The sequence below is a fragment of the Cinclus cinclus genome, chromosome 6 (assembly GCF_963662255.1).
Source record: "Cinclus cinclus chromosome 6, bCinCin1.1, whole genome shotgun sequence".
NCBI lineage: Eukaryota > Metazoa > Chordata > Aves > Passeriformes > Cinclidae > Cinclus > Cinclus cinclus.
Genome location: NC_085051.1, coordinates 26,905,125 through 27,049,303, shown reverse-complemented (window position 1 = coordinate 27,049,303; position 144,179 = coordinate 26,905,125). Strand labels below are relative to the sequence as shown.

General features: G+C 38.0%; 4 protein-coding genes across 7 annotated transcripts; 2 read left to right on the top strand and 2 right to left on the bottom strand.

Moving 5' to 3' along the window:
* Positions 1 to 24,987: 24,987 nt before the first annotated feature.
* On the top strand, positions 24,988 to 34,104 carry PTGR2 (prostaglandin reductase 2). The gene is made up of 9 exons (XM_062494899.1): positions 24,988 to 25,229; positions 26,390 to 26,508; positions 27,588 to 27,779; positions 28,760 to 28,930; positions 29,850 to 30,059; positions 30,473 to 30,594; positions 31,817 to 31,904; positions 32,639 to 32,678; positions 33,942 to 34,104. The coding sequence occupies exons 1-9, from the start codon at positions 25,193 to 25,195 to the stop codon at positions 34,004 to 34,006; spliced, it is 1,044 nt and encodes a 347-aa protein (XP_062350883.1). The 5' UTR covers positions 24,988 to 25,192; the 3' UTR covers positions 34,007 to 34,104.
* Positions 34,105 to 40,291: 6,187 nt separating this feature from the next.
* TMEM62 (transmembrane protein 62) lies at positions 40,292 to 52,427 on the bottom strand. 2 transcript variants are annotated; one of them, XM_062494871.1, is made up of 12 exons: positions 52,373 to 52,427; positions 51,316 to 51,361; positions 49,972 to 50,113; positions 49,652 to 49,776; positions 49,389 to 49,511; positions 48,428 to 48,583; positions 46,805 to 46,964; positions 45,115 to 45,228; positions 44,033 to 44,117; positions 42,388 to 42,492; positions 41,503 to 41,621; positions 40,292 to 40,618 (listed from the first exon to the last, which is right to left on the bottom strand). In XM_062494871.1, exons 1-12 carry the CDS (start codon positions 52,410 to 52,412, stop codon positions 40,292 to 40,294), a joined length of 1,542 nt encoding a protein of 513 aa, XP_062350855.1. In that variant the 5' UTR covers positions 52,413 to 52,427. The 2 variants fall into 2 exon arrangements, with proteins under 2 accessions (XP_062350855.1, XP_062350856.1); XM_062494872.1 differs by lacking the exon at positions 42,388 to 42,492.
* A 7,936-nt stretch (positions 52,428 to 60,363) lies between these two features.
* UBR1 (ubiquitin protein ligase E3 component n-recognin 1) lies at positions 60,364 to 120,192 on the top strand. 3 transcript variants are annotated; one of them, XM_062495702.1, is made up of 47 exons: positions 60,364 to 60,478; positions 71,687 to 71,943; positions 74,010 to 74,088; positions 75,447 to 75,557; positions 76,845 to 76,975; positions 77,549 to 77,690; positions 78,221 to 78,283; positions 78,588 to 78,711; positions 80,397 to 80,504; positions 80,991 to 81,079; positions 81,863 to 81,961; positions 82,622 to 82,779; positions 83,426 to 83,525; positions 83,800 to 83,928; positions 84,142 to 84,322; positions 85,203 to 85,264; positions 85,479 to 85,589; positions 86,504 to 86,569; positions 86,678 to 86,779; positions 87,384 to 87,447; positions 87,861 to 87,985; positions 88,904 to 88,956; positions 89,955 to 90,057; positions 90,595 to 90,643; positions 92,156 to 92,310; positions 93,210 to 93,309; positions 94,939 to 95,048; positions 95,704 to 95,793; positions 97,351 to 97,538; positions 97,655 to 97,860; positions 100,124 to 100,217; positions 102,486 to 102,638; positions 103,072 to 103,169; positions 103,769 to 103,862; positions 105,067 to 105,215; positions 107,565 to 107,620; positions 107,925 to 108,021; positions 109,231 to 109,298; positions 110,146 to 110,296; positions 111,129 to 111,216; positions 111,840 to 111,973; positions 113,210 to 113,318; positions 115,261 to 115,317; positions 115,798 to 115,875; positions 116,538 to 116,708; positions 116,903 to 117,004; positions 117,457 to 120,192. In XM_062495702.1, the coding sequence occupies exons 1-47, from the start codon at positions 60,398 to 60,400 to the stop codon at positions 117,596 to 117,598; spliced, it is 5,277 nt and encodes a 1,758-aa protein (XP_062351686.1). In that variant the 5' UTR covers positions 60,364 to 60,397; the 3' UTR covers positions 117,599 to 120,192. The 3 variants fall into 3 exon arrangements, with proteins under 3 accessions (XP_062351686.1, XP_062351685.1, XP_062351687.1); XM_062495701.1 differs by having other exon boundaries at positions 85,479 to 85,610; XM_062495703.1 differs by lacking the exons at positions 107,565 to 107,620; positions 107,925 to 108,021 and having other exon boundaries at positions 85,479 to 85,610.
* Positions 120,193 to 124,830: 4,638 nt separating this feature from the next.
* On the bottom strand, positions 124,831 to 131,142 carry LOC134045443 (photoreceptor outer segment membrane glycoprotein 2). Its single transcript, XM_062495227.1, has 3 exons — positions 130,562 to 131,142; positions 126,550 to 126,796; positions 124,831 to 125,097 (listed from the first exon to the last, which is right to left on the bottom strand). Exons 1-3 carry the CDS (start codon positions 131,140 to 131,142, stop codon positions 124,831 to 124,833), a joined length of 1,095 nt encoding a protein of 364 aa, XP_062351211.1.
* Between the last annotated feature and the right edge of the window lie 13,037 nt (positions 131,143 to 144,179).

Here is a 144,179-nt window from a genome sequence, read left to right as displayed (position 1 = left end):
ATTTCGCACTATGAACACACAAAGAAAAGTGGTTTATTTCTCACTTCATGTCTCTTAAAGTGTAACTAATTGCACTGGAGACAACATTCATATTTACTATATTTCATTTTAGCATAAACTGTAATTTACTGCAACAGTACTAAGATTTTATGCAAGGCTCCAGACAAAAAAAAAAATTTAAAAGCAGGGTTTTGGTACTTTGGGTGTTTTTGTTTTTATTATGGGGGGAATGTTTAGAAAAAGTGAAACAGCAAAAACAAACAAACAAAACAAACAAAAAAAAAAACAACCCCACCAAAAACAGCTCTTACCAACATTCTCATTCTACAATTTGATCAGTAGGTTAAAAGAAGCGTTTGCCTAAATGTTTACCTAACCTCCACAGAAAACTATGTAAATTTCTTGAGAAAACCTTCAAGAACTGCTAAGCATACAGAAAATATATACACCTTTGCAAACAGGGCCACGGGCTAGACAGATTTCCACTCTGATTCATGGCAGTCCCTGCCTCCTTACATGCCTGGGCACATCTCCATACACACACCAAGGTGGCCATTTCCAAAGAAAGGCTGCATGTCCTCAAGTCGGGGGCAACTTAAGGGCTTGATTAGCAGCTTAACAGAAAAATATCATGAAAGGGATGACAGGCTTGAAAATATCTCCTGTGGTTCTGCAGCTACCACTGACAGGTGACCACAAAAGGGAAGGTGAAAAAAATGTAAACTAACATTTGGAGCATTTATGCAGGCTTTTGAAAAGCTTGCATTGTGCTATAGCCCTCATCATTTCCTATCACCACTACTTGCATGAACCTGGATGGGTTAAAGGCTAGCATAGCTACACCTTTGTTTTGCTAACGTGCATACAAATGTCTATGTATCTATGACTAATTCCACTAAGAACCACAGGACAACTGAAGGACATGCAAGTTACCTACTGCTTTGTATACAAGTCCAAAAAATCCTGGCCAAAATCTCTCTCCTACCACACAGGTTGTGAAAACCAAAAGACTTAGCATAAGGAATAACTATATTGTATCGCTACCACAAATGATTCAAGAAATCTTTAAGAAATACTCCAGAGCTAATTTTGACATTAAAATGTCCAGTATAACATAGATTGGCGAGTCAGTCAAGACATTAAGTACAATTTCATGAAAAATCTACAAGTAGAACATTTCAGTAATGCACAAATTAACATGTATTTGTTTAATATGTTTTGTTTTTAAAAAATGCTCCAATAAACTTACAGAAGCAGTAAGAAAGTTCGTCACTAAGACAGTTTGTCAAATGACCAAAAAAAAACAACAAAAAATACACAAAAACACTCTCAGGAGGTCCCTTCATTCTTCATTAACAAAGCCACATACATTTTACATGAAACATTTTCTTCACAACCTGAGGAAACTACCAATAATAAGATGATCTGTGTCTTCAGCTAAATATGTTTTAGTTGAACACCAAGAAATTTTAAAGCAGCTTTCCATTTTTATAGTACTTTTCATTGCAGTGCTCAAAATACTTTACAAGCCATTGTGGCATTTGTTAAGACATCAGCTATAATAGCTGAAGATAACACTTCTGGAAAATTGTCTCTATTGTTAGAAAGGCCAGTTCCTGAGCACCAGATCTGAAATCTTTCAAATCTGATATGTCATGAATTCCAAGTACTCTCAAAACTAAGCTGATAAAAATAACAGGTGACCGGCATTTCTGAAAAACAAATCTTAGGGACCTCAAGTTGTACCCGCAAGAACTTTGGCATAACTATGATGTTCTTTAAAGTCTTAGTTAAAAGCCTTGCTAATATAGTGTAAGTGGCACACTTTCTCAATGCCTCATACTACCCAGGCCAACACTGCCTGCAAGATCACAGAACCAGATGCAACTTTTGAGTTAAAGTTGAAAAAGCATGCTCTGAGCATATCGCTGGGTTTGTAGTTCTTTCAAGCTCTTTAAGCTTTTGTGACCTGACATGATGCTCTCCCCAATGCTCTTCTCTCCATTTCCAAGCAAGCTAGCTGAACTGCAGTTGCTTATTTTAACATAGGTATTTTTCCTCACACAAGCACACAAAAAATCAGACCAAAGCAAAAATTATGCTAAACGTGCAGGACTGTAGCGAACCTGATTGGATTTCACCTGCTCTATAATTACTTTAGAAACATGAACCCGCAGATTCAATGAGCTTTCAATTTCTGTCTGCTGTGATTTCAGAAACTACTAGCAGCGTTTCTGCTGAGTATTATTTCAGATCTGTGATTTCTACGATCAGCCTCACTCCACACTTCTACTACCTTCCTCTTCCACGAAGAAGTCGAAGAGGAACGTGGCAATTCAATGTAGAACACACTCTCTTTTTAGCATTTGCAATGCAAAACTAGGTTTTGTTCGGTACAGAAATCTTGCACAATAGCCTGCGTATACGTATTCGTTCCAACAATGCTGTCCTATGCAATCACTCTGTAATTACACACAGTCATAAAGCTGCTGCTGTTGCTGCTTGGAACTGCAGTCTCGCCCTCTAAACAACCTAATAGTCTCTGCATTAGGACATTTCTTTTTCTCTCTTCCCCTCCCTTAACTGCTTGCTCCAGTACAGATGGCCTTTACACTAAGCTCAAAACACGTAGTCGGAATGAAATCAAGTTATTATTGAAAAGATAGAGGTTTTTAAAAGAATGCAAAGTAAATCTCTGTTAGCAAATAGAATATTTCGCCAATTCTGCAAGCTGCAACCACACAAGACTTTACAAACCAAATATAAATCCTGCTTACGCCTGTTTAAAAAAAAAAACCCTAAGTATTATATAAGACTCGCACATACGCGCGTAGGTGTATTGTCAGCTTTTACTGCTAAACTGCAACGAATCGGTCTTTTGCAGTTGCTGCCAGAAAAGAGCTGTACACTTGAGAGCACGGGATTTTTCAAAAATTATCTAACAAATTCCTCCCCACCCCCCTCCACTGCGTAAACCCCAGCAGAGCGATCAGACCCTGGCCACGATGCGCGCCCAGCGGCGGCCGGGACTCGGGGCCCCCGCGCACGCCGGGCTGCCCCGGCTCCGCCACGAGCACCTCCCTCCGCCCCAAACCAGCCCCCCGAAATTCCATCCGCAGGCAGCTCACCCGGACACAGACACATCCTGAAAGCGCTGCCGCAGCCAGGCGGCCACGAAGAAACCCCTCCGGAGCGCTCGTAAGAACTCAGGGTACGGCAGGAGGCGATGGCTCAGCAGCCCAGCCTGGACCCCCGCAGCAGGCGGGCCGGGAGCGCGGAGCCAGCCGCCCCCGTCACCTCCATAGGTACTAATGCTCCTCATCCTGCACCCAGCACCCACAAAGCACGCACCACCACCCCCAGAAGAAAAGCTCCAGGAAAGACACCCCCTTTCCAAAATGGCAGGAAAACGGAAGCAAATAGTGCAAATTAAGAAAAAAAAATAATAAACGCGTGGAATACAGGAGAAGGAAGAAAGAGAACGTGCTGGCTCACCTGTGCAGCCAGGCACGGCGGACGCCGCGGGAGAACGTGGAACTGCTGTTTGCAGAGGGGGGCGGGAGGGAAGAAGGGGGAGGGGGGGAAAACAAACTTTGTTTCTTTCTCTCCGGGACTCAGCGAAAGCGTCACTTCCTAGTGCAGTAAGCGGGGAGGCTCCCGGGCCCGGGCTCCTCAACTCCTCCTCCTCCTCCCGCCCTCCTTCTCCTCCCTCCGCGGCGCAGCTCCCCGCCGGCCCTCAGCGCCTCATCCCGGCACGGGCCTGGGCCCCTGCCCTTGTCCACAGATCTCGGCTTGACCTTCTGCGCTTGGCTGTCGCTGCTGTTGGCAGCGAAGGAGAGGAAATCCCCAACTAGTGAGGGGCGGGCAGAGAGTTCGCAGCATTGATTTGAAAGCCAAGCCCTGCGATAAATACTGCCGGTGTCCAATACGCGGCGGAAAGCGCCGCTTTGATGCCGCGAGTTCAGAGCCAGCCTCTTTAGCGAGATCAGGCTTCGCGTCCTTTCTTGTACCAAAGGAAAACATGCTTTTCTGTTTACCCTCTTCGGTCCCTTTTCGCACTTTTTCAGAAGAAAAAATGAAGAAGAAAAAAGAAAAAAAGGGGAGGGAGAAAGGATTTTAGTCTAATGCAAAGCCTTTGGTCATGTCTAAACTGTCGGCTGTTTTACCAACACCTGAAATTTAGTTTCACAAGAACTCATACTAAGTTTTCTAAAAATGTCCAACTCCTCTTCTGGAATATGGCTTCCTCTGCTGCCTTGGTCCGAGAATAAAAAACACAGTGTGCTGGCAAATGCAGGCACGCTACTCTACCCTACTAAGGCAAGAAATAAAAAAGCTGCTTTGTCATTGCTTCCTCTGTAGACTGCTCTGCTACTCGAGTTTGTTAACAATCAATTAAACTTTCAGGTTATAAAGTAAACTTTAGACAGCATTCACAGATCAGATTCACATTCAGTGAAACGTGGAGCAACACAAAAATGCCAAACGCTTTTCTCCAGCATTTCTCCACATTGCCACGTGTTTACCTTCATGCAGGCTCACATCATTCAATGCACACAGCAGCATTGCTAGGTTTTTGGGGATTTTTTCCAGACCAGCATGACAGTTTCCCTTCCAGCATGTATTGCCTTATAGTGAAATACAGAAGTAATTTTTGCACTGCTCGCTGTAGTTTGTGCTTCTTTCACAATAGCTCCTTGCAGAACTTTTTGCCAGGGAAGCTCAAGATGTGTAGAGACAGGAGCCGGGAGAAGTGACTTGCCCATGACTGCAGATGCATAACCAGGTTACTCTGATGAGTCCCAGGTCAGCAGTCTAATTACCACACCCAGTCTTTTCCTGTCGTGGTGCAGAGGGTAACAGTGAGACGCATGGTGGCGAAGAGCAAAATAGTAGCCACAGGTACTAGGGGTAAAGGTTTTTTTCTTTCACAACCAGAGGTATCATTTGATGCAACACTGTCTCAATAGGACCTTCAAGGAAAACTCAGCTGCAGCGCCACTAACACATTTGCTTTTCCAAACTCCCAATAGACCGGAACAGTAAGTCAATAACTATTTAAATCAATACAGAAAGAATATTCCCAGATGTTTAAACATTACCTAATATGTAAAGCAAACACAAGTTATTGAGCATATAATACTAGCTGTAGTCAAAGGCATATAACTCATTAATTTAATTTGCCCTGATAAAGATTGAAAGGAGAGATTCAATAAACTGGAGTTATTTCCTCTCTGCTGTGTTAGGCAATCGGTGCCTCCCCTGAAGCACATCAGATATTGATGAGATTGAAATTATTCATGTCAGCTTTCACTGGGGGGGAAACAAACCCAATCAAGAATAAACCCAAACCCCACCAGTCTTCTATGATTTTAAATTATGTTCTGACAGCGAAGTGTATCTCTTTGTTCCAGACAGTAGAAATGCATGTTGTACTTCACCTCTTTGGAGGCTGGGAGCAAAATGATGAGCAGCATCTTGCGTTTCACAATACTTAATCACGTAAGAGCAGTAGGCAATGGCAGAAACGTCATCATCCGGCTACAGAAGCTAACATTGCACAGACCAGGGAGTGTGCTTTCTACCATGCTGTAGGAGATACTTTAACTTGTTGGGTTTGATAGTTCCCTCCTAAATAATGAATCAGGTAGATAGGAATCCTGCTGACCCAAAGATAATATAGTAACCACAAGGACAAAGCTGAAACACACTGTAAAATGCAAAATCTACATGAAAGGATGATTGTACTTCCTAAACATACCAAATGGGATGAGAAGAAAAGCCAGCACATAGGTACACCAACTAGTTTATAGATCTAAAATAAAAGAAACGCACTTCAAAGACACCATGGTGTTTATAGAGCTGTATGTTAGTGTTTATCTTCTTGAGCAATAAAAGTTTTATGAAGTGTTTTGTAAGGATTTTACAGTTAAGCACTCTTCAATTGTTTCTCCATTCCTCACATTACATGGTCCTTACATCTTCTCCAGAACCAGCCATCGTAATTTTCTTCTTTTCAGTAACAGCTTTTTCTATGCTTTTTAAAAGTTGTTTATTTTCCTTTTCTCAGCATATTCTGAGACTGCACGATGGCTGCACTCCTATCAGCTTTACCGTGACAAAACTTAATACACACGTATTCCCTGTTACATCATTATTTTGTTACTACACTGAAGGAGATTGGAAGATGTCCTGGCTATCAGCATATAAAATCTGAGTTTTCTTTGGCTTGTACAGACACATCTTGTAGTGTAACAACATCGACTCATATCATTAATACACTGGATTGCACTGAGTCAGAATTTGAATTAAAGACTATGCTTTGCATACCTAAGTTTGCAAAACGGAGCCACAGGCTCAGTAGGTGGCACTCTTTTCACCGGGTCAGAGTAGAGCCAAGGCTCCGTCCTCTTTGTAGTTCTGGGGAGGTGAACTTGTGCTCCAGGATGATGGGAGACAATATGGAGCTATTAGTTCTTCTTGAAATTAAGTATAAAATTAAGGTCTTAACCACTACAGCTAATAATAAAGCATTTACACCCTTTGTAATAGGAGTTTCAGATTCTATTAAGCCTAAAGCTTCCACCTCACAATCACACTGAAATTTCCTCTAAAATTTCAATAGGATATGATTTTTATTTAAAAATATTAATGTCAGCATAAACCAGTAATGAACAGCTGGCGTTTACCCCATAAATATATTCAATGCTCAGAGGCAGGGCTGCCTCTAGACAAGCCAGAGAATGGACTGACAGGAGCCATGTGAAGTTCAACACAGACTAATGCAAAGCCCTGCACTTAGCCAAGACTGACCTGCCATTGCACTGGCTGGGATTGGCAGGACACTCAGTGCCCTTAAATAAAATCTGGGGGTCCTGGTGGACAGTGGGAGAAACAGCAGGCAGCCATGAAGGCTCACACCATCCTTGTCTGTATAAAGAAAATCCGAGCTAGGTCAAGGGAAATGGCTATTCCTCTTTACTCATAATTTGGTAGCCCTGTGTCTGGAATATTGAGTGCAGTTCTGGGTATCCCAATATAAAAAAGATATTAATAAACTGGAGCCAGAAGAATGTCAAGATGGCCAGGGGCTGGAACAGAGGTCCTCGGCAAGGAGAGGCTAATGGAAACAGTGGTAATTTCAACCACCTAGTGAGGATAGTGAAGCAATGAGCAACACCATTTGATTTTAGTGTTGACCCTGCTTTGAGCAGGAGATTGAACTGATGACCTCCCAAAATATCATCCATCCTGACTGATACTATGATTCAAGAAGCAAATCCCTTTTCCTCACGTAAGAGAAGACTTAGTTAAATAGCTTGAAAAGTTCTTGTAGGAAATAAGAGTGAATGTATCTGTTTCAGGTTTATTGAGCTTTAGTTTTGGGGTTGTGAGTTTAGAAGACCATCAGCCTAATTATAAAGAAAGCTGTTCCTTCACAGTCACCACTTGCCAGCACTGTTACAGGAGAAAATGTTTATAAAAATGTTTTTATACAAGACCAATTACTCTCTACTACACAGAAATTTTAATTTCTCCAATACCAATGTCTGTCTCCAATCTCTGTCAGAATTAACCACTCAAGTTGCTACATTTGAAATATTATGCTAGGGCACAACTTCTCTTGGGGAAACTTGATGCAGACAGATAGAATGTTTGTAAAGAAGGGGTTTGGCTTACTTAAAAGAGATTTCAAAATTAAAAAATAACATTCGTACCTACATTTTACTCTTCATATCTGAGTTTAAAATTAAAACACTTCACTCAAGCAAGATTTGAGCAAGATTCAGCTTCTTTGATCAACCTGGGGAGAAAATACATGTATTTATACAGCATGCGTGTGTAAATACATATGTATACACATACAGTGTGTCATGACCTGAACCAGGAGGAAACCCTGTTACATGAGGGAAAGGGAGGGACACTGTGGTTTAGAGAAGAAACCACATGTGAAACAGTTATTCACATTGCTTAAACACTACTGAAAGAAGCTCAGATGCCATGGTGGGAAAGACAGTGTGGGAATCTATGAACTACCAAATTATGTCATGCTGAAAACCAGGACTGTTGAACTTTTCTTCCTAGTTTTGCTAGCTTGTGTAGCTTTAAAATGACTTTGTAGTCTTTCTGCATTTACCATCACTTTTCCCAGAATGACACATTATTTGCTTGTTTGTTTTACAAACAATATTCTGTGGTAACATTGTTCAGTAAAATTAAGAAAAATACAGTATTTGAAGAAGCTAAGTGGTAAGCTGAAGGCCACATGCAGGTTCAATAGCTGAGCTTTGGTTAGCTCCAAATGCTCAAGTCTACATGTAAACTCTTCTGTCACACTATACTTCTCCTGTATTTTAGGAGCTCAGTATGCAGATTGTACTAAAATCCAACATGGCCCATCACCAAAGTGTAACCAATCTACACATACAATAATAGGACACCAAATGTTTCTTGCTGTTCTATTGACTGAATAACGACACAAGTCCTTCTGAAAATTAGGTTCAAGTTCCCTTGAGGAGGATGATATAAAAAAACCTATAAAAAATAGATTTTTTTAAAGAGCTGCCTTTAAGTTGTCTCCGATTTTTTCTTAGATATGTATTGATTATATTTTCTTACATACTGTGTGAGAGGAATAATTAGAAAATGAACTTATAAATATATGTACATTAGAACTCTGAAAGTGTAAATCCCCATAAATTCTTTAGCTATATTTAGCTATGGATCATCATAATTTAGATGACATAAATAATAATGCAACTACCTTGAGAAAAGTACATAGACTAGTAACTCTCTACAAGATCAAGAATACTTCAGATCAGTGGAAGTGCTCCTGAAACACATGGTAGGCAAGAAATATCAAGAACTGGTAGGCATATGAAAAATTTTAATCCTAATACACATTTTTAATGCTATAATCACTAAATGGTTCAATGGCTACAATTGCAATAGATTTCTTTTCAGAATTTACCTCTCATTATGCATTAATGAGAAGAGTGCAGAATCCTTTAAAGGAACACACTCTGCTACTATCAATGTGTAGACATGTCATTTCCAAAACTCTGGAGTTTTGAAAGTTTGTAGACCTGCTTTCAGGGGCCTGCATCAATCCCTGCACCATATTAGTTTCACAGGGACTGTTTTATAAAATATGAGAGTAGTCCCACAGTTTCTGTGAAATATGTATGCAAGACTCTCAAGAAATTAAAAAATAAATATTCTTTTTGGTAGTAGATACTCTGATTAAAACTTAAGTGGATGATTCTCAGGGAGCACCAAGGGGCTGCTCCCAAATGGCCAGGAGCCAAGGAGATTTCTAAGGTTGGCAGGCAGGTCCTTTTCCAGCTGGGGCTGGTCCCACTACACCCAGTGAGGAAGGATGGCAGGCCAGGAGGGCAGTGCAAAACCCAGGACATCAGGCACCCCCATGGGATGAGGTCGGGCTGAAGATAAGGGAGTAGAAAAGTTCAGAGTTTGGGGCCAAGATCGAGTGCCAGGCATAGGCATGATTGCAGAGCAGCTGCAATGTAGCTCAGGCATAGCCATGTGCAAGAGCCTCAGCTCAAAGCAGCTCCCAAGAAAATGAGGGAGAAGCCCCCCGTGAGGCTTGTTTTGGCAGGTAACTCCCACTAAAGCTTCTTCTGTCTCTCCTTCCCCAAGCTGTATTTTCTTTAAGCTGGCTTCAAGCCCAGGCAGAGAACCCCCCTAGAAGCACTCAGACTCCTAACAACAACAAATGAACAAGAAAAGATATACTGACAGCATGTTCTGTAAAGTAATATTCACATCTTGGTTGAATTTAGCATAATAACAGAAATAAGGACTGGAATTTGGGGCAATAAGCTGTGATATTTTTTCTGTCTTTATATAACATTAATGTTATTTACTAGGAATTAGTATTACAGACAATAATCTAAGATGTTCCTTTAATACTCTGAGTAGACCAATTTCTTATTGAAGCAGGGAGAAGTTAATTAATTTGATCTATAGGCTATTTAATAATATAAAAATAAGATTTGCCTCACTGATATCAAGAAACTGGTAATAACTAATGGTGCATTGTGTATAAATATTTGCAGGATTCTGTAATATTTGTGATATGTATTATTTATATGTGCAAGATATATATATATATCCATGTATGTATGTGCAGATATAGACAACATCCTTAAAGTAATCTCCTACAGAGAACATCAACTGGGAACTCCCTCTGAGCTTCCATAGCTCATATATTACGAGCAGCATCTCAAAGCCCATTTCAAATCATTTGACACTTACAGTCATTCAAGGAACTTTCAACCCAAACAGGTTTTAGTGACAATGACTCAGAACCATTGCAATTAAATTGAAATACATGCTGCATAAATCTAGGGGCAGCAGGGGAATCATAAAGTGAGCATTTGCTAACACCAGGCTCCATTGACAGCCCATGGTACTCTCTCATGAGGATTCATCCCTTTTCCATCACATAAATAAATTATAGAACAGCAAGGGAACATAAACCACACTGGGAGACACAAACATGTATAAATAAGACATATGTGACAGGCAGGTACCAAATACAAAGGATAATCTGCAACCACATAATTACGTACTTTGATGACCTTATCTGTCCCTCTACTCCTTAATCCTTCTTATCTGTCACTCCTGCCTGCCCATGCTGGCAGTTTGCATTGGTGTAAGCCAGGCTGCAGCTTCTTCTGTCATCACCATTACAGTGTACCATTTTTGGTGGATTGCTGTGCAGTTTTCATTCTTCTCAAATTCACAAGTAAGTTGCATGATACTGGTTTCCATGCCTGGACTCCAGTAGTATTTTGGCAGTACTCCATGATTTCTTCCAATACTGAGTCATGACCTATCCCAACCAGCTGGTCTGTTTATTTCTGTGATCTCTGAATATTCCTTATTTTTTGCATAAAGTGCATAGCATATTCCAATATAAGGAAAATTAATTCAGTTACTCTCTTTATTAGTATAATCTCATTATGGAGTTTGTTCTTTTTTCCTCCCCTTATCCTTTTTTAATACAAAATTGAAAGGGTTTTTTTCTTACCAATGGAAATCTTAAAAGGCTTGTATTCATAGTACAATCTACAACAATTTTTTACATTTCTGCATAGGGCATAAAACACAATTTCATAGCCCTACCTAGACTGTGGTATTCCAAGGCAGGAATGCTTCCCAAATACAGATATGGTTATAATATGTATATGGTTCACTGAGCATTTGAGCATTATTTATGTTTTCTGCTAGCCAACAGAAACACATCTTCATGGCTGTCACAGGACTGCCAGCCTGAAGAAAGTGCAGCAATTGCAACAGGAAGCAATGAAGTTTTTCATCAATGCATCTTGGACATTTTGCAACTACTCTCAAAACCCTCCCCTCCTACACACTTAGGAGGATTTTTCCTCCCTTGCAAATGAATGCTCCTCCCTCATCTTCCCCCATTCCTTCAGAGATTTCTCCAGCTCCTTGAAGCCACAGTGGACTGAGAAAGCAAAGGATATTATCTGGAGGAGGCTAATGTAACCAAGATCTGCAGTAGCAGAGACAGGAATACACATGATCCATTATGGCAACCATGGAGAAAGTATTCAAAAACTAGCTCAAGTATTCTGTCTCTGCTGAATTTACCATAGTGTCTGTTTATATGTACTTCTGTAAGTTAGCTTCTTTACTCTTTCCTCATATGTATGGGAGAGGCATCCTCCAATACCACTAGTGCCTCAAGCAATAAAAAAGCAATCACTGTCTTGTTCTCAGCAGATTCTCCTCCCCACAAGAAGTTTTCTGTTGTCTTTGTTGTGCTACTAACAAAAGACAGCAGAAATCCACTGTGCTCAAGGCAGGGAGTGGCAAATCCACAGCCCACTAACAGTCGCCATAGAATCATGACATTGGGCTTCACGTATCAATGTGCATCACAGAAAAGATGGACAAAACTTCTAGAGTTTCTCAAGAATGGGAGGTGGTTCAGGAAATTTGCATCCAAAAACTGCAGGGAGGAAAAAAACAGCTCAACTAAGAAAAATACCAAATCAACCCTTCCCCAAAAAACACAGCAAACACCAACCACACAGACAAGCCCCAAACTTCCTCTTATCTTGAAACTATGAATAGTAAGAAAAGTTACCAAATTATAGGATCATCTTCTTAACATCTGTACCACTAAGAAAATAAATGTTGCTGCTGTTCAGTTCAGGCAACTACAACAGTTGGATGTTTGGGGTGTTTTTCCTTTTGGTGAAAGATTAGTGGAAGCCCTTGAAATTGGCTGAGGAGCAGAAGACATCAAAAGTTCAAAGCAACACAGTAGACAACAAAGAGAACTTCATAACAAGAAAACACTGTCACAATTCATTATGAAAGATGAATTTCTAATTGCAGAGTGGAGCTTTGCTGTGCAGGAAGCACACAGAGAAATCAACATGGACATAAAAAATGAGATAATGGAGTTAAACAGGAACATATTTTTGTAGAGTATTGTTATTAAAAACTATAACCCTCTTCTACAGCATGCTCTTCATTCTTAGATTCATCAGCTGTCTTTCAAATATCGCCAGCAGACCCTCAGCTACAATTCTTCCAGTTTGTTCTAGAGAAGAGCATCCAGACTTCATTTCTCTGACAACCAAACAAAATTCTGACAGGTCATTTCAGCCTCCAAATTTTAGTGCTTGAAACAGTGAGAAAAGACTATTTGTGGAAATACTTTCACAGGTACACATGGACAAGTTCACCTATCACAAGCTCCGTGATTTATAGACCTTGTATCTCCAACTAGTCATGTATTGCTATAATTAAAATACTCAACATTTTTGCCAGAATTAAGACATAGCCTATTTATTCCTGTCAATTACCATTCATGATTGTATTTAAAATTAATGTGACTTGCAGTGTTTGCAAAGCCAGTGCCCATTAAGTGATCTAGAGGTGTGTACTGTTAGTACTATCTTCCATTGTACACCACAGAAAGCTGCACAAAAAACAGAAAGAAAGGCATCCAAACAAGCTTTCATTTCCTCAGCAGATGTAGAAATTATACCCCCAAAATGCCTTGAGAGATTGTCATTCAGAAATGGCAGAAAGCCTCTTTCCTGCCTACCAGCTATTCTGAGTAAATACAATCTGAAGCCAGTTTTGTCGAGCTGCCTCAGCCTTTCCAGTAACCAGTTGTTGATCACTCTCTAAAAGAAAACCCTCACAGTTATTCTGCAGCTGTTTAACAGAGTGAGAACAGTTGTTGTCCAACTTTCACATATTCAATAAAATACTTTATCACCCATGATAATAAGGGCAAATACAGTGTCCTAGAATACAGTAACTGGCACCATTAATTCTGTCCAGGCCAGTTGTTCTTACTGATCCCTCATCTTTTCCTGAGAGGAAACAGCTGAATGTCTCTGCAAATACTCATTCCTAGACCAGCAGAATACAACAGCTGATTTACTGATATCATAGTCATTAATAATTGACTGATAACAACCAAGTGCTGTAAATTTCCAGAATGTTCACATACTGAATGGATGAGAAACTTTCTACTAATATCCAGCAGTTCTGAAACAAGCCCTACACAAAGCTCCAAAAATATGCCTTTGGTTATCTTCAGACTTTGCAGCTCTTCATAGTCCTCTTTGACAAACCAGTACTTGCTTTTCAGAAATAGCACTGCAGAAACATGATGCTAGTGCAAAAAAAGTTCCTTCAGAAGCAGCTTCCTTCTCATTCATTTTCCTCCTTTCTTACACCTACCTTTATTTTCCTTTCATCAGCTTTCATCTTTATTTACATCCCAAATGTGTTTTTCCACAGTTAGTTTGAAAGCCACAACATGGGATTTGATCAAGGATTAGCATACTAAGGAGTCTTACAAGGAAGCTACACTAGATATACTATGCATGACTTCCCGCAGCCCCATACACATCCTTCACATGAACAATTTTTTTCTGATTCTAGAAGACTCATTTCTTTTTGTGCTTCTATAAGCCATTAGCATTAATTCTTCTAATTAATGCATTAATTAACGCATTAGGGCACATTAATTAAAAATACAGAGAAGTTTTCCAATTAAGTTGAATTTCATTTATGCAAAAGAATAGAAATATTATGAAGTATTCTGTTAATATTATGGATTTAACTATGCAGCACAGCCTGTCACCCACGAATGCTCTGATGCAGCAATCAGTAGCATTTTCAACAAATGGTGCTCATATGTTTTCTGTCCTTGGTTCGGACAGAAACACTTGTCTTGACCATTTGCTGACAGCAATTTTAAACTAAAGAAACATATCTTAGCACAGTTCAAGTTGGATTGTACAAGGATAATTTTGTGTTCTGGATAAGTAATTTGAGCTTTTGTGATCACACTTCTTCCTTCATCACATTTTTCAGGATGGTCTAGTATCTTGGAATCTTACATAATGCAACTTAGTTTATAACAAACTCAGTTCTTTCTAAACGACAAATTTAGTTTTCTTTTCACTAAATGTTGAAAATTTCCATGTACATACGTTGTGAAACAAATAAAAATAAGGGATAACTTGGATTTAATAATTTTTTTCAAATCTGGAAGTATATTTTAGACAAACTTGAAAATCCAGCAGTAAGAAGAAATACTTTCAAGGTTATCAGTATTCTTAATTTTAAAACCCTTAGATCTTCCCTGTTTAGAATTACAATTTTGCACTACAAAGCATATACAACATTTTAATTTTGACTTTTCAGTGGTGATGCTATATATTACATTGGGAAAATTCAAGGTCTTTTTGTTGTGTTCAGCCATATCTGAATCCTGAGTATGACAAAAAAATATACCTATATTAATACTTCACTGGCTGCAGATTTCAGAAAGAGTACTAGTAGAGCCTTATTTTTTTATGTGTAACTGGGAGATATCATTAAATGGAAATGGCACACAAGGCAATAAAGAAAGAAACCTCCTACACAGACGTAGGTTGCTTATCTAGCAGTGTAGTTCTAAAATAGAAGTTCTTAATTTCCCCAAGTGTGCTGCAATAAAAAACGAAAGATGTGATCCTGACATGATACTGCATAGCAGCAAGATCGTTTTCATCTCTGTAGTGCTCAGGTCATTTATAAAAGTTAAATAAGTAGTTACACCAAAATGGATTTATGAAACTGTCACTAACAAAATAAAGACAACAGGAAGGTCATTCTCTGCAGCAAGCACTTCAGTATTTTGTTTCTTCCCTTACCGATGAAGAAAAGGCACAAAGAGATAAGGAGCCAAAATCATGAATAAAAGTTTATGATGATCAAAGAGTAATAATCAGTATCAGATTAAACTGATTACATACTGTGCTCACTTTTTATGGTATTAGAAGGTTTTCTAAAATACCAAATGGTTAAAGATCTGGCCCAATATCTAGGAGAAATTCTTTTGAGCCTATGTTTTCCTTACAGAAATCACATATCAAGGTCATATTATATTTTTCCTTATTTACAAAAGAAGTTTTTTTTTACCTTAAAATGAAAATTATTTTTCAAGATAGTGAAAAGCTAGAGTCCTACAGATAGTCATCTGTGTAAGCCTACATCAAAATCAGCAGTCTTGACAAGCAAAGTACATTTATAGAGCAAAGCTTCCTTACCATCACAAAAATTGTTAATGACAGAGCAAATCTAAATCCTACCTATGGGCCTGCCAGAACCCAGATGAAGGTCTTGAAATGATGACAAAGAAAGATGGGTTGAAAAATTTCCAAGCATGAAACATCAGAAAACTAAGTTACCATTAAAAGCAGCAATTGTTTCTTATCTGTATACTCACCTGTACAGATGAAGCCAAATTTGTGATTAGGCAGCAATTAGCATCAGAAGGCATTAGCCTCATATGACATCTTAGTGTCATCTGCAAAACTTTCCCGCAAATATCCCTGCCTCAAGCTAGTGCTCACTCCATAAGTAGAGTTCATTTCTTCTTACAAAAGAGGACCTGCATGAATAAAAATTGCAAAAGCAGAAACAACTCAAAAGTGGATGGCATAACTTGAGTTGGATGATAATTTGCAGACCCCAGCTGTCTACCATTTCTAAAATCTTCAGCCAACAGGGAGTTGAGCTGCTAACAAATCACCTTTAAACTGGCTCCACATCACGGGATGTCATTCTGTCATGAAGTCAGCTGAATAGCTCAGTTCAACCTCAGCAGCTGTCTCAAGCTAAAATTCTTCTATTCATATATTGCATCACTTAATGCTGATTCAAAGAGTCACTGCCAATGGCTGTAATGATCTAAGGTGTTCCTGTCCTCCTCTCCTGAAGTTACTGCATCCACAGCTTTGCTGCCAGAACAAATCATCTGCAAACTCCTAAGGTATTTCATGCAAACATATGTGGATTAGCTCGAATTACACTCATGCTGACATTGCATCGAGTGAACAGGGGAGGTTTCTCATTCCTGGCTCAGCAACAAGGGCAAGAAACTTAACTGAAGTCTAGTAAAATAATAGTTTAGAAAACCAGAAACATCAAATCTACCAGAGATGACTTTGCAACAATTTTTCTTACTGCAGCCTGAAACAGTGCTTTAGAATTTGTAGGGTAAGCAAACTGGTTTTATTATCCAAGAACACAGGCTTCACCAAGTTCTTCCACAAGGCCTCTTTATCAGTGGAGAAACACACCATTTCTCAAGATACCTCCCTCCTCCGAAGAATAGATTAAAAATATTTCTCTAATTTTCTGTACCCTTAAAAACATGCTTCCCCACAGCAGAAGATGATATCTAACTTTCTTATCATATAAGAGGCATACTACATTAAAAATATAGATTTAAATTGTGCTAGATTTGAGTAATCTAACTAAGCATTTATCTTCACAGATTCCATGAAGGATGTTTCTTGAGAGACCTCATAGACCACTTTGCTCCCTAAACACACAGGCTAAACAATCTGCTGTCACTGTGAGCTCACACACACCCCAGGGAATTTTTACGGCCAAAACACACCTGCACTTCAGTTACATAAGTAACATATGCATTATTCATCTAGAGAAATTTAAAGACTACTTATTATAGTGACATTAATTTAAAATAATAAAGAAAAGGCACATATCCGCCAAGAATGAGCTACCCATGAATGTGGCAATGTGTAAAAGGAGAGTTATTATGGCATTCTCTAATAAATATGACCCATGAGCCCAACAAATCCTGGAAATTAGATTACTTTGCACTCTAAAAACATCTAAGCCTTGCAGTGTAGGCAGAATATTTAAGTTTGTTGCTTCTATATTAAGAGCAGGTAAACATGAGCAAAAATGTGGTTTGGAGTCAGCTAGACAAGGCAGATAATCTTAAAGGACGGGGGAAAAAAGAAAGCCTCCAGACCCTGATTTTTGTGCTCTATTTTAGCTATTAGTTTTGGCTTCAATGAAATTAATGACAACGTGATTTTAACCACTCTTAACAAGACAGCTGTTTCACTATTACACTTTGTCCAATCTTACACACAATTTTAGGAGCTAATGACTTTTTATCCAGGACCCTCTTTTTCCCCCATCTTTGCTCTAAAAGGATCAAATGGGAATTTTTTATCCCACCATGTTAAGAAATGGTTTTGCTTCCTCAGATTTGCCTGAAATTGGTCAGAGGACACCTTGATGATCTCTTCAGTGAAGTAAGGCTCCACTCAATGACATTTCCTATTTGGGTAGGTAGCAGTGATTTGTTGTCCATGACCACAACTATCTTCCAGCTCAAACACATCCTCCGTTTCAACTCTGACTTTAAAGGTATCACATCAATGTTCATTTAGATTTGTTTATAAGTGGTAGCAGCCCTTAATATCTGTTCTGTAGCAACAATTCCACAATGGCCTGCTTACATAGACAGTTTTATTTCACATGGGGTGACTTATGTTTAGTTGGGTCTGACGTGAATCAAGTTAAACCCCAGAAAAAGCATTTTTAGAGTAAAAAAAAATATCCACAAGTTAGTGCAGAACAGTTACTGCACTTCAAATTTACACCTAAGTTTATTTTACAATATCTTCACTTAAGTACTTAACAAAAGAGACAAGGGGGGATGTGTGTGTGTGTGTGTGTGTGTGTGTGATCATAAAGGTTAAGCAGCAAACTACAGATGATTGCTGCAACTATCACCAGGATAACCTTGTCTGTAGAGGAAACACAGCCACCCTGTGCCAGGTGAGGGAAAATGGGGTTGTACAGAGATTTTGAAATACTATTTTATGTGTTTAGGTTAAGGGTCTTGGTGCTTTTTCATACATTTATCAAACACCAGAAGTTGTATTGCCATTATATTACATAATACAGGTGTGAAAAATTATGTACATGTGCCAGTGTACAACATACATTTTGTCTTTTCCCACTTTCCTTTCAATTACTACTAGTCATTGAGATATACAGCTTCTAAATGAACAGGAAGCTCTCCAGTAATACATTTCATAATATTTTCCTATTTACTCACATAGTGACCTGTGACATTGTTTTCTGAAAAAAAATTATTTTTGTAATTGTGCTGCTCTTTTTTGCACATGTAGGAGGCAAGTCAGGGCTCATTCTTTTGAATGCAGGCCTCCTACTCACAAGATGTACCCATTTGAAACTCTGAAGATAATTTCAACCCTGAGGACTTGCTTTCAGTGCATTGCACCTGCAATCAGTGCCCCCATCAGGAGATAGATGATATAAGTTGGGGGGAAAATGTATGCAAGTATAAATCTCCTTAATAACATACTTAATTTCCCCCTTTCTAGAACATTCCAGTTCCAATGATGTTATTTCAACTAATGTGAAATGGAAAGTTTTGTATATTACAGTGGAACAAATAGAAATCATTCATTTAAACCTGTATTACAGTGCTATGGGTCAAGCTGCAACATAAAGGCTTTGCCTGCTTTTATGCGACAGGCAGAGTACAAAGTCTTCAGAATCATTAGTCTGGAAGAGTTATTCCAGGCTGAAGCAGAAACTTCAAGCTCCATAGTAATTGCCATCAACTCAGTGGCCACTTCACAGACCTCTTTGTCTTTACAGCATAGTGAATCACTACAACATAGGGCAAGAACACAGAGTAATCATGTCAGGCAGTACCAGGACCTAAGCCTCAACCCAGGAGGGGTCTGAGTCTTGCTACAGCCTCTTTTTTAAGGTACAAAACATCGTTGTCTGTATTCAAGCACAGAAATAGCACATATATAGTAAATACATTATATTGCACACAACAGCAACTTTAGTGGAATTTTAGGAATAGCTATCAAACAACCCTATATTGCAGCAATGAACAAAATCTCATCCACTGGAACACACAAGGAGCAAACATCTCCCAGTGCTGCACGAAGAAACCGTGCCCTCGTAAACTGTAAAAGCCTTCTCCCAGCATCTCAGTTTAATAAGGCCAAGTGCCAAATCCTGCACTTGGATTGCAGCAACTCCATGCAGCACTACAGGCCTGGGGAAGAGTGACTGGAAAGCTGCCTGGAGGAAAAGGACCTGGGGATGCTGGTTGACAGCAGACGGAACATGAGCCAATGTGTGGCCAGGTGGCCAGGGAGGCCAGCAGCATCCTGGCCTGTATCAATGCAACAGTGTAGCCAGCAGGAGCAGGGCAGGGATTGTCCCCCTGTACTCAGCACTGGCGAGGCTGCACCTTGAATCCTGTGTTCTGCTCTGGGCCCATCATGGCAGAAAAGACATTGAGGTACTGGAGTAGATCCAGAGGAGGGCAATGGAGGTGGGGAAGGGTCTGGAGCACAGGTGTGCTGAGTAGCTGAGGGAGTTTATCCTGAGGAAAAGACACTATTGCTCTCTACAATTACCTGGAAGGAGACTGTAGCCAGGTGAGGGTTGCTCTCTTCTCCCAGGCAGCCAGTGACAGGACAAGAGGAGAAGATGGCCTCAAGTTATGCTACAGGAGGTTCAGATTGGACACTATGAAGAATTTCTTCACTGAACAGCTTATTAAGCATTAACTGGAATCCGGCTGCCTGGGTAAAGGGTGGACTTGCCATTCCCTGAAGGTGTCCAAGGAACTGCATGTGGCACTTAGTGCCACGTGTAGTCGACAATGTGGCACTAAGTGAAAGGCTGGTCTGGGTGCAGCTGAAGGCCTTTTCCACCCTTACCGATTCTGTGCGATCCAGGAGCTGAGCTGAGCTGAGCTGAGCTGAGCTACGCTACCCTACCCTACCCTACCCTACCCTACCCTACCCTACCCTACCCCACCCCACCCCACCCCACCCCACCCCACCCCACCCCACCCCACCCCACCCCACCCCACCCCACCCCCTCACACGGCCGGGCTCGGGCATCGCCGCTTTAAGGCTGGGCCTGCCCGGCCCTTCCCCGTTGAAGCTCCGCGCGCGTGCGCGCGGGCCCGGGCGGTCTCGGGGCGCTCGGTCGGCTCAAGGTGGGCGGGAGCGGCGGGCTCTGAGGGGACGCGGCGGTGCCAGCCCCGGGGGGTGCGGGGTACTTGTACTCTCCTTCCCAGGAGTCGCATCCTTAGGGATTAGTACCTCCGAGGGCCCGGGTGTGGAAAGAGCTGGAACGGAGCTTTATTGAGCCCCCCGATCAAAGCGCGTCCCGGGGCGGTGGAAGTGTTCCGGATTTGTGGAGCCGAGCCCGCCGCAGCCTCGGACCAGCCTGGGGGACTGAGCGCCCTGCGCTGCCTCTGCCTCTGCCTCTCTCCTGGCTACTCTCTCTGCACCTTCCGAAACCGGCATTGACCCGTCAGTAAGGCTCTCTCCAGAGGCTCTTCCACCTGTGGCAGCGCTGTTTTCTAACTTCCCACGTCTTTGGGCATACCTGGGAACCTGGATAGTGTCTCGGAGGTGGCTCTCACCTGGGAGCCTGCAAACTGTGTTATAGGCCTCTCAGAAAACCCACCGGGTGATGCTCCTGCTCTCCTGGGAGCAATCTGCACTCCTTATGCGAAATTCTGCCAAGAAGAAATAGGCCTTATATATGTATACTGTATACATATATGGTATTATAAATAGCTTTTCAGCAACTCCAATGCAGTGCAACTACTTACTAAAAAAAATAAATTCAATATGTGGTATCTAAAAGCTTTTAGATGTATTTTTGGCACCTAAACCTGAAAAGGTAAAACTTATATATAGTTAGAATATGAATGGGTCGATATGACTGTGTATACTTACTGGAACTTTTGCTCTGTAGGTCAGTGAAATCTGATAAAAAGCTGAAAGATATTAGGCTTCTTGGGAATATAAAAAAGGAGATGGCTGCATCAAGATCTTTCAACTATTGTCTTTTTCATATGCTTCTTCCTTGGAGGAAAGATTGGAGCCTGCCATCAACTCTTACAGTGTGTCAGAAAATCCACATGAAGAAAACACAATGTGAGAGGCTTATCATCAGAAAATTCATTGATGAGACATGTAACGTTAGGAAATCTAAAATTATTGCTTCAGTTCATGAAAGTGCTTAGCTTTTCATGGCATGCATTCTCCCTTCATGAAAGTCAGTATTGATTCTGGCTTGCATTAATTAACATTCATCAAATGTAGAGCTCCTTAGTGGAGCTGGTGGAAACTTTGTTGCTTAATCCATTACATTTGCTTTTATATTTCCATCTCACTTTGCTTCTTCAGTTCTCTCCCCAGTCTGCTTTGCTCTTCTCTGATTTACTGGCCATTAAGTTGCTATTCTTGCCATGCTTCTCTGTCCTTACTGATTCCTGGTCCCAGTTCTTGCCATCTTTCCTTCCTGTAAGTTCCTTGTTCAGAGTCATTCTTGAAATTTCTTTTCTTGAGTTTCCTTTGAGGATCCTTGCTCCAGCCATTTTGACATCACAGTTTCAGAAGACTTCCAAATCTCGTTTTCTGTTTAGATTGCCTGCCTTCTTCCTCCTTGCTGCCTGGGCCTGATACAGGACTGCCTGTTCTTCCTTTTGCTTTTTAACTGGACTGTGTCTGGCATGGGCTTTAATGACTTGGAAACAGGTGGCTCATTTTGGCAAGAGTATAGGCAACTGAAAACTCTGCCTTATGGGCAGTTTCAGAAACAAGAAGTTCTGGGAACCCAGCCCAGGGCAAACAAACTGGCAATTTTTAGCAATGAGGATTTTATTTAAGTTTTTAAAAGGAGTTGTCATGTGTCTCTGAAACAGTGAGGAAAGAAAGGCAAGGGGAGACAGAGATAAAACTGGGCTAAAACATACTTGAGACTGTCCTGAAGATGCTGCTGTTGTGCTGCTTAATGCTGTTGATGTACTCATAGGTTGGATCAGGTGATTGGCACAGTTCTTGGAATTTTTACTCTATTTGATTTAAAGAGTAAAGCCAACTCAGATTGATTTTGTTTGGAAAAACTAAAAAATAATAATTGCGTTTTAATTTTAAAAAATAGTAAAAAACATTCTGCACTTTGGCACTATGCATGTATTGAAAAGAATTGTGTATATGATACAAATACCCTTTATTTCACTTTAAAGAAAATCTGTTCTCTTTTTCCAAAAGCTTTCCTCACTATACAATGCTAAAAGATGGTGCCTGTACTTATTTTCTTTAGTCACTTCTATATTGTTTGTAATGTGAGGAGAGATTGATTCTTATTGTGTTATGGTGTTACTGAGACCATTTGCCTGTGTACTGGTGTTGCTGCCTTCCACTGTAGGCGCAGTCCTATTTAGAAGTTAATGTCCATCTGCAGTGTTGCATTTGCTGTGGCAGCTGTCATGGAGTCAGTGACAATTCAGTTGCCAGTTTCACTTTTTTACACCCACTCACAGTATTTGGAAGATCTTCAAATGAATCAGTACACAGGATCCTCAAACAAAAGCTGTGAAAACAAACTGGGAAATAAACAGTGGCTTTGTTCCTTCAAAGTGTCAGGCATTCAAAGAAGTAGTCTTAACTTACATTGGATAATTTTTATACTCGCATCTTTCTGTGCTGCTCTGATTTGCTTTGTCTTCCTTTTAGTATGTTAATATCTTTCATTTCTTTTCTTTATATAACTAGTTTTTTCCCCCTCTGTATAATCATAGAAAACAGATATTTCAGGAGCGTGTTAGTCACAATAAAAAATTTATCTTCATCCTTTCTTGTTCAGATTGGGGTTTTGTGTTTGCATAATACAGATATTTAGGTTCAGGCTAACAAGAATTGAGTCAGCAGTTTTGACAGTGGACTGCTCTGTAAGGCATGAGCTGTGCAGCAATTCTGCCTGCTCTGTGTGGTTTATAATCAGGCTCAAACCCTCAGCCATGGGTATGGATAGTATATATTGAGGAGTGGTGTGCCCAGATTTCATGTGAGCTGTCAGATGCTGTTGGTTTATGTTCACTACATTCTTAACTCATTGTTTCATTAGTGGTTATAAACTGAAGCTGAGGTGTGAATGTGTGCAAGTCATTTAATAGAGTAGGCTTGTCCTTTTAGACTGTGCTGGACACATCTGGACACTGGTTTATAAAATGCTCATTGTATCAGCAGAAATTCTCAGGTGCTATATCAGTTCCTCTGAGGATAACAGTTGTACTGCTTGAATGTAATTTTGTTGGGCAGATGTTGTCAGGAAGAATTTGGAGTTTTGTTCTGAAAAATATTCTGTTAAACTAATCCAGAGTGATGTGCCCATGACCACACAGGAAGTCTACAGCTGAGTACAGTGCTCAACCTAACATCTGCCAAAGTTTATCCTATGCTATCCTTCCTGTTAGGGTTTTACATTATTTTCTAGCGATTGTATCAGCTGTGTGGGTAAAAAGATGGATTTTTATTTGGCTTTTAAATTAAGTCCTTAATTTTCAATGCTTATTTTTGCGTATGAACAGTATGAAAGTAGTAATTTCATCAAAGTGTGTGGTTTTTTTCCTTTTGTTGTAGACTGTTGTTCTACATGGTTTTGTCTGAAGAACTCTGCAAGTCACTTATTTTTCAATAATGTGATGCTGTAAAGATACATTTGAGGTTCATTCCTTGTTCCTTATCTTGTAGCATCCTTAGGTGTTGAAACACTGAAAAGAAATTAACTTTTTAATAACGCTTCCCAACTAAGAAGTTTTTCAACTGCAAATACAATAGAATGTTAAACCTTGGTCTGTTTCTTTAACAAGATACTTGTGTTTAGAGTCAGCTGTGTGTTGTATAAGGGAGGGATGGCCAAGGATGTGCACCTTTTATCCTAATAACTTTTTAATTTTTTCAGCATTCCAGACTATAGTTCTTGGTTTGTGAGTGCTGTTATGTTAGCACTGTAGCAGTACAGACAGAAGGTTTTGTATTTTGCAACGTTGAAAGAATAAAGATGTTGGATAAGTGGTGATGTACTCTTTCCAGGCTCATCTTTCAGATTTGCTCCAATTTTCTGTTCTTGTCAGCAAAATAAACATTGTGACAAAGATGTCAGCTATCATGTTTCATTCCTTAATGTCCTTGTACATGTGGAGGTTGGTTATTTATGGCTGTTGGCTGAGAATAGTAGTCATGTTTTTATTTTGTATTAGATCTGAAAGCATGTGAGATCATGATTTTTCTCCTATTAAGTCAGGGTAATTTCCTCATAACTGTGTCTCACAGGTGCAAAATCACATATTTGCAATCCTCTTGAAATTCAAGGAGAAATTTTTCTGTAGAACAGATTGAGTGATGATCTCTTTTTTTTTTTTTTTTTTTTTTTTCATTTCTGGGCACTGCAAATAGAAATAATTGCTTTTTCTTACAAAATATCTTACACAGCAATATCTTATAATGTACCTGCAGACTGCTATTCTGCTGTGCCTGCCTGCCTTTTATTGAGTAGCACCTGACTTTGTGTGTAAAGCTGCCTCTGTGTCTGTTAGGTGGGAACAGGGTGTTCTCAGCACAGGGAAGCAAATCAGGCACCTCTCCCTCTGCCTCACAGGGGCTGGTGATGGTCTTTACAAGGAGCATGGTACATTAGATTTCCGTCTTTCCAGTAGGTGCTACTGTGACATTGTATAAAATCAGGACTTTAATAAGATAAACGGGGAAACTCCTTATTGACATTGTTTATTTTATGCTTGAGGTTGGTTTATATTATATCTGCCTTTATATCTTTCTTGGGTGTGGATTCTGAAGTTTGGGAGGTCTGTATTTCATCCCGCTTTCAAATTACTGAGTACTTTGCCTCATATTCTTTTTTCAAGAAAATTCATATTTCAGGACTTCGAACATTTTCTTTTTTAGAAATCCAGTGTGAAATTGCTGCAAAAGCAGAGATGATTATACAAAGAGTAGTGCTGAATTCACGGCCTGGTATGTATTTCTCTCCACTAAAGAAGCAATGTGTTTGTTCTAATTGCCTAATGCTCCAAAATGGCGAGGGTAGAAACAGACACTAATTTGAGATAATGACATTTATATATCGTAATATTACATGCAGCAATAAAGTTTAAATAAAGTGTGTTTATTTCTATATAAATTTGTTAATGTAACTAAATACATTTGTAATAATTTTGTCTACATTTATTAATAAAAGTAATTATGTAGATACATTTCTATTAAATATATAACATATATTCAAATTGTATTTGTTTAATCTGTATATGCAGATTTCTAAGATGTTGGGTTAGAGAAAAGGGTAAACACATAATATATGAGAAAATGCTAAGTGTAGGGGCTGAAAGTGAAGAAAAATTAGGAATATGACTTTTTAGTTCTCATGTTTATTCTTTTTGCATTGTAAGATGTCTAAAATACTTTGTTAACCATTAATTTTTGTTTCCTTGTAGTAAATACTGATTTTTTTTTGTTCCTTTCATATTTCAAAGGGTTTAAAGTTTGCAATGTTGAGGTTTTGTTTATTTTCTTGTTTACACATTTGCCTTGTTATGGATCAGCACAGTATTTTGAATAGTGAGTTCATAAGTCTTGTGTAGAAGACATTAAGTTTTGGAGGGGGTATTGTATGCTGCTTAAAGGTAAAATAGTTTTTAAGAGTTAAAAACTGTTGTGTGAACTGCAATTAAGTCTTTCAAATGGTACAGCAGGAGCCTGCTCTAGCTGTGCATTCTGACTTAAAATAGGCAAAGCTGCCTGGCTGTCTCAGAGGTGGTGATTCCAGTTGTCTGATTGATCTGCTGTGTGTGGTGCCAACCTGAGGATGAAGCCTTCAGTTCCATGGTTCTTGCCACAGTTTTATGGATGTTTCTGGGAAGCCTTAATCTAAGGAAGTCTCTGTGAAGGGATGCCCTTGCAGCATGTGCATGTGCATTGGCTGTAGTCCGTATTCCCTCAGTGACACTTGAGTCAGAAGAGGCAGAAAGCTGAGACCGGTTGGTTGTATTTTTACACCAGCATAAATATATAACCTAATTGATTCTAAAAAGGACTACCTTAAAAAAAGGCTTTCCCATATTGATTACAGAAAGTTCTATATTGATTGATTGATTTGTTTAATTCTAATATAACTCTAGGTAAGAATGGAGTGCCAGTGGCTGAGAACTTCCGACTGGAGCAAAGTACAATAGCAGAGACAGTCCAAGCAGGACAAGTGCGTGTTAAAACTCTCTATCTCTCAGTGGACCCCTACATGGTAGGTGATGGACTTAGAGCTAAGCCAGAATTTGGTTTTTAAAATACCTTCAACTCTGTACCTGTCATGATGTTTAACACCAAAGTTACCAATTACTGAACAAATATATGCCTAGCGTAACTTAATAATGGTATTCATTCTGATGGAGTTATATTGGCAAAGGAATTTGGCATTTATATTCTCGGGATATATATATATATATATATATATATATATATATATATATATATATATATATATATATAGGAATAGGACTTTATTGGACCAAGAAGAGACTGTGAGCCCTTGTATGCCATTATGGATTTGTTTGTATCAGCTTTTTCTTTTTTATCTTCTTTTTTTTCCAGTCATGCAAAATTACAGAAATCATGTGGTTGGGAGAATTGTGGGTTGAAATGGAAGCGAAGGTAGAAGAAGAACTAGACAGACACAGTCTATAGAAGTTTGCTATTAAGAGAATTCCAATAATTTATTCCCTCTGCAGATGGTGATAGTAGAAAAAAAAAACACAGTTTAGATTTCAAGAAAGTATATTTAGCTTGGGAATTAAAGAAAAGTTTAAGAATCCTGAAATATTAGCTGTAGCTACAGGGGAAGCTGCGAAGAAAATACATAATGTTTCAAGATGTTTTCATTAAACAGATTTCTGTCAGGGATGGTTTACCTATATTTGACTGCTTTTCAGTGCACAGGCATGCACTAAATGACTCGTGGGTGTTTTTTTTTTTTTCAATCCTGAATTTCTAGGATTCCTTCAGTTGAGCAATGGCATTTGTAGGATTCTCATCAGACCCGAGCCTGTCGCCTTCAGTTGTGCTGGTCTCTTTGACCCAATGTCTTTAGATGTGTTAGCTGGAGAAGATCAGTGTGGTCCATCTTCCTTTTGTACTAAGTGAACAAGGGGAAAGAGGGATCTAAAACAAGGTTATGGATACTTGTGGAGATTTTACTTATTGAGAGGTTTTTTTGAGTAGCCCTTTGCGTTTGAAGTTCTAAACACATCTTCATCCCCCAGTCAACTTGACCTGATAAACAAGTTGTGTTCTACCAGAGCCTTTCATTAACGCCTTGTCTTTCAGCGCTGCCGAATGAATGAGGACACGGGCTCAGATTACCTGCGGCCCTGGCAGCTGTCGGAAGTTGCTGACGGTGGGGGCATCGGGGTTGTGGAGGAGAGCAAGCACCCTAACTTTGCTAAAGGAGACTTTGTAACTTCCTTCACTTGGCCCTGGCAGACAGCAGCAATTCTTGATGGAGACTCGATACAAAAGGTAATACAAATGCAAAGCCCAAAGGTTTTGACACAAAAGGTTGTGTCTGGATTTTTTCCCAAACCCTTATTCTCCCCACCAACCTCCTTCCCCCCCCCCCCCCCCCACCCGAATAGCTGTTAATGACACTATTTTTTTTGTTTGTTTGGTTGGGTTTTTTTGGTGAAAAACAAGCATACCTTATTGAAGTAATCAGTTCTCAAAAGGCAGATAACTCATAGGTGCCAAGACTTGTGTATCAATTTATTTTTTTTCATAACGATTTTTCTAGTTAACAGACAGGCTAGTATTATTTTAATTGTTGTTTTTTAAAAAAAAGAATCCCTGAAGCTGCTTCGGTTAAATAATTCTCTAAATTACTTTAATTCTAATAGAATGTATTGTAGATGAGAGTGTAACTGTAAGAGGTGAAAGGCTTTAGGTATATTTAATTTATTTTTCTGACTTATGTTAGTAAAAGCTTTCACTTGAGGTTTTGCATTCCCATTAGAAAGGGTATTTAATATTAAGTTGAAAGTGGAGAGATTTCAGTGCATTAGGGATATTGTGTTCATTGTTCTCTTGTAACAGAAAATTACTGTAGTTTGAGAATTTATACTTTGCAGTAAACTCTTTCCTTTAGGACTCTGACACTGATCTGCAAACACCATATTTGATAAAATGGTGCATTTTTGTCCTTTATGCTAGCATAGGGATAGTTCACCATTTCTGGAAACTTCTTATCTCCCACCTGCTTTTTCACATTCTCATAATTTAGTTTTTTTGTGAGTTACTTTGTTAAAAAACTTTTTCTAAAACCACAGAGACATAACTTTTTTGTGCAAACTTGTTGCTAGAATAGACTAGAGATAACTTTATAGTCCCTACCAGTTGTACCTTACTGGTCAATACTCTGAGTTAGTTTTCCACCCTCAGGCAATCATGGAGTAAAACCTCACCTTAGAAACAGATGACCTCCTACCTACGTTTCTGTTCTGTAGCTGGTTCCACAGCTTGTGAATGGACGCCTTTCCTACTTTCTGGGTGCAGCTGGCATCACAGGACTGACAGCCCTGTTGGGAATCAGGGAGAAAGGACACGTGGCCATGGGTGCAAATCAGACCATGGTGGTGAGCGGCGCAGCCGGTGCCTGCGGCTCTTTGGCCGGCCAGGTAGGTGTAGGCTTAGGGCATACAAATGTACTCTGTTAGCAAGTTTTGTCTTCTGAAACATGCTGGTTATTAAACATACAGATAAAATCTTTGTAAACGTGAGCAGTTATAACCCTGTGGGAAAGGCCAGTTTCATGTATTTGGCACACACTCCCACTGTGAAAGACTTTGCATATGAAACTCAAGTTTTATGAAATAGGGAGAGGAGAAAACAGATGGTGGTGATTACTTGTTGCTAGCACAAGTAAAATAGATGGTATAATATGCATTTATTTATTATATATTTATATGGTAGCCTACCATCCCAACACTGTATTGACTGGAGACTTTTTTTTTTTCTCTATTAGAAAATAGTAATGTGGTAAACCCTTTGTACTGTGTGCCATGACATCCTTTGTGTTTTGAGATTTACGGTCCTTTTATCCTCCTCTGCTTTGCAGAACCTGTTTGCAGTGTGTGTGTGCATATCTACGAATATCTCTCTAGATATATATACACAAACAAAATCAATATTAAGCAAACTTTAGACCTACTAATAAAGAGAAGCTAGGAAGGAACAATACATGAGCAAATCTATGAAGATTGTATTTAAATAATCTAATGCTTTTTTTCCTTTTATTAGTTATGTCTAATAACAAACGTAGTCCTCTGTAGTCAGTGAGTTTGAAAATATGGCAAATTTTGATTTTACCTGCCCCGTGTATAATTGTGTGGAGGGAGTGAAAAGAGACTATTGTGTCACATGAGATGGGAGTATTTGCTGCCCAGGGTTTAGTGGAATGGCAATAACTGTAACACCGCTTAGGACCCCTTTCCTGCCACTGGAACTTTTATGCAGATCAATGTTCTACTTTGTCTTTATTGTTTGGGGGTTTTGGTTGGTTGGTTTGGTTTTCTTTTTTTAACTTTGTGCCTGCAGATTGGCCGTCTGGAGGGCTGCTCTAGAGTGGTGGGGATTGCTGGTACAGACGAAAAGTGCTCCATTTTGGTCCAAGAAATGGGGTTTGATGCTGCTATCAATTACAAGAAGGGGGATGTGGCAAAACAGCTACGGGAACTATGCCCAGGTGGTGTGGATGTTTACTTTGACAATGTTGGTGGAGACATCAGTGATGCAGTTATAAGTCAGGTGATTATTCCAGCTGTCAGGTTTATTCTTGTCATTCTCCAATATCTGCATGCCCAGCTTTCAATTAATTCATACTGGAATCCAGCCTGTAATAGAGCAGGCCTTCCACTTCAGTGGTCAACTTCAGATACTCATCCTGGGGGTCCACAGTAAAATAACAATTTCCTTTATTCCTTCTATTTAGTGCATTTTTAAATTGCACTAGGCTGTATAGAATTTATTTTTCCACTGTTGCCTTGCATTTTTACCTATTTGAATGTTGTTACAGATTGAATGGGACTGCATGCAATTCTCCCACTCTTTCATAGGCAATGTGGCTAGTGAAAATTTTTAAATAGGTCTATTGCATCTGAAAAATGTGGCTTCTGAAACTGAGGAATGTAATTTTTCTCACTTTATGCTGTCCCAAACAGATGAATCAGAACAGCCATATCATCCTGTGTGGACAGATTTCTCAGTATAACAAAGACGTGCCTTATCCCCCTCCACTGTCTGCTGACATAGAAAAAATACAGAAAGAAAGGAACATCACAAGGTACATTTCTCCTCCAGAACTTGTGACCAGGTTCCAGGTAGATTGTTCATATGATGTCTGGAGGGTAGTCTGTAATCTGCAGTAGCTACTTCTAATTGGAAGAGAATGTTGCCATGCCTAAAAAAGAAAATATTTTCACAGTATCAGTAGATCCTTTCCCTTACATTTGTCTTTATCGGCATAAAAATTGGGAAAGGATGTTGTTATATAGAATCATAGATGTCAGTTGTTACATTTTGTTTGAGGTTGCTTGATTTAGTCCTGTAATCCCTGACAATCCTTTAGTACAAGGGAAGGTGTTGCTATAGTTCTGTTCTCAGATGTTCTGTGAGGTACCTTCTCTCAAAATGTCATAGTTCAGGCATAAGGATGCAGCTGATGCAGTGATTTTATTGAAATTACTTTTTTAGTATTTGGGGGTTTATTAGATAATGGAACTGTAAATGTGACCAATATACATGGGTAAAACATTTTTGCTATGTTCTGACTCTGGGAATTGCTGAATTTCCTCTTAGCATTCTGACAAGCTGAGGCAGAGATTAGGAGGAAAGTCTTAGACTTTTCAGTCATTGCATTATGGGACATTTGGAAGACTTGATTTCTGTGCAAAACAATTGATATCTCTAATTAAAATCTTTCCTTGTCCCTGTTACTGTTGTCTGCTCTTTTAAAAATGGATAAAAATAGTAAAATACACCATGCATAGTAGAATGCAGTGAAGAATTTAGTCAGTATGTTCCTACAAGTAATTATAATTTTTGATGATCATTACTTTTTCTCAGTTGCTATGGAAAGCTGTGATAGCAGGATATGCAGAGTTGTGGGGAGTCTGAAAGTTGTTATTCTCACCATCTAGCTGCAGGTTCACTAATTATTCTCCCTACCACTGAAAAAAAGGAAAAAGTAAAAAATAATAGGAATTCAGTCACAGTTTATGGATATTTAAATATTCTGGCAATACTACTTTACTACTTAATTTTTATTATTCTTCTCTTTCTGATACTTGAAGAAAATTACCTAAACTGATCTTAAGGGACAAGCTCCCACTTGGAGGAAGCAGGAAGTTGTCACAACGAATTGGCAAGGCCCTGAGCTACATTTCTTTAATTTGTGCTCATAACCCCTCAGTTTCAACAAGGGTGTTTTCTGAAAAGATTTTAAAAGATTTTCAAGTGCATTGACCAGGCTTTCTTAAACCAGAGCTCATTCTTTTCTTTCACAGGGAAAGATTCTTGGTGTTGAACTACATGGACAAGCAAGAAGCTAGTGTATTACAACTCTGCCAGTGGATCCAAGATGGTAAATTGAAGGTGAGACTTCTAGGTTTAATCTATGGTGTTTGATACTGCTTCCTACTACAAGAGGACTAATTTCTTTGTCTCTGGCTCTCTTACTGTGCCTCAGGATTGAACAGACCCTTTAAAAATGTGTAAGTATAATTGAAAGCTTATTAGGTCAAACTGTTTTAAAAGGTACCTGCTGAGGATGGTCTGACTGTACTATGACAGACTTCTCTGATTACACGCTGCTCGTGTCTGTATTCTTTATTTCAGCATAGGGTGCTGAAAAGTGCCTTTTTACTTAAAGATTCAGACTTTCAAAAATAATGTACTTTCAAATACCTGATGAGTTAAGTGTCCTCAATGGTTTTAAGGATCTTGTTGGAAATTTTACTTCAGGCTTTATAATCACCATCTATTACTTTGTAATGAGAATATGCTTAACCGTGACTTCCCTGTGAGGTCTGTCTGAATTAGTTTTTGTTTCTTCAAGTGACCAGTAATCTTCCTGGGAAAATACCAGGACATTACATTTTGGTAGGGGCAAGGATCTGATTGAAGAATTGAATCACCTGCAAATTTATCAGAAAATATTCACACCTCTCTTGATGAAGGAATCTGGTCCAAAAAGTGCCCTGTCCATTGTAGTGACAGAAGTCTTTAGATTTTGGTGCTTTCTATGGCAGTTTCTTGGCAAGTTTCTAAGAAATGTGAAATGCTGCTCTTGTTTGAGGGAGACTGAAAGGACTTGTTTGCATTGACAGGTCAGAGAGACCATGGTAGAAGGCTTGGCAAACATCGGTGGTAAGATATTTACATCATTTTTGAAGAATAATAACCTGATTATATACAATGACATTAGAGGTTAACTACCTCCTTTGTTTCATTTGCCAATTTAGATTTTTTAATTTTATCAAAATCACTATTTTTATGTTATAATAATTTTTTCACTAGTTATTGAAATGTTCTGTAAGATAATTATTGTATGTTTAAAAAATCATTTAATATAAATTTAGGGGTTTTCTTTTGTTGTTGTTATTTTATTACTGAGGGGAATTTATTCTTAACTGCTACCTTAGCAGGTGGTGATAGTCATCCTGATCTTAGAGGTTCAAAGTGCTACCCCTTTCTTTGAAGTTGTGAGTAAGGAAATGCTTTTTTAAATCCTTGAACTTATATTTTAAAAACACAGTATCTAATAGAGGTTATGTTATTGGATTTGCTAAAAAAATAAAATGAAAAGTACGCACAAGAAAGAGCAAAGCATATTAGCAAGGGAAAATAAAAATTAATTTAATAGAACAAAATGTTCTGTTCAAACTATCTGTAACAAAGGAAATATAAAAATGAAGGGGGTCTGGTGACAAGAGCCATGTGATTCAAGATGTGTTGTAAGAATGCTTCCCTTTCAAGGAAGAGGGAAGAGTATGATTTTGTCCATTTAGTTGTTAGTCCCAGAAGATTGAAAACTAGTGGAATTAAGTGATAACTAAATCTTACAGATTTCATCTTACTCTAGTCATTGCTAATTCCTCCTTACTGGTATACATATGTATTTTGAAGTAGCTTGGTCAAATATACCAGTCATAGATCATACTTTCGTACTTTGTTTACTCAAAGCTATGTTCTTTTGCACCAGCTTCTCCCACTATTGTGCAATATTTAAAACCTTTCAAAGATGTTTGTGTGACCCACAACATTTGTGGTCTGTCCAATCATGCCTTGTGTCTCTGTCTCTCTTTGCTGTTTGCATGACATATCACAAAAACAGCAAATGTAGTCGTTAATTTGTAGGGTTGAACAGTTGCTTACAAATAATTTTTTAAAATTACTACACAAAGCTGTCCTCAGCAGTTTATTACTGGCCTTTTTTTTTTTTTTTTTTTTTTAATCCCCTTTCTTGTTTTAGCACCTCATTAAGTATAATTATGATTAATTATCAAAGTGGTATCTCTCCTTTTTGGGGAGCTGCTTAATACATTTGCTTCTACCATTTTTGGTTTCTTTTTTAGAAGCTACTTGGCTTGTTTTTCTTGGCACTAACTTATTTCATTATTTCTCTTGAAGCTGCTTTCCAGTCCATGATGAATGGAGGCAATATTGGAAAACAAATCGTCTCAGTTTCGAAGTAAATCAGTGGTCCAAGAAGAATAATTGCATTCTGTCTCTAACAGTGGGCAAGTTTTTACTTACACTAATTTCCATTTCTTAAATAAACCGTAAAGTTGTTCTGTATGTACTGAAAGCAGAGATTTTGGGATGCTAATAAATTTAATTGAACTGGAAACAGCAAGGCAATCATTTATACTCGAAATGAGTAATACGTTCTTGACATGATTTTGACAGTTGCCACCTACACTTGCAAATATTTAATGGGTGTGGTTTGAAAGAACGTCCTGTGTTGTGGCAAGCACAGGCTCATCACCTGATCAGTGTGTGACAGCACTTCACACACCAAGACAGGAATTCCTATTTCTTTATTGTATTCTGTGCAAACTAGGATATTAGGGGGCAACCCACAAAAGTCTGGCTCATCATCATCAAAAATTTGCACTATTTGCACATTTTAGCAAACAAAGCCATTATCATTTATTGTTTACAATTGATATAGATTTTTAATTAATTAATACTCAGACACTTATTTGCCAGTTCTATCTCTTGCTTCTCATACTAATTATTCCACGTGTGCACTTATTCCCCCCATTCCATTTGGGGATCTGTTTTAACTTGGTGGTCAGGGACTTGGTGGTTGCAATCTCTCCTGCCAGGATTACTTTTTCCCCAGTTACTGCTCAGTCCTGCTGATTTCACTCCAGCGGCTCTCATCCAGACAGCCTGTCTATTTTGGGATTCTGTTTCCTTTTCCTTAAAACAAAGGATTAGCCATGACAAGTTTCACTGTGCAATTGCTTAATCATAACTGCATAACTCTAGCTACTGATTAACAACAAAAAAGCTGCAAAGTTTGATTCAAATCTTGAGGCAGTAAATATCACAGTATTTGCTGAAGAGCTACTCCAGAGTGAGCTCACCTCTGGCACTGTGAGCTGACACACCTTCCAGGAGTAATTGTCCTCTAGACAGTTATTTTTCACAACTTGAACAAAATATGATAAAATTGTAGCATTCCCAGTACTATTATTTTTGTAGGAATTGCATAGTAATCCACACAAGCAAGGTGTCTGTTAAGAGCTGTGATGTGAGGGGTGATTCAGAGTGAGATCATGCTGAGATACTGATTCCTTACCATAATAAAGGAAGCTTGATTGCAGTAGCATTCCAGTAGTTAGGCAAGCTATGGAGGGCAATACAGGTTCTAGCAGCATTAGTCAAACGGCTTTAAGAGAAAAAGGTAGGGACAGTCAAAGGAAACCTCACCCTCCTATCTCCAGTGTTTGCTATTCTCACAGAAGTATTCCTTTACTTGTGAATCCTGGCTCATGTCACCTCTTGAGAAGAAAAAGCCAAAGAGAGAGAAGATTCTTTTTTCATTTTGTCCTAATTTCTTAATATCTGTAATAGTGTAATAGCTTTTGTAATAGCTCTTCAGTTATGGATCTTTTCTGCTGTGAGGTGTCATTTAACAAAGGGTGACAAATATCTGGTAACAAAAATCCAGTATGCTTTGGAGGTCGCTTCTCATGGTAATTAGTCCACATTCTTAGTCTTTATCTTTTGGGTTGGTGATTTTCCTGAGTTGGTGGTTGTGATATCTCCCCATGTCAGAATCGCCTTTGTCCAGTCAGACCCAATTTCAGCACAGTTGCTGAGTTGTCTTTATTAGTTTGTCTTGGGAGTTCTGCCAGATGTCCTTGTGCCCTGTAAGCTCTGTATTCTTTGTGTCCTCCCCAAACTTTGCTAACCTCTCAATATGCCTGAGATCAAGCATGTCAAGCTCTAAACTTTAAGAAGGCCAACAAGTACTTTGTCTTTCTAACACCTGGGCATCACTTAGAGCTTACTTGTTAGCTGCTACCCGTTTTATGTATTACATCTTCTTTCTTGTTGATTAGGCTTGAAAATATATAAGTATCAAAGAACACCCTTTCTTAAGAAATTTTTACGTATTTCACATTTTACAACAGTAAGGCAGGACCCTGTTTTATGACCCCCTCCTGATTGCCTGTAACTCTCTAGGCAAATGGTTAATTATTTCTCTTTCTTGAGATGTCAGCATCATGATCAGTCTCTTCTTTTTTATCTCATTGTTTTGTTTTCCATTTATTGCATTCCATGTTTTTTAGGTCAGGCTGTTCTTCTGTTCCCAAAAACAGATCCATACATCTGTTTTTTATCTCCATCAACACAGCTGGTGATGTTCCTCAAATAGGGTTCAGTACTTGATTTAAGATGAGCCCCTTAGAACCTATTGACTGGGGTCCTTGTTTCTTTGTTCCTCTACTGATCTCTTCAGGTCATCTAGGCTTTCTGGCATAATCCAGCAATTTTTCCATGTACGCTAAACAGCAACTCTTGTAACTCATACAGCACTGGCACAGCTTCTAGGAAACAAGTACAGTCTTTTATACAAAAAGGTGTCAAGAGAAGAGTCATACAAACACTGATGAATAGTCACTTGTGCTTAATCACTGATGCCTGTGACAAAATTGCTAATGCACATGTCCAGTCCATTATATTATCATTTACACAGACAAATTTTCTGGGGGGGTGGTCTCTGAGTATTACAATAATCTAAGGTAATTCTAAGTTACATTTTCCTTCTACCCACTATTAAGTTACTACTTAACTTTATATTCTATTACAGTTTCTGCTTGAGCCTTTTTGAAAAATTGGTTGTTAACTAAATAAAGATTTATAGTATTCTGTTCTGGGGCCTCTTCACATAGCATTCCATTCCTGAGGGCTCTTTGCTGCTCCGTTACTCCAGCCCCCATTGTTATGGTTTCAAAACTGACCTACAGCTGCTTGGGGCTTTTTGTGAAATTGTGCATTTCTCGCATTGTGTGACACCATGACCATAATAAGGAAGTTCAGCTACAATCTTTATAAATAAGCATTTGCAAAGGGTAATAAAATGTAAACAATATAGGGCAGAGACACATTTTTTCCTTATTTTTGGTGAAGCTAATCTTCTGCTTTGTATATGTTTGTCCTGTGCATTCCCATTTCCATCCCATCTCCCTTTGCACCTTGAAATATTGCTGTTGTCTGCCCTATATTTCACTTTCTTCACTTCAATTTTCATCCCTCTCCTGTTTTTTGTTTGGTTTTTTTTTTGTTTGTTTTGTTTGTTTGGGCTTTTCTTGGGTTGGGTTGGTTTGTTTGGTTTTGGTTTTGTTTGGGGTTTTTTTTTGGTTTGTCTTGTTTCTTTGTCCTCCTTTTTGGCTTCTTCATTGACAGTGAGAAAAGCATGGGGTTTTCATAAGACCTTTCCAGCCCAGACATAAGCGTTTCTTCCTGCAATTTATAGTAGCTGCTGTTACAAAAGTGAACTCGGGCACCTTCATTCAATATTTTATTGCATTGATTGTGGGAGATGAAAGTGAAGAATTACTTAGTCCTGTTTCTAACATTGCTCTTCTCTTTTGCTATACTACCTTTTTCTTTACTAGCTACTCTTCACAGTGGGAAATGTTTATATAATCCATAAATAGACTACCAGGGGAGAAAAGATCACAGACAGATGGCATTATCCCACAATTAAAAATGGTAGCAGCAGTTGCAATAAGCTTCAAACTGAGAAAATAATTTGTGAGACAACTCAGAAGTCTTTAGGAGAAGCACAGAAGGAAGCAGAAATGAGACATGATGTTTTAGCCACACTAACACAGAATTTTGCAGTCAGAAGTATAGATCCAAAGTAGTAAGATAAAAGGTATTGACATTTAGTTTCGCTACAGTCCTCTGGTGTGGGTAGAGTGATGAGTGCTGGATGTGCAAAAGACCCTATTCTCTGCAACATAGCCAGCAGGAACCAAGAAACAAGGCTCCAGTGAGGAGAAGTGAGAAGATGACTCCATAAATCCACAAAATGAGTGCAAAGCAGAAGAGGATGGCTCTTATAAGTCCAGTAAACAAGGATATAACACAGGAACAACTGCCTGATAAGGCTGAAGAAGAAGTTTGCTTGACGTTTGTGCTAACCTTTAGTCATTAACATAGTAAAATGTAATCCCATCAGCCACGTTCCCCTAGAGCATGGGTGGTAAAGTAAATGAGTAGTGTGTCTTTAAATGAAGGCAAGGAAATGTATAGCCAATGACTGCAGGGGGAATGCTGCTGTTCCAGGGGTTGGGATGTACAAAAGCCAGTACTGACACTGCAGGTGTGCCGGCTGTGTGGATCCACCGCTCAGCACCCGCTCTGCACACGGGAAATGCACCTCTCAACTCTGTCCATCGGCTTCTTGCACGATGACAAGATGCCTGGTGAGAGAACCCATAACTGGAACAACAGGAGTTTTGGTGGCACAGCCACAGAGCCAGATCGTCCTGCTGTCCTGGCAGCAGCGAATCAGATGGGACAGGTCTGCAGCGTGCACCGACCCCTTGATCGAGGACCCCACCGAATCCTCTCCTCTGCTGGGGTGCTGCAGTGCCCCAGAGAGGTATTTGAGGAAGCCAAAGGGTGTCAGCTTTTTCCTGGACCCCCATAATTTTCTAGATTGGTAAGTGCACTTTTGTTCCTATTTCTTCTAAAAAATTAAAAAAAAAAAAAAATCAGCCTCCACATAAGCCATGCATGAATGGTCAGTGTAGGGGCTTAATCAATCAGTGGGTTCAAGTGGTATGCAGTGCAGAGACTATTGGAGAGGCCAGCTAAGGGTAAAACTATTGGGTAACATTATATTTAACAACAGGAACAAGTCAAAAGATATGAAGTATTTTATTGCCACTTATTCTCTCTAATCACATAGAAGTAATTTAATAGTGAAATGTCATTTTATTATCAATTTTTCAGTATTGTATCTCACAAATAAATTTTGCACCATCTCTGATTTTTTAACAGCTTTGCAAAACAAACTTTTGTAGCAACAAATTACATTCTTTATTCTCTTAACAATGTATTTAACTCATGTAAATTGGTGCTCTTTCTCTCTTTTTCCTATTACATTGAAGGCATCACATTATTATTAGTGTTACATTACTATTTTTCTGTATCACTGAAGAACAGAAATTAAGGAATAGGAAAACTGTCACCTGTTAGAAATAACAAAATTCCTTGTCATAGTCAATATTTTCTTCCAATTTATTTTTCTATGTGTTTTTTTTCCAAAGGGACCATAAATAATTTAGCCCTCTTTTTTCTTGAGGAGCCATAAATAAGTTACTTAGGGAAAATTACCTGAAGTATTTTATATGTTTCACTCACAGCAGGTCTTTTGTGAAGCAAGGCAGTGTTCTTTACAGATCAAGGCACCTCAGCTTTCTTGGCTCTGGATCACTGCATTCTTCAGTAATGTAACTCACTGTTCTATCATGTTTGGACTTAGAAAAGACTGAAAACAAAGAAATGAGTTTTTTAACGTCACTCTTTGGTTCATTTGGCTGAGACCCAGAGACACAGCTGAGACCCAGAAAACCAGAAATTACAGACTTTATAGGCATCAGACCATATTATTCCTTCAGCCTCTCCCATCCTGAGGACATTGTCTCCATTCTATGCTTTGAAGCTGAAAACCCCAGCACCACTGATAATTCATTGTCCTTTCACCAGTCATGGGTGGGAGGACTGGCAGCCTCAGTAGTGAAAAATGAAACTCCTTCCTTCCAGACAGCGAGCTTGTTAGCCAGCACTCCCAGAGCAAGATCTATAGGCCACAGCTCAGGTAAACGAGAACACAAATACACATACACACCTTACAGCCTATAATCTGCTTGTATACAGCATTATGAACTGAAAACATGTATGGGCATAGGACTCTGAAGGTCACTGCAGTGCCTTTGCAATCACTATTACTTTGTAAAGACATCTGGTCTAGTCTTGCAAAAAATACATGTCAACCCTGAAACAAAAATCAAATTATGCATAAATCCAGAAGCTCATCAAGTTCTAAGCTCATTTTTTTCAGCATATAAAAATCAAAAATTTAATTAAAGTATTTTTCCATTCACAGTAGTAATAGGTAAACATTTTGATTTGTGAGCCATATGGATGTATCTATCTCTGTATTACAGCAAAAACCTCATTGATGAGATCATTACACAGCTTACTGTATTGATGTATAATGCATAACTGTACTATACTACATGTGTTACACACTGTGTTGTATAATACAAGAAAAGTGTGTATAACATATTGTACATTTACTATTTAATACAGTTACATAGCAGTGCAGATGCAGCTTTGGGTATTACCACCTAATGGTTGGGGTGTAGGGAATTCCAGCATCACATAATGATAAGGCTGTACCTCGACAGTTTTTAAGACAGAACTTGGAGTACTTATATTGTACTTCAGGAGCGCTGACAGTTTTTTATCTCCATTATGTAAGTTCTGAGCTCTGATGATTTCAGTGTCCAGGTTTTATAAATGAGAGCTGCAGTCAGTGCCACCAGCCATGTTCTCATTGGGGAGAGGAAGAACGCCAAGGTGCCGTATGTTCGCTGCAGGAAATAGCAGGAATAGACCTGCCAGGCCAGCAGCAGGGCCATTGCCAGGTGAACAAGCACAGCCACGCAGCGTCGGACATGATGGATGTGGGAACGGAAGCCGTGGCCCTGGCACCGCAGCAACAGGCACCAGCACAGGTAGGCCATCAATGGCAGATTGAAAAACATCATCTGAAAGGAAGAGCAAAGAAAAATAAGACAATAAGCAATCTATGAAGGCTTAAAAACATATGCACAGATAAAGCTGTCCTGTTCTAAGGGTTGAGAACAATTCCCAGAGATGGACTCTCAGGGTGCCCCTCCACCACTCTGCAGCTGAAAAAGCTGCAACTGCCAGTGCCCGAGTCCCAGGCCAAGCACTCCTGCCTATTCCCTTGCAGTAAGAGGCACTAACAGGCATCTGACATTTCCTGGAACTGATTCTGGGAGCCAGACATAGCAAAAAATTAGCATGACAAAAAAAGACGGTCTGTATGTCGGATTGACTCTGACCCAGCCCACTGCGGTGTCATGCTGGTACGAGGGAGACACCACGAAGAAGGAGGCAATGCTGGTTTGCTCCTCTATCTTAAATGCCAAGAATGACACCTTGTCTTTCAGATTAATGGGGACAGCACTCCTGGGAAACATGGACCCATGTGTGCCTAGAGAGTGACACCTACTGATCTGAAGGGTTATTAAGCCTGTAAGGGCTGCCCTGACCACTCGTTTTTTTTTTGCTTTATCACTGTGTGAGCCAAGGGTAAATCCAGACAATTTATAGAAAATCTAGAGTTGTAAATCTGTAGAGACAGCCTCTAATCCAGATATCCAGGGAGTCCAAAGCAACATAATTTTATTATAGAAAAAGAGAAGTTTATGTAAATAATGCACAACCTCCCTCCTTTCTGCCCTTTAAATCTGCAGAAAGGTAAGAAAGACCTCTTGTAGTCAGGCATGGTCATTAATCTCTCTAATTCCAAGACTCCTTTCATTATAAAACTATTAAAAATAAATGAAAAAAGGTCCCTGAGAAAAAAAAGCTGGTTTTTAGCCTTTATTTTATAAACACTCACCTGTAAAATCCCAACCACGAATGTCATACTGCCCTGTAAGAAGGAACCACCAACAAACACCCCAAAGGAAAAGCAGGCCCCCATCTGGCCATCTATCAGTTCACCTACAAACCATGGTCCTGCAGGAGAGGAAACCAAACATCACCAGCAGGAAACACAACAGAGACACAGCCCTTTCCCACACAGCCCTTTGTACCCTGAGACTTCCCTTCTGCTTGTCCATAGTAATAAGCATGATGTTTTCATATTTTGCAAACAGCAGTCTGGTGTGAAAATATCACAGTATGACAGAGAGTTGTGGCATGCAATGAAAATACTTTTGAATCAGTTTCATCTCTGTGACAATTTTCAACACCATGTATAATATCCTCCTTATGAGAGAGGTGAAAAGGTGGATCCTTTCAAAGGGTAGCTTTTTCCCAGAATTACAGTAAGATATATGAAAAATGCTGTCACAAACAATTCCAGCCTGGCTCAGCACAGAAATTAAAATAGACAGACTGCTCTATGTTATGCATACTACACTGACTAACAAGAAAATAGCTATTTCAATAAATGTTATCAGAGGAGAATAAACTCAGATTGTTAGTTCTGATGCTAACAATCAAAAATAAGTGAAAATCAAACTAAATTAAAAAATATTCATTTCACTTTCAGAGAAATATAACAATCCAGGTGTTTAATTAATTCAGGGCTTCTAAGTTAGGCTTTTACAAATAAATCTGTAGTCTATTTGGACATTAACTTTTAAAGTTCCACATAGATTTTGTAACTTAAGTACATTTTCCCCATTCTCCAAGACATTAGAATTCTTGATTTTCATTGGGATCTAGTGCGTAATTTTAGAATACTAATTTATGTCCTCCAGTACTCAAGGCTACTTACCCAGAATGGTGTACAAATTCAGAACCAGAACTGAGTAATAGAAGGTGTTTGTTTTACTGAAGACATGAAGAGAATATGAAGTCAGAGTAAGTAATCCTGGCTTTTCTAAAGAGAGACAACATTTAAGAAAAATACACTTAATTCAGTTTGCAACACCTCCCCAGATATATATGTATGTATAATTCTGAAACAAATCTGCACATTATTTACTCATTCTTTTAAATAAGGAATATAAAAATAATATTTGGTATGTCTGCAGAAAAATGCAGAGGAATGCATTATTATTACTGTGCCAACTGAAAGTAAAGAACCAATAAATATAAAAATCTATATTAAAAACAGCAGAGGAACCTGCCATTCTAAAAGAATACACTTACTGTATGTAAATAATACTGAACGACCATTCTATACCCAGAAAATGAAGTTAGCTAGAATGAAAAACATGGAGAAAGTATGTATTAAATGAAAAGTAAGAGAATCAAAACAGTAACTCTGCAAACCCAGAAAGGCGGGTCAGCATGGACTAGATTAATCTGATTTCCTTTGATTAAATCTACCTTAGTGAGATCTGAGAGCAACTCAAAATTAAGGCTAGGCATTAAAATTACATTATTCTGACAAATGTGTGGCGTTAGCAGAAAAAAGCAGTACTAGCTCTCTAATTGAAGCAGACATTTCACAGATCAAGAGAGCCTTCCTAAAAAGTTAGCTTGTAGACTTACACCTATTATATGGCCTTCTCACAAAGAAATAACCCCCAGAGGGCAAGCTTCACATTTGGAAATCAACAACTCTAGCAAATTTATTCACTAATTTGTCAAACATTTGTCATGGTCCACATGGACCTAGCTGACCACAGAGTCAGGTTTTTTTATATTTAGCTGCTGAGTTCCATAGAGGCATCTGAAAATCAGATCTTTTTCTATGTAAGCAGTTGCTGTAGTTACCTCAGGATGCTACATGATTAGGAGTATAAATCATGTAAGAGTATAAAGGAAAGGACAAACACTGACATGAATAGGAAGGGAGGTGGCTTTCAGAAAAAATTCATTACTAAGGTGTGGTTCAAATGACTGTTTAAAGGATATACACCATGAGCTTAACAGTAATAATTTTCATTTACTAGATCTATCACAAAATATCAAGTTATGACAGAAATGGCCTATTATTTTGAGAAAGACACAATCCTGTTCATGTTCTTTGTAAAAGTTAACAAATATTGTCTTTGCAAAAGGAAGTCTGTTTCTCCACTCAGGCGAGAGAGAATTCTGTGATAACTGTAGTGAAACAAGCACACGTACAAAACTAATACAAATCAAAACATTATTTTCCCTGTGTATTGGATTCTTCAGTGAGAAAATTAAAATGAAACCTTGGACTTCAATCAACTTAATTTTGGTTTAAAACAAAGATAGCTGCTCAAGTTTCTAGTTTACTTCATTTGATATATTGGAGGTTTTCCAGGTTCCCTTAAAGGCAAAACAGCAGCTTCTGAGAAACCAATCAAATCCCCCAGTAGGAGATGCAAAATGCATATGGTGATTAGCAGCACAATTACTTACATATTTTTAGCACACAGGTCAACAGTAAAAAGTTTAGGGGAAAAGAGATCTACTAAACACCGCAAGTAAACATTAGCTCATACCTTTGAGTGCTGGCTTTTGGAGGTGTCGGAAAACAACAAGCAAGGTAATCTGAATCAGCACCATCAGTCCAAAGAGCACTCGAGCCTAAAAAGAGAGTTTTGACTGTAAGCCAGCCCTGGAATAATAGCAGCTTTGGAGCATGCCTTATGGACACTGACAGAATTACAAAGATTCTATTTGAAATACTTATTCAAAGCTTGTTGGTGTCATTGAACTCAAGAGTAAAACGGAAACTTAAGAGTTTCTAAGTTGTTGTATTTATATTGTACTGACTTGAACTCTGCTGAAAGGCTGAAAGCAATAGAGCCGGATCTTTAAAAAACAGGGTTTGTAAAGACATCCATTGAAAAATGTAGCTATACTTCCAAGGCAAAACATTGTCTGAGCACTGTTCTGAGGATAAATGTTTGTCTGTTCTGTTTCTGAGGAGAAATGCAGTTCAAGACATGGTGTAGAATACGTGACTGATTAACAAGACTAAGATAATAATTTTGAGTCCATTATGGTAAGAACTACAGTCATGTGGACTTTCTTATGTAGCTCTAGAAGTGCACCTAAACTACTAAGACATGACATCTTTTTTTGCATGTTCTGAACTGTGACACATCTGGATATGACCTGGAACTTTAATTAAAGTCGATAGGGATTTTTCCCTCCACTTCACTGGAGCTAGTTATAATGTCAGCAGCTGACAGTGAGAATATTTACAGCATTCTTTCCAGAAAACATATTGCAACAGTTTACAGTGAATTTCTCTTCAGTTTAATGTTTCCTTTTTCCACTGTCTCCAGTAGCTCCTTTTCAATTTCTTGCTTGCACAAAATGTGTGTATACTTATGCCCGAAAATGGATAATTTGGACTAAATCCAGGATGTCAACTGTTTGTATAAACCATTGCTGTACATTTGTGGTTGAAGTGTGCAACTTGAGAAGCTTTATATGTTTTGGAACTCCAACAGAGCCATATCTGGAAAAAGTAAACTGCATTTAAGTCTACAAATTCCTTCAGGAATTATGAAAATGCCTACTGCAGCTTGGGAAATCAACATGTAGTAACAGCTGTTTTGCTGAAAGTACTTACTAGAACATAGTGGTCAGTGAGAAGAATAACAGATGACCAAAAGTCAAATCTAAGAGAGAGGTTTTCTTCCATACCAAATAAGTGGCCCCGTGTGCCAATTCTTCCTGAAGCATCCTAGATTGATATAAATTGAGAGCAGTTACATAGCAGTGGTACAAAAAACTGTCTAGTTAAAGTTCCTAATTATCATTGCAGCTTTTCTAGACAGATAGAATTGATGCATGCTTCTCTGGCATACTGCTGTATTAAATTCTACCTACAAGGGATTACTTACAATCAATTCTGCAGTTTCAAGTAAATTGGCGATTATAAAATCATAATCTGAAAGTGCTACATATGAAGAAGAGCCTGTCAGAGATTCAGCAACTTATAGAAGACTGTGACTGTTTATTTTAGTTCCCCCCCCCCCCGGTTGTTTTCTGAAAGTTCAATTCTAGGTAATAGCCCATATTAAAATATATTCAAATTTTGTTGTGCTTCATTTCTGGTGTATTTGCCATAAACTCATATAGATAAACAAGCACTTGTTTATTGTCATTTATTCAACAGTTTGAGCACAGTGTTCCAGGTGCAGCCAGACAAGCACTCAGTACAGCAGGTAGTGACTTATCTTGGCTGGTGATGGCCTTGTGGATGCACCCTGGCATCCAGTAGATTTTCCCTGCTGCACCAGCAGACTGTTCATTCACACTGAGCTTGTGGTCCACCAGGACACTGAGGTCTCTTTTCACAGAGTTGCTCCCCAGCCAGGCAGATCACAGCCTGTGCTGCACTCCTGGATTATGTTTTCCCAGGTGCAAGTCCTTACACTTTTCCTTGATGAACTTCATAATGTTCTTCTTGGCCCACAATTTGCCTTTGGTTAATCTGTGTTGGCTCTTCCCAGTCATGTTCTTCATGTGACTTGAGATAGCCCCCCACAAGGATTTGTTTCCTAATTTTTCCAGGGACTGAAAGTAAGACTGATGGGCCTATATTTTCCTGGATCCTCCTTTAAGCCCTTCTTGTAGGCAGGAGAGTCATTAGCCTTCTGCCAGTCTTCTGGGATGCCCCCTGATCTCCACTTCTCCAAGACTATGGAGAGTGGCCTCTCAATGATGTCTCTTAACACTCTGGAGTGGAAACTATCGGGGCCCATTGATCTGTAGGATCAAGCTCCTGTGACAGGTCTTACTCCGACTCTTCCTTCACTGACAGTGCATCTCTATTTGCATCAACCTTGCTCCTTGTTCCCAAGGCCTGAGGCCCAACACTGCTGGTAAAGACAGAGGTGAAGAAAGTGTTGAGAACCTCTGCCTTTTCAGAGTTGTTGGTGACTAATTTATCTCTGCTGTTTAACACCTGGCCAGTATTTGCCTTCTGTTTCTGCTTATTGTTTATATACCTTTAGGGTCCTTTCTTGTAATTTTTGACATCTCTGGCCAATTCAAGTTTGCACTTCTGTCATGTTTTATTTTACTTCTTAAAAGAATAGTATTTCTTTCTTTACCCCAGCAGCTTTAAGAATATTTTGGTACTTAGCAGTCAATGTGTATTCCTTTATTAGTGCCTTTAGTTTTTGTAATCAGACAAATATGAAAGTAAATCAATTATCATGTATTTTGTTCCTAGTTATGTGAGACAGGAGGCTGATAGAGAAGCCATGACAAGAAAAAAGAATCAATACAAAGAATACCAACAGGTATCTTACCTGGACAGTCACATCTATGTGATGGAACCCTTCACTGTAGTTTTGTGGGCTCCACTTCAGCACATAGAGAGGGCCAGACACCTGATGTGCATTCCCCAGGTGAACTCCATCTATGTAGACTTTGACAGAGATAATGACAGAAGGAGAGAATGCCAGAATTCTAAGGAGTAAATAAAGAGCAAGAGAAACAGATTTGTTATTGGATTTGCAGGTATGTCATAACTACCTTAAGTGAAAGTCACTAAAGGTTAAGCTGCCTTGTAGTAAAGAGTTCAAAAGATTTAGAAATTAAAACAGTAAAGTATCTGTAGCCTAATGGTAACATGGTAGCTCTTTCCTACAGTTTCAAAAAAAGTAGTTCTATATGGCACTACACAAAAGAACAGGATAGAGAACTGGTTGTGGAACAGAAAAAAAGAGGGCAGAAATTGTAAGGCCCTGGCAGAAATAATTCTAGAACTCTTGCTTCAAAACATATGCTAACACAAGTGGGATGCATCCTCCAGCACATATAGATACGTAACCAAACACTTGTAGATGGCTTAATAAAAAATTGCCAGGTTCTCTCTCTCTAAAGTCCTTTGTTGCTGGGAGTGGGGTTTTTTCCTTCTTTTTTTCTTTTTTTCCTTTGCTAGTCAGAATATAACCTCTCAGAGTCTGTAACTGCATTTAGGACAAATAGAGTGGAATGCAAGACTGATATTACAGATCTCAGATACCATCAAATGTATTGTCACTTGGCAGTGCTTATATTCATAGAAACAGTGATACTAATACAGACTCAAAATATTCAGTCAAAACATACAATTCCTTTCATTTCTGGTAATATAAAAAACATTCCAGAGCATGTTTAGTCAAATGGAAGAGTTTCATAGTTATGGTGAGCAATTCCACCAGTTCATATATTTAATATAATCATAAGAATGTTCAGATAAGGTTCTGAATAGGAAACTGGAAAGTAATTAGGACACCTAGTAGGATAGTGCTCCCTAACTGAAAAGACAAACTTTTTTTATTGTAATCCTATGTATGCAGTATTTTGAACAGACTACTCTTACAGCAAACATAAAATACTTAAAAGGGCATAAAGATTTGAAATATAAATGTAAAAATTAAATAGATAGGGTAAAAATGGAAAGATGGAGAGATTTAAAATGAATATGAAAATTGGCAGAGGCTACTTGTGTTTTAATATATAAAGGATGTAGAATTGAAAAGATAAAAAACTAAGAAGTCTGAAATGAACAGGGAAAACATTTAGAAAAATACATAAACAAAATCCTGAAATCAGCAGTTGATGTGAACATGTGAGATAAATAACACAGATTATATATTAATCTGTGCGTATTGATTACATATGAATCTACTTTAATTATATAGTAATTGATCAGCTTTGGTTAGATAAAGTTCAATTGACTTTAGGGGAAATAACTGCATAAATAAAATCAACATTAATTACTACTACACAATCTTTCTATTTTTCTATACAAAGAGAACCCTCTGGAACAATCTTCCAGAGAAAAGTGAATTCTGAGAACAGTAGATACACATTTTAGAAAAAGTTTTTGTGTAGATACATATTAATATAGTTAAATATTATGAAATCAAGACATTACAGGATACCTGATATGAGTGGAATACAGAATTTTGACTAGTGGTTCATGAGTGGAACTGCTGTAAAGGAAGGATTTGGGATTGGTGATGAGAACTACAGGCCACTCTTCAAAGTTAATATCTGCAAAGCTGAGGAGGTCATGATCAAACGCGAGGATCCGGTACCTATAATGAAAGGAGAAAAAATTTGTTAATATGAACAGCTCATTCCCATGCTTCTCAAGTTCCTAAGCAGAACCTGGCTTTATTTTCCATTTATTCTCTTCTGTAGTTGATCTTACATTTTCCAACTCTGCTGTATTAACTGTACAGTTGCTTACCTCTAATGAGGTTAATTTTATTATAAATCACGGAAGCAGTACTCAAAGTTCCAAGTGTGAAGATCTATGGCATTTTGCACATGAATCAGATAGATGAACATTACATTAAAGAACTCATATATAATGTACATTTTCACAGTGTCTGTGCAGGTACTCCAGTTAAGGATAATGAACCCAGTGTGCTCTTTCCCTGTATTCACACCAGTATCTTTTGTTGGATTACTGCAGAATAAAAGCTAATGTACTACTATACACACCATGTAGCATCAGACACTTTTTGATATGCTAGTAAGGTAACATTTCTCAGGTGGACTATTTCTGTGCCAAGAATTCTAACATTGAAGTAGTGATGCTGAATTTTATTACAATTTATTTGTTCTACATTTGAATACTAAACACATACTAAAGGGACATTTAATTTTTAAATTTTTAAATATCAAGAATTAATAAAAAATAATTAATTTATTAGCACACTGCTTGTATGGGGAAAAATCCCAACCATACACACAAGGCCTTTTTTTCAGAAGCATTAATAGCAGTAACCAATCAGGCTGATCTCATGTTTCTTTCAAATTCACCACACAGTATAAAAGGGAATCACAGTACAGCAAGGTAGGTTTCATATAATTGCTCACATTGGCTTTACTTACCTCCTATTATCCATCCAGTCTCCTAATTCAAGTTCCAGAGTACCACCACGGTGTTGACTGTGCAAGACTGGCATCAGCCCACCCATTGTATGGAGATGTCCACATAAATAGGCTGTGGCAGAACTGAAAAAAATGTAAGAATTGTGATTATTTGGGTGGGAAGGAATTATCACTGCAGAAAACCTGGAAGTAAGAGATGAGCATGTGAAGACAGGCAAGAAATGTACTTCATGCTGAAAACGTACAGGATGAGAAGATCTTACCTCATTAGTGTTCTTATTCCAGGGGATGGGGAGATGATTGTTGAGGTGGGGTAATGGCCAAACCAGATAGTATGGTTGCTGTGTAGACTTTCTGTTGCCATCAAAGACAGCTCTGCCATTTGATTCTGAAACAGGCAGGTGGCAAGTCCATTTTGCTAAATAAATCTCACATGCATTATAACTTAAAAATGTAAACACCCTTAGAGATGAACACAAATATTTCAAACAATTTTTCTGTATTAAAAAACCCCATACCTCCAAGCAAACCACTACAGAAATGAAACAGTCAGCAAAATGGAATGTAAAGACTTATACAATACCATGTTTAAAATCCCAAAAAAATTATAGGGTCTCTTAGGGCCTGGGCTGAGTGTGGCATCCACGCAGATGAATGAATAGTTCCCAAAAGAGGCAGTGTGGATGTAATGAAAAGAGCCATCTTTACGCCAGGCAGAATATTTCCTAACAAAATAAGATGGAAATACTGCTGTTAGGAAAGCTTGTGGCCATGACAAACATACGTTGCTTTCTCTCCTTCCATTGACAACAGGTAATTTCACTATTTCTGACTTACAAAATTGAAGTGCTTTTGATACTTTATTCTAGATTGGAATTGTACATATCTTCCACTGGAAAAGACATAACATTTCACCTAAATTTCTCTATTAAAGATTAAATTCTGTAACTAAAATGATAGTGAATTAATCTGAGAAACACTAGAATTCATTCAGTTTAGGTTGTTGGTTTTTTAAAAAAAAATTCTTTTGTGGTTTTGGGGAGGCCATTTTGTGTGCATTTGGGTTTTTTGAATTGTTTTAATTTTGTTTTATTCCATACGTGACTTGTGGAAGCTAAAACATTCCTGAGTTCAGATGACAAGTATAATTTGAACACAGCCATCCAGAAATCAATTCATGTCCCTGTTCCTCCACCAATAAGAAGAACAAAATTGCCAGAAATGTTGACCAGAATAGAATACAAGCCAATATATTAAAAATAAGTTATCAATACTTCTAATGCCATAAAAACCCTTTCACAGTATGTTTTTAAGTTAACATTATCTTTACAAACATCATCAATAAAATTTCTTCCTTCAGTCCCACTTTGAGTATGTGTATCAGCTGATGAACCCTCTGCTAAAGCTGGGAACATATAATAGGAACCTATGTTTTTCTGAAAAAATACTGTATTTCAACACAACCCACTGCCCTTTTTAATTTTAATGCATAATGAACACTAGAATATGGTGTTGAATAACTATTTTTCCTAGCTTCTGTTTTTATTTCTGCAAAGAATTTTTATAATTTTAATATTTTTAATATTATTTATATTTTTATATAGTAAAAAAAAACAACTTCATTTCACTCTTCCATCTTCCCTCTCCCAGAATATGACTAAACATTTTGTAGACATTGACAGATTTAACACATTCAATTACAAAACACAGGAGGATAAGAGATAAGAAATCTGCACAAAGAATTCTCTATTTTCTCAATTGATTCTGCTCTACTAACTGGCAATACAAAAGACAGAGGGAATAGTAGATATGATCCTGGGCTATAGGAAAGTCAGTGAAAAAGCATATATGTGATAACTGAGAACAGAATATTGTTTAGTGAATTTGACCTTGAATATAGCTGCATCTGTATGGTAAATAAAAATACCTGTAATAATTCTGAACACTGTCCAGGCGTGGAATGTTGAATGAATCTGTAAGGGAAAAAACAAAAGGAAAATAAGGAAACTTTCAGATCAAATTGATCCTTTTCCCCTGTATCTAAGTAGGTAATGTAGAGATAAAGGAGTCTCAGCAGCTGCTGAAGAGCTACTTTTTTTAAAAATGCATGATTGACAGGCAGTCTAACTGTGCAGAGGAGACATTATCTACTCAATCCAGTTAAATAGCAATAGTTTTCTCATTTAAGTTTCAATTCAAAGATAAAGGCATTGTGGGAATATAAATTGTTATTTGATAGCTAAAAGCTAAACCTGTCTCCATTTTTGACCACAGAGCTTTTCAGAAGCTTTTTTGGACTGGGTGCATGCTCTGTAAGTAAGACTTAACTCATTCATGGAAAATCAAGTAGCCACAGCATCAGAGAATATTGTGTGTAGAACAGACATCAGCCTGGGGAGGTTTGTACTGCAACAGTTCCACCTCTATGGGTATATATGACTAAGCATGCACTTTTTTCTCCCCAGTGTAACTTCCTGTAACTGCCTGTTTATACAGCCTACATGAATGTCAGCTTGTGTTTGAATGCTTACAGAGTGGAGACAACTGATGGATATTAACTCCTGTAACTCTCTCTGGTTTCTATTCAAAAGAAACCAAATTTCCTTTAGCTGCTGGACATGTGATACCTTTTAAACTTAAACCTATGAGGGGGAAGTCTATGAAAAGTAAACTGAAACCATTTCTTCAGCAGGGTAAGGTTACAATTTGCCCCTCCATTAAATAATGTGGTATATAAAATAATGACATGGAAACTAGCATCTGAAGTCATGTTCTACCACTTGCCAGGGAAAAGACTCTTACTTCACTGGTACTAAAACTCCAGTAAGAGCTTGTAAACAAAGTGTGTCCTCTGCAGACATGTGGACGGCAAGCCCTTCTCCTGATTCACGAGTACTAACACACTAGTGAGTACTAACACTTTACCTCTATATTCTGTGATCTGCACTCACAGCAAAGACAGAATTGTCTCATTTTCTTCTTACCATGATTCCCTTTGATGTCTATCCACTTGGTTTTTTCCATGACCCTTGATCTCTTCAGGATTGACTGGTAGGTTTTCCACTCATCTTCTATCTGCTCAGATCCCAGTTTATCTCTTGTCTTAGCATCTGTCAGATCACCTGAAAGTGTTCAAAGGTGAGATATAACTAGAGCCCTACACAGCTTATACAAATACTGTAACTAGACAAGCATGCCATCCCTGTTCCCCAAGAGTAAGTGGCTGCAGGCCTAGATGCAATCTGCATGCTCCTGTATCTGGTCCACAAGGTCAGGGTAAATGCCTTCTAATGCAGATGCAGCAGCCTCATCAGACATCTATTGACCACACCACTGCAGCACTTTCACTAATTAGATAAGTAACTCTGTAGAAATTCCAGGTCTAGCATTAAGATTCTAAAGCCTTGCATAGAGTAATGGCTCAAAGTCTTTTCAGTTTTCTTGTCAAATCTTAATCTATTTCAACAGCAAGCTGTCAAATGAAGTGGCAAGGCTTATTTCACCTCTGTTGGTATGATATGTTCAAATTGAAACAAGCAGTAAAATCTTACATTAGTTCACAGGTGAATTTCACACAAATGAGCAGGGATTGTTCTGAGAGAGGAACTGTCTCCTAATGACTAACCACAGACCTGCCTCACTTCTGTAATTTCAAACACAAAGAATGTAGAATCATGACCAGGACAAGAGGGAAGGTAGCTGCTAGCAGGGACTAAGGTGCAGCAACACCTATCTTGTGTGATTGTGTCTGTTATATATAAAACACACTAAACTCATTGAAGAAACTGAATGCTGAAGAAAATAATAATTCTCTTGTTGAGAAGTTATTCTTTTCAGCTTCTAGCAGTCTCCCTTCAGCTACAATTCCATTTCCATTGCTTAAGATACCTTAATGTTTAAAGCTCTCTCTTGAGATCCTAGAATTTTGCCTATTTGCTGTTCCTTTGACAGTACACTCAACAGCAAATTCACACTTTTCAATTGCTTACCTGTTGCTAGAACAAGTGCTGGCTGAATTACATCAATTGTTTCAGAACAGAATTTTTCAAAGTCAGGAGCTCGTTTGGGATCCCGAAATTTGCTGATATGAATATCTGAGACCTGCAAAAGACAAGAATTAAACACTGCCCCAAGTAGAGGATTATGACTATCCAGGTTGCTCTATAAAGCCAAGTATACATAAGAATGCAATGTAAGAGCAGTCACAGTGATTCATATCAGTGTAAGGGATACAAGCAGAAACAGAAGTGGGCGACGAGGGAAGAACAAAAGCAGAACAAGCAAATGATATTGCAACTCTAACCCCTAAAATCACATTTACATCAAGAAAAAAATCCTTAAAACTAAGGGCATACAATAATATGAGGAAATACTTAGGTATACACAGTAAATTGTTATGACTGCAAGTTGCCTGTTGCCTTTCTGAGTTTCTGTGCAACACAGTGGTTTTGATGCAAATAAGAATACAACACAGTTCTGCAAAGCAATAAGTTAAAGCTACCTGGAACTTGAAATACACTGAAAATTTATTTTGTACCTGGCATGACATTTCCAGTATATGAGTGGAAGGATTTTTAACATTCTATCCAAGCATTTTAATGGACCTAATGAGTATGTTCAGATCCCACTCCATGTGCGTTCAAGAAGGCAAAGATTACCCAAGAAATTATGATATTACTTGTATGTAACTATAAAAGATGCTGTTCATTTCTAGTCAGAACCCTCACATCAGAAGAGCTATTTGGGGAGAATAAGAAAAGTAAGATTTTTCTATTTTTTTACATTGTGGCTATTTAGTACTGTGCAAAAAAACCTCTTGTGTAATGGTTTCAATTCCTCTTTCCATTCTACTTCAGTCAATCAATTAATTAATTGTCCTCCTTGGTTTAAACAAATAGTATTTGATGCTCAAAAAGCAGTAAGCACACGCTCATGGCCATCTGACCATGTAACTTGAAAGAAAAACTTCTACGTTCGGTTTAATAAACCTGTTCTTGCAAAGCTTGTAGTTTTTTGAAAAATCTAGATAAAATATCTTTGGGAAAAATTATTTACTTCTACCCCTTCAGTCATCTGTATATGAAGAAAATATTACCTGAATACAGCTTTTAAATTCTGCTTAGGAAAATTGCCCATTTGGAATGACATGGAATTTTTGCCTAGATCAGAATTGCATGATAAGAAAGGCAAACACTTTAATATATAACTTTATCTTCACTTTCATTGATGCATTTGAACTAATGTTAAGCAAAGAGCACAGCAAAACTATCTCTTACACACCAAACCTCATTTAATCATTGACAATCATTGACAAACTTGTTTTGCTTCTTTTCAGTTTGTGGATTTGTAATTAATTCATCTCAGCAATCGAACAGATAAAATCAAAACTTCTAGTATTTATTCTTGAGAAAAAAAAACAAGAAACCTTACTCCTGCCTCTACCAGTAACTGCAGCAATTTCCAACCTTACAGCAGAGAGTGGTTCGGAAGCCTGATTTCCTACAACGACCTTCCCACTTTTCTTCCCCATGAGTTTAAGGTTTCAAAAAAAGGTTCAACTTGTAATTTCTAAGAGTTACAGTGTCCTGGGACTTCTGAGAGCTGGGACTAAGTTTCTTCCATCATTAGCAGGCATGACATATGAAGATCTCAGAAGTAGAGCTTCTTCATTTTGGTATTTTTTTAATTTTTAATTCACTTCAGATGATATCTCAATAAAAAGAAAGACCATGGGCAAGATAAAAAGCTTGCAATGCTCTTATTTACTTTCCAAAATGTAGGTGAAAGCCCATTTGCTCCTCTTTCCCCTTCCTCTGACTGATGTGGATACTTGGCCTCTCATTTCATTAAAATGGCTTGGAAGAGATTTAGGGGTGAGGAGAAATCACCATCAACACTCCTTATCTAGCAAAGAGAGAGACAGGCATTAACAAGAGAGAATTACAAGGTCTAGAACAACAGTAGAATGCATTCAGCTGACAGAAAGGACAGAAATAATTATAACCTTCTCAAATACTGAACTCGAGAGTCTATTTGGCATTGGTAAGAAAGCAAATTCTGCTACAATAAAGGTGGACGAGTCATTAATAGAAGATTAAAGCATTAAGACTGTGATTTTAGTTCAGTTTAAGAAGGGATAGTCCTGTGTATGGGAAGAAAAACAAGGCAGGAACTGCTGGGGGCAGAACTGACCATCTTTAGCTCTATTCAGTGACCTAGGCTAGACCTATGGAGCCACCAGGGAGCCTGAAGCCTGTTTCCCATAACATCATCAGGCACAAGGCTGGATTTGGTGCTTGATTAGTTTCCAAGTTAAGTCAATGATAAAGCAGCTGTTAAAGGGCACGTCTGAAAGAGAACATAACCACTTGAAAGCAAAGCCAAGTCTCAAATTAGCTGTGCTGTGACCTATCCTTGGGAGGACTCCACTTGAAGTGACACAACTAGAGAGAACATTGCAAGAGAAACATGGACCTGTGCATGCTGCTTTTCAGTATAGCTCTGAAGCTGCTATATGCTGCTGTAGCTGACTCTTCACAAGACAGAAGCTCAGGATAGGGGCCTTCCTTACATTAATTCAAGCATGTACCTTGAAATGTACTCTGCAGTAAAAATAAGCCTTAAGTCACTTAAAGAAAAATTACTGGGAAAAAAAATGACACCACAGTTGGAGAGAGCTAAAGGACTAATATATGCCAGCTCGTTCAGGGCAGTGCCTGAAGCTGATAAAGTCAGGCAAAGTGTTCTTGAGACTGAGAATGAAATCAAAAGAGCAAAAGCAGCTATTTGTTAACAGGAAAATGCACAGCAATCACCATGACATCTCAGCCATAGATTAACTATAAATATGTAAACACTTTTGTGTTTAGTTCTACACTAAGTGCTTTGGGAATGCTCTGGGGAGAAGAGTCTGAAGAGGCCACAGAAGCACGAAGACGTGACAATTTGCTTCCAGGACTATGCCAGATCAACCTGGATTTTATATTTAACCTTCTGAATACTGGTACAGTACCTTCTGCTGCTATAAATCAGTAAAGCTATTTTCTCAGCCACACAACTTTTCTGAGGTTTTGGATGGGGAAAGGGACAGGCAGAGCTTGCATTTCTCCTCAGGATATTAGATAATACAGCATCAGGTACTGATGCAATATATATGGTAGTGTAATAATTAGGTAATTTTTAATTACCCACTTCCACTACCCACATCTTGTCCGATAAGGAAGCTTCTCTGTGCAACCATCCAGGAGCCACTCTGTACAAGTCACACTTGTACCACCTGAGCTGGGACCGAGGCCCCTTCGCAGCCACATCCCACACACTCACAGTAAGACCAGGCTTCCTTACCAGCTCAGCCCCAGGCTTCCCACAGCAGGGTCTTAGACTTCGGGATCATTAAAACAATTTAATCTCGGTGCAGTAATTAACAAAATAACAGTTTGACTTGGATACCTCTGAGAAGGAGCCCCAAAGAAAGGAATCGCCGGACTTTCCCACCCTCACAGTCTGAGAGCAGGCAGCTCTGGGGGTCATGGGCTCCTGTCGTCTCCGAGTGTCCGGTCCCCTGGCCGGGCCACAGGTCCCCGTGCCCGGCGCCCTTCGCTCTGCAAAGGGTTTGACAGGTCCCGGCCTTTCGCCTCGGGCTGCCGCCGCCCAGAGCTCAGCCCGCAGCTCGCCCTGCAGCTGCACATCGAGCTGCCGGCAGTGAACGTGCTCCTCAACGCGACCTTTCACGCAGCCTGGCTGAACACCTGTAACCGGGGCTTGACCGCGCGCCTCCGCTGCGCCGCTGTGCCCGCGGCTCGGCCGCCCCTCGCCCGCCCGGCCCCGCTCACCTGCACGACCCACAGCAGGCTGGCGGCGGCCGCCCCGGGCGCGGGCTGCGGGGCCCAGCGGCGGCGCTGCCCCGGGCCCGGCGGCGCCCCCGGCGGCCCGTACCAGTCCAGCAGCAGCGCCACGGCGGCCGCCGCCAGCAGCCCCGCCGCCAGCCCCAGCATCCTGCGCCGCGCCGCCACCGCGCCCGCCGCGGGCGAGCCCCGCGCCTTCGGCCCCGGCACTTCCGCGTCCACCTCCCGGCGGCCGGGCCGGGCCGGGCCGCCCCGCGCTCGGCCGCGGCTGGCTCGGAGGACCGATGCCAGCGGGGCCGGGGGTGGGCGCTCCCCTGGTGCCGGAGGTTTTACCCGGCGAGGCCGGGGGATCCCGGCTCTCCCCCCGCTGCCTGGGCCCTGAGCGCTCCCGCTCTCCCCTCCAGCCGCAGGGGTGCCTGGAAATGCCTAGGTTAAAACAGAACGAAACCCAGGCGTACGAAGAGAGCAGTGTCTCATCCTGCTTCTTTACAAACCCAGCATGTAAGCTCTCGCTTTTTCTCCTGACGGTATTATATTTGTATCTGCTCGAAAATCTAGGCAGTTGACCTATTTTGCTTCCGACAGAGTATTTTTATGGTATTTTGAACATTCAGTTTTTTTAATATATATACACACACTATTTTAAACCTTGCTATAGCAACTGCACAGTTTCATAATTGCTAAGTTATTCTTTGCTCTCAACTCAGTTTACAAACTGCTGCCCATTTACTGTTGAGATTTTTTCTTCCGATCTTAAGTATAAGTTTGGGTGAAAAAACTTCTGTCACTCCACATCACTCTTTGAAATTTAATATAATATTCTCAAACAACTTCAGGTATGAGAAGTTTCTAATTCAATATTGTTTAATTGTAATTACATTTTCTCATATAATTTGTCATAGGACAAATATTTAATTTTTATCATGATAATGACTAGTGTTGATTGGTCAAGAAAAAACATTTTTCAGATCAGTTAGACTGCATTAATATGTGTTTTTTTAGGAGTTCTTTCTAATTTAGCTGCACAGGACTTCATGAACTTTTGCTTTGGTGTTTTTTCTGGCTGCTTTTCATCTTGCTTGTCTACTCTTCCTCCCAAAAAACCACCCTGAAGAAATGTTTCTAAATAAACATCAATCAGCAATCCTGGTAATCTTGAGGAGTAATCTTGAAAACTGAGGCTTGTTCACTTTCTTCCTGAAGCTCTACATTTTTATTTTAGCACTAGCAAGGCCATCAAGTATTTTGCCTGTATTAAAATTGATCTGAATTCTGGTTTCGTTCTTCTTCTTTCCACGATTACTGTAGTATCCATGGAGATCTTGGTGTTTTGTGCCATTTCTGCCTGTGCAGGGGTGCCAACTTGTTTTTTAAGAGGTTTGCTGACACTGCCTTTGATGTCTCTCAGTGCATGTGGGTTCCATTTTTTAAAAAAATAATAATAATAATTTTTAAAAGTAAGTCTAACAGTAAGTCTTGTTCAATTAAAGCAGTTGATTTACATTAGCATAACTTCTGAAAGTCCCACAGTAAAGCAAACCTGCACTGATAGTTAGCTACAAGACGTGGCCAGGCGAGTGGTTTGCCTTGCAGCACGGGGGGCTGCAGGCAGCCCTCCCGCCGCCTGACTGGGTTTGTTGCTGTCCTGGAATTCTGCCTTGCTTCTCTTGCTTGACTACATTGGAAGCTGGATTATACAATTGCTAGTGTTGTTGGCAAAACAGGTGGAGGACTCCAGTAATTACAGTCCAAAGTTGGTTGTTGTGCAAACAACGCTTCTGGTTAGCGGTCAGCCGTGCTGTTGGAAAGGGCTGGGTACAGATCACCAATACGGACAGACAGAATGAGATTGAATTGTTAAGTGTCTCATGGCAAATTCACTTTGTATTTTTTTACACCTCATACGTTAACCCGTCTCAGCGATGGTGATTTTAAGTGACAGAGTTCAATAATATAAACAAGTCTGCATGCCTTCTTAATATGAAGATGACTGGTAGCTACAGCAGAGGAACTACATTCAGATGTTCTGAAGATGTAAGAGAAGAATTTTGAGAGTACCTGTGGCTGGGTGCAGTACAAAAAAATCATTGAATATACCTGAAAAGATCACCTGCAAACTTCATCCCATCTGTACTCATAACTGAAGGTTGTGGAAAAGCTGCTTGGAGACTCAAAACAGGAAGACTACAGTGGGAGGAGGCAAGATATCCAAGATATCAGGCGTTTGATACGGACTCCAAGATCCAGTGCTATGGCTCTTGGCCTATTTCCTCAGCCTTAGGAAGCCACAAACACAGGAAATTGTGCAAGTGGACTACAACAATCTGGAAAACTTCCAGCAATACATAGGCCATGTCTGTCGGATATCATCAATCAAGATCCTAAATGGTCTAATCTGCCAAATCTGCCAAGTACCCAGAACAGTTTTGATATGCTGTTGGAAGGAGGTGTGAAGGAAAAATTTAGTCCTGGAGACAGGCATTTGCCTGAAGCTACTGTTGCCTCCTACACCAATAAAGTTTTGCCTTTGCTTAGCCCGTAAGGGAGCCACACGTAAGCGGTGTGACTTTGCACCCGTGCAGATGAAATCACTTTTGCTATTATCTTGCTAGCAATAGGATGAGGGGACGTAGTTCCCTGCACCACGGGAGGCGTAGGTTAGACATCAAGAAGAATTTCTTCACAAGAAAGGGCGATTAAACATTGGAATGCGCTGCCCAGGGAGATGGAGTCACAGTCCCTGGAGATGGTTAAAGAAGACTGGACGTGACATCCGTGCCATGGGCCGGATGATAAGGTGGTGTTCGGTCGTAGCTCGGACTCGATGATCTCAGGGGTCTTTTCCAACCTAGCTGATTCTGTGATTCCGTGACTCCGAGACGCTACAATGCAGGTCGCGAAGCGAACACGCACACGGTACAGTTTAGGTGCCTGCAGAGGAGCTCCACGCCCGTAACTCAGCGCACGGCGCCAACACGAGCTCCGCACTCCGGCCGTCCGCAGCCGCTCGGGCCGGGCTTTGCTACGGGCCCCACGGGAGCAGCAGGCGCTGCCGGGCCCCGCGCGGGGCGGGGGCGGGCCCTGGGCTGCGGGCGCAGCGCCCGGTGACGGCGGCGGCTCCTTCCGGGCCGTGACGGCGCCGCCGGCGCGTCCCTCGCTCTCAAGATGGCGGACGGAGCCGACAGAGGACGCGCGGCGGGAGCGTTGGGCGGCCGGGTCCCCGCGCAGGCCCCGGAGCGAGCTATGGTGAGGCTGCAGACCGGCGCCGCGCCGCGCTTCCCTCTGCCCGCCCTCGGGGCCGCCCGTGCCCTGCCCGTGCCCTGCCCGTGCTGCCGCTCGGCCGAGCACGGCTGGCGCTCCGCGGAGGGCCGGGACGCGCCGCTGTGCGCCCGCCGGAGCCGGCGGCTCCTGCCGGGGTGCGGCCGGAGCGTTGGGGCCGGAGCGGGCGGCCCGGTGCCGCCGTGCCGGCGGGGCTGCGCACCCGCTCCCGGCGGCCTGCGCTGGCTGCGGCTGCGGGTCTCGCCTCCTCTGCCCGGGGAGCGCAGAGCCAGCCCTGCCCTGGGCCCGGCGAGCCGCTGTCAGGGCCCACGGGGAGCGGTTTGTCTCAGTGCCCCGCAGCATCTCTCAGCCCCTGTCCCGCGTCTTCAGTTAATACTTAATGACGGCATTAAATGAGATCAAACTTCGGAAAGCTTTAAAGACTGTCCTTTAAACGTTGTAGTGTGTATGTGCATCTTTAATGGTCCTTTACCTTTCTTAATTAAAGGTGACTCTACTGAGGAACAGAAAAGGCTGAGTAACAAATTATTGTTCTGCAGAGTGTGTGGAGCAGCAAATAGTGTTATTTAGAAAGAACATAGATGGAAACAGTTGTTTGTTGAACAGAAATATTGTTTATTTTTTCGTTCTGCAAAATAATCGCCTATGGATTGAATATTTTGTTATTGAACACAGTTGGGTGTTAAGCCTGTCTAGTGGTAGCTTGTAAGTGCCTTCTGTGGTTTCTTTTCTCCACAACCTAGCCTAGTGATTACTATGTTTGAAACATAGTAATTCCTCTTTATCTAGAGGAATTTCAAACCCAAAGGCTGACAGCTTAAGAAGGGAAGGCAGATGGATGTGTTTGAGGAACTTTGCATTTTATGCTTTATTTTCTGTAACAGTCTGCACACATAGCATAGTTTTGAAACTGTTGACTGCCAGTGTTTAAAAGCTGGGTGCTAGCAAGCCTGTAGAATAGCTACTTTTTACGTGATGCTGCACACCACTAATAAAAATAGGAAGATGTTTACTCATGGAGCATGCATGTGGCAGCACAAAGCCAGCAACCATTATTCCCTTCTTCTCAGAATTTGAAGTGTCTGCAAATCATTAGAAATGGTCCTTTAGTCACAGACTTCATTTGTAAGTCCCATATATTTCTGTGATTGAAACAGGTCTATATGTGGATTTTTTTTTTTTTTGTTAGAAACAGCTTGGTTTTAAATTAGGAAAAATGTGATTTGATTGCATAGTGTCAAAAATTGCAACCCAAGACAGGTGATTTCTTAAGCTTATGAGCTGTGCAAGTCAGTGGTACTCAGGGTAATAGTGGCAATCAGCAGCAAAGCAGTGCAATCAACGTTTCATTAACTGGGGACATAAGCGGCTGAGTTAGCCCAAGAAATGCATAAAACAGGTAATAGTGGTATTTTGAAAAACTAAGACAGAGTTGTTGAAGAGATCATCAGCTACTCAAAGGTGATGCTGGTCCACTAAGTTGTCTTAATTTTTTTGTGATTTCAGCCAATTAAAAGTGTCTGGACCAGAAATATCATTATTCCGAGGAAGGTAGTTGGCTATCCAGACCGTGTTGCCTGCCTTACATCCAAGCAAATTGCAGGGATTTTGACAGGGAGTAGGGGCTGAGGGTATGTTATAAAAAGGGAGAAGAGGAGCCTGGGATATGTACTTAGGTTGTGTCTGACAGCATTTGTGATGTTAGATAGCAAACCTGGCTATAGTGATGCTAGAGACAGCTGTAATCTGGAAGCAGTACACCCAGTTTACTGCTGAATTAAAGATGGTACTAGATAGGTGGAACTGATGTGTCCTGGCTGACTTGTGCTTTCACTGTGCACAGCTGTTCTGAAAATCATTGTGGTGATAGAATTGGAAAGTTGTGTGTAGCAGAAAGAACTGTTTAAATAGGGTGAGCTTTGACCTCATTGAACTTGTCAAATCTGTCTCAATGTCAGAGCAGTCAGACATACTCTTGCTCCTCTGTTCATCTCTGGCTTTGGGTGCCATTGGCTGCAGTGCAGCACCACATCTGGCTGCAGACCTTCCCAGAGTGCTGGGTGCATGATGCAGGGTTACCTGAATGATTCTGCTGGAGCCAGCCTGATTCTGGAATGGATTCTGCAGCCAGTCCAAGTGATTGGTGTCCTCTCTGCATTTATCTCCAGCTCTTCACGTTGGATGACTGTGGTTAAAGATACCGAACTTGGTGTTTCACTGCATTAGTTGGAGTCAGGTCCTGTCTGTGTTTCTACTTCTCTGTAGTGGCTGTATTGCTCCCTGAGCTGTCCTGGAAGAAAGTAGGCTGAATTTAATGCTAATTAAGTAGTAAACCCTGTCTACCACACTTGAGTTTACTTTCTTTGCTTTCCCAACAGCATCCACAGTTTATTTGGCTGACTGATGGGCTGGATTTGACTTGTCTAGTAGCTGGCTAGCAGGCATTGCTGGTGGCCTGACAAAAACCTGCTTTGCAGGCTGGATCCAGCCCTCGGTTGGTTGTCCATTTGTATTCCAAACAAATTCCAGTTTGACTCCTGCCTGCTTTTGTGTCTGCTACCTGGAGCAGGGCTTTGATATTAAGCTGTTTCAAGTATTTTAAATTTACACAGACTCTTCTAATTTTCATGTATGTGTACCTTCTCAGTAATATTTGTGAATAAAAGGGATTTTTCTTTAAGGTTCTTTCTTTTGCCATCAGTCAGAACTCCGAACAAAAGCTGAAATGTAAGAGGTGTAGTGGTGTACAAGAAGAGAAACACTTATGTTATTAGGGTATTTCCTTTAAAGACAGGAAAATTCCAAATTTCCGTTTCATAATGTAAAACACAATGCAGGCACTTGTGGATTTTAAGGTATTTCAGATCTTTTGTGTCATTCAGTGCAGTTACATAGTTGAGAAAATGTATATGAGAAGTCCTCCTACTGTAGATGTGTCATAATCAAGTAGTAACATGGAGGGGATATTCATATTCATGTGCAGGTTATTTCTTGAAATTAGTGAAATCTGAGTCAGGCATCTTATTTGGAGTTGCAGCGTCTTCTAAACTAAATTGACCTGCTTAGACCAGATGACATGTCCATATAATTTTACTTTGTTAAGCTAAATTTGTTTAAAACTTAATTTTAGGTAAGCCATCATATCCTTTAGTGTAATTAAGCCCTGGTCAAAGCCACTGTATTTAGAACAGTGCAGCATATTGGCAGAACAATGTTTACTGTACACTTGTGTCAGTGTCCAAGGAATGGAGCTGTGAAAGTTGCAACAGCTAACTGGAGCATGGCCCAGATCCTCTTTGCATCCCTATATTTACTGAAGTGCTTTCACATTGTTATGGCATCGAGCACTGCTGTGGTTTTTTCTTCCCTGTCAGCTTTCATGTTTACTTACACTTATTGGTAATCTTTGTGGCTTTTGTTAGTGCAGGGCTGAACTGATTGTACATGTATCTGCTATCTTTGCTGGAGTCCACATAAAGTACACAATGTATGGTTGCTGTCGTCCTATTACAGAATTGCACTTGTGAGAGGTGTGTGGCTCCAGGTGAAGGTAGTGGATATTCCTGATAGCATGTAACTGAACTGTTTCAGAGTCTTCTAGATGTCACAGCAGTAGAGAAGTTAGTGATAAACAGGTTGGATTTAGTGAATAAGGGAAAGTGTTTGAGGTATGCTGAGTGAGTGCTAAATAAGGATAGAGTCACCTGAATTTTTCTGCACATTCCTTCACTGCAGAATTAGACTGTATACAATGGATCTTAAAAGTTGTGATAATTGGAAAATTAGGTAAGTGTGAATGCACAGGAAATTTTAAAAAATAGCATCGGTGCTGTTTTCCACCTTCCATTAATGAATTACTTCTTTGTAAATATTCGCTGTAGTTGTGTGTTTTGAAGTGCAGCCTGGTGCTTGCTAAGACATTTTGTAGATGTCTTGTTTCTTTAAATGTAGGAGACCACAGCATGGATGTTAAGGATCAAGGAAAGAATCAAAGTAGTTCCTCTGTTTCTCTAGAAACAAAATAAAAATGTTCTGTCAAATGAATAGTCAGAACTTAAAATTCAATTTCAAAGTCTCATAGAATATTTTAAGTAACTCTGCAAAGATGATTTTGCTGTTTTTATAGGGAGATTAACTTTTCCTCCAAAATAAGTATTTTGCACATTGTTTTGGTTTACTATGTGATACTAAATTCCTGCTGCCTCTAGTGTTAGCTATGTGTTGATATCTACCAAATGCAGGTTTCACAAAAAAAATTGTAACATGAAAAGCTGTTTAGATTGCATGCCTCAAAGACTTGAAAATTGGTTCTAGAATTCCTGACTACTTTGCCTGATTAACCTATTTAGTAGTAGTATCCTGCTAATTTTGCAGCATATTTAGGCTGGAGTGTCTGCTTGGTAGGGAGATACAACAGAGATACCTCCAGCTGGCAGACAGAGGTGCAGCACTGCCATGATTTGACTCCAGTTGTTTTCTTGGGCACCAGATTGCTTTCAGATGCTTACTTTCATGAGCTGTAGCTGTGCTCTTGTGGTTTTGGAGGTGCCTGTGATTTAAAAGTGACCTGCAGTTTCCAAGAGGTAGAGCATCTTGGGTCTGTGCTTTGTTTACCCTGAAGAAGACATGAGTTTTAGCTGTCCAGCAGCTGAAACAGTCCCAAATGTGGTGGCTACTTGTCCTTCTCTGGTGGTCACCCATTTGCTCTGGTTCAGGTTAACTGGTAGTTATTAGTGACTGCTGTAATTGAGACAGATTTTACTGTAGATAAAGCTTTAGTAGCCTGTGCTGGTTTTGAGTCTCATTCCCAGTGGGCAAACACCTGCATCATTAAAGCATCTTTTGACATTAATTGGCACACTGCTTTGGCTCAGGGACCAAAGTTAAATGACTGTAGAGATCAAAAAGTTCTTTTATGTCTGGAGGTCAAAGTTGATGTTTTGTTCGGACAATGTTAGACAGTCTTGGACGTTAACCATGTTGTGCCAAGGGTTCAGAAGTTGTAACATTTGAAACCTAACTTGCTCCTGTTAGTGTAATTACTGATAACCAGAGCAGACTGGATACTAAAGTTTGGTAATATGAATTGGGTTTTTTAGCCATATTTTATAAAGGAGCTGACTGATGCATCAGAAAACAGATAATTTGTATTTGAGTTCTAAACAGTAATTTTTACAGTAAGATTCTCTACTAAAACATTGGCTGTGATTATGAATGTGGCAAAATAAATAGAGTAAGCTTCCATTTTAACTCCCTGAACTCTGCCCTTCCAGAGACAGAATTTATGGTCCTAAAAAAAAAAAAAAAAAAAAAAAAAAAAAGGTTTAGTTTGATTTAGGGCAGTGAAGAAGAAATACATTAATTATTTTCTAGTGTTTATTTCTGAAACTTTTTCTTTGTGGAACAAATAGCTTTGAGGCTGAAAGAGATTGCCTTGTCTTAATGTTGTTTTTACTAAAAATAATGCCTAGATGATTTGTAGTCTAGTTGGATCTTATTTTCAGGGCATTAGAAAATGGATAATTTTAAACTAAAATAATAAGAAGAAAAAACAGAACAAAAATTTTGAAAGCAGAACCCTTATATGAAAATGTTAGTTCAAGAATCCTTTAAACTTTCCTTTCCTAAGAAATTTCAAGTATTTTGCATACTCAAAGAACTTGTGCATATATATTCTTTTAAAATGTCATATGTCTCCTCAATTAGTTAGACAATATCAGAATAAAAGTTTTCTGAGATGCTGTCCTGCTAATCTCTGTTTAACTTGTAACAAGTGTTCTGTGTGTTAAAATAAAGCTGCCTTTTGCATTTGGTGTTTATATTGAATGGCACCTGCTTGAAATCAGTATCTTCCCAGCATTTTAAATATTTACTTTTAAAATCCTGCTTTTTCTAGTTGCTTTGACAGGCAGCTGGTATTGTTGTCTTGTGCCTCACAGCATTCCAGTTAAAGGTTTTAGTTCATGCTACTAGTAGTGTCCGTTCCTTCATAATTTGTTGGTTTATGTTCATAAATATTAATATTCCTTTTCACTGATCAGATTAATGTATAGATCTAAAAATAGTCTTGAAATTTAGGCAATCACTTTAGCACTAAAAGATCAGCTTGTCAGTCAGTGCAGTTAAAATACAGCTGCTTTTTATAATACTGCCTCATGTGAATTGTTAGTTTGAAAATACTTCAGAATTCCAAGAGGACTGTGCATAGAAAGTAGATCAAGAATTATCATGGATGGCACAGCTACTGAATTAATGTACTTAATAAACCTCTGCAATGATAAAGAAATTCTGTCATAGTGGTGAAAAATCTCATTTGATGGTTAGTCTGCAGGTGAAAAGTGAATTGAGAGTGTTGTTAACTTTTCCTCTCCTGTTTTTCTTACATGCTTCCTTCTCTCTCATTCCTGTTGTTATTCATAGCATTCATAAATGGAACGTGTTTGTGATAGACAAAATTGGATATGGATATATTTGCTATATCAGTGACAGATATTTTGCATATTTTACAGTAGTATTTGTAGGCAAATATAATTTCACAGCCTCTGACCTTTTGGCATGATGCTTATTTAAAGGGTTTGGAAAAAGCTGCAAACTGTCCTTTTACACATAGGCTAAATCTGCATGTTTGGTTGAAATTGACATTTGGGAAAATATATGGTTACACATGGGAAGAAATATTAGTCAGATCCCACAGAGGAGGATAGAGAGAAGAAATTGTTTCCTAATGGTTTGCTCTCAAGGGGTTGTGAAGCAGTGCTTCTGTCACAGTGTTCTTCTGAAGAGTCAGTAAAGAGGACAAATTATTGCTTTTGTTATATGGCACAAATCAAATGTAGTGGACAAAATGTTTTCTGTGTCTGCTCTTCTGACAAAACTGCAAGCACTTGAGAAACAGCTTTGCAACTCCTCCTTCCTCCCTTTTTCTTCCTCTTTCATGCAGTTTGAGAATTATCTTAACCTTAAAAAAGGTGAATGTGACAGGAATGTGTTTGAGGTAGGAAAGGAGACGGGCTGGAGCAGGTTAGAGCTAGGAGACAATGTGTATCTTTGGCATACACCCTTCACTAGTGTCCGGTTGAGTGCCACCTTTGCCTGCAGTTTCCAATCCCTGTGAATGCCCAGCAACATGGTGTGGATGTTACTCTCCCCCTGCAGGAGAGGTTGTGGTGTGCTGCTGCACTGAGAGCTCCCTCAGCTCATTCTGGTCACTGTTTGTGGAGGTTTCATTTCAGGGCCATGTGTATGTCCACGATGGCCGTGTTGTGACCTGGCTATTTCTTTGGCAATCTTTAATTAAAAGTGAGAAAATGACCAAGAAACTGATTGAAAGAACTCTACAAAGGTCACCAATGCAAACATTTAAAAACTGAGCAATTTCAGAATTCAGAATTTAGATGACGTGCTAATTTGCTCAAATGTGAAGCTGGTTCTTTTTCCTAGAATTAGTAATTTTAAGTTTGCAATCCAAAAACATTTTCCAGTGGGATAGTGTCAATTGGAGTAGAGTGTATTCAGCCAGCTTCCTCTGGGCTTTCCTCTGTTAGCTTACAGCATGTGGGCCCCTCTGAGTAGGGTGTGAGTGCCTGGGGGGCTGTGGAGAGCTAACTGATAGTATTATTTTGGTTACATGGTAATGTTTCTTCCTTAATTGTGTTATTTCGTGCCTTCTTCCTCTTTCAGTGTTGTACTTCAGATTTACTCTTGAGTGGAATCAAATCTGGAAAATAACTTTTCTCTAGAGTTTACTGGTAGTAGAAATTAGAAGATTAGTAGAGATTGACAAAGAAACAAGATTTTCCCTTATGAAGTATTTGAATCACACAGTGATTGAGGCACCTCTGCAGGTCATTGTGTTCAAACTCCTTGCTCCAGCAGGGTCACCTACAACAGGTTTCCTGGGACCATGCCCAGCTGACTTTTGAATATGTCAAAAGATGGCATTTCCACAGCCTCTCAGGGCTGGGCAGAAAGCTGCAGTGTGAGCCCCATCTCAGCTTGCAACTGTCCTGCACATCAATTTGATTTTTCTAGACTTCCAGCTCATCCTGTCAATAAAAACAAAAAGCCTATCAATTTATCAATAATTTTTTTTCCTAATATATGTGTAGCAATTGAGCACTTGACAGGTATGAGCTCAGGTAAGGGAAAGAGTGAGCAGAGGCAAAGTGGGACTTTTCAAACTGTTGAGTTTCAATATGTGGGCATAAGGGGACAATTGAAGAGTCAAGTTTAATCTAGGGGGTGTTTTATTTCGCATATTTTGTATTGTTGGTAGTTTTGTATGTAATTGTATACTTTTGAACATAGTAAGTAAAAAGATTTTGATGAAAGATATAAATTACTTCTCATAGGAGGCCCAGAGGGTATGGGGTAAGTCTGATGCTTAGCCTGGTGCAGCATTTAGAAATAATAAAAATAATGTCCTTGTTTCTCTTGTGAGTATAATGAGTATGTCCTGGGTGATGTACAGGCTGAGCATGTATTTTAGTGTGCTTATCAGAAGGCAGACAGCCTGCTTGAGAAAGTTCTCTTGCTTCCCTTGTTCCCTCTCCTTTCTTACTTCCTGTCCTCTCTTCTTGGAACAACAGTTAAATAGAATTAAGAGCTTTGCACAAGAATGTTTGAAATGCTTTTGAGTTTGACTGTGTGAGAACCTCAGGGAAGTTTAGCCCTGTGTTTCTTGAAGCTATGACGTGCTCTGGACCAACAACGCAGAAGCTGAACTTGCACCATCTCTTGGGAGCGTGGGTTATTAAGATAGAAGGGTACAGACTGGGATTCTCTTGTGCTCCACAGAGCATGCCAAGGGGCCACATCCCACCCTCTGGCATTTAAATACAGTAACCAAACTGGGAGGGGAATTAGGTGAAGCCATAATGCAGTGTAGGTAAGATAAAACAAAAACAAGTTACAGCAGGAAACATGTTTAAGCAGAAACACTAAATTATGAAGTTTAATTATAAGAATAATTCACTTCCACTCATCTTAAATCTGATGCATAAAAAAAAAATACATGATCAAGTAATTCAGTTTTCAGCTACCTCTTAAAACTGAATATCTTTCTCAGAGCCATCAGCTGTGTGTGATCTTTTTTTTCCTTATTAATATGTAAGTATATGATAAATTTGGATTTAAATTTTAGTTCTTTTTTACAAGTTAGTGTCTTTATGCCCAGGGTAAGCATAATTTTTATTTAATAAAAATGTTGCTAGTAGTTGAAAAATTTGAGTAAGTTAATTAAAATAAAAAGGCAGCCATTTAATTTGTTTCCTTTTCTTTTTGTTCCTTAGATCTGAATAGATGAAAATAAATACATACCTATACATTTGAGTGCATGTATGTAATGTATACAGGTTGCATGTATATTACATATGTGTTTATGCTACAGCTTTTATGACCAGTACAGTAATTTCAGTGGTGCTTGCTGCTCAGGTGAAATTCTGGAACAAAATTTATTTAGTACTGGAATTAAAATAAGTGGTTCCTTTCACTTCATGAATGGGTCTTTGTTTTCAGATAATAATGGATAGGTTTGAATGCTTTGTGATTCAAGAAATTCTGATTAGACTGATCAAGCTGCTGCACTTACAAAATAATATTCTAAAATGACTGTGGAGAAATCTGCTGTTCTGCTTGATCACATTACCCATGGCTCATCTTTTCCAGAAGCTTCTGCCATGCGTTTTCACTGCAATAAATGAAGTAATGGGCTACCTAAGGGTAATGCTGAGGAAGATTGATGGCCAAAAAAATAAATAAAGGATTGAGGAATTTTTGCTTTTCACATAAAAAGTTAAATAGTCTACTTCTTTGAGCCTTTGTTCAGTCTGAACCCTTTGGTGGTTGTTTTGCTCATTCCCTACTTTCCAGCCTGGAGAAAATTCCCTTTTGGGCTATTTATGAAGTTGCATATGTATTTATTTTCTTGTGCTCACCTTGAATCTTTTGTGCAATTTTGGGCACTGCAATATGAGAAGGATACAAAGCTACTAGAGAGCATTCAGAGGAGGGCAGCAAGGATGGCAAAAGGCCTAGAAGGGGAAGCTGTGTGAGGGGTGGCTGACATCACTTGGTCTGCTCAGCCTGGAGGAGACTGAGGGGACACCTCACTGCAGTCTGCAGCTTCCTTGTGAGGCACTGATCTCTTCTGTGGTGACTGGTGACAAGACATGAGGGAGCAGCATGGGGTTGCATCAGGAGAGATTTGGGTTGGCTATTAGGATATTGTTTTTCACCCAAGGGATGGTTGGGCGCTGGAACAGGCTCCCTGGAGAAGTGGTTGTGGCTCCAATCTTGCCAGAGTTCAAGAAGCATTTGGACAATGCTCTTAGGCACGTGGTGTGATTCTTGGGGCTGTCCTGTTTTGGACTTCGTGATCCTTGTGAGTCCCTTCCAACTTAGGATAGTCTATGTTATTTGGACATTAACCAAGGTTATGTTTGAAAGGGTGTTGTCTTTAAGAGCCTTGTTTATTTTCAGTGGGGAAAACCAAAAGTTATTTCTAAATCATGGGAATAATATGAGGGAAAGAAATAGGACAATTGGAGAGAACTACTTGGAGAAGTAAAGAAGTTGCAAGTAAAGTTGTGGACTAAGAACCTCAAGTCAAAACACAAGTACTTTGATTAATTGTCTTACAAGAATATAATGGCATTTTAGTCTGGTTTCCCAATGCAAATAAGCTTATATGATCATTTGGGCTTCTTTCTTCCTCAGTAGCTATTGACCTCTGATGACCAGTTCAACAAGGCTTTCAGAAGACCATTAAGTTAATATATGTTTTGTTACTATCAGCAGGCAAAGGAATGAATCCCAAGCTTTGCCCAGCTGTGGCAATTCTTTCCGTTTGTCAGCAGCTGAACAGGTATCAAGCTTCACGTATTGGTTGGCCTATTGGAAGAGTGTAGTTGAAAATTAATTAGTTCATGGGTTTCTCTACAGTAACAGTACGTGCCAACTCCTGCCTTAGAGTGTTTTAGTAGAAAACTTCAAAGGAGCAGAGATTACTGTGGTAGAGAATAGCAGAGAAATCCTTGCAAATCTATGGTTTCTCGGATTTTATTGCTCAAAGAATTGATAGGAAAGACTTCTGAATTCACAGTAGAAGTGTGTAATCCTATTTTCTTTATATGTACATATTTGTTTGTTTATCCATGGATGTACTTTTTGTTGCAGTGGTGCGATGAAAGATTCGACTTTCAAGCTACATTTTTACAGTGCTTGGCAAAACATGTGCCCAATATTTACTCAGCTGAAATGGACCCTTTGGTGGAGAAACAAGAAGAAATGGTCCAGGCAGCAATATTATACCCCCTGGAATGTTATTTGTTTGGGGAGGATCCAGATGTATTCCTGGAGAAACTACAACAGAGTGGAACTTCCCAGCTCTGTGGAAAGGTGTTCAAAGGAGGGGAGACAACATACTCTTGCAGGTAAGAATGGAAGTGTGTTGTCATTAATGTTCCCAACTTAGATAATGCAGCAAAGTGCTTTAATAAAATCAGTTGTGCTATTAAGTAGTCATTGCTTGTGGTACTGCTTTGCTTAACTGATGCTGGCATTTGTTTCCCATTTCAAACCATTTTAGAGTGAGGAAAATTGCATATAAAAAGAAGGCTCTGGCAGAGAAATGGGGAAGGAAATGGAAAGGTTACTAAAAGTACTGAAAGCTATTGGTTATAAGTGTTGGATTATAGGGTATGAATGTGGAGTCTGTACCTGAATTGAAAGTGCTCACCCTTTCAAAGTCTGAAAAGGAATCCAGCATTTCTGAGCATCATTAGTCCTTTGCTTTGGCAATAGCTTTGTGACCAACGGTAATTTTTTCACCTTTTTTTCTCAAGTATATTAAACATGGAAGCTCATTGATTTGATGGAATTAATTTTATTAATTCCTATTAATACAAATTCATTAATGAGTATCAGGAATAAAAATATATTAATGTTAAAAGGTCAGCAGTTTTTGTGGTGAATGTAAAGATTGCAACTGTTCTGGCAACTGATGAGCATTAATATGATGCTATTGCCATAGTTTATTCTAATTTTCAGTTTATTTTAAAAACCTAGAAAATTTAACTAGAAGTACTGAAAGAATGTTATTAAGGATGAAAAGCACTATCAGTAAAAAATCCATCCCTTAGAATTTAGGAAGTGTCAAAATGAGAGCTCTCTATAAACTTTGTTTTTGAATTGCGCTGTAGAGTTTTAATCAATCACATATTCTTCACCCTTTTCTAGGAATCAGCTAGTTTTGTGTATGAAAGAAAAATGGTCTCTGAAGAAGTCCTGCTGTGTGTACTAGAAAGTATCTAGTGAGTGGGACAGTTGTACAAAGGAAAAAGCTGGACAAGGCAGTTGAGTGCTGCTAGAACAGGAATAATTCTCTTCCTGCCTCTCCAGAGCTCATGTATGGTAGCAGACAAAAAGACAAAGCTAAATATCTCAGACTTGGTCTCTTTCTTATTTTTCTGAGTTCCAGTCTTGCAAAAATGTGCTAGTATTTATACAAGATAGTGTAAGTACTACTGCAACTGAAGCTAGATATGTTTGCTTTAGGCTTCTAAAATGTTAAAATAAAAGATACTCTGCAGTTCTAAAATCTAAATATCTTGAATTGAATAATCAAATCAAACAGCCACTTCTGCCTTCTTTTTTTCTTTGATTAATCTTCCAGTAGATTTGTGGTAATAAATGAATTTTACTGAAGTATTAAATGAATGTAATGATTATTATAATCTGAAGGAAGGAAGTTATTTCTGTAATCAGAATTGCCATATTTTAGTTGCAAAAGAGGCTTGAACTAGATGTTAAATAATGGTATAGAGTAAAAAATTTGATGTCATTTAGCACTTGTTGTCCACATTTTGTATAGAATAAAACAGCATTTAAAGAAAAAAAGTGACCATGTTTTAAGGGAAAAGGCAATATATAAAAGTGTGTATGTGAAACATAAGATAAAATGGAATTAGATTGCCCATGAGTGTAATTCCATATTTTCAGGTATTTGAGTGCATGAGTGAAACTGTACAAGTTACATTTCAAAGTATATATTCCTATCTCATTTAGAAAGGAATTATTTTCAGATTTTAACTTGTGTTTTAAAAGATAGAAACATAGCCTAGTAGAAATGTAACAAAAGTTTAATCAGCAGACTGACTACTGACTCATGCTGGAAACAAAAATAAAGGTTAATTCAGAGTCCTCACTGGTTTTCCTAGCTGATTATGCTTGGCAAATCCTGAAAAAGTTTTGCTAAGCAAGTTGAAAGGGGAAATTGAGCATGCTTTTGACAGAATTTGATACAACAGATTTGAGTACATGGCTCCAACTTAACAAGACTGGTTACTCCATGTCACAGAAAGATGATGAAAATCAGTGTTTTTATAATTTGTATCTGTTATTAATCTCAGGTTTTTTTTTCAGAGCAACATATTCTTTCTTGCAATTAAAATTTCAGATGTTTGTTTTAGAAAGTTTTCCACTTACCATTTTTTTGCAGAGACTGTGCAGTTGATCCAACTTGTGTGCTCTGTATTGACTGCTTCCAGAACAGCATTCACAAGAACCACCGGTACAAGGTAGGAAAATCTTATTTTAAGAAATTGTCCTTGTAGCTTTAGAGAAGTTCTTTTGAGGCTATATAACTGCAAATAAACCATTAGTAATTTTATTATTAAAAAATTAATTCTGGGATTTATGAGTTACTTAATCTCTCTGTGTTTCTAGCTATGTAAAGCTTCATCTAAGAACAGCAACTTGCTAATTGAAGAAACAAAAGAGAAAGGAGTGTTTATTAATGTGTACAGCATTATTCTCTTTGGTAATTTCATGGAAGTGTAGTTCAGAGCAAAGAGCTGTGGCTGTAAATGACAGTTGTGTCCTAAGTCCCAGTCAGTTCTGTTGGGATATAAGTAAGGTGAAAACCCAGGGATAATGGACAGTAATGATTACAGAGCACTTTGGAACCAGAGCTGGGCTGAGAAGCTGTTGTCATTTCCCTATTTTTCAGTAAATTCTTCAGGCAGAACATCAGTTATGGAAATAGGTAGTCAGGTGGGAGCAGATTTGTAGCATTTTCATCTAAAGAATACAGGATGTGCTCTTTATGGATTCATAGCATAATTTATGTTGGAAGTGACCTAAGGAGGTCACCTAGTCCAGCCTCCTGCTTGCAGCATGTCGAATTAGATCAGGTTATTTTAAAATGCCTCAGGTAAATAACAGATTTTTGAATGTCTTTTTATTTGGTCAGAGGTTTTTTTTGGTTTTTTTTTTTAATTATTTCAAGATCAGGGATTTGGAGGAAGCTAAGGATAATTATTTTGCCTGAGTTTCATCTGAACTTTTTTCCAGAATGGAGGGTCAGAATTTGTGCTGTTCTGAAAGTGCAGTGCAAAGTTAAAACTATAAAAATGCATTTAGATGCTGATCATGTAATCTTTTCTTTGGTTAGAAGTAGGGGTACTACCAAATATCTGTTTAATATGTTAAATATCTGTTTAATGTGCACATTATTTTTTAATATTATTTTCTAGCTTGATGAAGTAAAGAAGGCATTAAACAGCTCTGCTATAATTTTGTGAATAAACCTAGAAATACTTTAATGAAGTATTTACATTGATGAAACACTCATCAGTCATTGGCTTTTTCACTTACTTTCAAGTTAAATTTATTTAGGACTTGCATACCTTTCTGTAGCAGCAACTCTATTTCCTTCTTTATTTTCTGCTCAAAAAATTTGTCTTTTATCCCCCCTTCTACTGTGGTAAGTTTCCTTTTATCTAAAATAATTTGTGGTAAGTCCATTGGTTGTGCAGTGAGTCTTCTATTTTTAAGTAGGCGTTTATACTTGTGTTTAATTTAAATAATGCACATTGCTTTTTTCCCCTTGCTTTTTATGGGCATATTTCATGACTGAAATTCATGGTTTTTCCAGATGCATAGCTCCAATGGAGGTGGATTCTGTGACTGTGGGGATACAGAAGCATGGAAGGCTGGACCCCTATGTACTAAACATGAGCCTGGAGCATCAAGTTCTCCAAAAGAAGTAAGAATATTGCATAAAATGAAATTAATAAATACTGTAAATGCTACCTGCTTATTCCTGTATATGAATGTGTATGTATTATATAGCTCATGTAACAGGTTCAGTCAAGTTGAATCAGGATTTCCTTGGTCAAGGTGTTTGGGATCAAACATGTATATCAGACAGCCTTTGGATTTTCTGCTTTTTGTTCGGAGTCAGTTTCATCTACCTGTCTTGTGCACTTGAGTCTTTGATTTGGAATTAAAATTGCAATCTCTTGTCCTTTTCTTAGTACATTACTCAGTTCTTATTTACAAATAATTGGATTCACAGCAGTTAGCAATTGTTTAGAAGTTTGATTTTAATATTTTCTCTTTTCCACATTACTGCATTACTGAACAATTGCATTTTCAGTTACTTCTGGTATATAATCTGTTACTGTGACAAAAAAAAATTCTGTGCCTTGAAACTAATCTCTTATGCTAGGATGTCTCATGGTTATGGTACCTCGTAAAGGAGCATATTGACAAGAAATATGCTATTTTACAAGGAGTTCTTAAAGGGAGTGTAGGCAAATCAGCTGCTTCAGGTAAAATTTGGATTATTTTCAGAGTTCTTCATTCTGAGATGATCAGGATGAAAAACCTCAGTATTTGTCATTGCAAGCAGACCCCTAATCCCTGATGGTTTTACAGCAAACGTACTGTTATTTTTGTTCTGGTCAAAAAGTTGAACGGAAAGGAAATAAAAAGCACTGGTCTTACAGAAAAATGAGATAAAATTTGCCTTCACTTTTTCATCCTTCTTTTTGAAGAAAGTTAATGGATTTCAGAGAGAAAAATGGTTGAAGCTGCAATAAAGAGTAATTAGTTTACCACTTGGAGCTTGTTGCTTGGTCTGCACTGCAAACTTTTAATATCTGTGGGATTGCAGAAAGCTGTTAAACAGCTTTTTTGAATGCAAGTTTAAAAAAACAAGGTGAAGCTAACACATTTGATGAGCCTTTTTGTAGTCTAGTCCTAGATAAAACACGGATGCATAAACAAAGGTATATGAAACTGTTGGAATACTACTGAGAGCTCTTGGGATGAAATAACTTTGAAAACGAGAAATAAGGTGAGGTTAATTTCCTTGAAAATCATGAAAAGGATAATTTCCTGATTATTGTACAAGTATGTATATATAATTTACAGTATATGTATACATATTACAGTATACGTTCCTATTATATTAATTAGGTACTCTACCAACCCCCTTTTATTTTTTTTCAGTTTTTTTTCCATACTAATATTATCTCATGTTTTACAGAATTCTGAATGTCAGTTGAATGAAGAAATTATGGAGCATTCTAGGAGAGTGTTTCCCTCTGTGATAAAATACATTGTAGATATGCTTATCTGGGAGGAAGAGAAGGAACTGCCTGTGGAGCTCACCATTAGGTAGGGAGTATTTCCAGCTTTCTTTTCAATGCATTAGCAATTTGGATTATTTTTTTCCTGGGATAGTCTCATACTCATGCAGACATTAGTGCTGAAATCACTGTAAACAGCACATGTGGTGTGTTTATGAGAATAGTAGAAAAGCTTTTGATACTTCATGGGAAAAGTAGTGTGTGACTGTTTTCCATCAGTCATTGAAGGGAAGTGCTCCTGAGCCAGCCATGGTGAAGTGGCAGGTTCTAGTGCAGAGGGGAGGAGATTCCAGGAGTGGAGAGACCCACCAGGTGCCATTGGCTGTCTTGGGAGACACTGATAGGGGCTGCTAAGGGACAGAGGAGTTGTAAGGGAATATCAAATAACTTTGAAACTTCTATTACATACATAATTTTTATGGCTTTTTCTGGCATAGTTGGTGAGTGGGGCATCATTAGCATGAAGAATATGCTTGATTTACTTGAATAACTTTTTAAAATTGCATTTGGTATTCTTCTCAAGCTATCAGTTAAGTTGCATTCAATAGGGCACTGTTTACAATTTTACTTTTGTTTGTATGATGTATTACCTTTTTCCCAGCAGAGAGAAGGCAGATAGCTACTACTGTGTCCTTTTCAATGATGAACACCATTCTTATGATCATGTCATCTACAGCCTGCAAAGGGCACTTGGCTGTGAACTTGGTGAAGCACAGTTGCATACGACTGCCATAGATAAAGAGGTTAGTGCCTTAGGGATATGGGAGAGAGTCACCTTCTAATCATCAAGAGTTGTTATTACAGTCACTTGGTTATAGAATCTGTTTCTGGTTACTGGAGTTTGAGGAGAGAAAGGCATCTGGCTGAGCAACTCTTAGTCAACACTTGTTTCTCAGGTGTGGAGAACTTGTTTAGGAAGCACATCTCTGGTTATACTCTGCTATTTCATGTGCTTTGTGCCCAGAGGAAAGTTGATCTGGTTTGTATTTAAAGTATTCTGCAGAAAACTCTCTCATTTGTTTTAATGGGTACATGAATTTTCCTTATTTGATAGTAAGATGCCCAGACTTGACTTAGTTGTTTTGTTGTTGATTTAGATAGCTTTTTTTCTGCTGACAATTATGTTAATTTTTATTTACCTCTAGATGTTTAATAGCACTGTGATATTTGGCCCTGTTTTTTCTGTTGTGTGTAAAAAACGTAGCAAGGACCAGACTTGTGATGTTTTGGGTTTGCTTTGTATTGGTCTCATGCTCAGTATTTTCTTAAACAGGGTCGTAGAGCTGTTAAGGCAGGACATTATGCTGCTTGTCAGGAAGCAAAAGAAGAAATTAAGGTAACTTCCTCAAGTATTTTTCACAAAAAACCACCCCATACCAACCCCATTAGTATGAATACTGAGCACTTGTCTGCTGTACAGTCTTTAGCTCCATACTTCCATGGTTTTATAACTTGCCTGTGAAATTTTCGGAATTGAATTTATACCACCACATTTGAGATATCTATCTTCAGAAATAAATCATAAAACTGTTTTCTCTGTTTTGCTTGGGAGAGATGGTGGATAGTGAAAATAAACAATGAAATGAATGTTATTTTATTTTATTTTATTTTATGTGTACTAACGTTTACCTGACTCCTAGAGGCATTCTGAAAATGTTTCTCAACGACCACTTCATGTGGAGGTGCTGCATGCTGATGTTATGGCACACCAGAAGTTTGCCTTGCGCCTTGGTTCTTGGCTGAACAAACTCATGAGCTATTCAAGTAAGCCTTACTGGGTTTTGTTACAATAATGCCATGCCAGTATTTGAATGAATTATACAGTGTTATAAGTGATGTTCCCTTAATTAAAATACTTTGATATTCTTCCTAATTAGTAAATTAGTAATGCAGTAGCATGGGTGCTGATATCTATTAGTGAGGTTATGAATAGCAGTACTTTTCTGTTCTTGTTGAAATAAATGTGTTTTGTTTCCCTGATGGAGCACTATCTCAAAGTTTTATTATTCTTGCTTTTAGCGTCATGCACACTCAGTGCATTCCTTTACTTAAAAGCTGCTCTCCTCAGTGCTGGGTGGAAAACCACAGAACATCTCTATCAGGGAAAACATGCATCCTCTGCTTATGTTAATTCCTGATTCAGATTTGATAGTTTTGATTCATTAGGAAGTGTCAATAAAACTAGCAAATTAAAATCTTAATTTTTTTTTTTTTCCAGTAGGGGAAAGTCTATTGCAAGCTTTCAAACACTGTTCTGGTGTTTGATGATGCTTATGATTTTAAAGATTTCTGAATCGATGTGCTTGTGATTTGTTACTGTGTTTTTCATACCTGTGTCTTGCCACACTAAAGCCAATATAAAATTTCTCCACACAGTACAAATGTGCATAGATAAAGCTCTACTCATTCCTTACCATGCTTCTTGATGTGTAAATCTGGTGGTCTGCTTTAGCCCCTTTGTAAACTTTGTTAATGTAGTGCATTTCTTCTTATAACTGTACCTTTTAAAACTTCTTTACAGTGCTTTGCACGTTGTAGCATTCTGTTCTTTTCAAGTTTGTATTTATTTTGCCAATGACATTTTCTTGCTGTTCTGAATTACTCAGACAGTTCTTTTAATCAATACAGTTTTTTGAGTGTGGATTATTTCAAAGTTTCTAGTGGAAGTTTGATTTTTATCCAGGTAGGTTAACAGATACTTTTATGTTTTAGGAGAATCTTTAAGTACAAATACTGAAGTCAAACATTGCTGCCCTTCTGGATTATATATGTAGAGGTTTTATGAGCTGGATGTTCTGTAGTCAGCTGGAACTTTATGGTCTGGTGGTTCCTGTTCTTTTCATGGTTTTGTTTCAAGTGGTAGAACAGGGATCAAGAATTTAATAATGTTAATTTCCAGGTTGTCAGGAACTTGATTCATGACTTCACTTTGCCTTTTCAAATTAGTAACACAAGGCCTCATTTTGGAATGTTAAAAACCCACGGTTGACTGCGTTATGTTGATCCCAAGCACTACTTCAAGTACTGTGTTTATGGATAGGTGCAAGAAGATACAAAAGATTTTCTGAAATTCTACAAAAGACTGAGTTTCAAGGCCTGAGGCAGTGATCAGCAGAGACTTACCTAGTCCTGTGCATTTCTGTGCTGACACAGTAAAGACTTCTTATGAATCTGCTTTGCAAAGCTGTCTAAATTATTTTCATTTTAAAATACTCTTCTGCATCACAGGGTTTATTAAATTATATAGGCAAGAATAATAGGAAGAAATTAGTAAGGCAAAGGGTCTGTGGGAGTATGCTCATTGAGGAAAATGTTAAAAGTAATTCTTACTTAAGTGCCTTAGTTTTTTTCTTCTTTAAATTAACAGAATTTTGTAATTCTCATTTTTTGTGTCATACAGTTTAATTATTGAAAAATTCTTGTACAAATTAGTAGTTGCATCCCTACAGGTGACTTTCGCCAGATCTTTTGTCAAATATGTCTCAAAGAAGAAGCTGGATCTGAAAAGCCCTGCTTTATAAGCAAGTTAATGCTATGGGATGCAAGACTTCATAAAGGTTTGTGTATCCATTTTGCTATAAATCACAGATCTGTCAAATTAATTTTTCATGTGTGTAACATCTAGATAAATGTAAGTGCTATGTGTGTAGAATTACATTTCTTAATGGTTTTTGTATTACAGCTGTAATACAAAAAGGCTGTATTTTATACAGCCTTAATTTTTTACAGCTGAGCTAATTTATATTTGAGATATGTATTTGCCATCTCAATTTGTCCTGCTTGTGCATCTTGGAAAATCTTTTTACAAAATGCAGCCTGATGCTGAGTGACTTGATGCTTACCCTGTGTTTTAAATACATATCAATAAATGTCAAAATCCCCTCCAAAATTAATAATTGTGTTCATATACTTCATAAGCATTTCAAGGCTTTTAATGATTTTTAATTATAGTTTAGTAATTGGTTCTTTTTTTTTCTTTTTTTTTCATAAAATGCTGCATCTTAGTACAACAAAATGACATGCATTGTATTGGCTCTTTGCAGGGGCAAGGAAGGTTCTTCATGAACTCATCTTCAGTAGCTTTTTCATGGAAATGGAATACAAAAAACTTTTTGCTGTGGAATTTGTAAAGGTAAATAGTTGAGGTTTTATGCTGTGAATTTGTACTAGCATTATGAAATTTCCCCCCAAACTGAAAATTGTTTTAATATAAAGAATGAATTTTTAAACAAGCAGAGCTTCAATAACTAGCTTGGCCTTTATGGAGTGCAGGTAATTATTTCCCATGTCACTGGTTTGTTCCTTAGACTCAAGTAGGGATATGCTTGCTTGAATGCCATGTTGTTCTGTGTATCTTTCAAAATGCCAGATGAACTGCAACTGAAATTGGCCTTCCTTTTTGAAAATTAGATACAATAATTAAGAAAAATACAAAACATAAGATAAAGTTTTTGTTTTAGGGTGAGACTTTTTAATTCTGATAAAGATGATTGATGTTTCTTGATTTTCTCTGGACTGAAGTAAAGCAAACAAAGACTTTGTCTTTTACAGACAGTTGTTGAACAACTATCCATGCAGTTCACTGCAGGGGGAAGACTCGATTTATAAGAAGTTAAGGTCTTTTTTTTATTATTTTATTTTTTTATTCAGGTATTGAATATTTTTTCATGGGAATATTGGTTGTAGGAAAAAAATGTTGATTCCAACCTGGCAAATCAGTTAAATTTGTATTTGTCTTGAGTATTAAGGCAGTGGGGGCCATATTGAATTGCTTCAGTGCATCAAAGATTGTGCTGTTTTTGCTGGAACTGCTTCTGTTAGTTGGGAGAAACACATTGAGATGTAATTCTTGTGAATGAAAAAGTAAACATTTTTATTAACATTTGTCTAATGTCCCCAATACTCTCTTTTTCAGTATTACAAGGCATTGCAAAAGGAGTACATCAGTGATGATCATGACAGAGTTTTCTCTGTGACAGCACTCTCAGTTCAGATGTTCACTGTACCTACTTTGGTATGTACAGCCTGGCTCTGCTAGAGGTGTAAAATAAGTTTGAGAATTGCTAGCAGTGCCACCTTTGCAGATTGTTGCATTTGGCAGGGAGTCTTTATGCATTGCTGAGTTGAATATGAATGATTTTAGGATTTGTTAAGGCAAATACGAAAGCAGGAGCTTGAGTTGATGTGAAAATTCATTACGGAATATAGAGGGAATGCAAATAAGTTCCTGGCACATCATACTCTGCATTAACTTTGAGTATTTGTTTACTGCTCACATTTACCTGTCTATGTGACTTTAAAAACAGGGCAAGGGGATAAAAATGGTTAAATGTCTTCTTGTGGGGGTAAAATATGGGGAGGAAGTGTATCTATGAATTTTAAAGATTATATGTTTATTGGCTGAAGTACTAATGTAAAAATAATTTTCTACCTAATCTTTCTAGAAAAAAAACAGCGTATCCATTATATAGATGCAGTCAGGATTGAGCAAATATATGAAGTTGATTGCAGATATGTTCCTATACAACAAATGCTGTGGGTGTTTTTTTGTTGTGGGCTCTTTGCAAATGCTTAAAACAGTTTTTAATCAGAAATATTGGATTCATAGGAAAAATATTTTGATGAAAACATTTAACAAAAATAGGAAGAAAAAAATTTCACTTTGTTCTTGCAGGCCCGACATCTTATTGAAGAGCAAAACGTAATCACCACCATTACAGAGACACTCCTAGAAGTGCTACCAGAGTACCTAGACAAAAATGACAAGTTCAACTTCCAGGGCTACAGTCAGGACAAACTGAGCCGGGTTTATGCAGTAATATATGACCTCAGGTAAGTGTAAGGCTGAGAAGCTAGAGCAGCTCTAAAATATTGGTAGTATGATGAGGTGTTTCAATTCAGTCTGATGATAAAACTGCTTTAAAATCAAACCCAAACCCCTCAAAGAACACGCATGAAATCTTAGTGTTTTCTTTTTCAATGGAAACTTAAAATTTTAGAATACCAAAATGGCATTTTACAAAAACATTTTCATTTTCAATTATCTAATTGCATATAATTTACATGTATATTTGTTTACATTAATAAATAAAATGTATTGTGAGACAGTATGGGAAATTTTGTCTTCTATTTGCTATCATTCTGGGAAAGCTGTATAATCCTTATCTACATAGGGTTTTTTACTTTTACTGGTTCCAAATTGCTCTAATAAACTGAGTAATGTAGGATCAAGTCACCCCAAATAACTTGGAATTTTAACAAATCTGTTAATTTCCAATGATGGAATCACACCAAGGTACTAGTAATTCTAGTATTCTGGGAAATTTTCTGAGTACTTTAAGATGGGGAGGGTGATGTAATTTGATTATGTAATTGATGGTATTAAAACAATTGAAAACAATTGTTTTTCAAGAATGCTTGAACTACAAGCATAAGAGAAGTCTGAGCAAAGGATGATAATTTTTTTTTGGGGGGGCAGGTATGTCTTAGTCAGCAAGCCTACAGTATGGACAGACCGTCTGAGGGAGCGATTTTTAGAAGGATTTGTTTCTTTCCTAAGGATTCTAACTTGCATGCAGGTACAGTACATTTAAATAATTTCTTTCTAATATTCTGTTGCAAAGAGATTACTGCTCCTCTTTTTTCCCATAATATTATAATGGATGTAAACATGCAATTACAGTGTTAAATTATTCAGTCCCTGTTTTGGGTGAGTGAAGAAGTCATGTTTATAGAAATAATACTTACCAGATTTATTTACATGTATTTCACCTTTTGCTTGTGGAATCTTCTGTTGTGTTAAGCCTGTGATCACTGATTTAGACAGAGTATTTTATGAGATTTCCATTTCAGGGAATGGAGGAGATAAAAAGACAGATTGGTCAGCACATTGAGGTGGATCCTGACTGGGATGCAGCTATTGCCATACAGATGCAGCTCAAGAACATTCTTTTGATGTTCCAGGAGTGGTGTGCCTGTGATGTATGTATATCAATTTTCTGGGATTCTTTCATGCATGCCTTTTGTGACTCTTCCTGAGAGCTTTTGAAATTGCAGCTTTTACAAAAGCTCCCTGTTGTTCCATATAGTTCTCCAAAATAAATTGTTCTGAAAGAATTAATCTGAGTGACAAAGAGAGAAAGGGAGGACTGCATGATTTTTAAATTTTACCTATGCATGCATTTTAAATTCTAGGAAGAGCTGCTGCTCAGATCTTACAGAGAATGTCATAAAGCTGTGATGAGATGCAGCTCAAATGGCCGCTCTCGGGAGAAGACCGTATTTCACTTATGTGGTCATACCCTGGAGAGCAGACCTTACAGAGTATCTGCAGATCCTGTAAGCATACATTTGCCACTGTCTAGGACTCTTGCTGGTAAGTGATGTATTTTCATTGCTGTTTAAACCATGTTTGCCATCCATCTCTATTTGTTTACTCCAGAAAGCATTTGGACTAAGTGCTTCACAGATAGTTGCTCTCTGACTCTGACATTCTCATGATCGGGAAGATGTGTTCCCCATATGTCCCACTAAGGGAAAGTTTTTCTCGAAACAACATTTCCATGGAGGTTGGAGGATGTCTTTTTAAATGGAAGAGAGAGAAGTCAGTCCAGAAGGAAAAAAAATCCTTTTTAATGAGATCCTTAGTTTTCTGGTTTTGGTTCTTTCTGCTTTATCTAAATGAATTTCTGTTATTACTGTACTTGACTTTATTTTTCAGCCATATATATCTTAGGACTGTTAAAATGCTCCTCCTAAAAGATATATGTTTGTACAATGCTAGGACAGGCTTACAGTCAGAATACAATCACTGCTTTCTGTAGAATGCAAATGAAATCATATGCTATTATTAAGATGTAGATTCTTTATCACATCATTTGGTACCAAGACACTGTTAAGCCTTGTAGTCTTGAAATTCATTTGCTACTGATGTAAGATGTAAATGTGAAATTAAAAATTTGCTAATGTTATATAGCATCTCAATTTAGATGGTGTTCATTCATCCATTCAGTGTAAATTTATTCATAAAATAATGAATTGTAAGACTAGTAAGAACTGTTGTGATAGTATAATTGATCTTCTGTCTTAAAAAAAAAAAAAAAAAAGGAAATTATGAAGTCTTTCCTAAACAAACTTGCTGGGCTTTTTTTATGTAATTCTCTGAATTGTGGATTATTTAGCTAACATTTAGAAGGGGTTGGAGAAGCTTAACTGATTTTGATTTATTTTCTGATTTTTCTTCTTTGGTTTTGTAGGTCTTCATGTACGATTAAGCAAGACTGGAGCAATCTCAAGATTGCACGAGTTTGTTTCTCCTGTAAGAGACTTTTATTTTTTTCCCAAATGCTTTTGTGATTTATGCTCTGGAAAGAAAAAAGCTTCAAGTTATATCCCCTAACTTTCATGGCACACATACAAGTTATTTTTTAGCTGTCAATATATCTTTGCTTATTAGACTTAGACTTTTAAAAACCACTGGCAGATTTATTCTGAGGCAGTTTTTTGTGTTCTTTCCTTTTTTTGTATTCTAGGAAGAATTTCAAGTGGAGCTGCTGGTAGAATATCCTTTGCGATGCCTTGTCCTGGTTGCTCAGGTTGCTGCAGAGATGTGGAGAAGGAATGGGCTCTCCCTGATAAGCCAGGTACTCCCTACGTGTTCAGTGGTGAGCTGATCCTTCTAGTGTTTGCAAGGGTTGCTCAGTAGTGCTGCTAGGGTTTCATCCAGTGCAGAGAGAGGACACAAGGTCACTACTACAGTAAACAGAAAAGTTTTTAGGTGGAAATTTAGCTTACATGATTTTATTGCTGGCTTCAGCAATGATTTATCTTCCCGTCTTAGATGGGTAATTTAATCTCTGTTATGACTCTTTCTTACTCTGGAAAATGGCATTAATATTGCTGATGTCTACTTGGAAACTACTTTGAGATCTCATAATCACTGTAGAAGTACTTGTTAGTACTCTTGCTCATAGCATAAAAAGGTAGAAGTTCCTCATGGTGTATGGAAATTTTTATATACAAAAGTTAAATTATTTTAGTCTCTCAGTAAAGTTTTGAGAACCCTATAGCTAGGCATACAAGCATTTTCTAATACTTGACACTTCTATTGCAAGAGTAAAGGTGGTGTCACCCTTACATTTGCATGCTTTGGCTTCACTTTGGGGTGGTTTTTGGGGTTTTTGCTTCCTTTGATGGCAGAAATTCTCTACTAACCTTGCACAGGACCTTTTGAAATCAAAATAAATCTTGGTAAACCCCCACAGAATTGTCTTTCTGAGAACTGGGGTAGATAAGGAGTATATTTTGACTTAATTCAGTAGCAGCTATTGGAGTTATCTCCTCTTAGAAGGGGGTGTGAAGTATGGCATAGATTTTTTCTGGATAGGTGAAAAAACATTTCTCACTTCCATTAAAGTACATATTTATTTTGAAAGACATATGGACTTTCTTTTATTCTATAAAGGTTTGGTACAGTTTGAAAAGCCTCAGAGATTAACTGATGCATGTTTGGTAGTATGTTATTTTTATATCTCTATTTTGTTTTCCTGTTTCTTAGGTATTCTATTATCAAGATGTTAAATGCAGAGAAGAGATGTATGATAAAGACATCATCATGCTCCAGGTATAATGTTCTGAATCACTGCATAGTTGTGATTTTTAAAAATGCAGTTAAATATGCATGATTTTGAAATATCAAGTGATGTTCCTAATAATTTGAGTTTTTTGATAGATAGGTGCATCTCTTATGGATCCAAATCAGTTTCTCCTGCTGGTACTGCAGAGATATGAGCTTGCTGATGCTTTCAAAAAGATCAAGCCCACCAAAGATCAGGTAACAAATTTTTCTGCTGTTTAATTTGTAGGTTTTGAGTATATAAAACATGAGTAAGAAAAACTAGCTACTGTTGATAACTGCATTTTTAAGGCCACACTAGAAGTCAGTAAACACAGGAGCTGGTGGTTAGGTAAGTATTTTCTGTTTGGAATTTGTAGAGGCTTCCTCAAAATTAGCAAGGAAGGTTTCCCCCTTTTGGATCTTTATTTCATAGGGCATCTACCATAATCCATGTAAATGACTTCACTATATCATTTCTGTGTCTCTCAGTCCATGTTACGTGCTTTTACTTTTGTTGGAAGTTTCTTGGGTTGTTAATGCTACTTCTTTTGGCTTGAACTTTGATATAACCCTTCATTTGGGATACTTCTTTTAGCTGCTTTTTCTTTTCTTGCATGTGACTCTTGCACTTCAGTTGCTGAATAGTATCTCCTCTGCTAGAACAGGCACTTTTTCCAGCTTGTTAGAATGGAAATTTTTTTCTAGAGTACAATGCTGCAGCAAAGTAGTAGATACGAAGGCTGAGCTTAGTGTCATTTGATGTATGGATTTTTTTCTGCATTTTTTTTTATTTTTAATCTGATTTCTCTCATTCTTGCAGGATTTAATTAAGCAATATAATGTTTTAATAGAAGAAATGCTACAGATTCTCATCTATGTTGTGGGTAAGTTTATTTTCTCTCTGTTGTTGAGTAATGGATTATTGCTTTGACAGAGCAGGCTTGATGATTTTCTTTAACATAGTATAGAGAAGGTACTGGAGAGTGCCTCTTTTAAATAGATGATACAGTAACACAATATTTGTCAGCTGGAAGCACTAGGAATTGGACAATGAAAAAAGCTGTTGGATAACTTCATAATTGATGTTAAAGTAGAATATGAAGAGAGCCCATCTCAACCCGTTTTGTTAGGAAGCTAGGCTAAGAAACATTTTTATTTTCAGATGCTTGGGACAGGCTTCTGACAAATGCAAGCTTACACAACTGAAACATCCCAGCAATACCAGTATCATGGTGCAAAATTCAAATTTGCTTTATACCTATCTATTTGCCATTCTCCTTTTGGTTCACTCTGACAGGGGAAAGATATGTGCCTGGAATCAGTAATGTGACAAAAGAAGATGTAGTAATGAGAGAAATCATCCATCTGTTATGCATTGAACCAATGGCTCACAGTGCAATTACCAAGTCCTTGCCTGAAAATGTGAGTCCTTATTTATTAACTTTTTTCCTTTATTTATTTTTTCTTGTTTTATGTCTTTCTTCTTTAGCTTTCATATCTTTATATGGAAGCATTTCTAATATAAAGCTTAAATGTTGGTTTGAGAATTAAAGTGGCATGACAAAAGGGCTTACACAACTTCCTGATGTAAAGGCAAATGTCATAGATTCAAGTATGGACGGATCTGAAAAAACTTGTATGGGAATTATACTTTTTGATTAAGGAGTGGGGTTTTTTTAGAATATTCAGCTGTAGTTCTCCTAGATTCCAAAAGAAAAGTTGTGAAATTTTCTGATTTGGCCCTGTAGGATGATGGAGCTGGATTCCATTCTGCCTTGTGTACCAGTGATAAATTTAAGCCTGTAATTCTGATTACTTAAACCTGTGCAGATCCATTTGAAGTGTTGTACATGTCTATTGGAAAACAGAATGTCCTTGCTATTCCATTACAGTTATTGAAGATTCAAGCAAAAGCAAGGGATGTGGATTAGATCTTATAATCTGTGCAAGTGTTCAGGGCCAACAATCAGTGCAATAGCCCCTACATTTTTGCTGTAAATGAAATAGCCTGAAATATTGTAATATTCACATTCACTGTTTTAAAATATCTAAACCTCTTTTTCACTTTGTTAAGGTTGGGTAAGCATTGACCTATTTCTAGAGATCAGCTCTGTTATTAATTAAGTTCTGCATTATTTAGTGAAAGTATTATGTATCTTTAATACTTCCTTGGAACTTGCCAGTTATGAATGTCTCCTTTCTGATTAACTGCGGGCAAAAGATAACGGTTCATGAATTAGGGAATTATCTAAATTTGTTTGTCTATTTTTGTTACACATAACGTAATACTGAAGGTATTTGAGTCATTATATGTTTATTCCAAACTAAATTTTTTACCAGGAAAACAATGAAACTGGCTTGGAGAGTGTAATTGATAAAGTGGCTACATTCAAGTAAGTCCTTAGTGTTGTTTTATAAGTAGCTTGAATGTGAAATAAAATTTCTTAGATTATGTTTGGATTAAATGAGCTGAACAACAGTCTCTGTGCAGCAAATATTTTGCTGTCCTGAAATAAATATATTTGCAACTATGAATAGGAAAGAACACTGTGCAGAATATCCTATGCTGCTGTTTCTCTCCCTTTGAACCTTCTTTCATCAAATTCAGTCTGGAAAGTTTCAGGAGTTTGGTAATCTCAAGTCCTAGTGGGAGAATCTTCAAAAATTCATTTTTTTTCAAAGGTGGTTAGGAAAGTTAAGAAGTCATTATAACTTTGACAATCACTGTCTGGTAATTGTTGTAAGTGTTACTTAGTTGCTAATTTTTTGGAACTTTCCCCTTTTTTTCTGGGAATTAATTTTATATATAAATATATATATGTGTGTATGCAAATAGAGAACAGTAAATTGTGGTTTTAAAAATCCAGTTCAAATGTATGCTATTTTTGTGAGAAAAATGTCTTTATTTTAGTTATTTTAGTATACCTTATTTTAAATTTCATGTGGCTTGCTTGTTTATCTTTAATTCAGAGGAACTGTAGGTGTACCTAGGAATCTTACTTTGGGAATTATATGAACAGTTAAAAAAATCTGACTGTCTGGAAAGCAGCAAGTATTACTTGTTTTATACTTTGGCTAAAGAAAGGATTGAATTTTATGCAATAGCATCCAGTGCCTGAAACTCTAAACCATACAGTTAAAAAAAATTTTCAGAGCTATACAGTGTGCTCTAGATGATATGGACTAGAAATATTTTGCTGCTGAATTGTTTACTCTTGTAAATCCCGTCTTGAAAATTTAGGACTCATAACTGTACTCACTCTCTGCTTTTAATAGGTTAGTAACCATTACAATTCCTGCTTCTTTAAAAAACAAATTGTGTTTGTTTGCATTCAAAGTTGTGCTGAATGTACGTTATTAATCTGTATATCGTGAAATATTTCTCTGTAAGGAAACCAGGTGTCTCTGGCCATGGAGTTTATGAACTTAAAGATGAATGTTTGAAGGAATTCAATATGTTCTTTTATCACTACAGTAAGACCCAGCACAGCAAGGTAAGCAGTGTAAAATTCACTCTCAAAGGTTAAAAAAATAGTACATACTTACCAATGTTTAAAGAGTTTTACCGAATTAATGAAATCTAAAGAAATTGGTTCAATAAAGAGTGTTTGCAACTACCTTCCAAACTAAATTTTCCATGAAGTTAAAATTACAAATTTACATGTTATGGTTTGCAATACTATTTACTTTTTGGCAACTTCTTCGTGAACTCTTTTAACTATGTTGTGAATAAAATGTGGTAAGTATTACCTTTGCACTGGGAAACCCCAAACTTTGCTTTTGTAACTCTTATTGAGGAAGCAAATATGTCCTACATTGCTGCATTACATTACAAATATGTCCTATATTACTACAAATTTAAATGCAAAATGTGATGTTGTTAAACATGTTTCAGACAGTATTTTAGTACGCAAGTAGGAATTTACTATGTATCTCACCATATTTCTAGTGTAGGATTTCTCATATTTTCATTAATCTCATTATTGTGTACGTATGTAGAGGTGCTGATACAACAACATTCTTTTCTGTAGGCTGAACATACACAAAAGAAAAGAAGAAAACAAGAAAACAGGGATGAAGGTAAAATTCTAAAATTGGTGACTTAACAAATGGGCTAGTTTGGTAATATATGTAGTTGTGTGTATAAACTGAGCTTTGGGAACTGTCTCGTGACTTCATAGTGGATAGTTGAGGTCATATTAAATTTGTTTTGATTTGTAGTAATTGTCATTAATTAGCACCTGGCATTTCATTTGTCTTTTTTTCGTTATCACAGACAGGAATTCTGGAGTTTTTAGTTTAATTTACATGTAGGGAAATAAATTCAACACAGTACCTGTTGACAAACCCATGAACTCAGAGATTTTATGGTGGAGTAACTAAGAGGCAGAAGTTTTAGTGTTTTTTGTGAGCAATGTCTTTAGCACAATGTTGAGACAGTAGTGGCATGTAGAGAAGATTACCACTGGAACTAATGCTCATATCCATTCTGTAATGCAGGAATGAAACTTAAGTTATGGAAATAATTTTTATAAGCTATGAGCACAGAAAACAACCCCCATGTTTCTGTTGTAACACAAATGTTATTTCCCGTTTGAGTTTACTTTTGCCCATTCAAGTCAGAAGCATTTAACTGAGTTGATTTAAGGAAGACTTGGTTAGCTGAAAATATACAAAATAAGTACAATGAAGAATTTAATAAACTCAGCTTTGCCCCTTCCCCTTTCATTCTGGCAGCTTAAAATGTTATCAGGGGAATTAATTTTTCTAGAAATTTAAAAAGTGTGGTTATTTAGATGTAATTGTCAGAGACTCATGTAATTAGACAGTACAGTTCCAAAATACCAAGATACCTGTTGACACTGATGCGTTCCCCTGAAGCTACATTTATTTAGTTGCAGATACTTCCTGTGTATTCTTTTATGTGGCTGTGTTGTTCTTTGTCTAACTTTATTCAGCCTTAATTGTCTAAAAGAATAATGGTTTCAGAAACACTGCATTCACGGAGGTCCTCTGAAAAGCAGCAATCTGAAAATAGGTGTCCAGGTAGCTAAAGAAGACTGAAGTCAGTGGTTCCTGGTAGGGAAAAGCTGTGGCATTAAATGAGGTGCTGTTAGTACATGCCAAGATTCCACACCAGAGTTCCAGTATTAACTCAGTAAATGCACATAATGCCAGTAGCAGAAAAAATTTAGAGCTTCAGACATGTGACACTGCAGTGTGGAACACTGAAATCTGGAAGCTCCACTCCTCACTTTTGTTTAACTACTTGAAAACCTTTTATCTGTTGCAAAGCATAAAGTATATGTTTAATAGTGAGACATAAATAAGGCAGTTCAGAGTGTTAAAAAATCTGCATTTACAGATACAATTAATACTTGTGATTGATTGTTTAACTTAGCTTGCATGTGTTTTCTTTAAGAAATTACTAAAAATACTTAGTTTTGCCACGGATGAAAATTGACTTTCATGAGTTTGAGCATGGTTTTATTTAAATGTCCAGTTTTTCTTTCACAAAAATGAGTATGTTTGTGCTCTCTGCTTCTGGATGGGATGTCAGTTCATTGATATGTTTGCACATCTGTTTCCTAGCATTGCCACCACCTCCTCCTCCAGACTTCAATCCTGCATTCAGCAACGTGGTGAGGATTCTGAACTGTGATGTTATGATGCACATCCTGCGGACCCTTCTGCAGCGGGCAGTGGAACTGGAAACCCACTTGTGGACTGAGGCAATGATCCAAATGGTATGGTTGGCCTTGGTCCTCTTCTGATGGTCATTCCTGTGCTGGCTGATAATGATAAGATCAAAATATGTAAAGATTACCTTGGAATGATTTTGTCCCCAAACCTGTTTTTATAAATCTTACTGGCAAAGAAAATATTTTTATTATTGATTATTTCTGCTGTAAAATAGAAACATGATACATAATAGTATTAAAGCTTTCTATTTTACTTTCTTCCCTGTGTTGCCTCACTGCTGAAGTTGTTTCAATATGTAATTCTCCTTACCTCATCTTTTTCTTGAAACTTCACAATTAAGTAACCCTTTAATAATTGGAATTCCTTCATTTTTTGAGCTGCAGAGTCTCCAAATACATAAATGTCTTTGGGGCCTCAGTCATGAAATAGTAGAATTTTTGTAAGTATTTAACTGTTTAATATTACTGCAGTGACTTTAGTCTTTTGAAGCATTGTTGAAATGTTATTTGGAGGCATTGTTTGTTTGTTTGTTTTATCAGGGTTGTTATTTTAATATTTATAGAACTAGGACCTGAAATTACCGACAGTTTGAATTAATCAGTTTTGTTAGGGTGTACAGATTGTTTAATTGCCTTGCCAATCCTGCTAATCTTTGTATTATGGAATTAGCCAAATACAGACTCTATATCAGCAAAAGGACAAGATTTCACATATTACTAATATAAAGCATGTGCAAGTTGGTGAATTTTAGTGCAACTAATATGCAGTAAATTTATGTTGTGCTTTTTTTATTTCACCTTCCATGTATGATCTCTGCATTTTCATGTGTTTTATCATTAATATAATCAATATATAATACATAACTATTTAAACTTCCTTTTTATATTCCATTTTTCCATATCTTAAACATTGAGTGAGACTTAGTATTTTTCTCTTTTTTTAGGTGCTTCATCTTCTTTCTTTAGGGTTACTAGAAGAGAAGCAGCAGTTGCAGAAGTCTCCTGAAGAAGAAGTAACCTTTGATTTTTATCACAAAGCAACACGTATGTTTCATTTTCTTTAAAGCACAGAGTAAACTAGGCTGACTTGATTTTGTAGGGACTCAAACTAGAAGAAATTATTCAGTGATTTAGTCAGGTTTTATTTTATGCTATGTAATTTAAACCTGATAATTTAATTTTTTTTAACAATTAAGAAACCAGATTTGGACTAGCTTCCTCTGTTCCCAGTTGCCAGGTAGGTTGAAGAGGATATGTGCTGCTCTACCAGGGAGAGAAATGAAAGTAGTACTGGCATTACATAACTGAAAATGGTTTTTGCTTCACAAGAACAGCATTGAAATAGAAACAAAGAACTCTTGGAAAAATGGCATTGGATTTAAGTGAACTGTGTCCATCTTTAGTTCTCTTGAGCTGTACAATTACTGATTTACTTGGAAGTTAGTCTTTTACTATGGTAGTGAAAATAGAAAGAGAACTTAGTGGCTTTTCTTTTTCAAATTTCTGTTGAGCATTTCTTAGTATTACATTCAGGGCTACTGTGTGAGGGTTGGAATCTGCCTCTTCTAAATAAATCTTCCATCTTCTCTAGAAGATGCTTCTTTTGCTTCACTGTGTAAAAATAGATCTTAAAATTCCGTTATCAAGCTAAACATAACTGTCACTTGTGAGATGCAACAGAGATAAGAATTGTGAAGTAAAATCATAGGATCATAGAACTGTTTGTATTGGAAGAGATCTGAGATTATTAAGTCCAAATGTTAGATCAGCATTGCCAAGTGCACCACTAAACCATGTTCCTGATCATCATATCTATGTATCTTTCAAATACCTTCTACAAGAATAAATACATAAGTACTGAAGTCCCTTTATTTAGTTTTTAAAAGATGTTGTGTTAGAAAAGCACTCCCAGTGCACTTTGCTTTTTAATTTTTTCTTACTGTTGAGAAAGGAGAAGTATTATCATACTGAAATTATTTCTGTTTAAGAAGCTTCATGTCAGCCATAGGAATAGAATAAAAGTAGTGATTATAACTAAGAAGGTAGCAAATGCTTTGCTTGCTTTAGTTTTGCATAAAAACTAAAGCCCCAGTTGCACAAAAGTGATGCAAAAGTTATCCATATTTTTGTAGGAAAGCTCTTTTTGAGAAACTGTTTATTAAAAAAAGAAAGTTACTTTTGCAGTATATTTGTCTCCCTACTAAAAATGTAAAATTAATTATGTGTGGCAAGTGCTGCAAAAGAAATATCATTAAAGAGCATGGTCTCCATTTTAAAGCATTCTTGTGTTAGAGAAGAGCCTAGAATGCTATGGACTCTCATCAAGTTGTGAGGAGGGAAATAATTACTGTAACTGCAATCGCTTTTGTGATTAGAAATAAATATGTACACACTAAGCTGTTAGCAAGCATAGGTAAGCTGTAAAGAGCTTTGCTGCTTCCTTCTGAAGTGAAAGGCAATTTTTTTTAAGCAGACATTAAGCAAAATTTTGAAAAAGCAGAAATAATTGATCTACAAAGGGATAAATTATGCTATATATAACTGGAATAACCAGATGAAACTGTACCAGAAATGTAACTGCACAGTTTGTGTTCATGTATGTGTGTTATATAGTTAGCAATATTAAGGCTTTTTTTTCCCTGAAAGCCCTTTTCTATTTTTCACTTTGTAAAGGAATGGGAAGCTCAGCTTTGAATGCTGTGAATGTGTTAATGCTTCTGGAGAAATTGAAGAGAGTTCCCCAGTTAGAGGCACAGAAGGACACAGTCAATTGGATACTCCAGGTAAACAAAGGAGAGATAAGTATGATTTGATTTCAGTAGTGTAGAGAGCTAACATGAAATATGTTATGATTCCTACATATAATTCCTACATATAATCCATTTACAGGTGCAGTGATTTCTTGCGCAATTTAATCTGTTGCAGCTTTGTACTTGCTACTTGTACTTTCAAGTATTGGATCAATTTTTGCTTGGGTAACTCATTCCAGTAACAACATTTTTACACATATTCCTCATATATCTGTTGTAAAATAACAGCAAATAATGAGTAAAACAGTGTTTTGGGAGTCTACATACAGTCTTGGGTGTTTCTGTTATTTAGGAGTATTGAATGGTTTTAACCCATTTGAAAGTATGAAAATAATGTGAAGCAAAATACCAAGAGTTTTAATCCTGTCTATCATAGAATGGATTGATTTGGAAGGGACCTTAAAAATTGGTCTAGCTCCAAGCCCCTGCCATGGGCAGGGACACCTTCCAATAGACCAGATTGCCTACAACCTTATCGAGTCTGCATTTGAACACTTCCCAGCATCCACAAATTCTCTGGGCAGCCTGTTCCAGTATGTACATACTGTAATGTTGGAAATGTATTAATCTATATTGTTGTAAGAGCCAAGTTGCATTTTATTTTTAACATCTAAGTCTCTGTTTTTAGATGTTTGACATGGTGAAGAGACTGAGAGAAAAATCTAGTTTGGCAACAGTAGGAGCTGCATCAGGCTCAGAAGCTACAAAAGGAGATGAGGTAATGATAAAAATAAAGCTTCAGTGGGAAGCCTTGTGTTTAATTTTTTGAATTTTCAATAATATGTCTAAATTTATTCTTGCCTAAAATGATGATTTTTCAAGACTAATTTCTGATATGTTGTCTACAACTAGGATTTAATTTCCGAGAATAGTATTTTTAGCAAGCAAAATTTATTCTAAACATGTTTCATGGAATTATTAGCAGCTAATGTGAGTTTTGTTTGTACTTCCAAGTTAAGTGGAGCAATTGAGGGGGCTGAAGGAAGTAGTTTGTGCTCGTCTTCCCATTTCTTGTCTTTGTGATTTGGCCACCTTTTCTATTATGCTGTCATTGTACAATAATTAGAAATACAAATCCACTTTAAATGGTGTCTTGTAATTTACGTTATCTATCAAGAGGTTAATGTCCTTTGCCCTGATTGCATAAGGACCTGAGCCTTAAGTAATTATTCTGACTGTCAGTCTCTTTGCCCTTCCCTCAAAATATCTTCTGAATCTAGTGGTCAAATGACACAGTGAAATGGAGATTTCAAAGATGACTTGAGTTCCATGGAGTGGTTGTGTTTTCAATTGGCATTCAAACAGAAAAGAAGAATATAATTACCCTTAGCCAGTAAGTGAAGACAGACCAGTTTGCTCCTGCATATTTTGTTTGGCCACAGCTTACTGCCAAGCAATCTTTTGGCTGGTCATTGCATGCCTAGTTCTAAACTTACCACACAGCATATGCTGTGTTTCTTTTTTGAGGTGGGTGTCATATGAGATTTGGTAAGGTATCAAACAAAATGAAAAAGTCAGTAAGATATTAATCTCTTACAGTTCTACTTGTGGGGCAATTTGTTGTTTGATTTCCTAGAAAAGTGATGGTACAGTGAATGGAAACCTTGTGTATAATGTTGTATTTGTCCCTTATGTAATTGGATGGGAAGAGTTAGGTTCTGTATGTTTTAATAAAGTCTACCTGTGGTTTTCAAATTCTTCATTTTTAAAGCATAGAAATATGCTTTATTTATGTTTTTTGAAAATATGATACAAGAGTAAATATGGGAAGAACAATAGTTTTCCAGTGTACCATAAAGAATAATGAGAATACAATACCCAGATGCATAAAATACTGACACATTTATTGTGTCATGGATAGGGAGTTGAAAATAAAATTTTCTTTAATTTCTGTAAGGGAGATACTGAATACTCAGTAGGGTTTCACTTACAGGGAGAATAACAGAACTTTGGAGAAAGCTTTGATGTTCACCTCACAAAAAATTCTTAAGAACAGACAAGTGCCTAATTGAAATGACTTGGCTATTATTGATGTTACCTACTAGTGACCTTTTGTAGACCACAAAAGGCCAGTCTTAGTTAATGATCTTAGTCAACATGTTAAGATTTGAGTTCTATTTATTATTATTTCAGATAGCAGGTAGCTTTTTTCCTCATTAAAGTGTTGTCAGTTAAGTAATTTGATGTCAGTGGTTAGAATGCCTATAATGGGGGAAGTCTTCTGATTTTTTGATGTTCTTAGTTGCCTGTGATTTCTTTATTCTCTTACGGCCAGACACAGAGCACTCAGGATAAAGAGAAAGCTGAGCGGAAGAGAAAGGCAGAAGCAGCGAGGTTGCACCGTCAGAAGATAATGGCCCAGATGTCTGCCTTGCAGAGGAATTTCATTGAAACCCACAAGCTCCTCTATGAAAACACACTGGAGGCCCAGGGGAAAGATGATGCTATTATGGAAGAAGAAAGGTAAGAAAAGCCAGACATACTTTTAGTGTATGACCTTGTTAGATGTCTGGAAGAATTCAGTTCGTTTAGAAAATCCAGCTGATTATTTTATATCTGTGTCACTTCTGGTCATACAGCATCTCTTCAGCAATTGATTGCTCCAGAATCGCTTTGGGTCCCAAACGAGGTCCATCTGTCACTGAGAAAGAAGTTTTGACCTGCATTCTTTGTCAGGAGGAGCAGGAAGTAAAGTTGGAAAGTGCTGCCATGGTATTATCTGCCTGTGTGCAGAAGTCAACTGCCTTAACTCAGAATAGGAGCAGAATTCTTGAACTCTCAGGAGGTATGTGATTTTTCTCCTCTTAGGCTACAAGCAATTCTGTACCTGGAGCTCAAACTCTTTGTACCAACTAAACTCTTTTGTTTTGTCAGGTTGCTAAATTTCTTACTGTACTTAAGAAAAAAGAGTGCAAGCTTTTAAATTGCTTTAAATCCTTGCTTTAAAACTTAAATGAGAAGAATTATGAATATTTAGGTTTGTTGTTGAAGGAAATCAGAAAATGCTTTGGTCTCACAGGATTTAATAAAGCATGTAGATTTTGTGGGAGTAGTTACGTTGGAGAAGAACCATGACTGTTCACAGTTCCTGTTTATTCAAGTACAGCTGCAAATTTTCCCAGTATGGAGGAAGTAAATTAACATAGTCAGAGGCTAACATGCCAACCTGAAAAGGGTTAGGGTGTTTGTTTTGGGTTTTCTTCCCCTTATTTCTTCCCCTTAATTACAGGAGGTAATTAAAACAACAGTATAAAAAATGCAAAAAAATCCAAGCAAGGATCATATGATATAATCTGATGAGTAAAAAAAAAAATTGAATACAAGAAAGTTATACAATCACAAGAGTTAGAATTGTGTCATTGCATATTAGTAGCAGGCAAGCCCAACAGAATTTTTTTGTAAGCAGCAGTTGACTAAACATGATGGGAAGTTTTGGTCTGTTATGTAAGGGAAAGAAGTAAATAAGCACAAGAATAAGTGAGAGTTTAAGTACTCACTGACATTCTTGTTCTCTTTTTGAAAAAAGAAGTTAGTATTTCAAGATAGATGCTGTTACAATTTGTAGTTTAAATTCCTTCTTATTTTCAGATGCGGGGGTGTTTTTTTGTGGTTTGTGGTCAGCTCATAGAGCAAAATGAATGCTGTGTCCTACTTTTTATTGACACTACTATGTAGTAACTAGCTTTAAATTCTGTTTGTGCAATTCATTATTCCTGCTTTAGTTTAGAAGTACACTCTAGATTGATGTCAGAGGAAAGTTCATAATTTTTTCATATTTCTTTAGGGTATTACCCTATTTTTTTTCATGCTTACAAATCCGTACCAAGTTGTTTCACTAATAAGATGTTTCATGTTTTCTTCTCTGGATCATTAACAAGTACTGAATAGTCCTAGGCCTAGGACAAACTCCTACAGAATCCTGCTTGATCCATTTTTCTTATTATCAGCAAACTACTGGTAATGGCATTTTTGAGTCAGTTGTATAGAATTTTTATCTATAAAAATTTTTCCTTTTTTTTCTCTGTGGTACCCTGAAGTAGAGATGAAGCCCTATGCTCTTGTAGTCAGATATACTTGTAAATTTTCTGTAGTGACATGTTGTACTACTGAAATAATTGAATAAAGAAGGGAGTGGAGTTTCTTTTTCTAAAGCTGTTTCTGGGCAAAGTTTGTAGTACTTGCACCCTACTGCATGGTCCTCTGCTGCTCATCAGTCACAAGGAGGCCTGTAAGAATTTTTTTCTTGCAAGATCTAAATAAGTGGAAAAGTACTTGTTCCCACAGAAGTGCACGTAGTGGCAATTCAGTGTTACACCAAGGTTTACTTTCTTACTTCAGTCCCCATTTGACTTAAGGCAGCTTCAGCTGCTATCAAACAGAATTATTATCGGTGCAGTTCAGGTTCCTTTTTTTCTTTCATTTTGTCAGATTCAAGTGTATTTGTTCAAAGTCCTTAACAGTCCCCCAGATCAAACGTGGAGCACTGCTGGTCTTCATTATTATTTAGATATCTTAAAAGTGAAAGTGGGATCCTACTTTGGGTGCACATACAACACGAAGACATCAGTACATTCTTATAATGTTTCTGTTGTTTAGAATTGTGCGTGATTAGTAAAAGACAGATTTGATTTTTTTTTTATTCAGCAGTGCTTTTTTGTTAGTGGTTTGAAAATAGTGGGATTAGTTGGAGAAATTATTCATCCTACTTGTCCTTAGTAGTTTCATTTTCATTTAGAAATAAAGTAAGACATTAAAAGCCTCAGTGACAGTGAATGTAACCACAGATCTGCTCCAGTACAGAAGAACCCTTTTTTCTTTTTATCCAGTTTGAATCTTGGCTTTTTTTTCTTTATATGGAAAAACCTTCAGTAGTTTAAATGGGTACACCTTGTCATTGCTCTGCTGCATGATTGGTCTGGAAAAGTTAGCCAGGTGAGCTTTAATGTGACTCTGCAAACTGTAGGAAAGTAATATCTCAAGGTTCGTGTTCTGTGTATATTGTTGTTCATTTCTGTTCATTCAATAATTTTTCTGCTATGTATTTCTAGATACACTGGATCCTCTCTTCATGCACCCTGACTTACCTTGTGGGACCCACACAGGGAGCTGTGGTCATGTAATGCATGCAGCCTGCTGGCAGAAGTAAGGATGTGTCTTTGCTGCCTTTTAATGGTTTTTAATTTATTTATTTTCCAAATCATCTTAAGAGTATGCTGAAAACAAAGTACAGTAAGTGGATATTTAATTAAAGGAATCAAAACTATTTGTATTCATCTGAAAATGAAATCTGGAACAAAAGATGTTTTGACTTGATGAAGATGATCATCATCTATGACCCAGAGAAGAATCTGTAAGGACTTACTAATTTATGCAAATATAAACAATGGAGTAAAACTAGTCAAGAACAAGAAACCATATTGAGTAGGTTTACTTTTGGCAATAATACTCTGAAAGTCTGTCACCAGGTCAGTATTTCAAGGGTGAAACTGCTCTGTTCCAGTGAGTGTTTAGAAGACATTCTAGCATCTAGAATAGAGTATGAGGAATATGAGTGGTTAAATCTACCAGTATTTGTGTGTGACACCTCCCATATCAGTTAAGAAACTCTTAATGAAAAGTAAAGGTGAAGAATTGATGCAATTACTATAGACTTCACTGGATTTCTGTTGTTTCAGGGACCCACAATTTAGGCCAAGTGTTTTGGATTTGAATGCAACTCAGACATTAAAAGACCAAGATCCCTAGCTTGTAGAATACAATCATCATGCATTTCACTCCACATAGGTCTGACAAGTCTAAACTATATAAGCAGTGTGAAATAATAATAGAAATAATCCCACTGAAGTATTATTAACAGATAGAGTTGGTTCATGTGATTACAAGCTACTCTGATGTACGTTGTAAACAATCTCTTGAGGTTTGTTGTTTGTACTTGTGCCCTTTTACTTTAAAAAATCTTAATGAACTTCTGGTACTTACCTTTCATTTTTCTAGATGTGTGTATAATGCTGGTTTTTTGCAATAAAATGTCAGTACAGAATAAATATGTGCACACACTTAGAATGAAACAGAAGTATGTTCCTTGAGTATAGTACATCTGCTCTTGGCAGATCCATCTGCATTTTCGTGGATTTAAGTAGTGCAACATTGGAGCTCAGTTCCCTTGCTCTTTTTAAGAAAAGTTGACTTACTGTGTGGGTTAATGGGATTAAAATGGACAACAGGCTCTTCACATATGGTATGGCACAGAAGGTTTGAGTGTAGTCTTTTATTTATTACCTAACAGACATTCTAACTTACTAACGTTACTTCAGACTATGCCTGCCATACCTTTCTATGTGCAGCCTAAAAGTGCTGCAAATCCTCCAAAACAGAACAAGTTGAAATGAGTGGAATATCCTTGTAGTTGACATGTATGAGGAAGAGGAGTTGCTTGCAAAACCACAGTTGTGTGAATGTGGGGAAAATAAATGTGTGGGTTTTTGTTTATAAGAAAATAATTCTATATATAGTCTGTATTCATTAGAACTTCTGCAGATGCCCCTGCACATACACTTTCTCTCCTCACATAAATGGGATTTTATTTTATATAAGATGTATGGTTTAAAGGAAAAAAAAAAATCAATCTAGTTATTACCTTGGTGTGGAAGTCAGATAATTTCATCTCTCTCTATGATTCTACGTACTTACTCTGAGCATAAGGACTGAATTTGTATCCAGAGAAGAATATTTAAATGTTTGATCTTTTTGTTTCCATAAATACCAAATGAGACAATAATGAAATTTGAAGGCTTACTGCATCCACCCAGGGGGCAAAAAATTATGATGCAGCTCGTAAAAAGATCGTGGTTGTTTCTTATTTCCTTTTCAGTTTAAAATAGTTGAAGTGTGATATTCTAATATATATTATTCTCCCTTCCTTTTGAAACAAGGCTACAGTTCCATTGTCTAAGTTATGAGGCTCAGTAATTTTGATGAGCAACTGATTAATCATTCATTAAATGTTATCAGTAGCATGTCCTAAAATTCAATAACCATACGTTCAATACCAGTTTCAAATTTACTATGAGTTGCATATGAGAGTTATTAGATACAGTGTTTCACTATGTTGAGATAAGAGGGAAGAATAGAAAAAAATAAGGATTACTTGTCTGTAAAATCTTAATGAAATTTATGAGGCTACTATAAGCAAGGAAAACTTGCCATCATTTTCCCATCAGTGATATACCATGCATTTTTGCATGAATTATTATTTTCACATCCAAGCATGTAGAAGAGTTACAAATCAAAGGAAGAGACTTGTTTGTTGGCTTGGATAAGTGTTTGCTGTGTAATTGCGTTTTGAACCTTTGTGCTCATGTTGTGTTTGTGCCATTCCACTTTCTAGTAATTTCCTTTTTAATGTTGTAGGTACTTTGAAGCAATGCAGCTGAACTTCCGACAACGTCTGCACGTTGAACAGATATTTGACTTGGAGAATGGAGAGTATCTTTGTCCACTTTGCAAATCTCTCTGCAATACTGTGATTCCTATCGTTCCATTGCAGGCTCAGAAAATTAACAGGTGAAATACCAGATTGGATAACCTCTAATTAAAAAAAAAAAAAAAAAAAAAGGAAATACTACTTTGGGGCTGGTCAACCTTTCAAATTTTTGGAAGGAAATCTTGGTTGAGCTTTCTTGTCTGCAAAAAATACTGCATATCTCCTTATTGATTGTTTAGCCAAATATACTTCTTTTGGCAATAAGTCTTTTTTTTTTTTTCTTTATAAAACATTTTTGGGTTGTCTATTCTTTGGAGCTGAAATCAAGTGAGAAAGTACCTAGACCTAGTATTTAGCCTTATACTCCATTTTGTACTGTTTGCTCAAAATTTCTGAAGCCAGTAAAACTGAGCAAATACTGAGTTAATGTGTTTGGATTTAATTATGTCCCCTGCTTTTTAAGTTAAGGTGGTTCTCTGAGTGTTAAAACCTGCTTTCTATTTTTGTTTTCAGTGAGGATGCAGAGGCAGTAGCTCAAATTCTGTCCCTAGCTAGGTGGCTGGAGATTGTTACAGCCAGGATATCAGGCTACAGCGTGAAAAGTGCTAAAGGTTTGTTATCCTTATTTTTAAGCTATTCTGTAAGGATGCATGTCAGTCCATGTTTTAACTAGTACCAGCAGAAAACTTCAAATAAAGAATACATTTTGCTCTCAACCAAGACAGTACCAAATAAAGCTGGGGATAAAAGCTATTGCCCTTTCTGAGTTGATGTCTCGATTCCAGTGCCTCACCAGTTTTCTGGCTCTCACCAGTTTTCTGGCTCTTGTTAAATTATTTCCATCTTCCTGTAGAAAACAAAAATTATGTGCACTTGGAGAGGATGCCAACAGCTAATGCTTGTGGTTAATTAGACTTTTGTATGGACTGTGAGGTAGTGAAAATGAGAGCAACTAAATTATAAAGGACAAAATGAAAGTAGGTTTGAGTATATAGAAAACACAAGGCACAGAGAATCTACTGTTTTGGTGAATAGAGGCAAATGTTACTTAGAAGAGGAATCATGGGATATAATCTGGCTGGGGAGGTGTGTTTGCAATTATTTTCAAATCAGTTTCAAATAAAAAGACTACTCCCTTTTTTTAAACTGCTGTAAAAACTGTAACAGTTTCTTTGCTTTTTAATGTGCCTGTACTTTTTTTTCCTGGGAGGAGAGAAACCAAATCTTCCACCATTCACCAATGAGGGAACAGGGAACTCGGCTTTGGAATTCCATTCCATCCTTAGTTTTGGAGTTCAGTCCTCGTAAGTGCTACGGGAAGGGTTCTCTGCTCTATATTAATTTTCCCTTCAACATCCCAAGTATACTTCAGAATTTTTACTGCAAAATTGCAGTGATTTGGGTTACTTGCTGTGCCTCTAGGCAAGGTATTTATTGTCTGTTTGCCTTAATTTTCCTGCTGCACATCTGTTAAGGCATAGATTTCAGGTGGCTTTGGACACAATGGTGGAATGTGGATCACTTAGGGGAATAGGGCTGTTGAATATTTCTGTTCTAATCTAAATTAAACTCAGTGATGACACTGAGTTTAAGACATCAATTAGTGATCATGTTCCACATTACTGATTGTAACATTTAAGCATGTTCAATTCCAGTGGGCAAAAACATTTGCCCACTAAAACAGAATGGATGGGATCTACCTTCAATTTTTTTTTAGGTCATGCTGTAAGTACTCTGCTACTTCAGACTGACATCATAGTTATACAAAGTACCCACATGTATCTTCTATTTGTACAAAAGATTTTAAAATGTTCTGTTGACAGGAAATTAAATCAAATTTTTTCTTGATAACTGATCTTCATGGGAAAGATTCTGTAGTTTAAACTTAAACAGTGTTGTTTAAGTGTGAACCTGGCTAAACCCCAGATTTTGTGGTACAATTGTTTTGTCCATAAAGATACAGAGAATTAATATGAATGGAATATATTTCTGTTAGAAAGTTCTGTGTATGACTTGGGAAAAAACCCACAAGCCATTAAAACTGCTAAACACTTGTTAGCATAAAACTACATTTACATAAACTAACCTAATGTAATTTGAAAAGAGCTTAAATGCTAAGAAATGTGTAAAACCACACTTGAAATGCCTTCTATTTTTAGCACCTTATTATTTTCACTTCAGGACTTAAAATTACAGTTTCTTACAATGTTTATTTTAATTGCATTTTACTTTGAAATGTTTGCATTTTTCTAATGTGAATTGTAATGTAATACACAGAAATAGTATCTTCCAGCCTAGCAGCTCTTAATCTCTCAATTCAAGGTACTTGCTTATTAGTGAAAACTATGTATCTTCATCTCTGTCCAGACAAAGGGTCTTTGTTTTCAGTGTTTCTTTCAAAAATAACTGTCTTGGTTTGGACATGGACTCTGTTAGTGATGGATTAACCAGTAAGTAATTAACAGTATTAATAATTGAGACTGCAATTTTCTCATCTTGGTTTTGCAGAGCCAAGTACTCAAGCAGTATCAAGGAGATGCTTATTCTCTTTGCCACCACCATTTACAGAGTTGGACTCAAAGTTGCTCCAAATGAATCTGATTCCCGGATTCCTATGATGACCTGGAGCACATGTGCTTTTACCATCCAGTGTATAGGTAAAGCATAATTTCAGCCTATTCCTTCTCATGAATTGAAAGTGCTACAGTTACTTCATTGTTTTATACAATGTGCACAAAAAATACAATGACATTCTATAAAAGTTTTACATACGTATGAGCCATATGTAATAGTATAGCAAAGTAAAGTATATGTAATTTCATATATAGTAACAGAATTATTATCTATAAAGCAATATAAATAATAGGATGTTTTTCTTAGATAGTCACTCATGAAATAAGGTATGGAATGCCAACACCGAGTTTAATTTGAGACTGCAGTTAGTGATCATATTTCCCATTACTAATTGTAATATTAAGTATGTTCAATTAATATCTTCAGGCTGCCAAAGATAATTGACTGGCAGGCATATCCTACACTAAATATCTAATAGCTGTGAAATATGAGACTCCCTGTCTCATTATTTGTTTTCGTCTGTATTCTTAAAGAATTTTCATGGGATTTGTAGAAGAAAGTCTCTTGTATTCTGAAATTGGTAGAAAAAAAGAAATAAAAAACTCACTAGAAAAAGCTACCAAATATTCTCTGCCATGAATCTCTGAATGCAAAAAAGTTACCAGAAAAATGATTTCATTTTTTTGGGGTAATATACCTATTTATCTCATTTCATTTATGTACTGCATACACAATTAAGTTTGTGTAATAAACATGAAGCTTTGGATAAATCTGTAGAGGATTCCAGGCAGGGAAAAAGGCAAGATGGTCTAAAATGCATGATGAAGGGATGGAGAACATAACTGTACACATCCATACATGTGATTTGCCAAGTATTTTATACCAAGTATTACTTGATGAAGCTGTTGAAGTATACGTTTAGTGTACCTTAAATCTCTAGTGGAGTATCAGGAGTTCAGAAAGTTCTTAGGTGGATTGGGAATATTCTGATATGGCAGAAACAGTCACAGAACTGATTGCATCTTTAGTGATGGATTCTATATTTTCAAATAGGTTGAGAAAATACTGGAAGCCACCCAGTTCATTAACATTACTCTACTTAATGCTGTGCAGGTTGGTTTTGTTTGATATATATAAAAAATACTGTTGGCTGTCAAGGAGGAGTTCTCCAACAAGTGCATAAATGCAGTAGCTGTTATCACAGGTGTGATATTGAAGTCCTGTCTTAGTAGAAGATCACTCTGGTACTCTTGAGGAGAAGAGGACAAAGCCAGAGGGACCACTGTGACAGTTTGAGTTATCCTAGGCCACATCACTTCCTTGAATTCATTTTTGTTTGCAAATAGAGTGGACTTCTGTGAAATTGTAAAGCAACCTGCCTGCATAGGTTCAGTGTGCTGGTCTGGAATCTAGTTATAGTGCATTATTAAAACCATTTAATGGGCATGTAGACAAGCTGCCTGACAAGGAACTTTAGAGGAACCTTTAGAGGAGGTTAAAAGCGTCATTGTCCCAAGGGATGTGAATTGGCATCACTGCCAAAAGCCAGACTCCTGAAAAAGAAACAAACTCAAAAAAAACCCTCCAAAACTCCACAATAAAAGGCCTCCAAACCAAAATCTCCCAATTAAATAAAATTTTAAAATTCCAAGTGTACTGTTTGATCTCTGAAAAGTGACTAAAGTACAAAAACATTTGAATTCATACCTTTTTACTCAGTTGAGTTTATTTGATTTCTTGTTTTTATTGTCTTAATTTTTCCTTATTATTCCTTCAGAACGAGTGCACTCAGGGAGGAAAGATGAACTGTATTCCAACTTGGGAGTTTTATTTTCAAAGTATTTTCTGTTAAACTGCAGTCAAATGCAGTAGTGCAAATTTTATCAGGTTGCCAAGACAAGTTGTGGCTGCCCCAACCCTGGCAGTGTTCAAGGCCAGGTTGGATGAGGCCTTAAGCAACCTGGTCTAGTGAGGATGTCCCTGCCCATGGCAGGGGGGTGGGAGTTAAATGATCTTTAGTGTCCATTTCAGCCCCTTAACATTTTCTGATTCTATGACAAATATGAGGGTAAGATGGCTGCACAGCATCTCTTTTAATGTAGCTTGATAGTTTTGAGCATTACATACAGGTAACTGAAACTAAATCTGAATCCATAGAATTAATGTTATATCATCATTCATGTGAAGCAGCATTGCTTTAAATCTTTAGTTAGCAAGATCTGAAAACTGAAAATTTTTAAAAAGCTTACTACAGTAATTTATCTTGGAAATTATCAGTTCTGTTTAAGACTCTTCTTTTCAAGAGAATTCTCTTGTAACAATGAAGTTGAGCTTTAAGATGGAGTATTTATACTAAGAACAACAAAACTAACAAATTAATATTGGATTGTGTAGAAAAAAGCAACTTATTTTTTTCTGTGTTTAATTTTAAGAAAACCTCTTGGAAACAGAGGGGAAGCCTTTATTTGGATCTCTACAAAATAGACAGGTATGGATGAGTAAGATATGCAACATATTTTAAACAAAGAAGTTTATTTATAATATACATGCATCTCTAAACCTGTCAAAACTACTAACATCAAGATAATACTCTGTTGAGGGATCTCTAAATGTTTGGATTCATAGCATAAAGAGCAGTTTGAAAGAATATGTCTGCTTATATATAGATGTTCCTATTAAATCACTTTATAAATGTCTTTTATGTTATGTAGAAATAGGTATGTTTTTACAGTTCTATATCACTATTATATTTAGCCTTTTTTCCCACTCAACCATTTTCTCTTGCGCTCTAGCACAGTGGCCTTAAAGCATTAGCACAGTTTGCAGCTGCTCAGAGAACAACATCCCCACAGGTCCTGATTCAGAAACATCTGATTCGTCTCCTAGGAGGTACTGTGTTCCTTTTATTTCCTACCTTCGTGTTGTGGGAGTTTCTATTCTAAAGTGGCACACAGGTTAACACAGTGTAGAAGCAAAGGTCACAGTATTTGGCAGTGCTCCCTTCAGTTGCCTGGAATCATGGGGTGTAGATTGAACTCACCCCAGGTTGCCCAGGCCTAGAGATACTCTCAAGTCTGGAACAGATGGGTCCCAGCTGCTTCTGGCCATGTTCAGAATTACTCAAATTCTCTTCTAAACAGGTGAATAAAGCCACAAAATAATCACTTAATTGTGAGGCCTATCTTCTCAGCATGGAGAGGGCTCTAGGGAGGCCTTATTGCAGTCTTCCAGTGTCTTAAGAGAGCTTATAAAAAGGAGGGAGAGAGGCTTTTTATGGAGGGATAGGGGCAGGACAGAAGGGAATGGTTTTAACCTGAAAAAGACTAGGTTTAGATTAACTGTTAGACAAAAATTCTGTACTGTGAAAGTGGTGAGGCACTGAAATGGACTGCTCAAGGAAGATGAGGTTGCCCCATCCCTGGAAGTGTTAAAGGTCAGGCTGGATGGAGTTCTGAGCAACCTGATGTAGTGAGTCACATTCTTGACTTTGGCAGGAGAGTTGGAACTGGGTGGTCTTTTAGCTCCATTTCAGTGCAAACCATTCTGTATTCTGTGACTCTCAGTACTTCCAAAAGGCTGCTTGGAGCCTACCTTAAGATACTTCAGCCTCAGCGAGAGCTAGTTTGAGAATGTAGCTTCCCCTATGTTTCTCATTGATTGGGTTAGTATGGTGACCTTTGTGAATCCCACTCTCATTTGCTTTCTATTAGATAAGACCCTTAAGTGTGGTTCTTAGGCTTTTGTATTGGAAGAAGTTGTGAGGAATCTAGTGTGGAGGTGCCTAAGGATCTTCACCCTTAACACTGTGTGTGATTTGTTAGAGCTGGAGAAGTAAAGATTTATGTCTCAGAATTTTGAAGATACATTTATTAAAATTGTTAGTTGTTTGGGCATGTGGAAACAGCTAAACATGCACAATCAGTTAAGCCAGTGGTAAGCAGTTAATTAAATAGATCCTTACTTTAGCGATCTTGACCTTTGTTTGATGAAAACACAGAAATGATACAGGCTCTAAAATCAGATTCTCATAAAACAGTTCAGTCCAAAAGAGGAAGAAAATATGTGCTAAATGTATAAACTGCTACCTTTACTTTGTAGTTCTCCTACCAAACTTTAAAGGGGAGGACACTCCATCACTCTTAGAAGTAGATATGTTCCACATTTTGGTAAGCAGGTTCATTTTATTCTTCATATTAATACTTTCTTTTGAGCATACATTTTTGTGTACTGTACTATGTAAAAAGTATCTGTTCACTTGCATGAGTCAAATTATTATACATGAGCAACAATCAAAATATTTCATATGACTGCTATATAAGTTTACTTCTAGTTCTGCTAACTTTTAAGTCTTTGCTGTATTGTTCTTATTAAATTTCATTCTTGCAATCTCAGTCCTTTTTACTGCTTCTGTTGTTATAAAGCATAAAAAAGTGAGAAATCCACTCAGTTTCTTTCCTTTACTTTCCCTTCGTCTCAATCAGTATCTCATACTTTCTGATTCTTTCACATTGACTCTCACTATCTTCTGTATTTTTCTTAGTCACTTCTTTCTGTTCTTAATACAAATCTGTATTACAGATTTTTCTGCTGTTAAAAAAAAAAAAAACAAAAACAAGCAAGCAGAAAACAACCTACAAAACCAAACTCACCGAATAAAATCTGTTTTGCCCTGGTTGCCCTTCTATCTAATGCTTGGTCTCACTTCCCACTTTTTTCAGTGTGCTTTGTCTGATGTCAAAGACCAGAAATTAGGCTTTTTATGAACTGGGCATGCACTCTAAACTGGCAATTACCATGCTACTCTGTCTGAGTTTCCTACATGCCCTAGTGCAGAAGTGGTTAATGCTTTCCAGTGAGTTTTTGCTATGCTTTGAATTATAACTAGCAAGGTAGATTAACATACTCAGACTCCAGAAATAAAATACAAATGGATAGTGAGAGTATAATTGGTACCCTTGTATCTACTACCGAATTTTTGACACTTCAGTATTTGCCTATTCCTTTTCACTGTAGGTGGGAGCTGTGTTATCCTTTCCATCTTTATACTGGGAAGATGCTGTAGACTTGCAACCTTCATCAGTTAGTTCAGCCTATAACCACCTCTACCTCTTCCATCTGACAACACTGGCACACATAATGCAAATTGTCATCTCTGCAGCAACAGGTAGATGTGTATTTGTGTTGCATCTTTCTGGCATTTTTACAGTTTCTTAAAGATAATGGATTGATACATTAGTGTCTTCCAGGTATAAATGTCCTCATAATAAGTGACACTTTTGCCTGGGTAGTAATAACTGTTTTCTGGTAAAAATTAAATAGCACTACATCAAGTTCAGAGCATTTTATTATATCACTTCTGTGTGTTTAGGCTAAGAAAACAAAGTAGTTATTGATATACCAGTACTTCCTCCAGTCGTCAGTCATTTCAGAGGGGTAACTTTCCTTTTTTCCCTCCTTGTAGGAGAACCAAAGTTCTGCCAGCATCACTGGTCTGCACAGTGATATTCAGTATGGATTTGGGATTTACCCTTCAACTTAGTAAATGCCGAGATCCAAAATACAGAATCCTGTAAACTGATAGAATTAGATTTTTCTCTCTAATTCATAACATTGTTAAAATTTACCAGTAGCCTATAGACTTTCTAGCTAGTACTTCGTTTTTTTCTTCAGTATGATAGGAATTTAATAAAATCTAGATGTTTTAAAAACTTGATGTAGCTTAAGCTATGTAGGACAACTTCAAAAGTTCAAGGGAAGGAAGAAGTCCTTTACATGAGGATAAGCCGGGAAGGAGTAATCCTGATTCCTTCTTACAGGATTCAGTCTTAGGAGAACATTTTTGAGACATAAAACAGCAAATAGAAAAAATATAAGCAAATTAAAGTGGAATTAATTGTGTAATGCAAGTGAATAACAAAAAAATGGGTTTAGTATTTGTAAAAGAGAAGGGTGTCAGGATGGAGTGCATTTACAGTGGATTCATTTTTTGTGTGCAGAATCCCCTACTGCTCACTCATCTGATACCAGTGAGGAGGCACAGTCTGCACAGTCTTTCTGTAGAGAGGTTTGCCAGTACACTAGTGGGTAAGTAGCAGTTCAATTGTAGCATTACGTTTTCCTGGAAAGACAGCAATCCACAGGATTGACCAGGACAACACAGAAGACAGGAAAAAAATTACTCTTTTTGAATGGGGTGTTAGCACAGTGCCCTGTGCTTTCTTCCCATGCTCTTAACTAAATGCTTTTAGTTAAAGTGGCTACTTTTTGTGGACAGCAGATCATTAGCCTGAGGATGAAGAAAATACTGGTGTCCATTGTGGAGTGAAAAAAGTCTAACTGCAGTATTTATTTTTTCTTTGCTTTGATTATTTTGGTTTAGATCTCTTTGTTATAAGTGGAATCCAGAAAGATGGAAGTGACCTTACTACAAAAGGGAGATAAGTGTAAAGTTGAATACTGTGGCTTATTTGAGTATTAGTGCCCATTTTTCAGACTTTCACAGGTACAGGTTCATAAACTCAGTACTCATTCCTTGGGCAAAGGGGAAGTTGGAAGTTACGTGCTGGTGGCTTTGTTTCACAGAATTTGGGGTACATGAGGGTTGCTTCTCTACAGCTCCCATTCTACCAATGCTAGCTAAAATGTAATAGTACTAGAATGATTTGCACTATGAACTAATGCAGCTATTTCTAATTTGTGTTTTACAGTTGCTTTAGTCAGGATATTCCAGGCTGGCTTGTGTGGGATTGTGTTAAAAAAGGCATCATGCCTTACCTTCGTTGTGCTGCTTTATTTTTTCATTATTTGCTGGGAGTTTCTCCACCTGAGGAACTACTGCAAGGTAAATATGAGAAAACAGTTGTATGCCCTTCTTTGTCTTGGAAGAATTTTTAAATGTTCACAAAACTAAACAATAGTCAGTACATGAAAATAAGACTTGGAAAGTAAAGGAATTACTAATTTGTAAAGGAAGGGACAGGCATGTGAAGCTGAGTTGTCTTGGCCACCATTGCATAGAAGAGCATTGCTTCTGAGTATATGCAAATATGTGAATTATCAGTGATGTATTGATAAAAGTACTTGTTGATTAAGATTCAGTGGTTTAAGGATAATTTCAGGAATTTAAGTTACATCACCTGTGAAATTGACAAATACATTTTAAAAACCCAGTGTTTTTGTGTAGTGCTAATGTTGGTAAATGCTAAAGATACAAGGATTGAGCAAAACAAAGCCAAATATACAAAGCACATTAGAAAACTTTAGCCTCTTACTTGAAGAATCCTAATGCATTGCTGATACTAACCCCAAAAGTAAATATTTAATCATGTGTCAACATGCAGTGAACACAGAATCATCAATATTTGGAAAGGACAATAATTCTTATTAATAACTGAGACAAAATGTATTTTATATATACATATATATATATATATATATATATATATATATATAACAACAAAAATACAAAATTTATTTATATAAACTGTGAACGAAGTTTAAATCATATTAGGGTATGCAAGTCAAAATCTCTGCATATTGGAATATGCTGTTATCCTTAGTGGAAGTTTGGATCTTTGATTCTATAGGGAGGAGTCTTTCTGGTGAACCAACAACGTAATTTTCTGTAGCAGAGGCAATAAATGACCACCCAGCAAACAATAAAATTAGCCAAATTTTATGTGATGTTAGCATTGACTTGAGTACAGCAAAATTTAATCTCATTGAGGACTAGCATAAGGATAGTGAAAAACTAAAATGCAGGTACAGAAATCTACTGCACTTGTGTTACGTGTTGTGCAGCAATTTAAGCAAGGAATTCTGTTACTGCAGTAACTTACACATTAAAAAATACTTAGTAATATATATAAAATTTGTTTAAACAGATACTCAGCTAATCTAAATTATTATAGCTCTGATTAAGTTGGCAGAATAATATCCAATTGTACTATGTAGGATCTGTGCTGAGGCTGTAGGATACAAACTATAAAATGAAAAAGGGATGAGGAGGTTTCTAATTTGAGTGAATTATTGAGCAGCACTGAAACACTTAAACAGTTGTTCGTATTTTCTTTTGCAGTTTCAGAAGAAGGGCAGTTCAAGGCACTTTGTAGTTACCTTTCTCTACCTACAAATTTGTTTCTGCTCTTCCATGATTATCGGGACACAGTAAATCCACTGCTTCAAAGGTATTAACTGGGACTGGACAGGCTACGTTTTTCTGCTGTGGTAGCCCTGTGGGAATTCTAGATCAAAATTGATAATAAATGACTGAGCTCAAATTCATGCTGGAGTTATAAATATTTTGCCCTGGTACACTGAATCTATTAAAGCACTTCAATAAACCCCTCTCTATTTTCTGATAATTCCAATATTAAAAAATTATAGTTGAAGGGACTAGTGCTTGCAGACCTATATGAAACCATACAGACAGAAGTTACTTTAAACCTTTGCTTGTTTGATATGCCACTCAGTGTTCATTTGCCTATTTTCAGTCTGTATACAGTGAAAGTGCTGATGACACAAGCTACAAAATGAGAATGTAAAAAATCATGTAGCTGGCAGGGTGAGGCTTTGTATTATTTCTCCTCAGCATATACAAAATAGACTGGTGGATGTCAAAATTGGCTTAATGGTTAAAAGGTAAAGTTTGAGCATTGCATACATTGCCATCTGCAGTCATGGAATCAGAATGTTAGAGGGTTGGGAGGGATCTTGATCATCTGCATCCAACCTCCTTGCCATGGCTAGGGGCACTTTCCACTAAACCAGGCTGCTCCAAGCCTTTTGAAAGTTTGTGAAAGTAGCAGTAAAAACATTTTTTCTTTAGCAGTAAAGAAAGGATTGGTTCAATTCTGCTTTCAGAACCTCAGATTAAATAAACAGCCACACCATCCCCTATCTACAATTAAAAATCATCCAGCTGTATCATGCTGGAGAATTTCTCTGTGTATTTAACATGACTGTTTGAGCACCTGGTGGCAGTAATGATTATTCCTGGCTCTTGGCAGAATTCTCTGACTCACATTCACTTTTACTGAATTGTTGTTTGGTTGGGTTTTTTAACCTCTAGTTGTATTGGCCTTTGTTGTCTAGGTTTCTTCAATTTAGGGACATTTTGTAGTGTTGATTTCCAGCAGTCCGTATACCTGACGTAAACAATTCCCTACATACAGTTTTATTATGATCAATTCCATTTGTAGTATTATGTATAAGCATAATGTATTAATTGCTTATAAAGTAATAGATAAATTTTTACAAGTAAACTATTAAATAAGTTTGTGTTGTTCTTACATATTTGCCTAACGATGTAGAAGTGTTTCTAAGACAACACAGAAGATAGTGCTTGTGAACATTGGGAAAGATCACTAGAAGCAGGATTAACAAATAGTTACAGTGCTGCAGAAAAAGGGGTTTCAAGTAGGAGGCTGCATATTTAACGTAATAGTAACAGTTGCCAAATCATCATGCAGGTTCCCATATGTTTTTCACAGAATCTTATTTCAGAAGACTAAATTTGATGATTGTTGAGAAATGTGTTAAATGAAGCATACTAGATTGACCATCTGCTGCAGTTCTTTCTCCCTTCTCCTTTTTTTTTTTTTTAAAGACATCTTGAACATACCAGTACCACTGTTCAGTAATTGGCCAATACTTGCCATTGTTTTAATAGACACATTGTGCAATAAACCACTGTAAAATAACCATTAGGTGATGATTATGTAATAAAAACAGCAAATGTTTTTCTATTAGAATGTACAATATTTATTTATGCTGTACCTTTTGGTGCATGTATTTCAAAAGGTGCTGTGTATTGTAGCCCACTTTGAGAAACTGAGTATGTCTGAAGACTGCTTCCTTTTTTAACTCTGTGAATCTTGTGTTTTAATATACATTATGATGATTTTAAGTGTTTTTTCACATACATTTTTCCTCCTGTATGCAGACTTAAAAAAGTCTCTTGAAGAAAACTATTAAAAAAATCCCATTTTTCCTTGCAAAGTTTTAGGTAGAAATATCAATGCTTTTATCAGTGTTTTGTGTTTGCTTATCACTTACTAGTTTTGTTTAACGAACCTAAGTGTGTATTTGTATCAAATGCTGTCATCTACAAATGTCTGTTTGAAATAGGTGGTGTGCTGATCCAGTGGTGTTAAGTTGTTTGAAAGGGAAAAGCATTGCAATAAGGTAAGATTATTGCTGTTGTTTTTGTCTGTTTCTGACTTAAAACACTTGAAAGAAGGAAGTGCTTGTTGTGGACAAGTTAGAGACTTTGTGTTTTATTCCTTCTGCTCTACTACTAGAAGTACATTTGTCTTTAAATGTCATGTTTATTATTCCTCATACAGTGACTCTTTATTGAGATTGTACAATATTGTTAGACAAGTAATCTGTCCTGCTCTAGGAAAGAACAAAAGCTAACTGAAATATGAAATGTCTTCATACATGTAGCTTATGTGTGAAATTTAAGTTCAACACCTTTGCTGGAATAAGGAAATACTGAAGTTGCCATGTGGAGCATCTCACTTGATGTTCCAGGACTGAAGAATTGCTCTAGAATTGTGGACTTTTTCAGAACTTACCAAAACCTCAGGAGGGATTTGTGGTTATTCCACTGTTTACTTTGATCTTTATTGTTCTCATAATTGTTCTATTCCACTTATCCAGGTATCCTAGGAAAAGAAATCATTTAATAGAGCTTCCTGAAGACTACAGTTGCCTTCTGAACCAAGCCTCTCAGTTTAGGTAAGATGTAGCATATTTAGTTGTCTTCTTAGGTATTTTGTCACTTTTAGTGAATTTTATATTCTTGCAGTTACTGTAACTGGTGTTGAAAGAATACCGAAATTATTTTGAAGTGAAGGCATTGTTGTGGTTATAGTGGCCAATACTAGCACCTGTTCATTTTAAGTGTGAAACACAACAGCTTGCTAAATGAAGTCATTTGTGATTCGTAAAATAGCATATAAATTTTTTATAGCTCAGTCTGCTGGTCATTTTTCTCCTGTGCAATGTGCATTTGGTTTGGCCATAAGCCTGAAAATTATTTTTGCACTGGACACAACAAGCCCAGATGATGGCACTGTTTGATGCCAAGAAGAGTGAATCATAGGATAATTGAGGTCAGAAGGGATTTCTCTTGATCATCTAGTTCAACCTCCTGGAATTCAAAGCAGATATCTTGCAGATAAATAATATCAAGCAGTGTGAAAATACGACATAAGGAGGCAGATAGGTGAAATGATTGTGGCATAATATGTCTTTGAATTTTTGTTTGATTGTGATTTGGGGTTTTTAATCGGTTGGATATGTCTTTTTGGGAGTTTTCTTAAGGAATATGAACCTTAGTTAATATTTCTTTTAAAGCTTTAATTTCTACTGTGACATGCTGGTTACACTTCTTTTAGATGCCCACGGTCTTCTGATGATGAACAAAAACACCCAGTATTGTGTTTATTCTGTGGGGCAATATTGTGTTCCCAGAATACTTGCTGTCAGGAGCTGGTGAATGGGGAGGAGCTGGGAGCCTGTACTTCTCATGCTCTTCAGTGTGGAGCTGGAGTCTGCATATTTCTCAAGTAAGTAGCCAGAATTAAATGTGTTAAAGAGTAAAGGGGTGTATTAGAAGGACAGAATTCACAAAATTGTCTAAGCATTTGATTCTTTTTGTTTGAGATAAAGAAACATTAATTTGACATAAAGTATAGCTCACCAAAAAAGGGAAGAGCCCACTTGAAATTGTATTTTAAATGTAGTTATTCTTTTCTTTAAGAATCAGGGAATGCAAAGTTGTCCTCATTGAAGGTAAAACCAGGGGCTGCTTATATCCTGCACCCTACTTGGATAAATATGGAGAAACAGATCCAGGTCTAAAGTAAGTAAATGCTTGACTTCCTACCTTTCCATTTGTATAGCTCTTTCTTATACTCATTGGACGACACATTCTTCTGGGTAGCGTGTACAGCACTGTATGTAATGTGTGTCTTAGCCTAGGGAACTATGTCAGTTTCCAGCCAGGAGTGGGTAGTTTATAATGAGAAAATACACTTTTTTGGTACTGTTAAACTTTCTTGTTTTTCTCAAGAATGCTTTTTATGCATTTCATCAGAAACGTGTGAGAACTGCCATTGCTGAAATGTCATCATAGAAATGGCAATCATTGCTTGTCACAAGTCAAGATATTTTTACATTTCTATTTGAGTTGTTGGGATTTAATTAGTATTTAATTAGTTTACTGTTAATGTTTACCTATTAACCTATTAATTGTACAGTTTACCAGTTGCTATTCTGATATGCTAACTGGTTATTCTCTTTTCCTTTCTGAAGAAGAGGCAATCCTCTGCACTTGTGTCAGGAGCGGTACCGGAAGCTCCATCTGCTGTGGCAGCAGCACTGCATCATAGAGGAGATTGCCAGGAGCCAAGAAACGAATCAGGTCTTCTTTGGATTCAACTGGCAACTGCTCTGAGTCTCTTGATTTTAGTGAAAACTCTTAATCTGTGGCAGTGCTTTGGAAAAGGAAAGGAGGGTGGCAGTAAAAAAGTCTATTCAAGTGGTTTCTGTAGTTCAGACAATTAACTGATGGATTCTGTAGGTTGGATGTATCACTGATGCATTGAAACAGAAACTCGTATCGTATATTTTCATCTTTTTTTCCTTATAAAGAAAAGGAAAACCACATTCTGTAGTTATTACTGAACCAGAAATATTTCCATTTTTTTCAGATGTTTGAATTGTTTCACATGTTTTCATAAGGACAATTCCCAAATGCTGTGTTTCAGAGCACGTACCACGTTTGTCTCTTCCATGCCTTGAGAACATATCTAAATGGTGTTGCCAAGGAAAAGCCTCCTTTACTTTCTTCCTGGGTTCTTTTCCTAAGCTTAGTGAAGCTTTAAATAGACTGAGATAATATTGGAGAGGAAGTGGTGCCAGGTCTTTAGTCTCATGCAGCAACAGGTCAAATAAAGAATAAGTTTTACAGAAAAAGTTTGGGATATACCAGATATATCAGATATACCTTGGGATTTAATGAAGAGTTTTCATTGGTGAATTCTTTAAATGAGAAGTGTAGGATAGAAAGTACATAGGGGGATTACCATCTAGCTTGTTGCATCAAAAAATTAAGTCTGTGCTTTTTGCGTTGCCAGAACTGCACTTTATCTAATGAATTTATCTTCCATTCATGTATATTGTAAGAGTTCCGGGGCTTCACCATTTGCCTAGGTTGTGGTTAGTTTTACTTTCTTTACAGTTTGTCATCTGAGACCTTCCCTAAGAATCAAAGTGAAAATACTGAAGGTAGGTAGTTGTAGTGTAGCTCTGTAAGCTGTACAAGAGCCAGAGACCTCAGGAGAGTAAATGGCCTTCAACGCAATCACTGGACTAAAATCCAGGCCCAAAAGCAGCAAGTTTTAGAACCAGAAAGAGGTTTGCCTATATCTGAGGGATTTTCCGCTCATCATCCTCTGCCACTATTGTTTGGAGCATGTTTTGGAGTCTGCATAAATGAAATGGTGTGTTTTTGGAGGCATGTTCAGTGATTCAATGCCAGGAGAGCAGAAAAGGGGAGAAAAGGTGGCTAAGTCTGTCTCTTTGCCCTTCAGTAGTTAATAGCACATTGTGATTGAACTCTCTCTCAATGATATGTGATTGTTCTTCAGTTCAAAATGTTTGTTGTTCTGTTTTCTGAATTTCAGCCATAATATCCATGAGAGAATTTGTAATGTGACGAGTAAAAACTTTTTCCCAGGAGGTGCCATATCCATGTCAAAATTTCAAGTTGTCACTACCCTCAATTTCCTTCCCCCTTTGCTATTTGGATTCTTTTATGACATTCAATAAGGCTTTCAAGGGGAGGTTTTCAAAGTAATGTCTGAGTGTGATTTTGTATGATTTTTTTTGTTTTGTTTTCTTTTCTCATAGTTACATGAGAGATAGTAGAATCACAATGATTTGGATTTAAATACCATTCTTCTGGGGTTTTTTCAAGTGTTTTTGGGTATGTATCTATGAGTGCACTGAACAGCGCCATAACTAATCTAAAAATGGAATACCAATGATTTCAAACATTGTTCTGATTTCAAATACTTTTTAAAAACTTTTTGCTGTAATCCTTCCCCAGTGATATAAAAAGTTGGCTTTGGTAAATTTTCCAGGCATTCCATTTCTTGAAATTAAGACCATTCTCCTTATTTTGATTCTGTCAGATTTTAAACCTGCATATTAAACTCTTTGAAGACAAACATTAATTCTGTTAGTCCTCTCTAAAACATGTTTGAAACACATACTGAGTTTAGAGCAGTTGTCATGAAAACTTTCATGCACTGGTGATTTTTATGTCATCAAAACACTGCTTGCCAACAAAAATATTGAATTAAGACTGGCAAATGCCTCATTGATACCAAACCTGTATTCTCTTCCCTCTGATATTTACATATTCAGTTATCAAAAATTACATATTTCAGTTATCTTGCACTTCACTGATACAAAATTTACATGATCCAAAATGCAGTGAGATCATTTTATTATTTTGTTTTCTGTCTGAACTGGAGTAATAAGGACAAGAGCTGGTAAGAGCAAATGAGCTCCTTTAAAGCTCTGGAAATTTCTTTGTAGCTAAAGGAGTGGGAGAGTGAAGTTGCATCTTTCTGTATGTTTGCACATACTAATTTAGCAAATGGGCTCCCATATCATTCACTGACTGGCGTGGTCATCTTTCATTTCATAAATTACTATGCAGTTTTGTTCACTGTGAGTATAATCTGTATTTAGTGACTGCAAGATGCTTATGCCACTTATTTCTGTTCCATCCAAGCTGACAGAAGTTATTTGATAATGCACATACTGGTATCTTAAATTGCAAAAATGTAAATTTGAAACTTGTATAATGTTCTTGTGCTTTTGAAATAAAATATCTTGTATATGTATATTTAAAAAAAAGGAAATAAAGTAACTTCTCGTAAATTACTCAGTTTTTATTTGAAGGCACTTTGGCACCTTACAGATCATTTTACAAGAGTGTTACAGTGGTGTCTGTCAGTATGGGAAAGGAGAAGAGCTGGTAAATGGTTGGTAAACTCTTAGTTACCCATGTAGGCTGTATTATGGTCATACTGTAAGGAATGGTAGCATGCTTTTTCTTCTGTAAAGATACACTCCACTTGAAACTTATCCTAGTATTTTACAGATGCAAATTTCTGCAGTGTCTACCTAAATTTCTAAAAGCTATCTTAAGTACAGAATTTAACATTTACATGCCCCTGAAACTGATCTAGTATAGTGTTTCTGGTTTTGTATCTTCTCAAAGAACTGACAGGACTGTTTGGCAGATACTTAGCTTCTAGAAAGGGAAACTTCGTGGTGTTGGTCTGATGTGCTGTGTGATGCATACTTTAAAACAAGTGGTTTGTTATAGATCTAAGCAAACAGTCAAGACATCTCTTACGTAGATATGGCAAGTACTTCTTGCTCTTTATGTCATGGGCTGCTAGTTGTCATCATGTCCTCACTGCTTTGTTGAAGCTTTGGGCACCATTTGGGTGTTAATGATGTTGCTCTTTATGCTTATTCTTAGTAAATTGTTTTTAATAACTAATTCCTGAAAAGGTGAAAGGTAGAGGTAGATAGATTGATGTCTACTAGCAAAAATGTTCTAAAGAAAGTTAGAGCAACAATCCTGTTAAGGGAAAAAAGAAAAGAAGCCATAGCACTATTTCTTCTGTAATAAAAATCTCAATGTACAAAGTTATATGGAGAAGTATTTTCGCTTTTATATGGTTTACATTATGGTTGAAATTCACTTTATTTTCAAGACAATGACCTTGAATAATGTCCAATGTAAACAAGTCAGGTTCATAATACAACATCTGAGTTGTTACTTAGGTTCTTCTATTACTTGACAAGGTGTTCAAAGGCATTTTATTAAAAATAGAAGTTGTTTTATTTCTGTGGCATAATCTTTGTTTTTATCAGTATTTTGCAGGTAGACTAAATTGGAAGGTTGATACAGGAAAAAATGACTAATAGTGAAAATCCACTTCTTACATGTGTCTCAAATCTAGTTATTTCTAATCCTACTACTTTTCTCTGAAGTTGCATTCAGTACAGTCAAATTCATAGCATGAAAGTGAAGTTATGTAAAGGAAATTTACATTGAAGAAGAGCAAGCTGAAATTCCAAGCGGTGAGATATATATATATGTATGTACATATATGTGTGTGTATATATATGTGTATGTGTGTGTATATATATATATATGTGTGTGTGTATATATATATATGTATATATATATGATTTTGTGTAATAGTGAGTAAGAGACCAGGTACAGAGTTAAACATGAGATGTTAAAATGGGACCTGACTTTTCTTATTGGTCTCTGACTATTGTTCATGAGATCAGTGCTGAAAAAAGGAATATAGTTTTTGCTCTATAACTACAGGTTGTCAAACAAGTTACAGTCCATCTGACTTAATTTTAGAAGGTTTCCAGGCTTCATGCTTGAGTGAATGAGCTGCAGCAGAATGTTGTGTAGCACTAAGTGGGAGCTGTGGATTTCATGATCATTTGAAGTCCTTGCTATGTTTGTGAAGATGTGAGGTTAGTCTTTTTCAGCAGACTGCAGAACCTTATATTTCCTCCTTAATTGTGCCTGAAATGTAATATTGGCCTCTTTGGGTACAAGTATTGAGATGTTCATTGCAAGGTACCAGAGTTCCTGATTGAGCTATTTTTATTTTAACAGAATCCTAAATGTGCTGCATGTTTATATTTCTTACTATTTCTTTTTTTCTCTGTGGTCAACATAGCAGGTGTTTGCAGTGGCAATCAGAAAGCTTCAAAGGAAGAGCACTGTACATGTGATTTCTAAAGAAACTCTCATAGTGCCTTCATCAGAAGCTCAACATTACAGTGTTGATTTTTATTTTTTTAAATTAAGAACTTGATAAAGAAGATAATTTTATGCATAGGTGAATTCCTTACTCTGGAATTTGCCATATTGTTGTAAATTCTGGCTGGATTAAGCATTAATAACAAATAGGATAAGAAGTGTCCCCCAAATCGTATTTATTTCTGTATCTGAGCAGATGCCCTGGCTTAAAGGCTTGGCTCACTAATGCCATCTCTGTCTTTATAAATTACGGAGAATTAAAGATAGTCCGTGCTGCTACCTAAGTTTGTTTCCTTGATCCAGTGCCTCTGGTGTTAAATACTGCAGAAAACCCAAACTATCATGACAGGTGCTGTAAAGGAAGCTGGATATGTAGGGTGTAGCACAGCCATGTTCCAAGGAAATCGGTAAATAGAAAGCAAAGAAGAAAGTATTTATTAACAAAAGTAAATTTTATCCTGATACTGTGAAACGAGCGGTTTTCTTTTTGTAATGCATCTGTATCAGTGGAGACTCCGAATGCCTAGACAGGATAAAAATTAACAGTCTAATGACTAAGTAATTACTAGTAATTGGTCAGACAAGGACTGTTCCTGTGAGATGTATGCTGAAATGAAGTCAGTTTCGAAAAAAAATCACATTCCACTGTTGCAGTTTGGGCAGTTGGCTGAGAGACAAAGGTTAATGTGCTAAATGCTAATTAGTCTTCTATGGTAAAATGTATTTTCGTCATATGCAAGTATATGAGCTTCTCTGGACTCTGTGGGGTCCAGAGAAAATTGTGCATCTGGATATAGCTGAATACTTACACCTCTGCTCTTTGTGGTTAAGTGTTACAGCAACTGCTGGATGACATTTCTGTCATGACAGAGATGCTGAGGCTGGATGATCAGTTCACTTTTCCTTCCAAATCTGTTTTTTCAGAGCAGATTCTTGACAAATCCATTAATTAGAAAGCTATCAAAAGACTAGGCTCACTGTTCTTCTAATTCTGCAAGCTTTAGTTATTGAGGTCTAGGACTGTTTTACCAAAAGTAGAATAGAATGGTATTGAGGAAGTGACTGCTGTTGACTGACACAGGTGACACTTGGCATACTCATCTGAAAGAAAATATACTTCATTTAAGGAAAAAACATATGCAAAATCTGATTAGCTTGCAATACATGACTGTCTTTCTCCTTGATCTCTCAAGGAACTACAACTTTCTGTATCCTCTTCAGCCTGCATCAGCTAATTAGAGAGCTGCTGGTAAGTACTTCTGGTCCTCTGAAATGGCTGAAGGAATTACATACCAGTTAAGTTTTAATGCCCCACTGGGCAAAGTGCAGTGAAGACAAGAAGTAGGTATACAGGTAAGTGCAGTGCAAAGGGAAGAATTAACAGTTGTTCTTACAAATCTAGTTCTTTGAAGGGGTTTTAATGTACTTAAGTGTAGGCAGTGAAGTTGAAATTATTGTCATGCACATAGCCTGCTTGAATTGCACTACAGATTATTACATTGCACAGTTTATTCAATATATATCCTTATAGTATAGTTTTTGCTTTTTCTAGTGTTATGGAATACAACAGCAGGTAAAGAAATTTTTACTGTTACTCTGCACAGTTTCAAAAGCAGGAATGGTTCTATTTCAAATATTCCAGTGATAAAGCTTCTTTTACTTGATTATCCACAAAGAATGAACTCACAGCAGTAACAAGTAAAATACTTTATTTGGTCTTTCCACCTCTGTTTTGTATTGGTATTTTTTCCCTGCTGACTATTAATGATCAGTTACAGTCACAGGGCATCCTGTAACTCCAGTTATTTTGGGCATTGAAGGCTTTCACTCCATGCATGGACAAAGCTCCTGAGCATTGTACCGGGGTGTGATGCGAGAGCTGTCAGTCTGTCTCCCTTCACTGATTTCAGATAATCCCTTACCTTCCCACCCCTGGATCACTGTGGTAAGTACTTTTGAAACAAGGAGCTTTGAAGCATCTAGGATCATCAGTGTTTGTTTCATAGGAAGTATCTACTTGTTTTTAAACTTGTGCTATCACATGCTACATGGAAGTTTAAATATCCCTGCACAAGCTGGCAGTTAGTTTTCTTGAGCAGAGAACTTTCAGCTGTACCCTTTCCCTTTCAGGGAAGTGGGGCAGCTGGCTTTTTCTAAACTGTTGGAGGGGGAAAACTAAAAGATACTTGGGACATTTTGGAAAAAAAAAGTGAAATACTTTTGTGGTAACTTATATTGCCTTCACCTGAATTTCACATACCTGGTGGATTCTTGTAGGCTTTATTATACATATATTTTTGTTAAAATTTCCACTTTACTAACTTGCACCAACAGAATCTTCATTTCAGTTTTTGTCTTTTTCGTAAAGAATCTTTAAATCCAGTGTAATAGTTTCTTTCGGGATTTCCCTGCTCCTGGAATTTTTATAGGTGTAATGACAAACTTCTGTAGTACCTGTTCAACTAATCTGTGTGTTAGTACATGTAGACCCATTCTGTCTGAAATATTTGTTTGTGCCTAATGATTATTCTGATGCATTCAGAGCATGGTAGAAGTCTGTAAGTAAAGGAGAGAAAGTGGGGGAAATTCCAGAAATTTAATGTAGTGTTGAGAATTGGGGATTTCACAAGTAAAAACACATCCATCCAAAGAAGTATCAGCATTTTTGGAAGTGTCACCAGTCTGTGGTTTGTTCAATTGTTTTACTAAGTTTTCTACCTTTATTTTTCCCCCACCAGATAAAATCTGGTGATTGTAGGACTGTAATAGAGCAAAGCTACACTTGCAATGTCATTTCTTGGAAGATTTGCCTACCTAGCTGCAGGGATGGATTTTGTTGTAATATTAGTTTTGTCACAGTCTGTGTTTTGAACATTAATGTTCGGGTCATTCATGCCTGACACAGTGGAGATCTGGTTGGCTTTGCCAAGGTTCTTAATGATACTGATGTTGTATTTGGCAGTTTCCACAAAACTATTTTCTAGTAACCAACCATCCGATTCACCCTCCAGATCTCCTAGCAGGAGGACATTCTTCATGGCTGTTTGTAGGTACCGGACACCAATCAGTACAGAGAGCTGTAAGAAACAGATAATGGTTAGACAGTTCAAACTGCAGCCTCAGTCCTATCACTCAGTCAGTCTTCTGACTTGGGTATTTACAAGCCTCATAACTGAGTGAAGCAGACAGACTCTTTAACCTAGCAGTGTATCTAACCACTTCTCTAATTAATTACATTTTTTTAAAGAAAGATAGCAGGGAGAGATGGATTGATTCTGTCTTCGTTCTTCAGGTAACAACCCCCTTGCATGTTATTAGTACATAAATACCTAGAATTACTCATGAACCTTCTAGCTTCAGAGACTGCAAGTAATTGATGTAGAATGGATGATCAGTTAATGGAACCATGAGTCAGTGGGAAAGAAAAAATTGTAGTATGTTAATTTCAATAGCTTTTTTTTTCCACTGACATTGATTTAATCAATATTTCTTCCCAGGAGGTTTAATTATTCCTGTATAAGCCATATGTGCCCTCTACATGCCAGGGCATGAAAATTAAGAAGGATGGCCTATAGCAGAGGTTCAAGTCTAAGTTTAGGGGAAAAAAACTCACTTTCATAGTTCTGTTGGAATCAAGATCAGCTTGTCAATATTTAAAGGAGCACAAAGAGCTGGCTCACAGCTTTTCACATGCTTCAGAGGCCTGTTATTTCTGGCACCCTCTAGCATTGCCTGATGACTGTAGTGAACTACTGTAATTGCAATGCTAATATTTATGCAATAGAGCAATAGTCAGAAAACTGAAACATACTAAAAAGGGAAGAAAACTGTATTGGAGCCTGTGCCATTGGGAGGTCCTTTACTTGCAGATGACAACATCCAGAGAACCCTTCTTTACAGACATCAGCAGGAGCACTGCAGCTTTGCAGGTGTGTAGCTTGCCTGTGATGCGCTTATTTTGATTGCATAACCAGCAGCACAATCTACTTCTAAAAGGATGATATGCCACGATTGCAAGTACTATCTATATGGTGAAACTGTGTAATAAAGGAGGCTTTGAGATATTAATAAAATTCTCAATTTTAATTATAAACAAAATTAATGCATTGAGCCAAAGACCTAGTCATGCTTTATATATTTGTTAAAAGTGATGAAAAGGAACACTCAGACCTTCTCACCAAATTTCCTTGCAGTTGCGACACTGTATGTATCATCCTTTATCTGATTCCATAAATGCATCAGGGAAGGGAATATGCTATATTCTGTTGAAAAAGCTCTATAAATATACAGAATTATACATGGTTTCTGATAGTTCTCATCCTCAATAAGATTTCCTTCTGCTCTGTGGACCTTGAGAAAGTTGTCTTTACTAAAGGAAATCCTTTTACTAAAGGAAAACATTCCTGAAGAGCTTGTGGATTTTATACTGGATGTTAAGGCACTTCTCAAGTGTTACACTGCCATCATTTCCCATCCTAGAGAGATGGAAGATTGATTGATGTGATAGAGACCATTTTTGTGACACTTACCTCAAACAACCAAATGAGCAGTGCTGCAATGCCAATGGATCTCATGATACCAGTGTAGTAATCCAGTAGGGCCTCTCTGCACCCCTTCATCCAGATATTGAGCTCCTCTGTCAGGAAATCATAGTTGTAGTGAGCACTGTTGTTTGTCAGCTGGTACTGGATGCAGGGCCGTGGGGAGCTGGGATTGCAGCAGCTGAAGGGGACTCCATCCACCAAGAACTTCCCATCAACATTGCTCTTCAGGCGGCTGTAACAGGACAAAGTCTGGGCGTTACAAACCTGGTGTCAGCAGCAGGCAGTGCCTCTGATTTTAGAATAGGAAGTAACATGACTGCTGCCTCTCCAACATAACAAAAGGAAAATGAGGATCTACTTTCAAATGGAAAAGTTTACTGCAGGAAAATTGAATATTGGATTTAAGTGTGATATAGCACAGTTCCTCATGTGGTTCTTCATTCTGTGCCACAAGATGTGGATTCAGTGTTCAGGGAGATGCTGCCTTTTCAGGTTTCTTTGTGCTGAATACTAAAGACAATTTTTGAACTTGTTTATCTTGGTGGAATTCTAATGGAAGTTATATCCCTTGAAATCCTGTGTTTCATTATCTTGGGATTGATTTTTCAACACAATCATTCCGTGAGAGAGATCCTAGTACAAGAACTACTTTGTATGCCACAAGAACCACTGGAAATCATCTGCTGGCCTTTTGTCACTGTACCTGTTGCAAGAGCTGGTCCAGCACATGTTTGAGACTAATTCCCAAGGGAGTTTCTACTTCTTGAATCTTGACTTTCTGTAACTTTAAGAAATGTATTTATTGCTAAAAATTATGCCTTTCCCTTCTCTATAAGATCAGGTGGAAAACAAGTGGTGAAAGAGGAAATAATAAAGAGGAATAGGAAAAAAAAAATCACAGGAGGGGAAGAGAACACAGTCTCACATTAACCAAGATTTTCTGGAAGTTAAATGAATCCTTGGCATCCATTTTGTTCAGCAAAAGAATTTCCCAGAAACTGGACAGTATCTAAGATGCTGAGAGAGACATACTGTGGGGAAGCAGCCTCTGAGCATGTATCTATTTTCGTCCTCAGTGGGAAAGGCTGATTTCCTGAGACAGTGGCTTATCAAGTCCAGGCCCTTTACCCTTTGTAAGGGGGCCAGAATACATGAAAGACAACTTTCACTTAGATATCCAGCTTTCACTGGATTTGCCAATAGTACATTTTTTAATACTTTCCAAAACTTATGCATTTATTAATGTTTGCAAATAATAGTTTTATGTTCCACTACAGCTGATCTAAAAGAGAGGGAGGGAAATCATTACAAGAGGCTCCTCAGGTAAACAGGAGGAGTGGGAATACTGTGGTCCAGTCATGATCTGGAATTTGGGACTAAATATAACCTTCAAATGTAACATAAACTGCTAGGAAGCTCAGTATTTGTGGCAGTGCTGTGATGGCAGAATTGCTTTTATTTATTGCTGTGAGCCTACTAAATGCAACCTCATTGTTTTTGGTTTTTCCTTCCTCTCTTTTTTATTCGGGTTGTAGTGTGTTTTGTTTTGCTTAAAATTCTCTCAAAAACATTTTCCTCAAACATCTTTCCAGGAAAACCAGAAAGTTCATCTGCCATTTCCCACTTAGGGGTGGGATAGGCATGAATTTTTCTTCATTTTCAAGTCTACCTTTTCTTTCTGTGGCCTTAATATCCCTGGTGATTGCAACAGAATGGAATCAGTGCAAAATAGCCCAAATAATCCACTGAAAGTAGACTAAAGTGTGTGAGCCATGTCGTAGGCAAAGGCAAAACCAGGCACTGGAATGGAAAGGAGCCAGAGAGGGACAAACCAGAGGGCTCCAGTGTGGGAGGAGAAAAGAAAGCTCGAAGAGGAGAGGAGGACTGGCACATTGTGAAAGGAAGATCTTATCTGGGTTGGCAAAATGCTCTCTTTGTTTCAGGGTATTATATATACTGAATAACCCAAATATAGTACAGCATTTTAGATGGTTGAAATAGTCTCTTAAATTGGGTCTTAAATTTTTCTTTTGATCCCAAGCATCAATATAAATACTTTTTTTTTTTTTTTTTGTTCTGGATGTTATAAAGAGGTTTCCTCTTTTCTGCCAACAGTAGCAGTTTCCAGACTTGGGTTATATCCTCCTGCCACTGTGTTTCCTTTGCTAGAGGCAGATTTAAAAATTATTTTACTTGTATCTTGGTACTTAATAGTGTATTGGTACTGTTAAAAGGGAAGACCTCAGTAAAAGAGTTGGTAGAGCAAAACATTCACTGCTATTTGCTATTGCAATTCAAAGTTGTTATGGTATTGTAAAACAAAAACTTGCTTTTGAGCAAAGATGATTTTTACCTGACCAAAGCAATGGTGGGATTTTACTGCTGTAACCTGCCTCATGTTCCTACCATTCCCACTGACTCTTTCCATGCCTTGTCAAACTGTGGTGCTGGCAAGAGCTGTAGAAGAGGGGGGAGAGAAGACGGCTTTGCAAGAAGGTGAAAAGTTCAGTTTGCAAAGGTTACATATGAGTTCACAGTATGTCAGATCTCACCTGCTTTGCCTCTTGATCTAAAAACTACTGATACAGAGTACAAGTTGAAACCAGGAAAGATTTGATTCTTTCTCCATCCTTTCAGAACATTACCAGCTGGGTTTTGCTTCCAATGATTTCATATCAAATATTTCACCACCAGATTTTTGGAAGTCATGGTATAATTTTGTTATACAGCACCAACTTGGATTCTGCCAACCGAGATGAAATTAAGCAATCTGTCTGCAGCAAAAGAAATCAGAAACTAATTTCCTCAGGCACATTTCCCTGTCACCTTCTGCCTAAAGGGGGCAAAAGCTAACTGACAGTGTATTCTCAAAACAATGGCAGAGCACAGGTGAGCCTGCAGAACTAAACACAGCTTAATTAAGACCCTGGGTAAGACATGACTGTTTCTGCCTCTCTCTCAGAAATAAAAGGCAGTTTATTTTACTTTTGACCTCACAGTAAGCTACTACTCTTAAATTCCTAGGGACCATCGCTGTTGTCACATCATTTTTGAGCATAGATCCGAGACTCAAAACAGTTCTGAATCAGTCTTTTCTGTGTGACACTTTCTAACTTCTCTCTTGAGCATGCTTATATTGCTTTATTTCCACAGACAGTATCTTCTGTATGCTGATGCCATCTTGTTTGTATTCTCCTAGGTCCTGCCCTCTGGTATGTTTGCAGCTCTCTATATATGCTTTGCTATGATGGTAGTTTCAAATTGTGAATTCTGTAAAATTAAGACCTTTGGCCTCCCTTCCTCTGGATTTATGGTCACTGATTTTTGAGTTCAACAAAATGCAGCATTTGACAAATGCCAGTCAAGCTCTTTGCATTTGTCTTCCCTGGGAATACAACTCTTATCAGTGAAGACCTTTTTCAGCTTTAGAAGAATTATTATAGACTGGATTGTCCACTTTTGAAATTTTTAATTTTTACCTTGGCTGTAAGTATTACCTCTCTTCTTTTTGAGCATATAATTTCACAGTTGCTATACCATGTGAAGCACCACCACCAAAAAGAAAGGGGGGATTTCTGCTTTTTTTATGCAGTGTACATGGCATTTGGCAGTTTCTCACATGGGAACATACAGATTTTAACTTGGGATTGCAATGTCTAATGCCTTGAAGAAGAGGGGTCTTCCAGTGCTTAGAATTGATTGTGTAATGTCCTGATAATACAATCTTTTTTTTTTCTTACTGTTATCAACTTACTATAAATGAAATTAAAATTTTGAGGTAGCTAATTCACCACACTGAAGGAGATACATCTTTGCTTAGCACCCCTAAAGGCTTAGCAAAAGGCAAGTATTGATTGTGCATGTATTTAGCATATTTTGTGAGTAACCTCATCATTCTGCATTTTTTTTTTAAGATACAAAGGTCCAGCAAAAAGGCTTTCCAGTCTCAAAATAGTTTTTCTCCTACAATTTTTTGTTATAACTGATAAATACTTACTCCAGAACCTCTTTGGAAGCCATATTCAGATAACGAGGAGATACCCACTGAATTTCAAACCAGTCTCTAAAGCCATTGTTTCCACAGCAACGGAATCCAATTTGTAACAAATCCACTGTTTTCTTTAAGAAACATCTCCCAGGTATGTCTGTGTCTTTATAGAACTTAATGGCATCCCTCAGTCCCAGGTAGAGAGACTCTTCCAGCTCGTTCCTCATGGTGTAGCACATGAGAGCACCCACCAGGATGCAGAAGGTAAAACAGAAGGTACATACGATGTATGGCAGCATTACTAGCTTCCATCGAGAGAACTTGTTTGCATCTGAGCAGTCATAGCAGATTTTGCCACCCAGGAAGTTGATGATACATGCTATGACCCCTACAGTGATCAGCATGTTGGGGACAGAGTTAATGTCCCCTTTTGCCATCACTTCACTGCGCTTCTTGATCTCTATTTTCAGAAAGAGGCCTAGACTGAAGAGAATGATCCCACTCACTACAGAAACCCAGTTGAGGATCCATAAGATCTGGGCTAATTTGTCCCTCTTGGTTTTGGTGAATTTGACTTTGAGGACAGCCATAGTCAGATGCGCATTAGGAAAAGAAGCGTAGGTCAAGGGAAGCTCGTAAGCTGATTAGAAGCATGGATCCCAGGCGTGCAGTAGAAATCTGAAGAAGAGGGAGAGAGATTACTGTCTGTTTGACCAGGTATTTATAGAACCTACAAAAAAAACTTCCTGTACAGCCTCACGTACTCTGAGTCCTGCCAAGGGAGTGCCCCAGTGAAATTTATTGCTTAAATTTCATAACAATGTGAATCACTTAAAAAAACCCCAAAACTCTAAGGACCAACTAAAGCGATTAAAAAATAAGGGAAGAGTATGAACAGAGACTCTGGATTCCTATGAATTTTTGTCAAAACCAATTTTCTCTGCGGACCTGTTACCTAAAAGTGAACTGGTCTGCTGTCTTTCCCTTCAGAAGACTCCCAGTGTCTTTCCCTTCTACTTGTTGTCTGTATTTTTTAAAAAACAATTATATATATTTATTATTCTTAAGATTCCTGTGTTATGGTCAGGTTTGTGTTCAAAAATGGAATAAACAAGACAAACAAGCATATATACAGCCTTCTTTTTTTTAAAAATTTTCTGTCTAGAAAACTTGCTTGTTTTGTTCCTAATTTGGCAACTCATTAGAGTGATTTTCTACTGTAAAAATTTGCATTATATAATTATACAGCAATTTAATTCCATTAATACGATGACATTTGTAAACAGTAAAGTGCAGTCCTGTAAATCTGGGGAAATGGAGATGTATAAGCAACATAATATTTTCCAAGTTAGTGGATGCTATTACTGAATAAGACTTGTATCAGCAAAAACAGTATGAAAAACACCTGCAGACAGACAAGCTGGACAGAAGTAGGGCTACACTGACCCAGCAACAGATCCCCAGCTGCAGTGATGCTTAGCATTGGGTAAGCAGATTGTTGCAGAGTGGAGTTTAGAAAGGTAATGGAATCCCAGTGTCTACATGTGTTTATGTCGGAGGGAATCAGTTCTGTTTGTACAGGCTAGGAATAGGTTTTGTGATTTCATATTACGATAATATTAAATATCTTCATGCATTAAGATTTTAAGTCCTGTGAGATCTAATTAATTCAAGTTGCATTTATTTTTTCCTGCATTTACAGAGAAAACTATTTCCCCTCAAAGCTATTCAGGTCTGTGTACCTTTTGTACAATACACAGAATAGTGTGCAAAAGGTACAGTGTTTTTCCTTACCAGTCTATTTCCAAAGGTGTTTGGGCCAGCAGCTTTCTGATCTTAAAAACAAGGTCCTAATTTTAATAATTGCTAAGTCTGATTATCAGTTATGGCTGAATATCAATTGTGATCATATTGTGATTATCATATAAACAATAAACACCTTACAGAGATGTCCAGAGAATAATAATTTATAAAATTGCAACACTTGCTTCACACCATTCTTCTCCAGTATTGTTCAGACCTCATTTGAAGGGATCACGCTCTGCTGGTACAGAATTAAATCTCCCTATGAATTCAGCTGACAGCCTGAATAAGCCTGCTAAGCCTGGAGACAGTATCTTTGATTGCTTCACCAGTTAAAGCAGTTTGTGACTTGACCTTAAATACTTGTAACTGATGGCTGCTGATAGATTTATTTGCCCCTGTACTCGAGCCTCAGAGCTCACAACAGAGAGAATCTGTTGTGAAATTTACTCATTGCTGATACACAGTTCATGTTCAATGGCCAGAACATATGAATGCATCATTCACTGTTTGTTTTTGTGAAACACCTCCATGTTTTTGAACACTGCCTCAAAATTGTTCAGCACATTTAGTTATGGTGTCACTGAAAACACCCTACTTGCAAAACATATTTTGTTTTAACATTTGGACAATAATTCTACTCTATTTAAAATTCATTGATTACAGAGTCATTGTTGATTTTGGAAGATGCAGGTTTGAGACTTTGTCATATTCTAGAAATAAAGAAATTTGAAGTTGAGTTCCATAAGCAGGGTTACATTCAATCTCATGTAGCTATTTTGATATAGCTCCATCCCTAATTTCCAGATACTTGAAGTTATAAAAGTAAAAAAATTCTGTGCAAGAAAAATTCTCTTAGCAATTCCTTGTCACCAGAAATTCTCATGGGGCATTGTTAGCTTCCTTTGTGAATTTTTAGTATTGTTGTAGGATCAGATTTCACATAATATTGACATTTAGCTAACAGTGCTACCCATGCCAGCAGCATAAGATCTGTGATTTCATGGAATTCTAGTGCCGGAACAAAGGGATGGAATGATTGGTTGTTGTAGTTCAAAGACCACTTGTTGACTGACTCTGGCTGTCACTGATTGATCTGATCCCCACTGGCTTGGGATTGATTTTGGGGAGACACTGCTTCTCATGAAACCTTGAGTGCATTGAATCTGGGACAGAAGAGCAAGTTAGTTACCTGTTCTGTTCCTTGTTTCTAGCCTTCTACATGGTTACTTATGTTAAGATTTTCACCTATGTTAACAGTTTACTGAATTTATTTCAGATAATAAGACTCTCTTCACATCATAAAGAATTTTGTAAATGCATCATAACATTATTCTTTCCCTAACTGTTTAATGAAGTATTGAATACACTTATTAGCATAAGATCTATTGCAACACTCACAGAGCTGTGTAGTATAATTTTTTGAGCACCATGAGGAAAGTCTTTCCAGCTGAAAGAACTGAACTGCAGTTAGTCTTGCTCTGCAAGGTGTGTCTGTTCTTCTTCAAGTCATATTTGGAAGCAGGTTACTGTAAAGCCACAAATGCTCCCAGCATTTCAGTGGAACTAATGCCTCTGTCATAGTTCTTAGAAACCTTTGCACGTGAGTCACTCCAGAGCTATGAATCATATACACACAGACATATTTTCCCCAACTTTGGGGCAGTAAACTGGATTATATTCTATGAAGGGAAAAATACTTCTTTCAACAAAAGAAGACAAATAAATGTGGAAATCTCTATCAATACTGTTGATTTCCTTGTCTGATTCAAATTTATCTCATTTTAAACACAGCTTACATCACCATACAATTTGCTTCCAAGATGTCACCTAGCTGTTCCTTTGCTATCAAATTCCTCTATCTATCTGGATCAAGACATAGCACAGCTATTTATTTTTAATATTTACTTATTAGATAAAAATAGTTCAGAGAAATTTTGCGATTTTGTCATAAACAGACTACATCTTCTCTTACTGATTTTGCTAAAATCTGCTATTTTAGCTAAACATACATTGCTATTATAAAACAACATTATAAAAGAAACTACTAACCTGGTTCAGAGGACTGAACAGGATCTTGAAACTGGTAACTTGCTGAATACAAGGGAGAAAATACCTGAATTGGACATCCTGAGCCTGACTGAAATACTGATTTCCTGATGTCTCTGTAGTTGCTGTGTCTTCACACTGACTCACCAATGGAGATAGAGAAAACCACTTCAACTCTCCTGCCTGTGCTAATCTCTCCTTCATCTCTAAACGTAGCTAAGAGATTTATTTCTGGGTTCTTATGCCACCAGATTAAATCCTGCAAAACAGGCCAAGTGACTGAGTGTGTAGGGAGATCTCAGCAACAAAGTGGTTTTTAGGACTTCTACCTTTTTACCCTGCTTGAGATTTGGGTTAATAAGCAACAGAACTGTTTTTCAGTACCTGCTAATGTCTTCAATAGCTCTTAATTTGCTCTTAACAATAAATATGCCTCCAAAGGAGCACAAGCACACAAATGCACAGATTTTCAGCTATTGTTGGTCTGGGATGTGATACATAAGAAATCCTGGACAAATGGCTGAAGTATTTTTCTATGCTTAAAAAACGTTCACTTTTGAAAACTCTCCTCACCTGCATAACTCCAAACGTGTTATCCTTGAGCATTAGAAAATGTACTGCCTCAGTTACCTAGTAGCAGAAAACTGCAGCGCCTTCCCTGGGACTGGTTTGCAACACAAACCTCATACTCACATGCATAGAAGCAAGCAAGCAGGAGATGGCAGTGCTGCTATATGAAGTATGAAGGCTTTTTCTACAACACAGAACAAGAAGCTTTTTTTTTTTTTTAATTTCTTAGAGAGATTAGAGGTCATTTACACAGCTAATGGAAACTCAAGAATACCCTATTGTAAGAAATCACTTCAATCCAATTGTAATGCAGTTAGAGACCAGTGCTACCTGTATTTTTTGTTACATCTCATATTTGGAAATTACTTCAGCTGCAAATGTGGTATCAAAAGTTGAATTATTCAGAAATTAGTTCTGTGTTATGGCAGCTTATAATTAACTGTGAAGCCCTTTTTTGCAGACTTTTGGGAAGCCTGGACATCACAACCACAGAGTAGCATTTTGTAACATGCAGGAGTGATTGTACATGGGGGATTGCATCTACCACCCAGCGGTACAGAAAAAGATCAAACACTTTCCTGCAACCAGTGGAGATTGCTGTGATGTGGCTTAGGATCCAAAACAGGTAAATTTAAAAAATGTTTGCCCAATGACTTACCTATTTAGTACCATTCATATATAAGTCCACAGGCAAGGACGGATGTGTTATGAATCAGTGCAATGAAATAATAATTTTACATCTAGTTTCCAAAACCTAATATTTTATTTTTATATTTGCATGGCTTTTCATTTCATCTCGTATTTAATGTAAATGAGAACTAATGATATGAGATTTTGGAGTACTGGATGAAAAGTGGAGGCACTTGGTGAGATGATGGAAGCAAGAACTATACAACCTTTCCTTCTGAGCTGGGGCAAGGCCATATTCAGGAAGAGATTCTTACTGATATGTGATAATGGGGAGAGGACGTGAACAACCATCTGCTTTTTTTGGCTTTTGTAAAGTTGTGAGCCACATGGTAGACACTTAGAGAATTAAGTTATTAAGCAAATACAGGTAATTGAGTCTTTGAAGAGCCTTCATTTCTCAATTACATTTTTGAAGTTTTTGGAAGGAAGTATAGTGCTATTTAGATGATTATGGCTGTTGTAGTAGATAAAGGTACCTACATTAGGTCACAACATCTGAAATTCTTATGGAATTGCAGAGTTGGCAGAGGGAATATCAAAATTTAAAGGCAAGAAGTAATGGCAATATTCAATAATTTAAAAAGACTCAGTTTGTACATTAAAAATGACACAAGGCTGATTGAGAATTAAGTCAGTTATATTTTTTTACAACTAAAGCTCTATGCTGTACTACGTTCCATGAAAAATGTGAATACTATCACTGTAGCTCATTTAATTGCCTGAAGAACACCACAGATAAAACGAATCAGAAAAAGAAGTACTACATTTTTCAGATGTGTAAAGGTTATTATAACAATATGGATTCTGAAATCAGTCTCAGGCAGAAAAGGAATTTATGGCAGGCCTGCATGAACTGCACTGCACATGTACAGCTTGTCATTAGGGTCCTGTGCATTGCAGGAAAATCCATATCAGTACCTGTGAGGCTGGCTCTGATTTCAATCCATAGGAGCTGTCCTGTCCACAGTCTCTGAGTCATCCACTCATGACTCACAGTGAGTCATTACAAATGGAAAAGTAAGACATAGAAACAGTGTATTCACCTTAAAATCAGACCAGCAGTCTATAGTACAGCTGGAAGTGAACATGTATTTAAATTGCCTGATACCCCTAAAATTTCCATCTTGGCCGTAACTTCTTTCTGAAGACTAGAATCCATTTTTACAACCTTAATCATAATTAGACCATGCAGCAATCTTACTTTTCCCTTTTGTACCTTATTCACTAAGGATCTTATCCTCACAAGCCAGGTATCAGGAAGCTTTTTGCAGAATGAAGTTATACACATATCTTATGAGGCCTGGCAGCAGAATTCTCTTTACATAATGAGGATAAATTTTCCTTTTTAAATTCCATATCTCATGGCATCAATACTTTGGTGCACTATACTAACAACTGACCCTTCTTCTCCTAGCAAAGTAGTCAGATATTGGCTGTCACTTTTCTCCTCAAAAGACCTCCTAAATTAATCAGTACCTATTCTCAGCTTACTATAAACCTGATGTTGATGCTATTTTTCACACTCCAGACATAATTTGAACTGAACAATATTACTCAGGACATATTGTGGGGAATTTGAGATTGTTTTGGAAAGAAAAGACAGTTATCAAGGGGGAAAAAAAAAAAGAGATTCCAAAGCTGTCAAATAGAGACAAGCCAGAAGCCAGACATAGTGCTCTTAGAGCTTTTCCAAGATCCCTCTGTCCCCTGAGTGATGACTTCATGCTTATTGATACTCTATTGAGAAATCACAATTTGTGGAAAAAGAGTGAGGGAACTCAGGTGCCTTACTCTAGAGAAGACTGATGGTAAGTGATGAAAATAGTGTTCAAATAATTTTATGGGTAGTTGCACAGAGGAAAGGAATAAATTCCTTTGGTGATAAGATATGCCGAGAATAATGGATGAAATAATTTTTAGTGAGAATAGTGAAATAGCCCATAAGAAACTCCTTGATTTCCCTAAACAAAGTAATTTTAGAACAGATCGATGAATGCTGGCCAGGAGTATGGTAGGGACAGTTGGGAAAAGGGCTGAACTAAATGTCTCGAGGTCTCTGATTTGTCATTTCTATTAACTAGGTATCTGTTTAAACAACTACAAAACTTGGTAAGAGCTTTCTCATCTTTGGCCTATTCTTCATTTGCTCCTTAACTTTTGCCAGAGATGTGAGCTTACAAAATGTTTTTACCTTTTTATTCTTCAGTGAAAGCAGTGTTTCTGCCTCCATTTATATATTAATTTTAGCTTAAATTTTTAATATTTTTCATTTCTAGGAGTTGGTGTATGTTAACTTATTGACTAACCAAACCTGTAAATTTTCCACATCTAAAGTCTGGTCATCCTACTATCTATCTCATCCATTTATTTTTTCTTTCTTTCTCTCTCTTCTTTTTCCTGGCATCCGACTCTCTAAAAAAATTTATGAGCTTTGTTTTCTGTAGTCGACTAAGCAGAAACATTATTCAGAACTTCTGACTCATACAGAAGTAAGTAAATAAATATCTCCAAAACCCCAAAGTCCAGGCAAGGAAGTTCCAATTGAAGTGCTTGAAACAAGTGTACCTGGACTTTGCAGGATGAGTCATCTACTGCCATATATGTTGATTTGAAGAAAAATACAGCAGAGTGCAGAAGTTCTTGCACATTGCTAATCATGTCACCCTTCTCCATCGCAGACATATGAATATATTTGTGTATAGGTACAGGTTTAAATGTTTAAAGATTCCTTGAAGAAAAATTAGATCATTCCTTTCAGACAAAAACTATCGATGAAAATTCTCACATCTCCCTTACTACACAAAAAAAGATTTCCAGGAATTCAAACTTATTTTTCCCTAGGGAACTAGAAGTTGGAAGCATTAGAAAGTTGTGTTCTGTCTATAGACATTCCTGGAAAATCTGATCTATTTCTTCAAACAAAAAAAGATATTAGAAGCAGGTACCCCATTAGATATGTGGGTATTTTCTCATTCTTTGTTCTTTTTAAAATTAAAGAAATAATAACAGCTAAAGCTGTGTCTAGTTGTGCCCAGAATAGTTTGCTGTCACTTTGGTCTTTACTAGCTTATTTCTATATTTTTTAAAATTCAGAGCAATTCTATTTGTTGCCTCATTACATTATTTAACATTTATTACATTTAATATTAAATATTTATTCATAATATTTATAATTATTAAATATAAAAACATCCATATTAAGATATAATAATATCTTTACATGACTGTGGATTATTTTTCATACAGTCAAACTTATTAAGAAATCATATTCATTGCCATGCACATACCAGCACAATTAATTTTTTTGTTCACATCTTTTCATAGCAACTATGTGGTTATAATAAAGTTTGGTCTGTCAAGCCTTTGGGATTTGGAGTAATTTCTGTTATTAATCCTCCTGCTCTCTAACTTCAAGTTTTGGTGTGCAGTACTTTTCTTCTTAAAGTCTGCAGCCAAGTGAGACATTCAGGATTGAATTAAGACAACACACTGTGTTATGGTTTAACCCCAGGTAGCAACTAAGTCCCAGCAGCTGCTTGCTCACTCCCCCACCCCTGCCCCAGTAAGGAAAAAAGCAGATAGAAAAGACAAACCTCATGGGTTGAGATACAAAGAATTTAATAATTGAAACAAAATATAAAAGATAATAACAATTAGACACTACTAATTGTAATAGAGAGAGAAATAAAACCCAAGAGAAACAAGATACACACAACACCATTGTTCACCACCCACTGACTGATGCCCAGCCTGTCCCCAGCAGTCACTGACACCTCATGGCCAACTCCTTCCCCATTAAGATACTGGGCATGATGTTCTGTGGTATGAAATATCCCTTTGGACAATTTGGGCCAGCTGTCCTGGCCATGTTCTCCTCCATTCTTGTGCACATCCTCACTGGCACAGCATGGGAAGATGAAACATGCTTGATTTAGAGTAAGAACAACTCAAACCCAACTAAAACATCAACCTGTTTTCAACATTATTCTCATACTAAATCCAGCAGTGTACCAGCTACTATACAGAAAATTAACTATCTTGTCTGAAACCAGGACAGTTTGCTATACTGATTTATTTTGCACCACCAGGGATACTTAAAAATTTCCAGAAGAAACAGAGGTGCCCATTTGCTGTGGTTCACAGCTGCTGACTAACAGCTGCAAAAAGAGACATGTTTTCACATCGAGATAGCCAACTAGAACTAACAATGTAAGAGCTGAACAAAAGGCATAGGACAGGTTTTGGCTCAGGGTAATTTTTTCCAAGGGAAATCAACACAATGCATCTGATCTTAACTACATATACTATCAAAGAAAAAGAAAACAAAACAAAAAACAACCCCCCCCCAAAAAAAATAAAACCAAAAACAAACCCAAAAATGCAAACTAGAGTACCTTAATTTAATATTGTTATTTACATAGAGATTTTAATATACTGGTACATTTTTTGGGTTTGGTTGTTTGGGGGGTTTTTGGGTATGTGGTAAAGATATTCTGCAAGTCTGCACTGACAGAGGAAATGCTAGTATCTGTTATACTTATCAACATCTCTGAACCTAAAATAGTAGAACAGAAAGCCTTGAAGAACCTCTTGGTGTATTTCTGGAGCAGTGAGTTAAAAAAGATTAGATCTCTTCTGTAAGGACTTCCTTCACATAAGTGGAAACAGATTTTCCTTTTGAAAAGACTCCATTTTAGTTTATTTTTTTTCTCTGCTTGACTTTTATTTGAACCATCCAGGTTTTGTCTGCTTATGAAGAGCATGTGGTAATTTGGAAACTTACAGCTCGCTGTACTTAACTGATGATGAAGGAAAGGCTATTTGGTCTTTTAAAGCTTTCAGTGTGCAAGAAGACATGTACATCTGGTGAGGTTCCCATGACAATGTGCATGTCAATTGTACTAGATAATGAACGAATTAACCTGTGAAGTGCCAAAGTGCTGAGAGGAACTATGCCCCTTGGATCTGAAATGATGAACAAGTAAACAGACAAACCAGATAAACAAGTTTGTTAAGGCCTTTCCATTCTCTTTAATTGAATCAGAAAATTCTCCTGAAGAATTTTACACCTCAGGCAACATGTTGGAACAATAAAGCACTCTTCACAAATGGATTATTATTCATGAGCTCCTCATTACATCTAGCATGTAGCAAGTTTTGTTGGCAAAACTTTTTACTTTAAATAAGTTGTGGTTAAGGTATTTATCTACCCTCAGTTATAATCTGTGAGGACAAACACTGTCTACTTTAGAGTGAATGTGAAAAAATTATTTGTTTGGTGCATAAGAGCTGTGTATCCTAGAATAACTGTCACCTTTTCAATGCCTTTAAGGCAGATGCTAAGGAATATCTAGTTCCAGATGAATGTTTTCCATCTGAGAGTCTATAAATGCCTTTTAAAGGTAAGCAAAACCCAAAACTCCATTTTGTAATGCAGGAAAATATGTACTATTGTTTATAAAAACCCCAAACAACTCTCTTCACCTATTGCCATCAACTTTGGTTCATTTCCATTCACAAAATGAACATTTCTTCGCTCCATCAGCTTCCCTATTAACTGCTTCAACTGTTAGGACACATAATACACATATGCATTCACTGCATATAGAGAAATGTATGCTTATCACCAGAGTTTATCCACACCACTGTGACTGGTGGCCCACTGCTTGAGGCAGTTCCTTTGTTAACGAAGAAGCATTTTCCTGAAACTGACACTGAGCAACTCACAACTGTTCAGGTTCACTGCTAGGTTTGGATCACAGCTCCTGCTTCGGGGTAACTCACTTGTAAACTACCAGAGCTAAAATCTTTCTTTTCGTGAAGTAGCAGGAGGAGATACTGTTTCCTAACCTTACTCTTTAACTATGATCTCCTTGTGATGAATGAAGAAAGGGTTTAAATTATTCACACTGTCTTCTCATCCGGATGGCAGGGAAATAAAGGCACTGATCTTTTTTCCTCCTTAAGGAACTTCACATGAAAGAAACACTACGATGTGTTTACTCACTTCAAGCTGTTGTGATCACAGCAAATCTGTCCTTCCTCCACCCCGCAGCCCAGGCCTCTCCAGGTGCTGGTGTGGATGGATCCAGCCCAGAGGCTGGCACTGGCCTACAAACGCGTCCTGTGCGGTGATGGCACCCACCGAGGAGCGCCCGCTCCGCGAGCCTCCAGAGTCTTGCCTGCAGTAGGGAGTTACCTGTGAGAGCGGGACGCCTTCCCTACGGCGGGAGGGCCGTACTCACCTAGGTAAGGGACACATCCACTGTTTCCTACTGCCGCTGTGCGGAGCCCAGGGGTGACAGCCCTGCTGTGCCCCCGCAGGGGACAGAGGTCCTGGGGGCGGCGACCACCACTCCCGCCTCTCCCGACCCGGCCTCTCCTTCCTCAGCCCTCTCGCCCCGCCCGCGGCCGGGCAGCGCCCTGCGCCCATCAGGCCCCGGGCAGCTCGCCCAGGTGCGGACAGCGAGGCCAAACCCCGGTTGCTGAGGCGGAGACGGCGCCGCAACGAGGACCCGGCTTCCCGCCGGCAGCGGCCCTGCGGCGGCAAGATTTCAGTGCCAGCCCCCGCATGGGCGCTGTCCCTCGGGAGCTCGTCGGGAACGGGAACTCCAGCGCCCGTCCCGCGGCTCGGCCCTGGGACTGCGCGGGGGCGGCCGAGGCTGTACCGGCGCCCGCCGGCTCAACCAACCCCGCACTGCACAGCGCCGCGTCCAGGTGCGCCCGCCCCCGGCTCCCGGATTGACCGCGCTGAGAGCCAATCGGCCGTGAGGAATCGCCGCAGCTACCCAATCAGCGCTCCGGAAACGGGATGTGGGCGGCGCCCCGAGGGACAGCGGGCTCGGTGGCGCCGCGGCCGAGGAAGGGCGAGCGCGGAGGCGGCGGCGCGGGCGAGCGCGGCCGGGCTCCGGCCGGCACTGCCGCAGGGATGGCGGCGGCCGCGGCGAGGGGCTCAACCCCCGTGGGGAGCGCTGCGAGCCTCCCCGTGACCCGCTGAGCGCCCTCCGCCTGCGCGCTGCCGTTACCCCTCCCCGCGGGCCGGCCCGGCTCTGCAGTCGCCATAGAGACCGCGCCGCACGCCATGGGGCGGAGGCTGGGCCGGGGGTCGCCTCTGTAGCCCCCGCCCCACACCGCGCACACCATCCCCTGTGGGGCTGGGGGCACCGTCGGGACTCGCCGTGCCGCCCCGAGGAGCCGCCGCCTCGGCCCCGTTCCAGGTGAGGTTTCGCGGTGCTGCGCCGCGGTCCCCGCCGTTACCCGCGCCCCGTCCCCGGGGGCGCTCCGGCCGCCTCGGCGGGGCGCGGCCCGCGGGCTCCGGCGGCCGCCGGCCCGGCCCCAGCGGCTTCTGCGTGGGAGCCGCGTCGCGGTTTCTGTCCCCGCGGGAGAGGGAGTTTGCCGGGCGCGGGAGCGCCGGGAGCCACGGCCCGCCCCGGGAAGGGCTTATCCCAGTGGGGCAGGACGGGGCGATCCCCTCCGCGGGGTTAAGGTCGGCAGGTCTGGCGGGCTCCAGCAGCAGTCACTGCTGCCCCGGCCTCTACGAACAACTCAGATTTATAGGCACGAGATTTCTTTTTTTTTTTTAATTTTTTTTTTGTCCCTCCCACTTGCTGCAGGAAAGCAAATGGTACAGAAATTTACGAGTTCTGACGGCGAAAGATCTCTGTTTTAAAACAGCTGCGTCTGTATTTCCAGCTCTGGGTTGTGGCGTGCGTGTGACGGCTGCTGTGTGGGCACGGCTGGATGGGAAGCGGGCTGTCTGTCGCCTGGCGCTCCGAGTGCTGGAGCCATTAGCGGCACTCGCATCGATCCGTGCATACAGATCCGCCTGGCTAGGCCGCGGGTGCGCGCACCGCGGCGCGCAGGGGAACACACAAACTGCGCGTGGAACGGCGTTAAAAATACGTTATTACACGTACTTTTAGCTTTACGGAGAGGCAGTGGGAAAGCACCTTGTTCCCAAGTCTACAGATGATCTCTGGAGCTGCAGCGGCATCATTAGGCTTCTGTTGTCACTCTAGAGCAAAAGCAATGAGAGGACAAAGCTCGCTACGAGGTTTGTAACCTCTGGTGTGAGCCAGAGCGGTTGGAAACAACTGCTGGTGTGAGTGGGGGTGGGAGTGCAAATAATGATAATATTGATGCGTTATCGTGGGGGCGGAGGGAGATGGACACAAAGGAATGACCCCGGAGTATACTGCAGCCTTTTGAGAACCTTCTACGGTATTTATAATAAAGCTGGAAAGGACTATAGAAAATGAGTTGTAAAATAGCCTGTTGTGGCTTTCTTAGTTATACTCTACGTGCATGTGTGTAATTTCATCTTAAATGTTCTGAATTAGTAAACTATATTGCAGGAATGTTGAGAGCCTTGAAATAAATTATACTCTATTTATTTAAGTATCTCGTTAGCCTTAAAGCATGCGGTTAGTTTCTGTTTTGTGGTTCTGGAAAAAATGAGTAGATTTTAAAAATGCATTCTGTGTAGTTAATGCTATGCCTCTGTTGAACACGTTAG

Bases quoted from the DNA above. Each gene is read 5' to 3' on its own strand.
- PTGR2 (XM_062494899.1), top strand. From the start codon at position 25,193: ATGATTATACAAAGAGTAGTGCTGAATTCACGGCCTG. The intron at 25,230-26,389 runs GTATGTATTTCT...ATATAACTCTAG, and splicing joins AGTGCTGAATTCACGGCCTG to GTAAGAATGGAGTGCCAGTG. The intron at 30,060-30,472 runs GTGATTATTCCA...TGTCCCAAACAG, and splicing joins GTGATGCAGTTATAAGTCAG to ATGAATCAGAACAGCCATAT.
- TMEM62 (XM_062494871.1), bottom strand. From the start codon at position 52,412: ATGGAAAAAACCAAGTGGATAGACATCAAAGGGAATCATG. The intron at 46,965-48,427 runs GTATCCTGTAAT...TTTACTCCTTAG, and splicing joins CTGTATTCCACTCATATCAG to AATTCTGGCATTCTCTCCTT. The intron at 40,619-41,502 runs GTGAGTGTTTAT...TCTTCCTTTCAG, and splicing joins TCGTGGTTGGGATTTTACAG to ATGATGTTTTTCAATCTGCC.
- UBR1 (XM_062495701.1), top strand. From the start codon at position 60,398: ATGGCGGACGGAGCCGACAGAGGACGCGCGGCGGGAGCGTTGGGCGGC. The intron at 85,611-86,503 runs GTGAGCTGATCC...CCTGTTTCTTAG, and splicing joins TACTCCCTACGTGTTCAGTG to GTATTCTATTATCAAGATGT. The intron at 92,311-93,209 runs GTATGGTTGGCC...CTCTTTTTTTAG, and splicing joins CTGAGGCAATGATCCAAATG to GTGCTTCATCTTCTTTCTTT.
- LOC134045443 (XM_062495227.1), bottom strand. From the start codon at position 131,142: ATGGCTGTCCTCAAAGTCAAATTCACCAAAACCAAGAGGGACAAATTA. The intron at 126,797-130,561 runs GTAAGTATTTAT...GTCCTGTTACAG, and splicing joins GCTTCCAAAGAGGTTCTGGA to CCGCCTGAAGAGCAATGTTG. The intron at 125,098-126,549 runs GTAAGTGTCACA...TGTTTCTTACAG, and splicing joins TGCTCATTTGGTTGTTTGAG to CTCTCTGTACTGATTGGTGT.